General features: G+C 46.2%; 1 protein-coding gene and 1 long non-coding RNA gene across 2 annotated transcripts; one reads left to right on the forward strand and one right to left on the reverse strand.

Annotated features, from left to right (window-relative positions):
• Nucleotides 1-18,754: 18,754 nt before the first annotated feature.
• LOC135990740 (uncharacterized) lies at nucleotides 18,755-75,066 on the reverse strand. The gene is made up of 4 exons (XR_010606459.1): nucleotides 74,973-75,066; nucleotides 71,255-71,336; nucleotides 44,814-44,881; nucleotides 18,755-19,928 (listed from the first exon to the last, which is right to left on the reverse strand). It is a non-coding gene; the product is annotated as an uncharacterized LOC135990740 (long non-coding RNA).
• On the forward strand, nucleotides 74,899-116,345 carry KATNAL1 (katanin catalytic subunit A1 like 1). Its single transcript, XM_065638734.1, has 12 exons — nucleotides 74,899-74,986; nucleotides 84,247-84,306; nucleotides 85,236-85,411; nucleotides 93,843-94,003; nucleotides 95,960-96,128; nucleotides 103,632-103,756; nucleotides 104,254-104,359; nucleotides 109,160-109,318; nucleotides 110,199-110,325; nucleotides 111,398-111,532; nucleotides 113,867-113,993; nucleotides 115,509-116,345. The coding sequence occupies exons 3-12, from the start codon at nucleotides 85,250-85,252 to the stop codon at nucleotides 115,705-115,707; spliced, it is 1,470 nt and encodes a 489-aa protein (XP_065494806.1). The 5' UTR covers nucleotides 74,899-74,986; nucleotides 84,247-84,306; nucleotides 85,236-85,249; the 3' UTR covers nucleotides 115,708-116,345.
• Nucleotides 116,346-144,179: the final 27,834 nt, after the last annotated feature.

A 144,179-nucleotide genomic window follows, 5' to 3' on the forward strand; every position in this document is an offset into this window, starting at 1 on the left:
GATGTGCGGGGTGCCGGTGGGGCGCGTCCTGCGGCTGGCGCATCCCGGCACCCGGAGCCCCGGCCGTGGGGGCGCTGCCCGGAGCCCGGCTGTTCTCACCCCAGGAAAGGACGGAGGGGATGTGGGAGCGGAGCTGCCGGCCCCTTCCCCGTGTGCTTGCTCGCGTTCCGGGTGGGCGCCCCGGGCAGCTGCAAGGAGGTACCAAAACTTCACAGCAAACCTGCACCTCCATTCCACTCATTTTGCAATACTGTTAAGGAGCATCCAGCAGAATATGTGACCCACACGGTTGATTTCTTTTACAGTCTCGGTTTTGATATACGATGGATGTGTTTTTATAAAATGAAGATTTATTGGAACCTGGAATTTTATGGCTTTAGGTTCAATTGAGTCCAGATTGCAAGTTTCTCCTTTTGGAAGAAGAGGAGAAGGTTTAAAAGAGCCCGAAGAAGCGTGTTCCGCCTGTGGCACTTGTGAAACTCTAGGCCAAGGCCGACGCCTTTTTGTTTAGCTTCTACTATAATGTCAAAGAAAAATTTAACATCAAATATTATGTCTTCCATATGTGATGCCCGCTGCAGATATAGATCACAGTAATTGTGTTGGGCTTCTTTCAAGTTATTATCTGTGCCTTAAGAAAGGCAAGGCACAGTGCGGGATCCAAGGAGGAATGGCAAGTCAGCACAAACTCAAACCATGCATAATTAATAATAACGTGTGTTCACTTCCAAATGTGCGCTTGCGCTCTCGATTTTTCTTGTAAAAGCACAGTGACGCCTTTGCTGCCTACAACGCTCAGGAAAGCAGCCTATTTTTTAAAGTGCATTTAGAGCTGCGGGAGTAGCTATTAAACACATTCCATGTATTTATATAACATTAAGCATAAACCAAAGCATTTTCTTGGATGCTAAACATAGCTCAGTAAAGAATAACAACGGTTCAGAAGAAAACTCAGCTCCTGTTCTGTACCAGAGCAAACCCAAAGTTTGCTCCGGGGAATCTGCCCAGAGAGGTGGTAGATGCCCCATCCCTGGAGACATCCCAGGCCAGGCTGGACGGGGCTCTGAGTGACCTGATCTGGTTGAAGATGTCCCTGCTCATGGCACAGGGTTGGACTAGATGAGCTTTGATGGTCCCTTCCCACCCAAACTATTCTATGGTTGCACGAAGTGACTCCATCGCCTCCCGCAAAGTCATCTTGTCTTTGCACCAGGCCAGGGGCGACCAGGGCTGGGGCTCCTTGTGCTGTGGGGTTTGAGTAAGAGAAGGTCTTGCAGGTGCCTGCTCAGTGGCCTGCAGGAGCCGAAGCGTTCATCAGCCACCAGCAATACAGCCAGAAAATAATGAAATGCTGTTTTTCTGCTTTGCTACCTGTGCCAGTCGGCCCCGAGTGGTCTGGTAGGAAACGACCAGTATCCGAGGAAGCAGAGCCCGAGTCCAGCTCTCTGGTTACCATGACATAAGTAAACAAACAAGTTTATCACAAGCGATGAGGGCGTCGTGCCAGTTTCAGTTAAAATAATAAAATAATAATTAAAAAAAACCCCCAGAAAACCAAAAACCAGCACCAAACCAACAAATTATTGCAGCACAAGGAAAGTCCTGAATGAAAATGATTGTTCATGCGAACACCAGAAATATATCTTGTCATAAACTGAGGCCTCCACATCTGCTTCACCACCAGAGGATTCTTTATAAACAGCTGCTTTAATTTTATCTAACAGCCTGTTTGCAGACATGCAGTCCAAAAATACATCTCCTCTTCCTCCTCGCACTATCCTGAGCTTGGCAGGGCACCAAACATGAGGTTCAGCTCCTAGTTCAAAAAAGCCCTTCTTCAAGCGTTGACTCTGAGCTTGATTTAATAAGAACTCTGTCCGGCTTCCTCCGGGGAGCCCTAATGGGATGCAGAGCCCTGCACCTCTCAGGGCTGCTCCAGACCTGCTCCACGTCAGGCAGAAAGACAGTTTTACGGTGAAGTGAAATTACTCTCTGATGGAGTTGGGGAACAGACTGGTGTTTTCCACCGTGTCTTCTTTGAGGGCTACAGAGCTTTGCTTTCAGCCGTGCCATCCTCCGAAAATGGGAGTGAGCGGGCAGCACAGGAAAAGCAGAGCAGAATCCACAGCGAGGGATGTGCTGGTGCCACCAGCATCCCAGGGGATGCGTTGGTGCCGCTGGTACCCAGAGCCCCCTCCCGCTGACTCTGCCTTCCCGAGGGCAATGGGAAGAAAAGCCTCAAAGCCCCTAAAATGTCTTCCAACCCCCAAATGCCCAGGGGGGCAGATGCATCCATCACATCCCCCGTGTGGCGCCGCACTGCTGAGCGCTTGCAGATGCTCCTGAGGGAAAGACCAGGCGCTCACCAAAATAGAGGGGCAGTTACCTCACGGCTTGCTCCCAAAGGGTCCCCCCGACACCAGTGGCAGGAAAACCACCTTCACGCTTCCTGACACTGATGTTCCCAAGCACAACAGTGATTTTCTGGCTGCTGATTGCCTGGGAAAGCTGGGAGGGGTATTGACTGCTTTTTAAAACCCGGTCAAAAATGGGTGATGTCACCCTGGAAGATGAAATACCCACCGCTGTGAGGGCTGCACCACTTTATGGGCCCAAACTTCCAAAGAAATTACTGCAAGAAACATCGCGTAATGTAGCATTCATGACAATGCAGGATTTAGTGGTAATTAGCTGGATAATTGAAAACATTTAAGAATTATCCCATTTGACAAACTGAGGAGCAAATTTTAAGCCTCAAAGCTTGTGGTGATAAAGAAATATTAATCTTGACGTCCAGTGGAAGAAGACGTTTAAGCGTTTCTCTTTATGGTTCAGTTGTTTATTTAAATTACTTGCAAGATAAACCAGCAGCAAATATAACCCGTACTGTTGGGAGGGGGTTAATAATAAGCAGATTTTATTTAGCATTGCAGCAAAGGATTAAATGGAGTAAAATACTTGAGGAGGATTTTCCTGAGTGTTCAGCGAGGCAGATCCCATTGCCAAGATGTCGAGGAGAATCAGCAGAGATCTCCCGGAGCCCGTCCAGTCACTGCATCGTGCTAATGGAGGCAAATTAGCAGCACAGGTGGGAACGAAAGGGAACTGCTGCTTTTGGCAAAGGATGCCGCAGGTCTGCAGTGACGGAGGGACCCTCCTGGCTGGTGCAGAGGATGCTGGTGGCACCCTGGGGTTTGCCATCACCTCCTGGGAGGGATTTTCTAACTGGTCCTTGCAGTCGTGCCAGGGTGGTCCAAGAGCCTCGTGCTGCTCCGTCCCCAGTGGGGCTTGTCCCCTGCAATAGTGAGGGATGTGGGGTTTTCTGGAGGGGACCCCTGCCACCTTGTGCTGTGGCAGCCCCTGGGCATCCCCCCTCCAGTCGGGTACCCAATTTCAGTTTACAAGAAGCACCAGCGTCCGTCTGATGACACCTTACTGGTCTGAACTTGGCTGGTGCCTTTCAGCTGAATTTCACCAGAATATTTGTAAGAAACAAATTTAAGACAGTTAATTGAAAGGGAGAAGCAGGTTTAGCTGACATGCTGCCCAGCTGTGAGCCGCAGTACACTGATCCTTCCTTTAACACACTACAACAGGAATGTAATTCAGTTGTAAATTAGACGGCGCATATTAGAAATCTTACCATTTGTAAATCACATTTCAGAAGGTATTTTTTTTATATGAGCATCCATTCATTAGCTGTATAAAAATGCTAATAGTACCTGTGCGTGCTGTGCAGGAGCTCCTGACATAATGAAATTTCCTATCTCTCCAGCATGATTTTGGATAACTCCAACCAGGGCGTATACATGGATCTTCCTGGCACCTCTTTTTTTGGCCAGTCCCATAGCCTGTGGGGTCAAATGGAAAAGCCACTTTGGAGTGACGAGGCCCAGAAGGATGTGATGGGCCGGGGAGCGGGATGCAGGCGAGCACAGGCGCCGCTGCCTGGGCAGGAGAGTTCCCAAAATTGCCTGGATGAGGCCCTGGAAAACCCTGTCCCTCTCCAAAGCCCTTTTAGCCTCGGTTACTCCACCTGGAGCTCGCAGGCAGGGACAATCTGGCTCCGAGCATCCCGGCTCTCACCGTATGGGACTCCTCGAAAGGCCCTCAGGCAGAGAGGCTACAAACCTTACAAGAATTAGAGGGAGGAACCTGTTAATACCTGGGGAAAAAACTTTATGTCTGTGGTGGCCATTCTTCCCTGTGGGTTGATGTTGGAAAATAGCAGCTTGTGGGCACCCTAAGGAAATGTGGCCATAACAGCAACAAAAGCCGCGGAAGAGAGACGCGGCCTCAGATGAAGCCGAGACAATAAACAGAGAAATAACTGTTCTGAGATGTCCACAGGTTTCTTGAATTCATTTCCCTCCTTTCCCAGCATTTTGCTGAGCACTACAGGATTCAAGCCATTATTATTTTAAGAAGTTTTTTGGCTTTTCTACCTGCAAAAATAACCATCACTTGTGAATTGAAGGCATCACTGTCTTATCTGGTCTGCAGCCAGCAGGGCTGGAAGCAATAGAAGAAGCGTGAATTTTCTCCTTCATCTCAGAGAACATTAACTTCAAAGTCCTGTTGTAAACTTTCAGATGTAATGACTATTTGTCCAAAGGAGAAACACATCAGCTTGATCAATGACTGAAAGGTATAAAATACAGAGGTTACATTTGCTAAACACTTGTGAAAAATACGTGGTTATAGTTGAGTCCATGGGGGGATCATAGAATCATAGAATAGTTTGGGTTGGAAGGGATGTTTAAAGCTCATCTAGTCCAACCCCCCTGCAATGAGCAGGGACATCTTCAACTAGGTCAGGTTGCTCAGAGCCCCGTCCAGCCTGGCCTGGGATGTCCCCAGGGATGGGGCATCTACCACCTCTCTGGGCAACCTGGGCCAGTGTTTCACCACCCTCATTGTGAAAAAATGTCTTTCTCATGTCTAGCCTGAATCTCCTCTCTTTCAGTCTAAAACCATTACCCCTTGTCTTATTGTAATGGGGATACATGATTGCTGAATTATTTGGGCAGGCAGGCCCTAGGGGCAGATCAAGGTTGTCGTGGGTTATTGCAGGTCCAGCATCAAGTGGTTTGTGTCTCTGAGGGGGCCGAGCTGCCATGTCAGCGTGTGTCCCAACGTGCCTTCAGGTGCAAACCTTTGTCACCAAGCGTGGACCTTGTGGCTGTGTTGGCAGCCACACCGCTCCAGCGCTTTTCCCAATAAACTGTGGGAGAAAACATCTCTCCTTTCAGCTACTCAGACAAAGCCTTTACAGCCATCAGCACTTTCTATTGTGTCCTTGCTTGTGCTGTGTGAGCACCAACCGGAGGAAAAGCCCTGTTGGACGCAGCCGCCTCAGCCCCTGAGCATCGCTGGGCTCGCTGAGCTCCAGGGCGCGGGGTCCCAGCCCAGCACTGCTAACTTAGCCCAGCAGGCACGCTCGGAGATTCCTGACAACTTCGGTAAGATTCCTCACATCCTTCCTTTTTTTTTTTTTTTTTTTTCACATGCTTTCCATTTTTCTGTTAAATTTCCTTGGAAAAAAGAAGAGTAAGGATGCCTTTTTGTTTCTGTGACTTGCACATGAGGATTCTGGAGGGAAGTACATTTATATTGCATAACTTTTTTTCCCCAGGGTAACCATTGCACATGCCCTTCCCGGGAGCATCCCTTCTCCCCTCAGCCATTAGGGCTTGTGTGAGCAGCCCAGACCCCCTGCTCTTCCTGGGTGGTTGGGTGCACAGTCTTTGTGCACAGCACGCAGCGCTCGGGGAGAGCACTTTGTAGGATCAATCAACTGTTTGGTGAAAGTGTCTTTAAAAGAAGTAATTGTGAGGACCTGCTGCTCTGCACCGGCTCTGGCTTGCTGGGGCTCTGGGGTGGGGCGTGCAGTCCAGAGCTGTGTGATTCCTGCCCAGGGATGGAGAGAAGGAAGTGCCAGAGTATGAAGAGGGATTCTGAAAGCTCCATAACATCTGTTGCCAACATCTTTTTTGAATCAGCCCTGCGTGGAGCCTGGGAGAGCCCTGTCGTCCTTGCGGGAGAGCTGGGCTGGCTGTGGGGCGGCTCTGTGTGGGATGGGGGACGGAGCTGCCGCCGGTGCTGGGGGAGCGAGGTGTAGGTGGTGGGGCTGCCGGCTGCTCCATGTCTTTGCCAGCACCTTGCTTTCCTTCTGTCCTGTGCTGGCCTGTCCCCTCATCCCTCTGTGAGGTGTCAAAATACCTCTATAGGGAACCAAGGAGCAAAACTGAGCCCTCCTTGCTCACCATACACGCTTAGGTCCCCAAATCCATAACACCAAAGAAAGCCTTGGGTGAAAAGGCAAGGAGCAAAGGCAGAAATCCCTCTCCTACACCCAAAATTCAGCATGATAGGCAGCCTGCTGGCAGCAGGAGGGACTGGCAGGGGAGACAGTGCTGTCCCACCACATGCCCTGAAGTGTGATGGCAGTGGCATGTCCCAGGGTGTAGGCAGAAAGCAAAAGAAACAGGCAATCATATGGGGAAAAGAGCCAATTTAACCTGCCTTGCTCCTCAGTCTTTGGTACACCCTCTTCGCTCCATTCAGTGTCACAGCCATGAGTGTCCTGTGCAGGGGGCATGTTTGGAGTGGATGGAGATGGTGGGGCGCACCCAGGTCCCTTGGCACGCAGGTGGTGTTGGGAGAAGATGAGGCTCAGCTGGAGGAGATACCTGCCCTGGATGTGCTCTGACCTCCAGAAGGTGAATTACCAAGTGGCCTTCTCCAAGCCGTGCCCTTCTCTTCCTTTGGTGACTCAAACTGAGCTCCTGCCAGCACTCTGTGGAGCAAGCTCCAGGGATGGCCAGGAAGGGCTGGAGCTGGGGGTGGCAGCGCGGGTTGAGATGGCATCCCGGACACGTGAAGTACGACCACACGCTGAATCCATCTAGTCACCCTGCTTCTCATGGCCCATCACCTCCTGTCTCCCACCTCCCCATTCCCAGTGGAGACCCCAGGGATGAGAACAGCTAATAGGACAAGGACAGCTAATGGGACAAGGACAGGTAATGAGGGGGAGTGGTGGGGCAAGAGGAGCAACAGGGGAGCAGATAAGTAATTTCTTTTAAGGGGTGGCTGGCTCTACCCGGGTAAAACCAGTGCAGTGCTGGCAGGTCCCACATTCAGATGGTCCCTCGGGGCGTTGCTGGAGCACGGTTCTCAGCTCCCCCTGTTACACTGCTGTTCTGGGGGAACAGCTGGCTGCTTGGCTCTTCTCCTCGCTTTTATAGTGGGAACCCGTACCTGTGCTTTGTAGGTATGTTGTGTATTTAAGTCTGGTCTTTACAAAGGGATTCACTATAGCAATCCCCTTCCCATGCCTGGAGTTCCATCTACCTGTGCTAGATGCGGTCCTGGGCTTCAAAGCCCACGAGGAGCCATGACCTGGTTTATTACACGGTCATAAAGCAATGGCCCTTCTCTCTTTCTGTATAAATAATAAATAGTAGTTATATTTGTAAATGGAGGCCTGCCAGAGACTTCGAGTGTGAGATGTGAGATTTACTCTGAATAAGTAAGAAGGATAAAAGAGTCCTGGTAGCTTTCTACCTGGCTGTGCAGCTGTGCTGAAACAGGCACCCTGCGGGTCAAAGGGAACCTGCTCCTGTTCTCCCCGGGTGCCACAACACTTTGCCTCTTAGCCCAGATATTAGTTACCAGGCAGCAAGGCTGTGAACGGCACAAATGTGCACTTTGCTTTTCAGATGCTATGAAAGGCAGAAGGATGCCAGATTAGATTTAGGAAAGCACAGATGGATGCATTGCCTTCTCAGGCCTTGCACTGTTCCTTAAAATCCTCTGTTGCTGTGGATGAAGACAGAAAGCACAGCTGTGGACAATCACAGCTGCAGAAGCATAATTGCAATTGCTGTCTGATAATTCTTGAGACTTGCAGCGAGTGACTACGCTACAAATGGAGAGTATATTGGAGCAGTGTATAAATAACACTGCAGACGAACTGAAAAAGAAACACCTCTAACCTTTTGGTGTTTACATTTCACTAAGGAAAAGATGCTCTGAGGCACCAACACAAGTTCAGCCTGAAGCCCAGATTTCCCCACTCTGGGATTTCAGGCACTTGGAAAGCACCTCTGAGGCAAAGTCCTCTGCCATGGCTTACCCTAAAGGCTGAGATGCCACCATAGCTCAGCTCTTGACCTTGTCACTGGCCAGAATTGCAGCACCAGTCCACTGCAGAAAATCCCACCAGTTCACATTGTATGTTCAAAGGGATGTTCAGCTTCTGGGGAGGTAGCAGGAAGGTGACAGCAGTGAAGTCTCATGCCAGTGTTGGGAACAACTGTGTTTCAGCAAAACCTCCCTCTAAACCCCATACACTGAGTAACAGATGGTACATCTGTTTCTATTTCCAGTATGATCTCAGTAATTACTTTTAAAGAATCTAGCATTCGGGGTTAATCAACATGATCTGAATTACAGTAAAGGTTCCTACACCAATGGAAAAATCCCGTGCAACTCCCTTTCCCCGAGTTATCCTCTTGGATAACAGTGTTTATCTTCTGCCTGAATTCTGCCCAAAGCCCCATGATCCCTGCAAAGCCAGGGCCTCTCTCCAAAGAGCTTCTGCCTCTTCTGGGTCTTCATCTATTTGACAAGGTAGACCTGCCAATAGTTGATTTTTCTGTTCAGTAGTCAAACTAAAAGCTCAACAAACATGATACAGGTCAAGCCCAAAACCCTCACAGGAATGGAAGGATGGATCCCCAAGCAGACCTTGTCTTCAGCCACAAGGCTTATGAAGAAAAGCTATGCCCACTCTACTCCACTGCCTATGACACAGGCTCAAAGCGCACAACACGCAAGTTTGAAACCCTTCTGTTTCTCATACAGTGAAAGATTTTAAAAAAGGTTTACTAGAAGTGATACCACACCCGGCGTGTGAGGCAGCACTGGAGGCACGTTGGGGCTGGAGCACAGCAAGGCAGGAGACTGGTGTAGCCTGGCCATGCCTACACTGCTCAACAGAAGCAGGCCAGTGCAGAGCGGTCCTGCTGGGCTTGGAGGCACCGCACCTGGAGCTTGCTCCCTCATGAGAAAATTTGTCTTAGAAGCAGCTACTTTGAGTGAACCAAACCTGAGCCTCAGAGTTCACAGAGTCTAGCAGAGAATGAACAGAAGTCCAGGGCTGGAGCCCAGCCCCTCTTCGCTGGCGATGCAGACAGGCCTGTCAGATGTGCTTACACTGTCAGAAACAACTCCTCAGCTGACTTGTGGGTCCTCATCCTTGATTGTCCCCATTGCCTCATAGAATCATAAAACAGTTGGGGTTGGAAGGGACCTTCAAAGGTCACCTAGTCCAACCCCCCTGCAATGAGCAGGGACATCTTCAACTAGACCGGATTGCTCAGAGCCCCATTCTTTCTTAGGTCCATGTGCACAACACACAGGGCCGAGCTGAGCTGGGATCAAGTGCCATGTCATGCAGCCAAGGCCAACCTACCTCATGTGAGCCGACCCTGAGCAGTGCGGACACGACCGCTCTCAACCATTACCTTCTGGCTTCCAGGCCAGCTCTCTGGGGCAGGCAATTTGCTCGTGTAGATACTCCTGCTCTATCTGGTCTAATAAACAGTGTAAATCATTTATACAACATTATAACCCAAGCAGGAGGGTTAGGAGACCCCTGTTGCAGGCTCTCCCACAGCCTGTGTTCTGGCCACAGCCTGAAGATGCAGCACATGCCAGTTAAATCCTCACTCTGGCTTAGGCAGAGAAGGCCTCCTATGTCTCCCGCCAGTGTGACTTGTCTTGACTTTCTTGTGAGATCAGCTTCAAAAAAACGTCAGAACGCTTCTCTTCAGAAATATCCAAGCAAGCCATTTTGATGTTTCTGATTTTATGGATTGAATCCGATGAATGGATTGCACGCCAATTTGCAGATAGTTTTTGATCAACCAGAAATTGTGCTTTTCAGTGAATAAACCGTTCTTCGGAAATCACTGGCTCTGCTTGGACCCTCCTTCCCACTGCCGCAGGAGAGGGCAGGGATGTTGTAGGTCATGCTCAGTGTTCGGATCAGTTCTGCTCTGACTCTAATGGAACCACCAGCTGGTCTCACCCGCTGCCAGCTCTTCTGCTTGGAGACACCAAGGATCTCCAGTAATCTTCATCTCTTGCTGTGGGCAGCTTCTTCCTCAGCCACTCCTCTCCTGCTGCTGTCAGAACAGCCATGTCAAGATTTGGTTACAAAACTTAATTTCCATATCGAGAATTTTTAGCTACTGCCATTGGTGTTTGTATGTCCTCGCTTTCAGGACATGAATCTTCATGATCCCATCAGGTTATTCCATCTATGGTCTCTTATATTTTAAATGCCCACTTAGGGACAAGTACAAACACAGCAATGGTAATTTTTGTTATCAGGACACGGCAATGGGTCTCCATGGGCGGCTTAGCTGAGAATGGCCACACGTCCTCCGAGGACACATTACTCGGCCCTGATTTTTTGCTGCCTCTGTCACCATATGCACCAGCATCGGTCAGCAAGGTCACACAAAGCCCACTGGAGCCATGAGAGGCCATTAAAATGGCAGCCTGGCACTTGTAGGGCAAGCACTGCCTGTGAGGGGTGAAAGCCACATGTTCACAGTTGTGGTCCTTTTAAAGTTGCTTTAACAGGAATTTCATGGTGCAGAGCTTGCAGCAGTAGCCAACAGGCATGGCAGTGTCCAGGCTCTGCTCTGAGATCTTCAAGAAGCCTCTGGGAGTGGTGGAGGACTCCTGGAGCCCTTTGGGGACCAGCTGGGTGCTGCTGTGGTTGGGGATGCTGCAGCCTCCAATGGGGCCTGGCCAGCTCCTGCGGTGTCAGTGGCCTCTGTCCAGGTTGAGCTCCCAAGGGACTGTGCAGGTCCACAAGGTTGGAGCTGAGGGACACGGGGGAACCTCTTGCCAGGGTCAGGGAGATGCTCAGCTGCCCTCAGCAGCACTGGAGGAGGTGGTGAGTGGCAGCAGTGGGAGACTCACTGCTGTGGGGGACAGAGACCCCCATCTGCTGACCCAGCCTGGCATCTAAGGAGGTTTGCTGCTTGCTGGGGCTCTGGTTCTGCTTTTCCATGGTGCCACCAATGAGGCAGCCAGAAGAGACTTGGAGTGCATCAAGCACTACATGTCTCTGGGGATGAGGGCCCAGGGCAGGGGATCTTAGCGTTTTTCTCCTCGATCCTGCTGTTGATCGGGAAGGGCTTCAGGAGGAGTGGATGGATTCTGTGGTGCAACTACTGTTTGTACAGCTGTTGTTGACAACAAGGATTTGGTTTTTATGACTGTGGAACCTTCTTGGAAGATTGCTGGAAAGGGATGGGATCCACCTCACCAAATGGGACAAAAGTGGGCCAGCAGACTGGCCAGCCTGCAGGGGAATAACTTCATCATAGGAACAATGGGGGAGGGAGTTGGCGACCCATCATCAGGCAAGAAAGTTCTGCACCACATTGGCAAGGAAAAGGTTCAGTGTGATGTGGACAAGACAGATATTATAATTAACAAAATAGAGCTGAAAGGGGTGAACCTCAAGACTATGCACATAGTTGAGGAAGTGCCTATGAGAGAACTTTATGGTGGAAGCTCTCATACCTCTTCTGGGAAATCAACATGATGCTCTGAAGTGCCTGTACCCTAATGCACATGGCAGGGGGAACCAACAGGACAAATTAGAGGTTTGTGTGCCACTGCAGGGCTACAGTCTCATCAGGATTGTGAGTCATGGTGGAATAGCTCACTGCTTTGGATGCTGCCAAGGATGGACAAAGGCTCTACAGGAAGGATAGGCTGGGAAGGCAAAGGGAGGAATGCCCTGGATTTGAAGGAACAGTGGGAATGCATGGAGCTCTTGGATGGATGAGAAACCAGCTGAGAGCTTATGGTTCAGGATAAGTGGGCAGACAACCACGGGTGACATCGTTGTGGATGTCTGCTGTAGATCACTTGATCAGAAAGAAGAAGTAGTTGAGCCTTCTTGAGGCAACTGAAGGAAGCCTCATGTTTGCAGGCTGATGAGTACATGAGAGGCTTCAACCACCCCAATATCTGCTGTAAGGGCAACACACAAAGGCACAAGCAATTCAGGAGGCATCTGGAGTACACCGATGATAACTTTCTGACACAGGTGACCGAAGAGACAACGAGGGGAAATGATCTGCTGGACCTCAGAATCACAAACAAGGAAGAAATGGTCAGGAATGTGAAGGCTGCGGTGGCCTTGGCTGCAGTGACCATAAGATTATGGAATTCAGGATCCCGAGAGGAAGGTGCATGACAAAGAACAGGGACACAACCCTGGGTTTCAGGAGAGCATGCTTTACTCTCTTCTGATTGCTGCTGGGAAGAATCCTATGGGATACAGCCCTGGAGATAAGAAATGTCCAGAGGAGCTCATTGTTTTTCAGAGATCACCTTCTGTAAGCTCAACAATGGTCTATGCCCAGATGCAGGACATCAAACAAAGGCAGCAGGAGGCCTGCATGGATGAACAAGGAGGTTCTGACAAAACTTAAACTCAAAAAAGCACATAAGGGTGCAAGCAGGGTCAAGTAACCTTAGGGATAATATAACACTATTGGAGTGTGCAGGGAGGGGGTTAGGAAAGCCAAAGCCCACCTGGTGAGGGACATGAAGAGCTTCTATGATTAGAAAATGTGGGCCTGCTACTGCATGGGGAAGAGGGGACCTGGTCATACATGACATGGAGAAGGCTTAGGTAGTGAGGACAAGAAGCTGATTGGATGAAGTCATTATATTTTTATGAAGGGGAATCCATGTTTAACCAACTCAACAGCCTGCTATGATGAGATGACTGGCTTGGTGGATGAGGGAATAACAGTAGATATTGTTTATCTCAACTTTAGCGAGGCTTTTGACACCGTCTCCCATGACATCTGCATAAGCAAGATGATGACGTATGGACTAGATATGTGGACAGTGAGGTGGATGGAAAGCTGGCTGAACTACCAGGCACTAGAGGAGTACACCGGGGTCAATAATGGGTCCAATACTATTTAATGTCTTCATTAATGACCCGCATGATGGGACAGACCGCGCTCTCGGCAAGTTTGCAGATGAGGAGGTAAGGAGGGATTGATGTACCAGTTGCCTGTGGCACCATTCATGGGAACCTCAGCTAGCCGGAGAAATAGGATAACAGTGATCTCATCAAACTTAACACAGGGAAAAGTCCCGCTCCTTGGAAGGAATAACCCCATACACCAGTACACACTGGGAGGTGACTGGGCTGACAAGCAGCTTTGCAGAGAGGACCTGATGCTCCTGGTGGACAAGCTGACCGTGAGCAGCAATATGTGCTTGTGGTAAAGCAGTACAGTGGCCTCCTAGGCTGCACTAGGAAGAGTGTCACCAGGGGGAAGGTGATCCTTCCCCTCTACTCAGCACTGGTGAGATGTATCTAGGGTGCTGTTCCAGTTCTGGGCTCCCCAGTAGAAGAGACATGGATGTACTGGAGTGAGTCCCTTGAAGACAACTAAGTGATTGGGGAAACAGACATATGAGGAAAGGCTCAGAGAGCTGGGGTTGTTGAGCCTTGAGAAAAGAAGGCTCAGGGAGGATCTTACCAGTGTGTTTAAATTAGGAAACATTTCTTCATGGAAAGGGTTGTCAGGCATTGGAACAGGCTGCCCAGGGAAGTGGTGCAGTCACCATCCCTGGAGGTGTTTAAAAGACACATAAATGAGGCTCTTGAGGACATGGTTTAGTGCAATGTTTAAGTTATGGTTGAACTCAATGATCTTAAGGGTCTCTTCCAACCAAAATGATTCTATGATTCTAAAATACCTGATGTTGGGAGAGAGCAAAGAAGATGGAGCCAGGCTCTTCTCTGTGGTGCTCAGTGACACAACAACAGGCAATGAGCACAAACTGAATTACTTTTTTACTGTGAGGGTGGCTGAACAACAGAAGAGGTTGTCCAAAGAGGTTTTGAAGTCTCTATTCTTGGTGATACTTAAAACCTCACTAGACATGGTCCTGGTCAACCAGCTTTGGCTGACCCTGCTTGAGCAGGGAGCTTGGCCTAGACGATCTCCAGAGGTCCCTTCCAACATCAACCAATGCAGTGATTCTGCGGGGTTTTTTAAATCTCCAGCATAAAGCACAGTTATTTTCAACTATTCCATCAGTTCTCATCTCAGTACAGGAAATTTGGCTTCCAAGCCCAGCAGCACATTTACCAAACCAGTGAGGCCAGAGTTCCAGGAGAGCTTTGACAACCTAGCAAACCAAAGAAGGACAAAATGTGCCATGCAAGTCAGATGTTTCTACTGCAACAACCATATGATTGAAAGTTTCTCAAACAAAACCATTTGCTGTCAGGACAGTGTGGAGCCAAGTCAGTGGGATTCAAGTTTTTAGAGTTAATTTTGAAAAATGCCAGGAGTTACTTAGTGCCACCCAGTGTTGGCAACTAGAAAAAAAGAAGGTTAAGTATGGTTACAAGTGGGTGTAGCCCAGCAAAACAGGAAAAAAAAATCCCTGCTCTTTCTTTCTGTATCAGGGGTGAGGCCCAGGAGACACACGTCCTGCAGCCAAAATGGGGCTTAGCTGTCTTGTTAAAAAAAACTTCCACCTTTTATAAACACTTTTCAAAGCAGGTAATCAGTTTGAGATGTAGATGGCCTCTTCTGTCACAAGACTCACTCGGCTAGTCTGACATCAGTCTAGAGAGAAAGCTGTGCTGACTTTTCTGGTTAGATGTTCAGAAATTTAGATGAGAAACTACGTAAGAGGTGTCTCTTTCCCAGGATAAACAGAGTACAGTTAAAACATTACGCTTTCTCTCCCTTTACCACAGATACTGCATATGACCTGCCTTTGCCTTGAAGTTTTTTAAATTATACAGGACCTCACGTATATCAGACATGGAAATAAATACTCTTCCAGTTACGATCTTTGGATGACTGAATAATTGCACTTACACGCTTGTCCTTCAAAGAACTATATAAAGCCAGTTAAGTATCACGGTCCCATTTAACAAACATGGAAAGTGAGGTGCAGAGCAGGCGCTGTCCTCCCCATCGCAGCAGAGAGCTGGGCCCTGGCCAGGAGGGGATGGAGGGGACACGGAACCCAGAACCTGAATGGGAAAGAGGGCAAGGGGAAAGCAAGGGACTGAGATGCCTCAAACGCACCAGACATTGAGGAGGTGAGGGCATCCCAGGGTTGTGGTTTCACCTGTAGTGGCAATGGCAGATAAATCCTCCTTCTAGCATTTTGGGCTCCTTTACTCTGCCCTGAAGTGGTCTGGTTGCCCAGAGGAAAAACAAACAAACAAAAAAGACAACAGTGGTTTGAGCAGTTCTCTGCTGGTTCTTTATTTCAGCCCCTAGAAGACAGAGGGCCAAAGGGAGACTGGCACAGGAGTTTATCTCAGATTGATACAACAAAAAAATAATAGCAAAGTGAAGGCTGGTTGCCCTCTGAAGCAACCTCACCTCCACGAGGTGCCACGCTGGTTATTGGTGTTTCTGGGTGGGAGGGGTCCCTACTGGCATTTTAGCCATCTCCCAGTCGCACAGCTGATCCCTTGGATTTGTGCCTGCTGACAACACGCTCCCTTTCTCACTTACCTTTCACTGTGGGCTGGGAAACAGGCCAGGTGGTGCAGCCACAGCTCACGTGCTGAAAACTCCTGTTCTGAGGCCAACACTCAGGGTGGTTTTTTCTTTTCTTGCCAGTCCCGCGAGGTTCCTGGAGGACCTGGGAACTGGACTGGCTCTGTTGGTTCCCATAGGAAGATCTCTGTGGTCATTAACTACATCTGCACATCTTACCAGGGCCCCACATGTCCTAGGTGCTCTCCACAGCTAAGAGATTCCCAGTCCCCCTCCCACAGAGCTCACAGTTTAAAATCCAAGGTGGAAAATGACTAATTCCTGTGATGACTGCTCAGCCCATGTCTCAGGAATTTGTCGAAAAGTGCGTTTTCCCAAAGAGGGGCCACAGGACACATTAAGCACAGAAATATTTGGGTGGAAGAAGGAGACCAGGCAAATACAGCATTGATGGGAAAAAAAAATAACCATGTGTATCCTCCTAGTTAGGAAGGTTTACAAAAAAGGTTTGCAATGAGAGACAGTCCCTGCTCTAGAGGCTTTACAGTCCCAGTGATCAGGATGAAATAGCAGGAAGGGGAAAGGCAGAACCAGGAGACCTGGGAGCCCCTGCGTTACACAGAGCAACTCTGCTCCGTTTGCAGGTCCGAGGCATTTTTAAACCTATAAATACCCTGGGGATGTTAATGATGCCATTAATCTCCGTTGGCTGCTGTCCCAGCTATTTTCAGTGGCGAGGTTATCTTGCCTCTCCCGGCAAAAGTAGGTCTTGAGAGGAGGGTTGGGCGAGCGGTGGGGATGGATCCTGTGCTGCTGAATATAATGATAACAATGCTGGCCAACCTTTTATTTTATCTTCTGCAACGAGCTCAAGAAGTAGAGACATTTGCTAAGTAATATTACAAAAGAGTTGTTCACACTCTGGTCCCAGGTGACATTTGGATATTATAGCTATTAGGACTCATTCTCCTGAAGCATTCAGTGGCATAGGGACACAGTTTCCCTGTCTTCTCAGAGAGCACCCACTGGTTTATGTTCTTTGTGTTGCTTAGTTAATTTTCCCAAATTCTTAATACCTGTAGCGGTCTAGATGCCACTTCCTGATAACATATCAACTATGAAAAATTAAGATAAAATTGCATGTTTTTCCTACCTTAACAATGACAATTTGAAGGCAATGTCAGCGATTTCTCTGTGGAAGATCCATCCCCCTTTACCTGGTTTGAAGCTCACAAACAATGTGACCTGTTGTCCATCCAGAACTCCTATGAAGTGCATTTAATTTAGTTGGGTTTTGCTGTTTTGCCTCAATTATATCCACCAGACAATCTGAAAGCACTGTTAACACTACAGCTTCTATGCTGCAACTGCTGTCTCCCCTCTTTTAGGGGTCATGCAGAATATGGACATTTTGAGGTCTCTGGAGGCCTGGGCGGCGTGTGCACGGCATTGGGATGCAAGGTTTGGTGCTGTGTATGGTCATGGTGGCAAGCAGAGACTTAACTGGATCCCGCGCCGGGTCTGTGAAGGGAGCTGCGGACTCACGTGCTGATGGCAAGACCTGAGACACCAACCCCAGCACTGTCCTACTGTGCAATGGACAGGGAGTTTCCTCCCCACCTTAATGAGCCCATACAGTGTTAAGTCATTTTTGCAATGCTTTTCAAAAGGTCCCTTTCTGGTCCCTATTGCTCATCACTGGCCCTTTGGGGTGCCTGGCAGCCCCACTGCTCACCCAGGACGCTGCCCTTTTGGACGTGGTGATGCCGTGCAGCAATGAGAGGGCACCGCAACAGCCCTTTGGCTCCGCAAAGATGTCTGTCAGTGACATCTCCAGCAGCTTTGGCAGACTTGGTGCAGTTATTATCAACTCCTAATAGCTACTTGCAGACTTTGCTGGGTAGTTGCCAGGATGGGAATTTTCTTTGTCAATTGAATTTCATCAGTTGGGTTTGCTTGCCACACATTAGTTTGTCACGTTTAGAGATATAGCCATATAAATCCTATTTGTATAAAGCGGAGCAATATCAATCTCAGTAGAGAAGTGGGGAATAAAGCTCCTCAAAATCCCAGTTTCACTCCTGGTATTTTGTGTCTGGAGAAACAGCATATCTGATAAGAAACCAGCTTGCAACTGCAATCTGGCACAAGACACGCAGAAATACTCCAGAGAGATTTAACATTCACCTTGACAGAGTAATCAACTTGTCAAGCAAAGGAAGTCATCGCGGCCAGAGTGGTTATGGAAAGTAACTAATACTCTCCATCTGCAACATCAGACCATTAAGGCTTTAAAATATTACAGGAGAAGAGAACTGAAATGTTGAAGAAGAAAACATATATACAGAAGCGGAGACATTATCAACATATAAGGGCCAGAGAAATGGAAAAGAAATGCCAGAAATGTTTCATGTCGGCCCCAAATGAATAACAGCCTCAAATTAAGTGGTTAAGGCTTGTTGCATATGGTAAAAATACAGGCTAAGCCAAGCAAACCATCTCAGGCTAGTAGCACAGAAGAAATTACTTCCCTAGAGCAAAAAAGGCATCTGTTTGTTTATTTCAGTTATGAAAATGTCCTTGTCAGATGTCATCAGCGCTGAGCTCTCTCTAGGCAGGTCACTTACCTTCTCCCCACTCCAGAGACCTGTAAACCGCTGCACCCCAATCCATGACGCATCTACTCATCCCGAGCAGCCATCCCCGCTCTTCCCAGGAGAGCTGAGCTCCCTGAGAGGGGTCAGTAGGTACAGCCCTCTCTATGCCTGGAAAATCCTGCCACAGAAAAGCATGGCTGCTAGCAGTAACACTGGAAGAGATCCCTGCGCTTCCCTGAAGCCCCACCTGCACAGAATCACTCTGCAGGGTTACATTAAAAGTGCCTTTAATGGCAATACCAGCTAAAATAATTCCTTCCTGCTGACCCCACTGCTCACTCGCCTCAGAGCGCAGCTCCTGCCAGCACAGCCCTTCCTGCCACTGGGAGGGGAGTGCTGAGGACCTGGGCCCAGAACTGACCAGTCTTAAATAAAATCCAGCAAAAACTTGTTGCTGCTTAGAAAAAACACCAAACAAATCAAAACCCCTAACTCAGGGAATTTCCTGCTGGGAACACTGATGACAAAGTGATGCACTGCAGCTTGGAGGTAGGAGCAGCTAGAGCAGGGATGGGCATTGCTGCCGGGGGTTTGCCTCAAGCTATGGTCAGTGTTTCCACGTTTCCAGAAGGAGGCAGAGCAGGGTGACAGTGTCTCAGATGGGCACCAGCTGTAGCAGGGTGGGAGAGCTGAGCCCTGCACCGAGGCTTAAACACAACAATGCCCGCATCCACTGCCTGGCAGCACTGGCATCTCCAGGAAGGATCCACACCTGATCTGCACAAGACATTTCAGAGACCAGCTGAAAGCACTTGTTTTTCACATCAGTCACAGGAATGTGAAATTCTCTCTTGTTAATGTTGACAATTAACTTTTATGTTTACCTGGGAAAATTGGTGCTGGTGTCATTCCTCCAGAAGCCTTGGGCACACAGCAGTGGGGGCCTATTGCTGCCTTCTGTAGGACCAGGATGATGCTGTACTGCCCGGGCAAGAAAATGAAGTTGCTCCCCTGGTCCTAAGTGAGTGCTGGACAGACTACAGGATTCAAGAACACTGGAAATGACCACAGCTATATAAACCTGGCATTTCAGCATGCCTCTGAAGCAGCAGAGCCTCCTAATGCTGCCGGTCTGAAGGGGCTACTTTAGCTAGTTTGGGTTTCTCGGTGTCCTGGAGGAGACATTAGACAGTTGTGAGATTCAGTCTCTAATTAGGTCCCTGTAGTGGTAAGATTGCTTCCTTTATAATGACCCAGCGGGAACGGGTACTTTATCCTCTGTATTCAAATTTTTGTTTCTTTTACCCTTGTTTTCTCCCCAAAGCCCAGAGTCTCCCAGTCCACTGGACAACAGCTGCAAAGGCCTTTGACATTCACTTTAAGGATGTTTCTTTTCAGCTGCTTCACGTTTCCTTTTGACAAACTCTTCTAGAGATATGGACTTCAACTGATGAATTACTTCGCGGCTGGACCACTTGCTTAGTCTTTTTAATCCAGCACTGTTTTGAATCTTGATTAGATGGTTTGATTTTTAAATCTCATAGAGCCTCTAAGTCCCAGCTGTCCTGTCGCACACCGTGACCCAGAGATGGTTCTTGGTTACGCGCAGCAGCAGCCATGGGCAGTACACAGGCATCAGGTGTTAGGGGGGACTCCACCGCTCCACTAGGTAGCAAACCAGCAAATTATCCAGAGGAAATAGTTCAGTTCACAGGGAAAATTATTTGGATAGCTGGAAAAGAAAGAGTCTTACTAATTCAAGTGTATGTGAAAAATGATGCAATGCAACATGCACCACATTTCACAAGCATCTTGCACAAGTGACATTACACAAATGCACCTTTCTCCACTTTTTTCCAGATCCTCTTTTCTGTTTCTAGCTACTGAGCTTATCCTTAGCAATGAACAGAAGCCCAGAATTTCAGATTAGGATCCTTATTTGAGGTCCTACGTAAGATTAGTCTGATTTGTGTAGATTCTGCCCTCTCAAGTCCCATGACACTTATAGGGTCTGCAGGTGTTCAACTGTTGTGATGCTCAGGTCATTTCTATTTTGGCAGCTAACTGTGGTTTTAGGCACCTGATTTTTAGTCATTTGACTTCTGATTCTAAAATTTTGGCCTGAAGGTAAGCAGGAAACTGGAATTTGTAGCCCAGAGCCCAAGAACACACTAGTCATGTAGTTGCCCGAGTTCAGGCTGAAATGCCAATGCACATGGAGGTTCTTCACTTGTCAGAAGATTTAAAACAAAACAGGAAGTTATTAATATCAGAGCCTGAACCAACTTGAGAGTCAAACGATATCAAACAGAAGGTGTCTCCTCTTTTTCCTGTTTACCTCTTGCTATTTTAGTAGCCAGGGGAGATGAAGAGTCAAAGAGTTTCTCAACTTGGTGCTACAAGGCAGGGAAATAGAACCAGCAGACTGTACAACATCACAGTAAAGATACGGCGTCTCTCTCCTCAATACTTTAAAGCTTTTGCTGTACTTTTAAACAAATAGGCAACCTGCTTTGAAATGATGGGGTGGAAGATGAAAAAATAATGCAGTGCAACAGCATGCAGGAGTTTAGACACAGTGAAAAATGAAACTACAGGGGAGGGTAAAAGGCTGGCTTGGTACAATTATCTTAGGAAAATACTGGAACTAAAGAACTTTCTCCTTAGAAAGTGTCATTTGATTTTTAATTAACACAGGTCATTAGGACTACAGTTCCATGTTGTGTCTGCATGATGGTTTATCAAAGCAGGACCAAATTACTGACAGGGTCCTGGGGGGAAGCTCTAAGGTAAAGGAAAAATTAGGTACATGCCAGCATACCATTACAGCCTATAGAAATCAGCAAAAATTGCTGGAGTCCTGGACCAGCCTCATCACACCAGTGCAGCACATGCCTGATAGTGCTTAGCCCTCTGTTTTCACTGCTGCCAAACACAGTATTTTCTTCCCAACAAAGACAACTTGAAAAACTACCTTTTCTAAAAGGGAACTGGACATAGTCCCTCCTTGAAAGGTGAGACTAAGCAGGAAACACTGTACTGAGATCAGGCAGCAAGGGCAAAAAAGGACAGCGAACCTGTCAGGATGCGGGCTTGGTGGCTGCTGGACCTCTCCTGTGTTCCATCAGCTGCCGTGGAGGCAACGGGGCCAGGGAGCTGAGTCCACAGCCCCAAAATTCTCAGAGCAAGAGACTCATGGTGGGCCCAGAAAAACTGGCACCAAACAAGAAATTAGAGGCAAAACCCAAGACTATTTATTTGTTTGGGCTTAAAACTGGGCAGGTGATACTTCCGAGTGTAGCTTGGCTTTTCTTTAAAAAACACAAAACACTTTAACACTGGCAGTAGATGTATCAGCTCCCTTGGAAAGGTTTCCATTCCCCTGGGGAAGCAGGAGATGTGGGGACTCATTTACTGGGCTCTTTCAGTCTTTCAGATTTATCTGAATGTTTGGGCCTGTTTCTTTTTTTCCCATCCTATCTTGCTGAGCCACTCACAACCGTGTGAAATAAATTCCTAGGAATGGATCACTCCCACATTGCCCTATGCCTCTCGATTTACACCAGAAAAACACTGTTTGTACCTGCAGAAGATTAAAAAAAAAGTATATAGGTGCATCTTCTTTTCTGTCCTTGATAAGGCTTCAGCTGCAAACACAAGCCAAGAGTCACACCATTTTCTTTCTGCTGGGGTTGCAGATGTTGGACAAAAACATCACAGATTTCATTGCTACCTCAAGGAAATCTGCTGCAAATGACTTGCAGGGTCACGGAATGACAGAATCACAGAATGTCAGGGATTGGGAGGGACCTTGAAAGATCATCCAGTCCAATCCCTCCGTTGGAGCAGGAACACCTAGGTGAGGTTACACAGGAAGGTGTCCGGGCAGGTTTTGAATGTCTCCAGAGAAGGAGACTCCACAACCTCCCTGGGCAGCCTGTTCCAGTGTTCCGTCACCCTCACTGAGAAGAAGTTTCTTCTCATATTCAACTGGAACCTCCTGTGTTCCAGTTTGTACCCATTGCCCCTTGTCCTACCATTGGTTGTCACCAAGAAGAGCCTGGCTCCATCCTCGTGACACCCACCCTTTATGTATTTATAAACATTAATGAGGTCGCTCCTCAGTCTCCTCTTCTCCAAGCTAAAGAGCCTCAGCTCCCTCAGCCTTTCCTCATACGGGAGATGCTCCACTCCCTTCATCATCTTCATTGCCCTGCACTGGACTCTCTCCAGCAGTTCCCTGTCCTTCTTGAACTGAGGGGCCCAGAACTGGACACCATATTCCAGATGAGGTCTCACCAGGGCAGAGTAGAGGGGAAGGAGAACCTCTCTCGACCTACTAACCACACCCCTTCTAATACACCCCAGGATGCCATTGGCCTTCTTGGCCGCAAGGGCACAGTGCTGGCTCATGGTCATCCTGCTGTCCACCAGGACCCCCAGGTCCCTTTCCCCTACACTGCTCTCTAATAGGTCATTCCCCAACTTGTACTGGCACCTGGGGTTGTTCCTGCCCAGATGCAAGACTCTACACTTGCCCTTGTTATATTTCATTAAATTTTTCCCCGCCCAACTCTCCAGCCTGTCCAGATCTCGCTGGATGGCAGCACAGCCTTCTGGTGTGTCAGCCACCCCTCTCAGCTTGGTGTCATCAGCAAACTTGCTGATAATGCACTCAATTCCCTCATCCACGTCATTGATGAATATATTGAATAATACTGGCCCCAGAACTGACCCTTGAGGCACTCCACTAGATACAGGCCTCCAACCAGACTCTGCCCCATTGACCACAACTCTCTGGCTTCTTTCCTTCAGCCAGTTCGCGGTCCACCTCACTACCCGATCGTCCAGTCCACACTTCCTCAGTTTAGCTGTGAGGATGCTACGGGAGACAGTGTCAAATGCTTTACTGAAATCAAGATAGACCACATCCACTGCTTTGCCATCATCTAGCCACCTGGTTATGTCTTCATAAAAGTCTATGAGGTTGGTCAAGCATGACTTCCCCTTGGTGAAGCCATGTTGACTGCCCCTAATGACCCTCTTATCCTTGATATGTCTTGAGCTGGCACCAAGGATAAGTTGTTCCATCACTTTCCCAGGGATGGAGGTGAGGCTGACCGGTCTATAGTTGCCCGGGTCCTCCTTCTTGCCCTTTTTGAAGACCGGAGTGACATTTGCTTTCTTCCAGTCCTCAGGCACCTCTCCCGTTTCCCAAGACTTGGCAAAGATGATGGAGAGTGGTCCAGCAATGACTTCAGCCAGCTCCCTCAGCACCCGCGGGTGCATCCCATCTGGACCCATGGATTTATGGATGTCCAGATTGCTTAATTGCTCCCTAACCCAGTCCTCATCAACCAAGGCAGACTCCTCCATTGCCCTGCCTTCCTCTGGGGCCTCAGGGGTACGGGGCTCCTCAGGACAGCCCCCGGCAGAGTAGACAGAGACAAAGAAGGCATTCAGTAATTCTGCCTTCTCTGTATCTTCTGTCACCAGGGCACTCACCTCATTCATCAGTGGGCCTACATTGCCTCTGGTGTTAGTTTTATCTGCTATGTATTTGAAAAAGCTCTTTCTGTTGTCCTTGATCCCTCTCGCAAGGTTTAACTCTAAGGACGCCTTAGCTTTCCTAGTTGCCTCCCTACATCCTCTGACAACAGCCTTATATTCTTCCCAAGTGGCCAGCCCCTCCTTCCATGATCTGTAAACTCTCCTCTGGTAAGATTCGTTACCTAGAGCACTGATGCAAGTGGCATATTCCTCACAGGAAGGCCCAGCAGTCAGCTGCCCCCCCAAAAAGGCATCTTTTCTCCCATTGAGGCCACTTTGGGGGATGCTGAGTAAAGAGGGGTAACAGCAAGCAGCTGCCAGGCTCCTAGCCAGACACTTCTGCAATCATTCCTACAGTCCTTACTAGATTCTTTCATCATCCCAACCTTCATCCCTACAAGAGCAAAAAACCCATGTTCTCTCTTGAGAAGAGGGGGCAGGAGCACAGGACGACACAACTGGCCCCACTGCTGGCAGATGCAGTTTCATGTTACAGCTGGGTCAGTCTAACAGCTTCGTGCCTCAGACGCGGATGGGCTGCTCTCCGGCTCCTGCCTGTGCTGACAACCTCCCTGAGGACACTGTTTCAGGGATCCAAACCAAAGAAACAAACTAAATTAATCTGGAATATTGTGTCCAGTTCTGGGCCCCTCAGTTCAAGAAGGACAGGGAACTGCTGGAGAGAGTCCAGCGCAGGGCAACGAAGATGATGAAGGGAGTGGAGCATCTCCCTTATGAGGAAAGGCTGAGGGAGCTGGGTCTCTTTAGCTTGGAGAAGAGGAGACTGAGGGGTGACCTCATTAATGTTTATAAATATATAAAGGGTGAGTGTCATGAGGATGGAGCCAGGCTCTTCTCGGTGACAACCAACAGTAAGACAAGGGGTAATGGGTTCAAGCTGGAACACAAGAGGTTTCACTTAAATTTGAGAAGAAACTTCTCCTCAGTGAGGGTGACAGACACTGGAACAGGCTGCCCAGGGAGATTGTGGAGTCTCCTTCTCTGGAGACATTCAAACCCACCTGGACACCTTCCTGTGTAACCTCATCTAGATGTTCCTGCTCTGGCAGGGGGATCTGACTAGATGATCTTTTGAGGTCCTTTCCAGTCCCTAACATTCTGTGATTCTGTGTGTGATTCTGTGAAACCAAGTAAGTCTCTTGAATCCCATGCAGATGGAAGGAATAACCACTCACTTCAGCCTCACCGGGCACCCAGCGGGATGGAGGAGCCAGGAAGCAATCACTGCTCTTGCAATACACCCTATGACCAGCCGCTCCTTACGGCAAAGGGTCTGTAAATCCTGGCATTTACTTGTCTGCACTGTCCTAGCAGATGTCTCAGTGATGGGTGGCTTCCGCCGGAGTTCATGGATGAGGAGGAGGAGGAGGAAGGGAGGAAGAACAATTTGAGATGACGTGGAATTAGACAAGACTAAAGAGTAATTACCAGGAAAAGGAAATGAATGATATAAAAATAGATATGAATAGTTTTCATGTTTTAAGCAAGAAATGCAAGAGATGGGTGAAATGAGGCAGAGTGGAGGGAAAGTGTTCTGCAGAGTGAATTAGAGAGATTTACAGCAGAACATCAGTTCCTTGTTTAGCTCAGGTCAAACATTACTTTGCATTTGAAAGTCAGCTCCACTGAGTGCTCTGAAGGATTCCCTTTGCTTTCCAAGGCATACAGTCAAAAGGCAATGCAGAGTGAATCTCTTCAGGGCCTGATATGGCTCTTTCTCATACCATACCTGAATGCCTCACAGGCTTTGAAGTGCTAATCTCATACACCTTGGGGGTATGGAAGTGCTGTTCTTCCATGGAGAATGAGAGGCAAAAGGCAGAGGCCATGGGAGCAGCTTACCCCAGGGAGTCTCTGGCAAGGCAGAAACCTGGATGCAGATCATCTAAGTCCCAAGCAAGCACCTGAACTTCCAGACACACCCTCTTCTCCCTCAAAACGTGAGAAAAGAAGAAACAAAACCAGAGCCATACCACAGTGGTTTAAGTCGTTTGAGAGTCCTCGCTGCAACCTCCCACACAGCAATCACCACACAATCCTGGCTGGTTTCAGCAGCACCATCTTACCTTTCCTCCTGCAGGTTTGCTGTTGCATCTTCGCATCAACTGGGAGCAGCCCCAGGCAGAGGCTGTTTAACCTTCTCCATTACTTTGCATGTGGCATGCAGTATCATGGGGCATCTTGCAGTTTTTGGCTCTGAAATGAGTTTTTGACTCTGAGAGTCAAACTATTTAATGCCACTTGTGTCTGCCTTGTGAATCCTTCCCATCCCTGTGAGCAGCTGATGGAAGCAATACGTGTGAGCAAGAGCCATCTGTGCACACCATTCAGGTTTTATCACCCCTGCTCATTCTGAAATTTTTGATACTAGGGAGATTATTTAGGTTGCAGGCAATAGCTCTTGAGAGTGACAAGAATCTGGCTAGTGAGTCTGTCCTTAAGCTACTGAGCCTAAAAGACCTGCACGCAGCAGAGATTGCTTTAAAGAAATGTGGCCCCACAAATGAATTGTTTATGAACACTTTGATGTCCACAGCGCTGCTGTGAAGGATTTATGCAATAGAGATGTTGGTATGTGCTCCTGCTGCACTACTGGCTATTCCTACCTATCTTCTCTCTCCCTGCCCTTCAAGGCTTTGCTCTGAATATAGTGATGTATACTATTCTCAAAGAGTCTTGGGACTGAATCTAGAGGGTAAAGATTTGCTTCAAAGTAGATCTTCAAACATCTGTTTGTACTTGTGGCACAAATATTTAGCACACTACAGCACAGAACTGCATGTAGCTTCAAGGCAAATGCAAATGCTAAGAGGTATTAAACACTCATAAACATAAACAAGATAGCCTGGAGCAGCTTATCGGTTAGGTGGTAATGGGTGGGGAAAGGCCCGTTGTGTATTTAAGGCCCAGTCTTTTTCCCACTGATTTTTTCTGTGTAAGTGATGGGCCAGGGGGAGAAAAGCTCTCGTGCATTTTATCCTGGCAATATTGCTGAGGTCAGAGTCAGTCCTGACTTGCTCCCACAGTGGCTCCTGCCTGTCTCTGGCCACACACTCTCCGAGCCCCGAGAGGAAGGAGACAGCCGCTAATGGCAGCTCCATCTCTGGCAGCAGTGCCATCTGCGACAGCGGTCACTCCTACAGCAGGACAGGGATTCCAACTGAAGTGTAAGGGACAACTTCCCTGGCAGCAGAGGCCTTGCTAGGTGCCCATACCGGAGCATCAGGGGAGTCTCTGGCCTCAGATTACCATTTGTTTGGAAAACAGATGAGCAGATGAAGACCTGCTGTTGAGTGCTGTCACTCTACCACCAAAGGCTGGAGTGGAGCTGACACACTAGAAGGACACTTGTACCATTGCTATCGTGATTAAGCTGATAGAAGTTGGTGTTGGTTTAGGTCAGACAACCACCAGTTCTGCTGCAAAGAGGGGGCAGAAACATGGGGCAGAAGCTGTGAGGACCTGAGGCATGGCAGCAATGCTGGTCTTGATGGGCATAAAGCATTACAGACAACATCTCTGTATCCCTAGTTCGCAGTCTTCTGTCTAGTCTAATCCCACCTCCTTGGAGATTTCAACCAAAATGCCATTTGGAGCAGCTCTGCCCTGGACACATACTGTCTTCTGCCAAGTCTGCTGCAGGGACAGGAATCTTTGCCAGCAGAGCAGCAATAAACAGCTGGGTGAGTCGCCTCTTCGGTCACCTCACCATCGTTCGCTACAGCTCATCTGTCAGAGCCCTAAATCACAACACAAACACTAAAAATCAACCTGAAATGGATATGCCTAGATCACAAAACCTGCAAATGCTCTGAAAACGTGCAGTCTAATGTAATAAATAGTGCCTTCCCAGGAAAGCTAATTCTGGTTCTCCGAGCAAAACACTGTCACTAAGAAAAGCACTTTTACACTGATATTTCTAGAAGTATGGAAACATCCCTGTATGTTACAAGGTACTTACTACACAGGCAGAAGTTTCTAATGCAGATCTGCATTCAGTTCTGCGTTTCTGGAGGTGCAGAGGGCTCTTCAGTCACGTTGAGTTAATGTGACTGAGCCAACAGGAATTAAAGCTATGCCTTCTTCTGCCTGTTGAGACATGGCGGAAGAAAGCAGCCACCTTAAATCAAAGGGCCCGGATTCAGGGAGGTGCTCCAGCTAGAAATCAGAAGGCAGTTTACAGATACTTTGATAACCTGAGCTTTTATCATTCCACAGGCCCCCAAGATCAGTTGGTGAGGGTTGAGTTTCCTCATATGGTATTTGAAGGCAAAATCAATCTACATTTGCTTCCCAATAGGCAAGCCCAGGCAGCTACAGCGTGTTATAAAAAGAGGAGATTAAACGTGAGTTTTGCAGTGCTACTGTCTAAAAAGATACAATCGGTTCTATCGTTAGCAGCTTAGAAGCTAGGATTTTAAATCTGATGTAGGCAGCTTTGAAGCACCAGTTTTGTCAAGAATATCCCATGCTTTGTCCTATCTTGAAAACGGAATTGTTTAGCTAATAAAAGAGATAAATGTAATCTCTGTGCCTATGAAATTGGATTTTGAAACTGCTTTCTCACTGTACTATCTCCAGTGCAGTGAATGAAACCTCTGCTCCTATTCACATTGCTACAAATTATGGGTCGCACCTTGTTTGAGCCCAGAGTGTGCTGGCACCACCAATGGGACAGAGTGCCTGGTGGGCCACAGGAGGCATGTAGCCGGCAGGACAAGGGAAGCTGGTGGTCCCCAGAGGCCACCAGTGACACACCATGTTTCTTCGGACCCCTTGGTGTGAGTAGACCAGTCAGAGCGGTACTGAGATGGCTGGGGCAAAGTGCACGAGTTCGGAGCGGAGGGTGAGGGAGCTGGGTGGGTTTAGTCCAGAGATAAGGAGGCAGCGGGTGAGCCAACAGGAGCCTATTGCAAATCATGCCTCCCCCGACGGGAGTTACACGACTGACAGAGCCCAACGCCTCCTGCAAGTGGCAGATGGAAAATTGAGGGACAAGAAGCCCAGGCTGGAGCTTGGGAGAATGGACATAAGGGAAAACAACTCCCAGAGATGGGAACTCTCCACCCATGGAGGCTTTCAAGACTTGGCTAGACAATGCCAAGGCTCACCTGACCTAGTGAGATAGTCCTGTATTAAGTGGGAGCCTAGATGAGCTTGGGTCTTCAGAGGACACTTCCAACATTTCCACGGTTACACGCTTTTCCTAGTGAAGGAGATGAACGCTGTTCAGCTCTGTGGATCTGTGTTTTTTTATGTTAGCTAAGGATCTGTTCCTTTGATCTAAAAATCCTGAAACAGTGTTTAGAAAACATTTCAGCAAATTGGTTTGGAAGCCTCCTTTCTTCTGATCACACATTCAGTGTGGTCTGCTACAGAAAGCTCTGAAAACAAATTGTCTCAAACACATGGCTTCCCAAAAAATGAAAAGCAAGCACAGGATTTTTCTCAGCTGTGAACCACTGTCTCCTTGAAAGATGCAAGCTCTCAGGCACCCAGGGTCAGAAAGCAAGAATGGACAGTCCTTGACATCTAGGGCAGTACCAGTTCTCAGGGCAATCCCATATCTTGCCTGGGGTCACAGTGGCCACAATTTTTTACTCCACCAGGTTAGTTTGAGCTCCAGGAAGACATAGTTGCACAGGAGATGTGCACATGCACAAGCAGTCCCATGCTTCTACCTAGAGCAACAGGATCTCAGCCTCAAGGGGAGAACTGACTGTGAGGATCAGATTGTAATATAAGCTAAAGTGGATGAGCTGGGCAAAAAGCAGCTCAGATTCAAGCAAAGGAACTTTGACAGTTGTATCACTACACTGTCCTGTGGCACAAATATTCTCCAGCACCTTTTGTTCCTCCTGTGGGATGGAATGTGCTACGAGAGGTGGGGACAACCACCCACCTCATCCTAATTATGGACTTCTTGCAAGGTATGTCATGGGATCCCCAAAACAGTATCTCTAAGCTCCACACTCAGGAGGATGCTGCGACACAAGTGAGAAGTATGAAGAAGACTCCGCTGGCCCTACACCTGCCTTAGGAAACCAGGGAGCTCAAAAAAAGCTGCCTTTGACACCTGGAAAACGGAAGCTGAAGCTTGTTCTAGTGAATCTGGGGCTACAAGGGAAAGCAAAATAGCTCTGCTGGGTACTGCATGCTTCACCTCCAGTTCTTCCACCAAGTTGGTCTTTTCTTGGCGTATTTCCCTACCTTGCTAAGGAGGGTAACTTAAAATGAGTGTCATTATCAACAACTGCATGCCCCAGACTTTGCAATGTTTGCTGGTCCCTTGCATCCTCTGCACGTTCCCTGCCAAGTTCCCCTCTCTTGGGAAATGGGGACCTATTTGCAGAGTAAGCTTACCATGGCAGCCCTGGCTAGAGCTCCTGACAAGCCATCCCTCTGCAGTGCTGCAGCCCTGCAGTGCTGCCTTGGCTGGGTAGTGGGTAAAAATAACAACGGAAGGGTTTAAAATGCAGCAGCTGAGGGACAAATTTGTTTTCTGTCTTTTCCAGAAGTATCCTTGACTGCAGTGGCTTGAGAAGCACCCCAGCAGCAGCAAGGTGGTTGTTAATGACTGATTGCTCCAGGGCAGCGGAGGATTTGATGCTCTTGATACAAGGAAAAGAGCGGAAGAAAAATAAGCCAAATGAGGGGGTGCCTGTGTTTGGTTATATTTCTGCATCTGGCAGAGACTGCAGAAATGGTGAGATGACTGAAAGTCATAATATGGGGAGCCCCACACCCCAAAGCACCACAGGCACAGACCATGTCACCACTAGCAGCAAACTGCCCAACACTGGTGGAAAGGACAAAGAATACGTGTCTGTGTTCTCTGCTTTCAGGCAGAAAAAGAAATCTTTTGTATTTTCTCTTTCTTTTGGACTTTGTAAACAGTTTTAGAGACTGTTTATACACAACATGTTTTGTCTGGTTGGATGCATCTGCGTTACTTGTTCTGTCAGTCTGTTCTCTCCAGATATAAGCACTTCCTCATTAATTGCTGTTTCCTTGACCAAAAGCTTTACTTTTCTCTTTCTGAATTCCATATTGAACCGATAGCACATGTGTACACAGCCCCAATACTGCCCTCAGTGCCTCCCAGAGCTCTGAGATGCCCCCAAGGCCAGATCCAATCTTCAAAGTGAAGGCACAAAAGTGCTGCCTCAGGGCTGCTCTCCACCCAAGAGTGCGCTGGCAACCCAGGTTCCTGTGCTCGCCTGCTCACCCCAAGCTGCATTCAGCCCCCGATGACTTGCTCCTGACAGCTGCATTTGCTCTCCTCACCTGGCAGATGGCAGCCCCACAACCTCTGCTCCCTGTCCCAGGTACACTGACAGGGCCAGTTGTTCTGGGGAGCTCTTTGCAACAGTGGTATCGTGGTAGCTATGATGGTCCTAATTAAAACAGACTGATGGGACACAAAATGGATGGCAAAGATGGCATCAACAGAAAGATGACATAGAACAGCTAAAGTTCCATCAGGGCTGCACTAGCACTAAATACTGCACCTTGCTGGAATGTGCTGCAGCTAGAAAGCCCACCAGCATGCACCACAAAGATGGGGACAGACTTTTTAGCAGGGCCTGTTATGATAGGACAAGGGGTAATGGTTTTACACTAAAAGAGGCGAGATTCAGGCTGGACATGAGGAAGAAATTTTTTACAACGAGGGTGTTGAAACACTGTCCCAGGTCGCCCAGAGAGGTGGCAGATGCCCCATCCCTGGAGACATCCCAGGCCAGGCTGGACGGGGCTCTGAGCAACCTGATCTAGTTGAAGATGCCCCTGCTCACTGCAGGGGGGTTGGACTAGATGACCTTTGAAGGTCCCTTCCAACCCAAAATATTCTATTCTATTTTCAGCTGTCAGGGAGACTGGCACAAGGGCTGCAGGGAGCTGCTACACGTACTGGGTTGTACATATGTTTTGGAGCAGGAGGAGTACCCAGTCAGTGCTGGGAACTGACAACATTTTAGATGTACACACAGCTTCACAGGGTCTTACTGGTATGTGAACATCTGCTACTGCTCAAAAGACAACTCAGTCCTGACCTACCTATGGAAGAGATCTTGGGTATTGTTTATTAAAGCAGTGGACAGGTCAGAATGCAAAGCTACTAGGAAAAAGCCCAAGCCAGCACTATATATTATATTTGGCTCTACCTGCTCCAGTTGCCACTATCCTGCCCACATTCATCCCTTATTTCTTACAGTCAACTCCTGTAGAGCATGTGTGGTTTGTTCCTTGTTCAGAGTCCAATGCTGCATGATCTTAGTTATGAGTATTGGTTCCTGGGGACCGTAGCAGTGACATTAGCAAAGTTAGTAGCATCCCTATGACAAAATACCTTGTTATATTAATAAAAAAAGCCATCCAAATATCTATAGAATTATTAGTTAATGCTGCTCTCTCTTTTGTTAGTGTAGCATAACTAGGATATAACAATAGATTTGTATTGATAAGGCGTCTAGAGTGAAAAGTGAAATTATATTTGCCATCAGCAATATGGTGTTAAATATACGAACTGAAAACTCACTAGCCACCAACCAATAACATTGTCTAAGCACCAGAAAACATGGAAAAGAAAAGTTCTTGACTCTGACCCAGTAGGGCTGCCACTTAGATATTTTTGATATTTAATTAAGCAAATGCCATTGTTCCTAACAGAAACCATCTTGCGGTGAGCATGCTTTTGAATGCTGAGAGCAAAGCAGAAAGGAGCATTGGCACCCTGAGGAGTTAGGAATTATTCCCATATTAGGTACTTTTTGCACAATGAGCTGCGTTCCCAGTTTATCCATTTTCATTACGCCAATTTATTGCATATTATGGGCAAGGACTGTGTGTTTAGATCAAAACCTCATTTTTGTAGGTGCTACATGAAAAAGTCATGAGACAGTCCCTGCTCCTGCAGACTCCAGTGTAGTGTCACAGTGACCTGGAAGCAGAGGATAAAGGGTATGTACAATGAGGAGAAGGTGCAAATTGATGTGTCCAGCAAAAAAGCATATTCTTCACAGTAGGGAAAATCTTGCTTTTCAGCAGAAAAATTGTATGGCATGAAAGTGCACATGGGCTATGCAGACATCTCATTTACATTTAAGGGTGGATGTAGTGCTTACGAAACAAGACAGATAAATAGCCTAAGACATTTCAGTCCTCTCCATCTAGAGAACAAGTGTATCTGGTGACCATGTTCCTTCACAGTGACCTGCGAAGCTTAAATTTAAAAGGATCTGGGAAGGAGAGGACAGTTCAGGCTCTGCACCCATTGCAGCTTGAGTCCTCTGTTCCTGCTGCCATCAACAGCAGAGTCTTCGCCACTGTGATCTCCCCGTCCTCTGAAAAAGGGACTGAAAGAACTAACACTTGCAGACCTCAGATGTGACAATAAACCCCCCGCTGCCTCTGGTGATTTGCATTTTCCAAAGAGATTTAGGCACGAAGGAGCCTGAATGTCACTGTAAGTGTGTGGAAATCTCAAGCAAACAAGTTTGTTTTGAAAACAGGGCGCAACCATAGAGCTAGAAACCCATGAAGGACTTCAGGACGTACCTACACTGTACCAAGTGATGGAGACCTGCAGAGCCCGAGCTGACCCCTAGGCTAGGACCCGCATGGCCAGGTCAGTCAAAGCCTGGCTGAACACGCTTTGCTCTTTTGGTGCCATGTAACCCCGTGTTAATGCAAACACACTCCTCTTCCTACTCTCATCAGCACCTCTACGTGGCACTGCACAGCAGCATGGGGAGATACCTGCTGGAAACAGCTGCTGCGGGATGCAGTGGGAACACATCTGCAAGGGCTGACACCACCCCATCTCTGCTGGGGCCTCGGTCACTCCTTACTTCACAGAAATAGCCTGAGGATCCATTTTAAAGGAGCTGGTGGGGCCCAAGGGGCAGGTGGGACAACTAAAATAGCTTTAAGTGAGGGGGGAGAGGCAGCTGAGACAGCAAGCAGAGGTGAGACCAGACACTGGAATCTGAAGGTATAAGGCAACAGATTAATAATGAAGGGACTTGTTTAAGTGTCTTGGTAATGTGGCAACGAGAAACCTCGTATTACCGCTTCAGCAAACAGGGCATATATAACATGTCAGTGTGAAATCTTGAAATCTTTGTACGCGAATACAGCTAGGAGAAGAAAAAAGGAAAACTTGGTGATATTTCTGACTATACTCTCTTCTTCAGTAAAATAATGTTGACACAGCCAGAACAGGCCTGCTATACTCAACTCTCATGCACGTCCTCATTCCTATGGCTTAATAATCATAATGAACTACGAGGGGAAGGTAAATAGTCTTCATTCCACATCTCTGAGGATAATAAGAAGGAAGAGATTTCAAACATTGGTAATGACTTGTAGAGCTGCACATTGCTTAAAACATCGACCATGAGCCAAGAAATACACCTCAAGGCTGCAATCAAAAGCTGGTTTTGGCTCTGCGCTGTGAACAGAGATTTTATTTGATCAACGGAATTATTGCAACAGACTTAGTTTGGAATCTGGAAGTTTGTGTCTAAAGCAGCACCCCTCACCGCAGCTACGGGCCCCTGCACAGCAAAGGTCTGGGTTCATGAAATGCAGCCCTGGCCAACAGCTGCAGGTCAATTGTGATGACGACTGAGAAGCATCTTCCACACTCCTCCCTTCGCTAGCTAAAATATCTGTGCAATCCCTGGCCCATATGCCTTGCAGGCTAAAAAGAAAATGGTTGCCTTTCTGTCCCCCTACCAGAAAAAAATCCCAACCACCTGCCAGAGAATACTGGCAGGGAGAAAAGGGAGAAAGTGAAAATTATATTTTAACAGAGTTTCTAAGAAACTGACAGACCTTCTCACAATATTTTAGATTTTTTTGTTGAAAAATGAAAAGTAGGCAACATTTAAGCCGAAATTTGGAAAACTGAAGGTCTACTATTTATATTCATATCTGCCATCATAAATGTGTTTCCTGCTGGTAAGGAAACTATGGAAGAAGAACAGTTTTGAGAAGAAAGATGGTTGTTAAGAACAGAAAATAATTTTCAACAAGCAAAAACCAGCTACACTGATCCAACAAAACCAAGGAATGATACTGATTACTCTTTAATACCGCATACTGAACCCTATCCAGCTAATTACGTAGTGACATATAGATAATTGGCATCTCCATGCTGATGATTTTGTGATCTGGCAAAACAGAACCTTCTCCAAACATGAGATTAAGGTTTTAAAAAAATCACATGCTCCTGCTCACCAAAAATAAACCAATGACGCATGGGGAACCTTACCTGTGTCAGAGACACAAGAGCTCAGACGCAAACCAGACATGAGCTGCCTGAGATCTTCAGGAGAGAAGAAGGAATTTCAGACAAACATGCCTTAGGAGAGAGCTCTGGAGTCCAGAGAAACAGCTGGATCCTCACACAGACCATGAGCAAAAGGGACAGAATACAGCAAAAATAAACAAGCTAGAAATAGTCATCTTTTGGCTGTGTGATGTATGCTGACTGGCACCCCAACACTGGAACAGGTTGCCTGAAGAAGCTGTGGATGCCTCATCATTGGAAATGTTCAAAGTCAGGTTGGATGATCCAGTGGAAGGCGTCCCTGCCCATGGCAGGGGGGATGGACTAGATGATCTTTGAAGGTTTTTTCTAACCCAAACGATTCTGTGATTCTCTGATTTTCTACTTTAGCACTGAAAGTAGGAAATTTGCTGGTTCTGACAGTTTGAACTATCATTAAAAGCAATGTGTTTTTTTCCAAATATAATCTCTGATTTTTTAAAAAATTATAATTTCTTAAACAGAAAAGCACTAACACCATGGGGTTTTTTTGTTGTTTTGTTTTTGTTTGTTTGTTTTTACAAAGAATGGGGCAACTCAAGGAGTTTCCCATGAGTTTTTGAGTCTGTGACTTTCTTATTCAAAAGTAGGCAGTATGAAAAGGTGATAATAAATTGCTATGATCAAAAATATACATTTCTAAGAAGAGAGAAGATACAGTGGCAAAGTACAGAAGAGGGGAAACACAGGGGAAGAAGAAAAGCAAGTACTTTGTCCACTGTTGCCTTCAGGCTTTATGTCTGACAGAAACAAAACAAACCACCTTTAGGAAAATAGCGTGTTTATTGCCAGTGAGAAATACACAGCTTAACATCCTAGATAACACCAGACGGCCATGGGAAAGTGTCACAACAGTTTGTACCCTTGTCATATGGCCCAGGTGAGCATTTGTTTTCTGCAGAGTGACCTTGGATGGGCAGAGATACTTTTTCTGTACAGGGTAGATACAGATCACAACAGTTGCATGGCTGTTACACTCAATCCCTACTTCAAAACCCACGTGTTGTCTCCGAGGTGTGGTGGTGTGTGCAGGTACAAGCACCAAGAGCAAACTGACAGCAGTGAGCCCTGGAGAAAGGGCAGAGGGGCCACCTCGAGCTGCTAGGAATAACTACGTGAGCAGTTAAAGCCTGTCAGAAAGGTTGGCACCTACTACTGTGAACAAAAGTTTGTTTGTAATTAAAGTCAAATCCCAGGAAGGGGGTGTGTTGCATCACTTGGAATCACATGTAGATTTGGGGCAAACTGGGGGGGATAAGTAGTGTTGACACTAAACACGGGCATTTCACACCTCCTGCGCTTTCTGCCTGGCGTGCTGAGGATGAAGAGTGCAGCACTGGTTCCCATTCATGCCTCTGTGTAACCATGGACCTGTGGATGGGCTCCAGCACAATAAATACTTCATCTGAGATCAGGTCCTGGCCTGGTCCCAGGACACCTCTATTGGCAGAGAATCAGGAAGTTATCCCTTCTCCTGTAGCAAAGGCGGTCACTGAACAGGGGCTCCCCATTATTCACAGGAACTGCTGAGGCCTGAGGAGCAGGCAGGGACTTGGCTCACTGCAGTGCTCACTGGTCACACAAAGCCAACCCAGGTAAGGCCATGGTTATTTCTGCTCCTTCAGTAAAAGGGTATCCTCTTGCTAAGACCTGCTTTCCTACAAAGGCTCTGCATGGCCCCCTTCATCCTCTGGAGCTGCCTGCCAAGGAGGGGCAGAACCCGAATACAAAACGGTGCCTCCTCAGCACGAGTAACATCTGATCATTCAGGAGAGCTGGCAACAAACACCAGCCCTGAAGCAAACAGCCCCATCCAGTCCAGCCCTGCAACATGACTAAACAGATCTGCACAGGCAGAGCCGTGCAGACTGCGAGCAGGAATCAAACACAGCACACTGCAGCTTGGCAAGCCCTGCGTTTCTTTTTTTTTTCTTTCTTTTTTTTTTTTTTTTTCAGTGGAGGCTCATCCTTCCCTTTTATTTAAGCAACACTTCCAATGGGAAGAAAGGCTGGAAGAAACTACTGGTTTATCATGAGGCCCTCTCACCAAGCTCCACAGTGCGGCTAAGAGGAATTCTGCCTGTTTTCCTAAAAACAAGTAGAGCCTGCGCCTTTGCAAAAGGACAGAGAAGAGGAGCATCGCGCGAAGGGAGAAGGCCGAGATCGGTAGGATACCCTGGGGCAGGGAGAAGCTCCCCAGCTTGTGCAACCTGCCAGAGTAGATAATTGCTCTGACAAGTTATGCGGGCTTCTACAGCAGCTATGAATTTGATCCTATAAAAAACAAGTATCAACAACTTAATCACATGCCTGGGTCACACAGCAGCAAGGGCAACACAGGGTAGCAAATGTTGATTTTTGTTTTGTTTGTTTTTTTTATATAAAATGGGAGTGAGGAGTGAAACTTGGGTGGGGCTTTCTGCTACTCACTGGGAGGAAAAATAACGTCTTTGCAACAGCTCCTGCCTTGTTTTTGCTCTCCCTCAAGAGCACAGGGCAACCTGGGATCTGCCAGGGCTGGTAATGCCGCAGTTTTGCCAGGACTGACAGACCACAGGTTGTTCCGCAGCCCAGACTTGGTTCGATACCATCCCACCAGGTCTTGCAGCCTGAGCTGGGCTGGAACGTGCCGGGGGCAGGAGCTCTGGCCCAGCGCCTGGCCCAGCTGTGAGCAGCAGGACGCGGCACCTGGCAGGGCTGTCTTGGGGGAAAAGATGAAGATATCAGCAGTGGGAGGCGTGAAGATCGCGGCCCAGGGAGGGACGCTGGGAAGAGGTCTGTGCAGGGCGGCTGCGTGGCTGGGAACGTGAGTCGTGCCCGTTCACCACGCCTGGGCAGTGGCGCGGCCCTCGCGGCAGCCCGGAGCACGGCGCGGCCTGCTGAGGGGGCGCACAGCTGGCAGGGCTCCATCAACACCTGCCTCTTCCCCGCCGTGGTGGGACAGAAGCCCTGGCTGGTGTGTGTGTCCTGCAGCCAGCAGGGAGGGAAGCCTACCAGAGAGGGAGGTCTCGCTGGCAGGTCTGTGTCGAAACCACATCACTCGCCGCCTGGCCAGATTTTACTGGTCACGGTTGGCTGTTCTTTCCCAAAAACACATGTCAAAATCATCTTGTCTGAAAGTGTCTCAAAGTGAAACAGTTTGTTTTAACTCATAGAAACCTCTGGGTTTTGTACTGTTCTGTCTCCACCTCTCTTCATTTTCTGTGGCAGCAGAGACCCCAAAAGCTCAAATCCACAAACCGACCACTTTGTTATTTTGATGATTTTCAAATGGAAACCCTATATTTTCTTTACCCACTTCTCGCATGCAATATCTAATTATAGATCTGCAGATCTTACACTTGGGGTCCATTTTCAGCAATTATCACAGTGGGCAAAAATAACAGTAGGTCAGGGAACAGTCTGCCTGCCTCTTCCACCACATGGAAACCAGCCTTCCTGGACAGAAAGCAACCAAAGCTTTGCTGTCTGACACCGTGAGGTCCTCATGGAGACGCAGCTTTTCCTGGCAAAGCCAAGCTTTACTGATGAATCTTGTGTGCACACATGCCAAACAGCAGAAATGTGCACACCCGAGCCTGGAAGAGCTGCACGGGGTCGGACTCAGGCTCCTCACACCCCGACCCAGGCGGCTCGGCCAGCAGCCGGACACGCTTGGCTCGGCTGTCTCCTTTTAACTCCTCTGGTACAATTAAAGCAGCACAGACTCAAATGCGGCTAAAGTGATGCTGCTATAAAAATACAGGAAGGGAAAATAGTTTTCAAAGAGTATGGCACCTGTGTGTTACCACAACTATTGACACTGGTAGTTCTACCAGCATCAGTCTCATTATGAAAATATTACATAAATTATCTCCCTACCTGTGGGGAGATAAGACCCCTGCGCTACTCTGCAAGAAGAGTTTGTGTCTTGCAAAGTATCCTTTTGGTGTAGAAGAACCAGAAATGTAAAGGAGAATATTTGTTTTCCTTTTAAAACCAGCTTGCTCTAAGGAATGCCTTTTTCAACCACAAGAGGATACAAGATGGAAGGGATCCAGAACCTAATAACCCACCTGGAAATACTTCATATGGAAAAGCAGTTCAGCGAGTTTGGGGATTGTGCCAAAGAATTATCAGACAGGCCTTGCTTGATATGATTTGGGTTTGTGGGCAGCTTTTACAGCCCAGCAGGATTTCCCAAAGCTGAGGTGCTTTTAAGCTGCCCGTGTATGTGCCTGGCCCTTATTGCAGTCCTGGCTGTTGGCCAAAGTGATTCTGTCTGTCAGAGAGTGAACAAGTGATGATCATTATGACTTGGAAGGAGCTCAGTTCTTGCTCACTGAGGACTCTGGAGACACAGAATGGGACCAAAAAAAAAGTACAGAAATTAATCATAATGTGGGAGCCAGTAAGGAGATGGCATGCTCCTGCAAATTTCAGCTGTTTAGGACATGGTCTGCAGGCCCTGTGACAATTCATATGCAGAAGTAGGTAAACTTGGAAGTGGGAGAATAAAAGGTATCCTGCAAGATCTGCATGCAGCTCCTGCTCTGAGGCGATAGCACATCAGCTTGTCTTTATTCTGAACACAGAGTGGTGGATTCCAGTGGCTTCTCTACAGCTGTGATTCTGCTCCTCATCCTTCATGGTCACAAGTGACCACAGGGCTTCAGGAACAGCAACGTAGTGTTAAAAAAGTGAGAGTTTTCAGAAGTCTACAGCAGAGCCTCCACTGCACTGGCTTCAAGAGGAGGGAAACCAGTTCAATGAAAAGGTGAAGATGGGGAACCCCAAACTCTGTTTTTTTTCGAGGTAGAAAGGGACTACTAAAGAAACCATCCTGCAGAACAGGACAACTGAACTCTGACATACATGGGGCTCCCAGATAGCATTTTCAAATGAAAATTTACATTTTTTTGAGCAAATGTATTTTGGAGGAGGAAAAAAATAAAGCAGAAAAGAAGGAAAGAAAAGTAAGTTCCATGGAAAGCTGCCATTCTTCATTGAATCGAAAATAGAACTTCTTGGAAGTTTACCAACTAGGCATTTTTGTGTGGAAAACACTAACTCTGCAGACTGGGCACAGTCCAAGGAAAAATACACACCAGTTTTGGACAGGAATAGAGTTGGTGATATAGATGTGTTCTCTCTAAAATACCTGCCAAACAGTCCCTGCTATGGCAGGATGTGAAACACTCACAATGCCTGTTATTTTTTTGTGGCATGCTATACATCTGGCTTTTGGTCTCTGACTGTGCATCCACAGTGTTTTGGCAGGTGTCTGTCAGTCCTGGAGTGTAGCTTGCCCTTTACAGTCAGTGGAGATCCAGTCAGTACACTTACTGGAGTCCTGGGAGCTTTTTAGCTGCATTTGACACATGCACTTGGACAGATGACTTTGCCCCACACCACACTGAGGAGACTGAAGGGATGTTGGAGTGTGATTTTTCAGGGCTGGTAACAAGACTGTTTTGTTGAGTCCAAGTGTCTTTTTCTGAAGTTTAAATCCATGTTTAGTACAAGGCAGGGCACAAAAGGAGCAGGAAACAAGCTGGGAAACTGGCCATCCCCTGGGCTGTGATGAGATTTGGCGTTTGCTTCAATTTGGGGATTGCCAAACTGATATCCACTAAGGCTAGTGTTTCACACTTGATATTGCTGCTTGCCATGAGTCTTTGGGCAGTGGATGAGGATGGGAAACGGGAGCACAGTTTTTAGCTTGAGGGGCTTCCTCCTCCCACTGAAAAGTCCCAGACCTACCCTTGCTCTGTATTTGATCTCATGCATAGTAAGGAGAATTTTTGAGGTTTTTTTCTAGCCCTCTTCAAACTCTCCCTCTTTCTTCAGTGCTTGCCATAACAGTATTGCAGCACCCACCTTTTCCATCTGCTTGTCCGCGTACACCTGCCCATGCAGTTCCTCCTCCCTGTGTTTCACCTTGTGCTGAATGTGACGCTGTGTTCAGTGAGTCAAATCCAATGAGGCATCGAGACAACATAACTTTCACCCAGGGAAGGCACGGTGCTGTCACCCAGGGAAGGCACGGTGCTGTAACTCCTCTTTGGTTCTGCACCATGAGCAAACCTTTTAATCCGGATGGGTTTATGTTCCCTTGGTCCACCTGTCCCCAAGTCTCACACCCTTGGAGCCACACACTGTATGTACCTGCAGCAAGCAGGGCTTTCCACCTGGGGCTGCACTGAGAGTACCCGATTGTTTCACTTTTATTTGGAGGGAGAAGCCTCTGTTCATATTCTTGCCTGGGGCACAGCACAGCTCTTAAGCAGGACTAGTATTTCTGGTTTCTTCACAATACCGGCTTTATCAGCCAGAAGAAAGCTGAACTCTTGAGTTTTTCCAAAGAGGGTCACAAGCAGCTTGGCTAGAGCCTTGCAGCAGTTGGCTGTGTCCCCTGAGTCCCCAGGGCTGGGACAGCACTGAACAACACGGTCACTGGCGCAAGCAGTCTCTCTCACTTGTAAACACATAGAGCAGCTCAGTATCCTCTTTCTTCTGCATTTTCATGCTCCAGTTGCTCAGAAGGATGCCAAAAATTGGACAGAATTCAGTAAAGCCTATATATATATATGTCTGTATATGTACATAGGTAGGTATGTATCTGTGTGTGAAAGGTAGGCTAAACACAGTTCTTGCCTTTGGATAGCATAAAGCCAGCATTTTTATTGGTGGTAACTTCCACAGGGTAAAGAGAAGGCACAGTAGAGCTACATGGTGTCATCACTGATGGGGCAGGAGAACTGGCCTCAGTCATACCCGTATCAGCTCAAAGCTGCACTCCCTGGAGGAAGTAAATGGAAAAGTTGTGTGCCTGTTCAGCAGCCTGTCACTTAGACAGGGACAAGCTCAAGGAGGACTAACCCAGAAGCTAATGAGAAGGAGAAGACTGGGAATGTAGTGAAAAATGCCATGAGAAGAGAGGAAGAGGACATGGAGGACCCAAGCCTGTCCCTCTGTCCAAGTGTTGAAGTATTTGGCCTTGCAGGGGCAGGGAATCAAGTGATCTGTGCAGGAGCACAGGCACCTCTCCTGCAGAGCAGGCAGATGCTGCACCAGGTTGGGACGTCGCACGGTGAGAGGCTGAGCGCAGGGAGAAGGGTGGGAGGTTTCCCAGGAGCAGAGCAACCCGTAGTTCTGAGATGCTGGGTCTGACATGAAGGTGTGAGCAGACTGGGTTTGGCATGAAGGTGTGAGCAGACTGGGTTTTAGATGCTCTGGAAGAAGCAGAACAAAATGACTGAGCAGAAAAATTAAATTGGTTTTTTGTCAACTGAGAAAGCACTGGAAGGTGGTGGCTGACCCTTAGGAAAAGAGTGAGACAGAAAGCAGCTGTGATAAAGGGGGTTGAGAATCATGTGTTCTGTCAAGGGCTGGCATGTTCTCCTTTGTATCTGGTTGTCTAAAGCTTAGAGAGCTGATTGTCTCTTCTCTTTTTTAGGCTGTCAACTTATGCTGGTGTAGGCAGATCTGTCTCAGTGTTGTGGCAATGGCAGAGCAGCTTTGGGAGAAATTGGGGGTAGGAAGAAGATTTGTGAAGTGGTCCATGAATTTCTGAGGCATGAGGATAAGCAGGAGTCAGCTGGGACTAGGTGATATGGTTTTGGGGACCCTGGGTGGGTAAAGGGTCTGGAGGGCATCAGTAGGGCTTTGAATGATTCTAGGCAGGTAAAGACACACCCAGGTGTACCAGGACTTTGATAGCCTTGGCATTTGGCTGGAAAGAGGGGTTCTCTGTCTCTCTGCTTCTCTCCTGCTTGTCCCAAATCTCACTTGATGCCAATCCCCTTAACACAAGGTTCCAGTTCCAACCTACACATTCCTCCCATCCCTCTTCCCCAGCAAGATCACTCCTTTTCCCTTTCCTCCTCCCCACGCAGAGGCTCTTTCTGCCCTCCGTGGGCTGCTGGGAATAGGCAAGGAGCCAGATACTTCCCTTCAGCTGAGGGCAGTAGGCACAGACAAACTGTTTAATTCAGAAACATCTGTTTTTGTCTCCAGGTGTAAGCAAAATAGGAAGTCTGCCATCTCAGGAGGTGACTGCATCTATGCCCTGAGTCATCTCTGGGTGAGGGAAAGGGAGACCTGCTTTGGAGAGTTCCTGCTGGGGCTCCTCCTGGGGCCACAAAAGTGCAGTTGTGGAAGCCACTGTAGCTATTGAATGCTCATGACAGCCATGTGCAGAGGACATCGAGGGTCAGGAAGCCGTGACAGGAGCTGTACAAGAGCTCTGGATAAAACCGGCTTTCCTCCAAAATGCCTGACATCCCGGGACACAGTAACCAAGAGCTTGTCTATGTGAAGTGCAACAGTATGGGATCATTAAAGGACTGCTCCAAAGAGAGCAGCGGCATCTGGGACCTCGGCTGTGATCCACCAGGCACAAGGGGGACATGCCTGCAGCAGGGCTAATAGTGCCCACGCTGTTATCTGCTGGTGGAAAGGGATGTTCTGCCTGCCCGCCAGCCTCACCTGCGTGGGGATGTCTATGCAAGGTGATCCTGCATCACTGTGAGGGCAGAGATGACCAAGCAACCTGAGCCAGGTGTGAAGTAAGGTGTCACAGGATAGTGGTGAGTTGGTCTGGAACATGCCTGCACAATCCCCAAAGCCAGCAAACTCTATACCCAATGGATTTCCTGTAGCTCAAAGGAGGATTTACTAAGACCACCTTATTTTTTTCCTTTTTTAAACGAAAAAGTTGTGCATCATCAAAAGGTAGTGTAAGGCAAACAAATCCAATATGGTAAAGCCCCTGTGTCAGGAAGTACAGAACAAACCCACATCCCATCAGAACTAACCTGCTTTTAGCTTTGCATCCAAAAATTAGTCCATTTATTGCCCATTAAAAATTTCCTTTGTCTCTTCTCAGTTGTGGTGCATGCTTGAGATGTTAAAGCTGGCATTGTCCGTCTTTAAAGTAATGTTTGAGATCTATTTACTCATTAACTTTCAAATGCAGGACACTTTCAAAACCTTTTCCTAAGGGCATCCCTGTGTTCTGTTAGAGTTACTGTTGTTTTCCCACCTACCCTGAAGGGCTGTTTATGATACCATCTCTCCCTTTTAATCCTCTTCTCCTTTCATGTCTAACAACAGTGTTAAACAGAACACAGGGGGAAAAGGCAGATCTCACACATTATAACCATCTGTAGTTAACTGAAGAAATGCTCTGCAGTTAGAGCTCTCATTTTGTAAAGTAATGCTCAAGAAGCTTTTTCCTATGTATTTTCCAGATAAAACCTCTGTACTTCCAAGCCCCAGGTTTGTATGGATAGCAACTCAGACAAAGGGTTTCTAGAACTGATGGTGTGGGTCAATGTGCACTGGGCTGCCACAAAAAGGATATTTCTTAGGAGACCCTACACAGTCTTGAGATATACACACAGGAATGTGGAGAGTACCGAGATGCTGAACTATGACAGAAAATGTTACATTTCAAAACTGGCCACTGTTTTTGTTTTGTTTTTGTTTTGTTTTTTTTACAGTATGCCTTGATTTCTCTAGCTCTTTTTTTGCCCTATATCTGAGCACTTTAAGACCGTGAATGTATTTATCTTCACAACTTTTCCATGGGGCGGTATGGGACTCCACGTTACCCAGATCTGCGAGGCAGAGACTGAGGCTATCATATATGATGAACACTTATTTTAGCAGCAGAGCCAACATAAGCATCCCCTTGTTTCCCCTTCCCCTCTCCCACCACTCACTCACCCCTCAGCTGTGCCAGTTTCAATGTTGTGTGGGAAACAAATCGCAGAACACATCCAGGTTAAAAATAGCTGAAAAAGAGAGAGAGAGAGAAATGAATTCCAGAACCCGGACTGACATCCTACGTGTACATCCAAAGCCAACACAACAGAACTTTTTTAGCTCAGATTCAATCTGTCTGTCTGGCTCCATCAATAATTTTTACCTGATTTCATATAGGACAGAAAGGTAGAAGTTTCAAAAGCTATTGATTTCCTTTCCAAATTTTGTGCAGATTGATGGCTGTGTGAGGGATAGAGACCTCAATTAGAGAAACACGGCCAGCAGCCAACTGGCTAGTGAGTGTGTGCATGCTGGCTGACCATGTATGCGTTAGCTGGTCAGCCAATATATACGTACGTGACTGCTGCCCAATGAGGAGTCTTAGAGCATATAGGGAGAGGAGAGTTGGGCTTGTTGCAGCTTTTTTATTTTAGGAGGAGGAGGGAGGAGGGAGATGACTATGAAGCAAGGGTCACAGACCCACAGAAAGCCAAGAGCCATTAGTTCCACTGCTCACAAAGCAGTTTGTTTCAAAAAATCCTGAAATTCTATAAAATAAGACCTCTTCTGCCAGTGAGCCTGTAAATCAAGTGGATAGTTTCTCATCCAATTTGGGAGGAAACTGAGAGCTCAGCCTCAGATTCCGGTTCAGACTCCAGCAACCACTTCTGCTTTTAGCACTCTGAACACCAATGGAAACCACGGATACTGATTTCTTTCCCAAACTCAAACGTCACTTAAAGCCCTTGTTTCTCCTGAATAACTCTTTAAAGCACTTGCTTCATCTCTGTTCCTACCTGCCTCCTTTCTAATCTACAACAGCTTGCCAAGAGCTCTGTTCCGTTCTCTTCTTTTGTATCCTTCGTGCCTCCTCTCTGGCCCATGAATGGCCCCTTGGGTACAGTGAGGTACACAAAATATTCAGCGTATTGTATCCGAAAATGATGAGTATTTTGGTGCAAACAAAAGCTGTCTCTTCCTGCCCACCTCTTCTCAGTGGAAAGAGACCTTGCCACTTTGGCTGACCTGCAGAGGGGACTGTGTGGGATGAGAGCCACAGCGTGGAACAAGAGCCACCAGACACCCTATGAGCCATGTCTGTGGTCCATGGACAGAAGTGGAAGGGTCTTTATGTTCCTGTGCTCACATCTTCTTTTCGGCAGCCCTCCCAAATGAGGCTCTTGCCATCAGCTCTGCAGCACTTTGGGGTGTGCCCAGGAGACTGTGCCCAGCCAGCAGCGGCTGGTGGCACATGGGGGTGCGGGGGGAGCGCTGTGCCTGCTCGCCTCTCTGCTGGGAAAGGGGGTAGAGGGCTGTCCCCGTGTCAGACACCGTCTTTGGTAGGGAAAGCTTTAATCATAATGAACCTCTGATAGCAACTGGGTCTATTCCTACCACATGTGGGTTTCTGTGGCCTTTGCTTTCCCCAGTAGCAGAAATTATCAGCACCGCAGGCAGGTCTCGGGCTTCTCCAGGTGGGAAACAGAGGTTTTGGGCAGCTGGGGATTTTCCTGGTGCGGGAAATCCCCAGGCAGCAATAATCCAGTGTAACGGGCTCTATGCCATCCCTGCTGCAGACACCCAGGAACATTCCTGGGAGCTGCACCCAGTGTGATCTGTTTGCAGATACTCCGGTCTCACCTCAGGTATGGAGCAAGGTGTGACGGGAAGGACCTGAGAAGGCTCCCAGGGGATCCGCCTGCGTTAACTCCCTTGTCATTGCCCACTGCTGGGCTGCTCCAGTCCACGCACCGGGGTAGCTGCTGGAGGTGAGCTCAGCTCTTGTCAGAGAAGCGTCTTCATAGACCGTCCTAGCACCAGTTTCAGTTCCAGAACTAGCTTCTGTCAGGAATTTACTTTTTCCCAAATGGAAGAATATAGCCATTATGCAGAAGTGCCACTGGGGACCTGTAAAGTGGATGTAAAGCAGAAGCTAGGGCTGCCTTGCTGGAAAGGAGTGCTGGAAGGTCCCATCCTCTCTCCTCACCAGACATGGGAGCGTAGGAGGTGCTGGCAAATCCTTCCCAACATGGAGCAGCCTCATGCAGAGTGGAGCAGCCCTTACATTGCTGTAAGTGATGTTAGGATCTGGCTTTATCCTCGGGCAATTGCAGAATTTGGGGAAGTGGTGGCAGGGGGGAATGATCAGAAAGCTGGCAGAAATTGTGTAATTGGTGTATCAAAGGCCCTTCTCCTCTCCTCCAGTCACATTCTAACAGTACCCTGTTTTATTCTACGTGTCAGTAAACAACAAAGTCATTACTGATAAAACTTGCCTTAAGCAACAAGACACATGTGAGCAATAAAGCACTGAGAGCCACATTTGCAAAAGTGTGTGTGCAGAAATGTCTATTGTACAATGTATAAGCAGCTTGTGGTCTGGATGTGGCAAGCAGCAATGGGAGAGGAAAAGGGGAACAGATGGAACCTGTACATGAGTGACAAGAGCGGACGTAGGCTCAGATCGAGTTTTGTAGTATGCAGAGGCTGAGCTTTTGGAAAGCCTTAAATAATAACCACATTTTAAGGAGGACTGCACCAATGGGGCATGCAGATAAGTACACCAAATGGTGAAATTGCAGAGGACACAGCAGTGGAGACAGTGATATATACAGAGCATATGAAAAGTTTGGTCTGACATGCCAGCCATGCGTACAATCAAAGGTGTGCACATTTTAGAAACATCAGCCTCCCTGAAACCTCAATGACTTAGCAATAAAGCATCAGGAAACGATAACTTGGGGTCAGAAAGGTCTGAGAATTCCACACAGCTGAAATAAAGATTGAGCAAGAGGAATTAGCATCAAGAAATGAGATTCAGATGTTTAAAGCTGATTGTCTGAACTAAGTTAATATAAGGCACCATGTTTCACTTCAAAACGTTTGGATCGTGCAGCTGGGAAGCCCTTCCCATGATTGTGAAACACAGCAGCTCACTGTATCTCAGAAGGCTGGGATAGATGTCTCCGCCTAGACGCAAGCAGGCTATAAACGATAAATTGGGATTACAGCCTTTACTGTCCCAGTCCAGTTTTACCAGTTCCCTGGGCCGCTAGCACAGCAAACAAGCCCGGCAGCAAGGCTGTATGAAGCTCCTACCTTCATATATTCTGGACTTGCCCTCTCCATCTCCCTATGGACTGCAAATTCTCACTCTCTTTTTTCCAACTGCGAAGCACTCTGACAATCAGCATCCCTTGTTGTCTGACTTTCAGCATATTCAAGAGAACACCTATTCAGCCGTCCAGCCTTTCCAAGGGATATTATCCTCTCTCCATCCCTTCCACCAAGCCTAGTGTTGGAGTTCACAGCTTTAGAAAATTATATTTACAAACCTGCAAGCATGTGAGATAATCACATTTTCATTCTTCTTCACACACACACAGGAGGAGGCCTTTACTTGTATTCATGCAGTCCAGCACCATGACCTCCTGTGTGGGATGCTGCAAGTCCATAAAACTTGCACACTTTCAGTGCTAAACTTTTTATTGAGGCAAATCTCAGATGGGTTTATATCAACTTACAGATACACACATATTGCATAAGCTTCTTCAGCCTAGCAAAGTAATCTGAGAGTCTGAAAGTGCCCACCTGAAAACCACACCTCACGGCAAATGAGCATCCCATTGGTATGAGGGTTTTTCAGTTGGGCAATTCATTTGGTTCGTAGCTTTGTAAAATTATATTGCTGGTGGGAGTGGCTCCTTCCTGGGACAAGATAACACACTCAGCAGTCCTGGCTGAGAAACTAATTAAGTGGAGACGAGCCTAGATTCTCTAACAATATTCCATGCACTCTCTGCTCATGGTGGCCATTACTCGATTGGGGTGATGGTGTACTGAAGAATTAGACAATGCAAGTATTATGCTCTCATATTGTAGATCTTTTTCCCTGCTCTGTTCACACATGTTTTCATGGCAGGCGGACATGAGTAATACTGTTACAGGCCAAAAGTCTCTGGTATATCTCTAGTGAAGCTAAAGACAAATTTGACACTGTGATTTATGTTGTGACCAAAACAGACCAGGGCGTGTTCTCTCGCTCATCAGCATATGGCACAGCAGAGCTCTTATATCTGGCAAGCCCTCCCCCCACAGCCACCCCCCCAACAAAAAGGGTGGCCGGCCCTGAGGAACAGCATCTCAGGGAGGGCTCAGAGGCAAAGGGCAGAGCTGTGCCAGAGGATGCTCGAACCCGGGCCTGTCCCCTCTCCTGGGGTAGACACAGTCAGGACAACGTCACTCCTTTCACAGTTTCTCCAGCACTTGCTGATTTCAGGAGACTCCGTTCAGCATCTTGTATCACTTGAAGCTGAAGTGCAGAGCCTGGGTTTTCTGCTTATGCTATGGGAAGTTGGTTGGGGTTTGCCCTGTTGCTGATGGCTTGAAATTTCCATTGGCAGCTCCTTCCCGTTTCCTTTTCAGACATGCATCAGACAGACCCTGAGAGGCTGTACAGGTTTACCAAAACGGTGAGAAGAGAGGACATTCCTTACCACAATAAAGGTTTTAATGTGCCTAGTCAACACTGAAGCAGCAGAGGTAGACCCTGATGTCCTGTCAGGTGCCTTTACCTGCATCCTGCGGATATGAACCTTGGTGCCAATGGTTACCCGAAGTCTTTGTCCACGGCTCCCGTCCTTCCTGGGGGGCCAGCCGGCACACTTAGACATCAGCACTTAGGAGCTGGGAAGCACGCTGGGGCGTTTTTTGATATAAAATTTGCAGCACTGCTGCTGCCTTGTAGAGGGTTGGGTCATTTACTGCTAATAGTGAAAGGGACTGCGTGCGTGCTGGGGTGGCATATGTCCCCTTGCGTCCCCAACACAGGATGAGACCTCTCAGAGAGATCACGTGGATATATACCAAACACATCCCTGATATAAACAGGTCTACTCCCACTTCCCATGTGGGCCATGCGGGAAGGCAGGACTTGCTGCCTGGAGCCCATACCTGCCTACAAACCTTGCAGTCCTGAGACCTCCTGGCCATATGGCACCTGTGTCTGGGGACCTCCTGTCCACACAGCACTGAACCATACCTGGCAGAGAGCTGGTGGAGCCTGTGGCACCGTCCCACGTTGCTGCAGCTGTGCGCAGGAGCTTCGGTTGTCTCCAGTAGCTCCTCTCACCCCACCCCATCAGCACAGAGACTGAGTAGTGCCAGGCATACCACAGAGGTGGGGATGAGGAATTCTACTCCCCTCTGCTTTCCCTTTGCCCCTCCATATTGTGCCTGCCTTTAGAATGACCCAAATTATCCAGTAATGTCACGTAGCAGCCATAGAAAAGCTCAAACCAGGCAAGCTCCCTGTGGAAATCACCTGAGGGAACAGGCTTGTCTCGACACTTAGAAGAACATCCCTGACCGGTTACTTCTCTCCCTGGCCTGTGATTCACTCCCCACTCAGCACTGCCTGATCGCATTTCGGTTGCCTTGGGATAAGAATCATGTTATTCTTTGCTCGGGTCCAGGAAGGCTCTGATGTGTGTTGGAATGTATCTGGCTTGCCACAATTAAAATTATTGCTAATTTCATAGGGGAGGCATTTTCATGCATTGCCTTTTTTATAGAGGGCTTTTACAGGGTCCACCCAAAACACCAGAGTCACAACACAAAGAAATCAATAAACACCTTGGCATGGTGCTTTCCTTCCCTAAATTTGCATCAGGCTTGTTTACAGACAGCAAGCCAGGAGAAAAGGGTCATTTATAACATGCGCTGTGGCATTGCTCGCCTGAATTTTAGGAGTCAGCAACTTTGATAAATTCTTGACGCAGCTCGCAGACAGTTAAGAATGTCTCTTCCGCCTACTGCAGGAAGCTGGTCACTGTATCAAAGATCAAAGTTGCTCACACCAACGCAGGAAGGTTATATGCAAGCAAAAAGGAACAATGAAAGCTTGTATTTGGATTGCAGGGTTTTGCCGTTGTGCACATATTGGTCTCTAAATTTGACCATAAAGTGCTTGAATCAATTCACAAAAAACCCACTTTCTGCAGCACCACCCATATTACTCACAAGCTAATCCTCCTGCTGCAGAGACAAGATACTCTGTTATCAAGAAGTTTGATATGACTTCGAAAAGATGAGTTTATCAAAAATCGTATTAGAGACTTATTTACAGAGTGTAATGACCTTAAGTGGCTGTGCTCTAAAAAGGCTAACAAAAGAGTATGTAATCTGAAATGGGCATATATCACAGGGAAGTAATTTCCCTCTGTTATACATACAGCATCTGCAGAACAGGCAGAACTGAAGCTCACCATATCAGTCAATTATTTCAGGGAATTAAGCTAAGAGAAGGCTTTTTATACATCTCCAAAAATCACAAAGGTAGATGGGGTCTTTTCCAGAAGTTGTTCCTGAACCCAAGTGTCCCTGGGATAAAGCATAGCTAGGAATTAGCGTTAAGAAACTTTTGGCCGGCTCTGGCAGCTTTGATGCAAACTTCACTGCTGCCGGAGTCACATTCCCGACAGCTGCAGGACTGCCATGGGAGGAAAGAACGCAACCCAGTGTGTCTTCTCTCTCTTCTCCTCTCTCCTCCCCTTCACTACAGGATAAGAAATATGAGAAAAGACAAATAAACCAGATTTTTAAATAGTTTCAGCAGCGTTAGGGGGGTCTTGCGCACAAACAGGATTCAAGAGCATTTTGGGTTGATTTCCTTTCATTTCTGGTCTTTCTGCATCCCTGCTCTGTTCTGGTTTACTATTCTCCAGCTCCCTGTACAAACAGGATCTTTCCTCAACAATGTTCTGCCACATCATCTTCCTTCCTTTGTATACAGGCTGATACTGCGTGTTACACACCACGCGGCTTCCTAAGGCACCTCGTTTCTCAATGCTAGCAAAAACAGGAACCAAAAGCAAAGCAGCAATAAAACACTAAATTCTCGCTGTAGTTTAAAATTGAACCCTTGAGAGTTTCCGATTCAAGATGACTTTTCGGTTAACGGATTTTTTCTAGTTTAGTGCTTTGGAGGCCGTGCTGCAGTATACGTGCAAATGCGGCACTCGAGCTTTTTATCAGATTCAAATGCCTCTCCAGCGAGGTCTGCAACACTGACCCACACTTTTCCTCCTTTTTTTTGGAGGGTTGAAAAGTGAAGCCAGCTGAGCAAAGTACACATTGCTTCACTGTTCACCTCTTTTCTCCCATCTTGTAAGGCTCGCTGTCTGATTTTTTGCTCCGGGGAGATTAGATAGCATGTCTTCAGGGAGAAGAGAAAACCACAGGATGCACTGCACATTGCACAAATGCTCTTGTTATTCTGGGGCCTGAAGAAACGAGGAAGGAAGCTTGAGGGTGGTGGTTTGGCAGGTGTGGGGCCTTTTTTACACAGACTTATGTTTTAAGTGGTAGCTCTGGGCTCGGGGATGAGCAGGGAATGCCTGTTTCCCCCACCCCTTCTCTGTGTCACGACACAAGATGTTTTGGCCTCCCGAAGAAGCAATGTCACCCGCTTGCTCAAGCTGTGCTTTGGGACTCTGCTGCCTCGTGTTTGTGGGTCAGGGCTGCAAAGTGAGACAATTCCTCCCTGCAAACCGGCAACGGGGCAACGTGGCTGCTCCTCTGCTGCCTGTGACGGGGATGCTGCTGCTGCCGCCCCGCGCACACAAAATGGATGGGGTTAGACTACAAAATGGGTGAACGACAACACGGACGCCAAGCTTGACGCAAAGGCCCAATGAAAACGGTTTGGATGCCACCAGATACAACGCATCAAAACGACCTTTTCTAATCCCACTAGATTATTTCTAGTGGTTTAGGTAACACTGCTAGTGATCCCATTACAGTTTCGAATGAACTGCATCCTTTGGCAGGATGCTACAGCCTGCTCTCTGCTAAGCCTTGCACCACGTTTGAAGGAATTCATTAGTTCTTGGTGGTTAATTATCTATGGAATAACATATCTGGGATCCCCACCTTAGAAACAATCTAGAAAGAAACTGCAGTTTTTAGGGCTGGATCCTGCTCTGCTAAAATATGTGTCGGGGCAAAAAGGGTTTGCCTAATATCCTCCACCATGCGGATTCTCTGGGGCAAGTAGGTGTTGAGCCACATTGTTATTTTAAATGACAGTAAGTTCTTTCTCCAGCAGTTCACTGCTTACTTTAATGAACATTTAGCAACTTAATTATCTTTAAGACTGCTACTCTTCTGTTACAGATGGCTGAAATCGGTCAGTGAATTCAGAAGCTACTGGGGGAAGGGCAGATATGCAGAAAAGCACAGACTGAGGCATGTATGCAGCTGCCCATGCGATCACAGACCCTCATTTCCATAAGAAATCAAGCTGAAGCCATTTCAAGGTGAGGGACTATGGTTAATGCCTCCCAACACACTCATTAATACATCCGAAACGTGTCTCCTTGTCCACCGACAAGGAGAGTCAGTCAAGTACAGCCTTAGCCTGGGGAAGAGGAGCTGCACTTAACCGAGATGGGTTTCACGGGGACTGCTGGGCGTCACGGCTTTTTCGGATGTTTTATACTGCTGATGTGCCTTTGTACAGAGCTGAGCGAGGTAGGCGACACGGTGGGAGATCTCAGCTCCTGTCTTTGCTTTCTTTTGCAAAGGACAGAATAAAATCTGCTGATGTCCACACCGGGATGGGCAAAATCCTGGCAAATGGAAGGGCTACGCAGCATTTTGCTGCTATCAGAAGGGAAGACAGAATTTCTGACACAAAGTATCCTGCTGCCCTGCTTAACATGGTCTCCAGGGCCACCATGCCATTTGTGTCAGTCACCTGTGAGGAGCACCCTTGCAGCGCTCACAGAAATCTAATCAACTTTGCAGCTGGACTCCAAAATAAAATGCTTTTCTTCTGAGGATTAAAAGACAAACTAAGAAAAGAAAGCCACACAAGGAAGTCTGATGTTCCAGCTTTGGTATCTTAATTTTCTTTTTTTTTTTTTTTTCCTTTTTTTTCCTATCTTAGTAGTATCATGACAGCTAACAGAACCTTCCCAGTTCACGTGGCAGCACAGCTTAACTGTGCTGGTAAGTGGTGAATAGATGCTTCGCTCTAGCGTGGCCCTAAATTGTAGCATTAACATGTGGTTATAGTCAGAGAACACATTCGGTAGGAAATGGCACCTTGTTACTTCCCAGATTATCTGCTCCCTATGGGGTAAATATTCGACACATCACGCAGGGCTTTAGCAGCAACATTCCTATTAAAGTAAATGGGACTTGAGCGAGACTAAATCCAAGTGTGCAGTGCCGGAATGTTATACCTATAAATCTTCCGTGTCTTACGCTCTCTGCTTTATTCGCTGACAAAAGACAAGTGTTTGCTGCCTTTGTAAGGTTCGTAAAGCACAAAGGGAGGGTGTGTGCTCAGCATCGCTTCCTGCAGCACTGCCGGCAGCTCCAGCCCCAAGCGGGCAGGACTTGGGGAGGTTCCTCGGCCAAGGGGCGCCGGCTGCAGCCTGACCCGCGGGAAGGATCTGCCTTTCCGAGCAAGCGGTCCAGTGCAGTTCTATGCCACAGTTACACAGCAATAAAATCACGTTTAAAACAGCAGCTACCTTCACCAATAAAATATTTTAGGCAATGGCTACCTTGCAGGCCCCTTCAAGGGTATTAAGCACGTATTAAGAAATTTTTCTGTAAATCTTGTCTTCGGTTGTATCTGTTCCAACATGGTCGACAGGCACCTCAGTTCACATAACAGCAAAGGCTGGGACAGGCCCTTTGCTTAGGATAGCTGCCTTAAAACAAATAACTTGTTTGAGTTTGGAACAAATACCCTGCTCTCCAGTAGGCATAATTTCATGGCTTAATACAATAAATGTAACCTACATGTGCATGCTATGTCAGGCAGCGTGGTTACTTCACTAGATGGCGTGTGGCCATGCCTCGTAGCAGGGAGAGAAGGGAGAAGAATTAATTCAGTGTGCAACTGGCTGTGCTGCACTCCTGCCTCCGCTGTGCCTTTAACGATGTGGATCTACGAGTTAGCATTGCAAGGGTGAAAACTGAATTTCCAGGCCTAGGGACAGGGTGTCCAGCTGGAAACAGTTTCATTTTCAAAAAGCTGAAACTTTTGCCTGAAGAGTACTCTTAGGTCAGCAGTGGAGCAAGACTGGTAGAAACGGGGTTTACTAGACCGACATATCTCCTAAGCAGAGCATGTTTTCAGAGACACAAGTTCTTCAAATCTGAAACAGGCCAGAAGAAGGGCTTGTGTGTCTGCAAGGGTGTCTGCTTTCTACAGCGTGGTCAGCTGGGCTGGTGAAAGACCTTATGTCTTCCTATAAGTTCTGTCTTGCTTATTGCCTGACACCATCGCTGCTGCAATACTACTGAAAAAAACGTGCAAAAGTTTGTATTGTTCTTCAAAAGGCAAGCCATAAGGTTAATTTGTGCTCTCACTTACCCTGGTGTAAACCGCAGTGTAGATGTCCTCTTTTGTTCTTTTATTAACTATTTATGCCACCAACTTTGGAGGAGAACAAGACTCAGCTCTGCCCCGAGGCACGCACTCTCCTGGGATAACACTAAATCACCTTTGCGGGGCAGTTGCAGTGCATGTGCAGTAAGAATCTGTTCCTTTCTTGCTTGGGAAAACGGGCATTAACTCTTCAAGGTCTCAGACGTGACTTGCAGAAGTGCCGGGATCCATCAAAGATGTTACCGGTTCCCCAGCATGCACCCCAGCAGCGAAGCTTGCCACGGCCAGGTTTGGAGGGATGAGCACCCTGGCTCCCTCCGCAGCTGGGGGCTGAGCCAATGTGCAGTTTCACAACTGGCCTAAGCTGACCCTACAGCCAGGCTCCTGCCAAAAGGCAGCTCCCTCCACTGCTGACACTTGTGCTCCTTTGGCTGGAGGGTCAGTGGCGCTGGGGGCTGATTGGTCTTGGTACAATCCTCCCCTCCTCTTTTTCTTTTTATTTCTTTTTTTTTTTTTTTTCCCTTTTGGTTAATTTTCAGTTGGCTCGGTTGCTGAATTGTTTGGCTGAGTGGCTGGGTGGATGCTGGGGCTGGCACAAGGAGATAGTTAGGGGTGCTGAGATGGAAAGTGCAAGGCGGGTCTTTCCAGCAGCAGTGTGGAGTGGGCTGGCAGGAGTCAGGGACGGCGGTGAACCCACAGTGGGCTTCATGCCCTGCAAACCTCCCCAAATGCCGTGGGAAGGTCAGGGCAGGCAGCTGCCTTGGGATGGGGTACTAACATTCCTCTGCTCCTTTGAACCTAAAGAAAAGGGGTTTAACTACCATCTGTTAAAGAATGGTGCCATGAGGAAAACACATCTGATATACATGCAAGTGAGGGGTTTTCCTGTGGTATTTAGGCCTAAGGTGTTTACATTTTACCATCCAGCTATGCACCCACCCTTCAACTGTGTTCAGTGCAACACATGCACTACATTTAACACCTGCCACACCACGGTTATAGCTACAACAGCACCTTACACCCTCGCTGTATCAGCCAGTGGCGCCAAAACATGGACAACACTCTCTCCAAGAACAAAATGATGCCCAAAATCAAGTGGCTGAGTAGTTTAGGGCTGATGGCTGTTCCTTATGGGAGTATTTGTTGTAGGTGCCTGACCTGGGTGAGGGTGCCTGGAGAAAGAGCCAGTGCTGCAGCTGCATGGAGAGCTATGGAGAAGAGGACCTAGTGCTCACACTGATAAGGAAAAACAGAGACAAACACAGGCAATCAGCTGAACAAGAGGTTCCCTGGCAACCCCTGAAGGAAGAGTTTGTTCCTCCCTTGTGTGTCAGGTTTGAGCAGGCACTGTAAAATGAAGCTACACAGTAAGACAAGTTCTGCCAGGGTTAACCCACAGCAGCCTCTCCACTCACCTTCCCCCGAAGCAAAGAGGGATTAGAGACAAGATGTTAATGTGAGAGGAAAATCAGGGTCATAGGATGGCTTATCATCAGTTCTGTAGGAGAGGCAGGTCACTACCTAACTTTCTTATTATGTATTTCTATGAAATGCACCTCCACATCTTTGATCAGCTCACTCAGCTACCTTGGCCTCCAGGTGCAGTTGCCTCAGCTAACTCATTTGGTTCCCATTTCCCCATGCTGTTACTCAAATTTAGTAAGCTGAAACATCCAGATGAACCCAGAAAAAGGTGCAAGTTATGTCCTTACTGTATCTACTCCAAATAGCCTATGCTTGAAAATCAACATACAACACTTCTCTGCACCTATTTACCCATATTCCCTCAGCTCAGGCTCCTGGTTCTGGCTCCCACTCTGCTGTTCTTTTGCTCAGCTGCTCTTGGGCTCCCAGGGTTTAAACCTATCTTACTGTCAGTATAGTTTGTTTCAATCCCAAAATTGTTCTAATACTTCTCTCCCTCTAGTAAACTTACATCCCAGTAAGAAAGAGCTGTTTGGGCTATAGAGAAATGCTGCCAACTACTGCAACAGGAAAACATTACAGCTCCCTTTTGCCCCAAAATAATGTTTTCTTGTTGTGGGTAAATAGCTGTTCCAGTTCTTCCAGGAGCAATAACCACGGGCCTCTCTTTCTCCAAAGGCAGCGTGATGTCCCCCCTCCCAGAGAGAAGCTCATTGCCACAGGGCTCTGCCCAGCAGCTGGGGGAGCAGAGGACGAGGAGACCAGCAGAGAGGAAGCCAAGAGGGATGCTTCAAGAAGTCACTCCTGGAACAGGATCACATGACAGAAGCTAAAAAAGCTATTCCCCACCAGAATGGCACTCAAAGGACTTCCACCTGGCTCTCCTCTGCCCAGGAAGGGATCTTATTTGGTTCCTTCTCCCTCTGCTCTGTGCCCTGGAGCCTGTTATTCTCAAAGTAAGTCTGTCCACGTAGATGTCTGCAGAGAGGCAGACGGTGTTGGGGGATCCAGAGACCTGGGCTGTGTTTCATGTGGTGCCATCTCATTTCTGCATCTTGAAGCAAGTCCTCTTGCCCACCTCCTTGCCTAGGTTTATAGCATCTGCTGCTCGGGAATGTCACAGGGCCCTAGGACATTCACTGTGTTGTCAGAGCAGCTAGCAAACAACAGGTTCATTTTAGCTGGGCTTTCCAGGTACAAAATAATATAACTGTGAAACAAGGAAAGTAATGCTGTTTATCAAACTCCATTATAGCATGAAGAACAGATAAATAGATCCCATAATCAGAAGTTAGTCCTCCAGCTACGGTCTGGTTTTATTTGGTGTGAGTTTTGCCCATAGGACCTCTTTCCTCCCCAAAATACACAGGTCTTGATTTTCCTGACTTTACTGAGGTGTGAACCTGTAGTAATTTCAAAGCAGCTACTCGAGTTCCATTAGTATCGATCTACTTTGAGATGAACATTAGCCTCATTAGGCTTTACTTTGCTTCCTGCCCCACTGCTCGTCAGCTAAGAGTGGGCTGAGATAACACCTAAGAAACAACGCTGGTGCTTAGAGCAAAAAATCAGGACGAGTGAATCCAGTCCCAGCTCTCCCACTCACAAGAGATGAATCCCTGCCCCTTTTAATTTTCCTTTCTGTAATGGGAGTAATACTGATACCTCCTATAGCAGAGGCATGACTGCTGCTTTGGTTTGTAGAACACGTTGCCATGGTCAAAGCACATCTCAGTGAAAGTACAAAGCACTACTGGTGTTTCTAAAGTATGTGATGCTTGTCCTAAACTTACCCTTTCTGAGCTGACACTTGGCATGTCTGGCCTCCTATTACATCTCTACTATAAAATAAGCTGTGTTTTGGGTGAACTATTTACTAAAATGTAACTTTAAAATTTTAAATTTTTTCTATCGGTATACATCATGTTTAGTGCATATAACCCAGATCCTTAGTGCTTCTGAATGCCAAGAAGCTGTGTAAAAGGTCTGTTGTCAGACAAACTACTTGTAGATCATGACAACAGCATGAACGAGTGGCATGAACGAGTGGGTTACATAACTGACGAGCTAATCACATCTCGGCAGGCAGAAAAACATTTATTTTCTTGTCACCTAGCAATACGACAATGGATTATACCTGCTTCTTTCAAGTCTTGCTGCAAAATGTGCTTTGTCTGTGGATGCTCTTCCAGCAACAAAGGGTGTAGTGTAGTAGGGCGCGTGGCTCTGGATTCCTAGCACGAGGCCCTGACTCTGAGGCTGCAGATCGCTGCTGTCAGCAACACAACTCGTTTAAGCTGCATCCACCTCCCTTCACAGCCCATGTTGTGCATCCCCACGTACCACTGAACCCGACCTCCACCACGCTTTCACATCAGTGTAGCAAAGCAACACGATCTCCAGCACAAAGCAGGTTAACTGGTTGAGTCTGAGATGGGTGTATGTGAGCAGGTCCTCAACACTGTCCCCTCTTCAGCGCTGCGGGGTGCCGTGCAGTGCTGCTCATCACTGACATGGCAGTGGCTGGGGAGCATTCCCAAGCTGGTCCTGGGCACAGGGTCTGATTCCCCCTCTCCCGCAGATGAGCCTGCGTTTATACTAGGTCTTTTGGATGTGTAGAAAATGTGTATCATATTCCTAGCAGACACTGCTGAAGCAGGAAATGCCTTAAATATATATCTGGCGTTGCACCACGCATTACCAGAGCCATGGTTGTCTGCAGCACACTGAGATACGCATGTCCTCTGCTCATCAAGAACTGCTCCACATTGTCTGCGCACATTGCAGCTCAGCCTCTCCGGGGAATGCTGTGTTTGCTGGTAAATTTGCACACCAGCCAGCGCTTTGCTTTCTGGTCTACGAATGGTGTAGCCAGAAACTGGCTGCTAAGCTGGTATGCTTCAGAGAGGATAATACCATCCTTTTCCAGGCTGTTTATTGTTTACCAGAGGTGCCTAATTTCTGACAAACAAAAGAGATGGATTCTGAGCAATTTAGCAATAATCAAGAGCAGGGTGAGCAGGATGGCTTTACAATACGTACAGCGCTGTGCGTAGGGCTCAACAAAAGCCTGCAATACCAGCAGCTTGCAGATGCTGGGCCCATACACTGCCACGTTAAAGATAATGGCAACAAACTTTGTCTGCCCTGCAAATTGCAGTCAGAGAGCATAGAAACCTCCAAACTAGCAACAGAACAACTGTATGGGAAGCCTATGACATTAAATACATGAAAGGGAAGCCTTGGGACTATAAGAAGGAATTGAGTACGTTCAGCACAGAATGGGTACTACTCAAGGGGCTATTTAAACATCATTTACTAGTTTCGCCTGCTAGCATAGCTCTGTCAAAGTCAACAGACATCAAAAGTTTGCGCAGATGAAGTTTACTCAGGAACAGAAGAGCAAAGCAAGACCTTCCACTTCGATCAGCTTTGCCCCTTGGCACAGAAATCCTTCAGAGATCTTTTGGGGTTTCTTTTGTCATTTGATGAGCTTGCTTCTGACATATGAAACCACGTGAGCAGAGCCATATGACTGAGGCAGGGAGGTAATTCCAGGCACAGTTAGGGTGTGTGTGGCAGGGTTCATTTCATGCCAGTGCCATAACAAGCAGTGTGCTCCTTACCTGCAGTGCAGCCTCAGGTGCTCGTGCTCTGGGACCCAGGTGGAGAACCCGGGTGATCTGTCCCTCAGCTGCGTTACACACGCAGAGCTCAGGACTATGAACTGCACTGCCCTGCGGATGATGAACATACAGACTGGGCTGCTATGACTTACGACAGCATATAAGCATCCTGGCCCTCCCTCCCTTCACCAGTCTCCTCTGCTCCTGTTTCATGGTATCCTTCTGCCCCTTCCTCCTTACAGACAGCCACCCCTAGTTGGGGCAGGTTGGGTAGAGCAGTGACATGGAGAGGGCAGTCAGGGTAACGCAGAGAAATGGTGCCAAGAAAGGGAAAATGCTACAATAAGGTAAATACTCTGCACCCTCTAGCACTCTTGTTAGTGTTTGGCCATAAGCTAAACTGTTTCGGCTTATTTGTCTTAGTCCTAGATACAAGGCGCATGAAGGAATTGTCCAAACACAGCAGAGAAACCTCTAATCTATAGTCTGCCCTGCAGTAATGTTAGCGGTGTGGGTAGAGTTCATGGAGCAAATGTAGATGTTTAAACTGTAGGTGTCCATTTGTGAGTTAGTCACCTTAGGACACGGTTTTAAGTCAGAGAGAAATAAGCACTTTTGGCATAAGATAGAAATTTACACTCAGTGGAGCTAAATTGTGCCTTGTAAGCTCCTGCTGCTCCACGCTGACAACACAGGGAGTTGGGCACGACCAGCTCACAGGTAAACGTCTAAGCGACACATGTCAAATGATGGGCAAGATAAATCACATTTTGTACAGCTTCATTTTGACATCAGGGTGCTACACGCTGTGGGGCTGCTGGGAGCAGAGCTTGGGGGGTGCCTGGTGGGACATGCTTCGGCACGGAACCACAGGGGGACAGATTCAGAGGGACAGAGACACGCAGTGACAGACATGGCAAAAGCCTTTGGGAACGTGGCCGCTGGAGCAACCATGACTTCATTAGACTTGCTCAAGATGCCCTCTAGCCTAAACCTTTCACCTCATTTAATGGTTTCTTGGCCTCTACCCCTTATAATTCTGAAATGAAAAAAAAAATCTCTTTTGACTCCTGTTTTCAAGCCAGAGCTGTTTGATTTCAAACACTGCATTGAAGCCTGTGCTACTGATTGATTTCAGGTTTATTATATTTTCCCCTTTGAAACATGCTACAGTAAAAAAAAAAAACTGCACACTTTGTCATTTTTCATGTAGCCCCCTCCCCCTTCCCCCTTTTTTTTTTTCAATCTTAGCAAATGCTCAGTCTTTTCCACTTCAATAGCCTGAAATTCTCCCCTGGGAGCCCTAAGCTCTTTAAATATTTTTAGGTTGCCAGATTTCTTATGTTCTCTCTCCAGGAAGCCAATTTCGTTTCTAAGCTCTTGAGAGTAGTCCAGCTTCATCTTTTGCGCACTCACTGCATCACAATAAAATGCTGCCTAATTGCTGCCTCAGCTGAGTCCCAAAGGTGCTGGAGTTTGTCTCTAGGCTACAGTTGTGGACAATAAACTCTTCTCAGACTGGAGTTAAGCCTTTTTATTATTTAAATCAGAGTCATGTAAAATTAGTTTACTAGCAAGTAACCCACAAAGATCTAGTATGGAAAGAAACTCCCACATATTGTTTTCCGACATGATGAGAGAATGATCAAAGATTTGCAAGCAGCTCACAATACAAAATGTAATAGAAAGATAATATCTAATTCAGCCAAAAAGACACAAGAATGTTTTTGTGAGCCTAGGAGTTACGCTCAGACCTCAGCTCTTTGGTGTTCTTCAGCTTCAAATTGAAACTGGTGGTATGAAAAACTCTCTTCTTTCTTCTAGTTTATCCATAACCTGAAATACCTATGGAAGAAGAAAGGCAGCTGCAGATAAATGCCAGATGAGCAAGAACCTTCTGTTCTCAGTCTAGCATAATAGCCAGAGGATTCAGTGAGCATTTTGCTAGAAAAACACCAAGAACATACTAAGACCGGGTGGCCACACCTCCCTCAAGCTTGAGAAGACCCTGCCAGCAAGGGACAAATAGACAATACAGGGAGTGAGAATGAACAAATCCTTTTTCTCACCAGGACCATGTTCAGCCATCATCAATAGCAGAAGAAGACATTTGTACACTGCATACACGTGCATTTTCTCCCTTCATGTTCCTTGTTTTAATCTGTAGTTTAAAGCGCTTATATTTCTGTTGTAAAATATGGCTTCTGATGATAGTGCATACTCCACAGACATTATATTAGAAAGACTTATTGATCGTTTTCTGAGACTCTAATTCCTTAAGACAATGCTTGCTTTGGGTGCATTTGGTGCTGCGTGCTCACATCCACGGTCTTAATGAGGCAAAAAGTGAAGCTGGAAGAGACCTCCAGATTTTCTCAAAACAGACTGTACTTCAATTAGAAAAGGCCAGACATGACAGCAGAGACCTGACACAGCCTCTGCGCTGGTGCTGGCAGCACACCTGCAGCCCGGGTGAGTGAGGATGGGACACGTCCACGTCACGACAAGCCGATTCAAAGGGCTCTTCATACGGCTGCTTCCGTCAGCAGCGTGCGTGCACAACAGGCAGAGGGATCTGTCTGCAGCAACTGCGCGGGGACTGTTAACCACACACCGTGCGCTCTCTGCGCGGAGACCCCTCCTGTTGCCGGGGTCTCTCATTCCTCATTTACATTTGTCTTGATCACTTCTCGAGAACGTCATGGCAGACACGGCGTGGACCACAGAACCTCCGTTACTAATGGTGACGCACAAGAGAGGAAGGATGCGCAGGTCTGAAGTCGATTTTGGCAGGCAGCAGTTAGAAAAGCTAGGGCGCAATTTCAGCCTTATTCAGATCAATGGGAATTTTGCCACTGATGTCAGTGGGACGAAGACTTCGCTCCACATGTCTGCCTGTAATCGGAGAAGACGTATTCTGTGAGTCCTGGAGACTCAGTGAAAACGGGACCCCACAGAGTTCATCTTAGATTCATCATCTGAAATAAAACTACGTGGATTCTTTGTGCCCTTTCTCTAGTTATCTGTAAAACAAGTACGATAATGCTTTGAGTGCTAAACAATACAAGGTGTGTAGGAAGACATAATATCTTTTATTAGACCAACTGATATAGTTGGGGAAAAACTGACAAGCTTTCAGGCTTGCCTGAAATGCTTTGAGATGCTCTGATGAAAGGTGTTTGAGCTGTGCAAGGGATCATTAAATTACATTCTTCCTCTCTCTGGAAATCATTTACTGATATTTCAAAGGAAAGATGCTGTACAGAAATAACTGATTTCTATTGCAAGTGCTGTCTGGAGCTAAATATCTTCCTTCCTCTCTCTTTATGAACCAACCTAAAGAAAAATATGTTTTAAATTAACATGTTAAGAATTATTTTGTGGTATAATGCATAGTCTTGTGAAATGTTCTGTGTTAAGGATAACTCACAAGATCCTCAGGCATATACACACAAACAAAATGGCTGGATTTCTCTTTAAAGCTTTGTGGTAATTATGAAGGTATCCCTGTAAAGAAATTAGAAAGTGTGGAAGCTCTGTGAAAACAGCTAGTGGGAAAAAAAAAAGGCAGATATGAGTCAAAAACTACATTACGCTTGTAAACACTGCTTAACAAGCCCCCAGATTTTCACTACTGAGTGCGGGCATCATGCCTTGGAAAGCTGTGGACTAGTCAGTGTCCACAAGAGTAACAGGAATAACCAAACACTTAACCCCCTCCTCTGCCTGACTTGATCAAGGAGGACAGAACGAACTGAGAGTGCTCGTTCAAAGTTAGCCAGGAGTGACAGACCAACACTACTACGCTACTGCAGCTGGGAGCGCAGGAAGAAATATCCCTGCCAGCAGTGGACCACCGAGCTTACTGCGGGCCATCAATGGGTATGTGAGGGAAGGGGTTGGTCTCATTTATCTTCTCAAAGCAAGCAATGATGAAGGAAGGCCCAGGGCCCCAGGGTCACCTTGTCTTACAGCCTCCACTGCAGTGTGGTGGACACACTGTCCAGGAACAGCTCCAGTTAGCTGCAGGGCAGGGGCCAGAGGGACCAAGACCTTCCTCTTCCAGTCTCAAGTTCTTAACTCCACTTACACTTTGTCCAAAAGGTTTAACTGTACATAAGTGTCACTTCACTAGTACTTTAGTTCAGTGTCAAAATACAAATGATGTCAAGAACAGAGAAAACGGGAGTGGGGGGGTGGAATCTTTAAATATGTAAAAAGTAGTTGCAAAAAAGGATTAAATAAACTTTTGTTTGTGTCTACTAGAACAACAAGCATTGGGGATAAATTGCAGCAAAGGAGAGTTACATTAAACCACTAGGCAACTGTCCAGGATTAAGGAAAATTAAGCATTGGTATAGACTGCCTAGAGAAATGGTGAAACTTTCATCACTGGAATGTGTCAAAAATGGCTTAAATAAACATAATCAGAAGTTTCACTACCGATGCTCGTCCACTGAAGCAGAGAATAGACTTGGAGATTAGTCTGAGGAAGGTTACAATGTGTGACCAGGTTTTCCTGGGTGTATTCTCTTTTTTTGTCCCCCTGGAAGATGCTGTTGAAGACTTTCTGTTTGTTTGAGCTTCTAAGATGCATTCCTCTGAAAATATTTGTCTAAGACCGGAGGGGCCATTTATCTTCTGAAGTGCCTGTTCCTATCCACTGATCACGGATACAGACTGGTTTGGTGTGGACACCTACTTATTGAATCCGTAAAGTCAGATGAGACAATCCCCATCCTTAGTGACAAATTGTGTCATTTCTAATATATTCCTAGATATAACGCTCAAATCTCCATTATTCATTTGAACTATAATTATTTCTGCATGTATGAGGTGGCATCCATAACACATAATGTTATTTATTGTCCTGTATTAGTAATTTTATCACATTATACTTTGATTCCATATGGTGCAATGAAGCTTTCCTATGCAAGGGGTGGAAAGCTTCTACACAACAATTAGTATGATCTATTCCACTTTTGCATGCCATTCCTACTGAGAATATCACTGAAATGTATGGTATCTCAGGAAGGAGAATTTTATTTTTAGATCTAAGAGCCAGCCAAAGCTCTTCTGAGTCACAGGTAGAGCTACTAACTAGGAATGTAAGCGGCTTTATTTCAGGAGTTTGTATGAAATGCTGAGGTGCTTCTGATATGTGGTAACAACCACTTCTGTTTTCAAAGTCTGCATACGATTAATATAAGTACTCAAATCATCTGTATGATTATGTGCTTACATTGTGTTCATCCCATCATAGGACTAAAACTGGGCACTTAAGATGTGTCTACACTATGTCCTACACTGAGGTCAAGGGAACAAGCTTGAGCACCCAGTCGTCCCCGCTGCTTCTTTGCTAGCTCTCTCCATGGGGACCTGTTTAGGTACAAACCACACATTCAAGATAAGGCACGGATCTTGGCTAGTTCACTCTTGGGATTGCCCCCAAACGGCAGTAAAGCCACGAACATTATATTTGGCTCCCTCAGACCCATGTTAGTCTTTCAACACGATTCCTGCAGGCTCTGCGCTCTCGGAAGTGCAGAGTGGGGACACCACAAGGTGCACTTATGAGTTGCAGGGTACAGGGCTACATGGCGAGGACGGAGCAGTCTGTAAGAGCTCAGAGCAGCTGGGGCTGAGCCAGCACTCACCACTGAGCCTGGGGATGGGACATTGCTCCCTCTCTTGTGTGGACACATGCTTTGGAGCCACTTGCACATCATGGCAAAGGGCGTGTGCCCACATCAGCCAGCACTGCGCAGAACAGTGGTGCTAGAGGCTGCTTGCAGGATGCAGAAAGGTCCCAAGGACTGTCTTAGTAGGAGGGGGAACTTTTTGGTACCTCAGCAAAACAGAAACCCAGAATACAAACAACAATAGTGACCAGGAGAAACAGCACAGGATCACGTTTCCCATCTTGAGAAAACTGTAGAATATTATTCTACTGTGCTTTTGCAACAATTTTTTTAAACAAACTTTGTTCTTCTTTTGTAACCTGTAATTATGGAAACCCAAATCTTACATCTTCTTATGCACAAGTACCTAATCATACATACATTTCTGCACTGTGAAAGGATGCGAAGTGTTAAGGCTCTATACTGGTTTTGGCTGGGATAGAGTTAAATTTCTTCATAGAAGCTTGTATGGGGCTACATTTTGGATTTGTGATTAAAATGGTTAATAACACAGGGATGTTTCAGTTACTGCTGAGCAGCCTTACACAGAGTCAAGGACTTTTCTGCTTCTCATACCAACCCATCAGCGAGTGGTTGGGGGGTGCACAAGAAGTCGGGAGGGGACACAGCGGGGACAGCTGACCCCAGCTGACCAAAGGGATGTTCCAGATCATATGATGTCATACTCAGTATATAAACCTGAGGGAAGAAGGAGGAAGGGGAGGATGTTCTGTGAGATGGTGTCTGTCTTCCCAAGTAACCATTACACACAATGGAGCCCAGCTGTGCTGGAGATGGCTGAACACTTGCCTGCCCATGGGAAAGAGCGAATTAATCCCTTGTTTTGCTTTGCTTGTGAGGGTGGCTTTTGCTTTACCTATTACACTATTGTTCTCTCAAACCAGGAGTTTTCTCTCTTTTACTCTTCCGATTCTCCCCCCATCCCACTGGGTGGGGTGTGAGCAACTGTGTGATGCTTAGTTGCTGGCTGGGGTTAAAACACAACGGGCTCATTTTGTAACTTCATTACATTTAAAAATGCATCAAGCATGAAAATTAAACAGAACACTTCTCCTCTCTCCCTTTTTTTTTCTTTTAAGGTGATATGAAAAATGATTTGAATGAGGAAACGCATACAATAGAAGAAGACAACAGCATATATAGGTTTAGCTCCAGCTATGCTTCCTTGTGGATTTTTGCTTCGTCCTTACTTGATTCGTTAGGAATGTTTTCATTCTTACTTTCATGGAGAAGGACCAGAAAGAAGTGAGTACTTCAGCTAAAAGAAGCAATTAGCCAGGTCACACTATGGAAGGTCACAAATAAATATAATTAAACAATCTCATCACAGGTTATTAAGAAGTCTACTTGATGACTACTGAACTTTAAAAAGCAGCACAAGATGCTGTGTAAAAATTAGTAACTATTAAAAATTATTAACCGTTTTCTCACCTCATTGGGTCTGTGGCCAGCATTCCTAATATGTGCTTGTTTTAAAAGAATACTCTTTCAAAACAGGATAGTTAATTCTGTAACAACATGAAATATCTTAACTGCCAGAGGCTGGAAAAGTCTCCCAGTGTCAGTCACTAGTGGCACCAAATCACTCTGAACTGGAATGACTTTTAATAATCAGGAAATGAAGTTTTAGTTCATAATAAGTTTGCAGCTGAGCCCGGGTGGTTTTAGAGGTTCGCACACAAGGCAACTGAACCTAGCTTGTTGTAGCCTGCATTTCTCTACATACAAGGAGCAGCCATGCAGCCTGTGGGTGGGATTCAGCTGGCCAAATGCAGACATTTCATACCTAATATGAATATCTCACACGGTTCATACGAAGCACCATGTAAAAGGCCAGTTGTTCCATTGATTTTGAAAAGCATCTAAGGCAACTAGCTCACGTGCAGATGTCCACACTGTTGACCACTCACATTGGGTAAATTGCATCCAGTGTATCTGCTGAAACATAAGCAGCTCTTGATGGGGAACTTTTTAAGCTACTCAACCATTATTGCATTTGCTCTATGTTAGTGGCAACATCATGCTTTTAGGAGTATTTATAAAATTTAGCATACCTTTTCATGGTACATTTGTAAATCCTATAAGGTATTTTGTTTAAATTATGACCATTTCTACGTGGATAACAGAGATATAAAACTAGATTATATCTTTCTTGCAGTGACACAAACCATAATAAACCTCCATGATATTTGTGTAACTGTAACTGTATGAATGAATGTAATTGTAATGGTATGAATATCGTGTACTTGAACAGAACAATGCTTAGATACAAGACTCAATCTCCTTAGCTTACATCCAGAAGCTCCATATACCTTTTTCTTGGTGGCATACTTGGCAAACAGGCCCCCGAGTTTAACAACTCATTTCTGCCTCTTGCTGAAGTTCATCATTTCCTCGGGTGTGCAGGTTTAGCTGTTTACAAGGTCATGCGATAAACCAAATCAGAGACATGATCTAGGTTAAAACACCTTCTTTCCTAGGGATCCTTTTAACCCAGATGATTTCACCTGCCGAGTTGACAGTGCCACATCAACAGCTGTGCTAGCCCAAGTGACAGAGGGATACACAAGAACAAGTGTTGAGGGGTGGAGACCAGTGAAGGCAGTTCTATTGCCAAGGAAAAGATGCAAAGAATAGCACAGAACAGCATTCAGAGTTGAAGAGGCTCCTCCAGACGATAATTCAGAGCAGAGGCCTAACTAACATAGTCTGAATTGCTCTCTGGAGGAGCCTCTCTCACTCCTTCAACTATGCAAGGCATCTAGGGAGACAAGCCTCCTAATTTAGGCATCTAAGTTAGATGTTTAAATGCAGGCAGTGAATATTCCTCTCGAGAATGTTAATGGCATATTACAATAATTTAAAATATGCTTAAAATATGTTTAATCAAAGTTGTGATACCAATACACAATCATGTTTCTCATTTATTAGATAAATGAACAACATTAACAAAATGCACATCATCCAAATACAGTCTAAATTCTGAAGTTAAAAAAAGATTCCTAATTTTACTCTCAAAATATGAACCAGATTAAGTTGTTCACATGGAAACCACTGCATGTTCCCTATAGTAATAGCATTAGGGGACCAGAAAGGGAAAAGAGATTCTTCACAATGATCACCAGCATATCTTATTTAACTTTCTTGATCTCCTTAGACATTTCTTTAAATTTTCCAATTAGGAACTTTGGCTAAACTTTTTCATCTGTAATTACTTCTTGCCATTTACTACATTGCCCCTACCTACTCAGTACTTTTTACACATTCAGTGATGGGTGTTTAAGAAGTTATCGATAAATGACAGAAGTTGTTCTTCCAATACAGATGCATGGCCTCTGGTGGGCTGACTCCTGCCCTGCAGAATCTTGTTACTTAGGTACACACCAGAACACCAGTTTCAGTGCGTCTTTCTCCAACATAATCATCTTCATTGCCACTGATCACAGCACTATTCAAAGGACTATTTGAGACAGTCCTGGAAAGGATTACCGATATGTTAAAGAATGCTCTTTAAATGTAGTTATCTTCTGTTCTGGATGAATGTGTTTACAGGAGCAGATTGTTAAAGCCAATTCATCTCACACTGCAGAACTGGAACTAACATGCCTAAGAAATCAAAAATGCTGGGCAAGCCATTACTATGTATTAGACTGTGCTTTGTTTCTTCTAGTGGTTTGGGCATCTACAGAGTGTGTGCAAAAAGCTGCCCAATAGCTCTCCTATTTGAAACTGTCGCTGTTAAGTCAGAAAAATATCTACAGGGGAAGGAGAAAAATATCTACCAGCATGACTTAAAATTAATGCCTGTGCCTGAGTTAACAGGCTCAACTGATGCAACCATTTGGTTCAAACTATCAAAGCCTAGTATCCTATGGTTTTGTATCCATTTCCACTTAGCCCTCATCACTTCAATAAAACAGCTTCCCATGGGTCAGACATGGCTCTGCGACTGTGCACAGAAGTAGGTGCTGCAAGTAGCACTTAAGCCTGGAGCTGTCGGTCATTTTATGCATGCAGACTGGGCAGCTTGTTGCAGGAAAAATCTTTAACAGCTAAGTTCTGCCTGCCTTGGGCTCAGCAGGGGCACCAGCTGAACCCATGTATTCTGCCATGCTACTTACTACAAAACTAAAAGGAACTCAGATACCGTTAAGACCTCGACCCTTTTGTAAATGTAATTGAAATTGCCAACGAGGTTCAAAATTACTGCAGTGGGACAGACCGTGTGCAACTCCAGAAGTGTCATATATTTAGCAAACCAGCCTAAAATTCACACCCTACCATGACGGAGTTATGACCAAATGTTTTTTGCTTAATTGTGCATCACAGGAGATTTGTTGTTAGTTGTCAACCTTAGCACACAGACTAAGGGAACTCTGCCACTTGCTACTGCCTAGCGGTCTGCCACAGGACTGAGATGACGTGAATAAACTTTTCTTCCCCTGTCCTGGTTTTCACTTAAGAGTTGCTGACACACAGCTCTGTGGGCCTGACTCTACTTTCTCTGAGGCTTCTGTCCAAGTCTTCCTCTCTCCTTGACTAATGTAAGCTACTTTCTTATTCTTTCTCCAAAGAGTAACACTCTAACACATGCAAAATGCTTCTGCATGTTAAGTAGACACACAAAAGAAATGCAGTATCCTAGTTCCTGTTAATTACTATAATTTCTGTCCAGAGACTCAAAGCAGAAGAACTGTGTTTTTCAACCTACTGTGGGCTTGCTTCAACCCATCTCAAAGATCTGTCTTGTTTTCTACCTGTGTTTTTCATTAATCTGGCATTGACTTGTTCTTTATCATTTTAATTAACCTAGTCGTAACTGCCATGAGAGCCTTCTCTCTCTACAGCTCCAATGATGCAACAAATACTTCAGGTGGGACTCCTCTCACTTGTCTTTAGGTATCTACAGTGCAAACACTTACATTTATGCTGATCAGCTAAGTCTTCCATAAGCAATGGAAAAAGATTAAACAGATTCAGGGCACAGTCCACCTTCATCAAAGTGGGAATTGCTTCCCTGAGGTACTTATCTCTCTCTCTCTATCATGTGAAAAAACTTAGATGAAAGCTAACTCTGAGGCAAAGGTCTACAAGAGAGATGTCTACATTTGACCAGATAAATACAAATATCTGTGTCCATTCCTACTCTCACTTTCTGACTTAACTGAAATATCATTTGAAAATCAACTGCTTTCCCTTGAACTGTTCTCTGTTAAAAATTCATAGCATTTTGAGATGTACCTTGTGTGAAAGATGTTGACTAAATCCTTCTGTGTTGCCACTCTGTCACAATTTCTCAAGGTCCAGACTCTGAGGCTCTTTCCTAGGAGAGAAATTGGTGGATGTGTCATACTGACAGATACCATATCATAAAAATACCTAAGGAGAAGAACAATTATATGTGTGTATGAAAATTAACAGTGTGTGTCTACTTATGCCTTTACTGAGTTGTGCATAATTTCACTTGGAAGGTTAATGCCCATGAATACGTAACATGCACCTTCTTTTCCCCATTGCTTCCCTATTGTTTTTCACCTTCCATTATATCAGCATTTCTGAACGTAGCCTCTAAGACCTTTGGTAAAGAGTTATGTTTGCATGTGAGCCTTAAAGAGTATTATGAAGGCACAATAATTCCTGTAGTCTAATTAAATATAATTGCAAGGGGAAGGGAAGACAAAAGCAAAGGGCAGTTCATAATTCATAGACATCTCATCTGTTTTCAACTTTCCCCTGCAGAACTTTGTGTGTGGGAGGAGGTTACAAATGAAGCTGCTACTTTGTGCTAAAAGCCTGTGCCAGCCATTTGAGTCAGACACAGTCTATGGAATTTATGCAATGATAACCAAATCAATTCAGAAATCGGTTTTGTTAATCTGCCACAGACTCTGAGAGTCGATAGCTTTAAACTTATCTGACAGTATCTGCAATTAGTCTAGCTGAAGAGATGCTTTTGGACCAAATCAAATGTTCACAGCAAAAGAGTTACATTAATTTATATCAGCTTCTGATTGAACTGACTAGAATAAATCAGTGAGCGAGGGCACACAATCAGCTCTGCTGGCAGATTTGCACATCGGTGGAAAGGGGCACGATTAGTCTCTGGCATTTGGCCGTGAGTAATGGCCTCCTCCACCAACACGGCTGGAGCCCGCTAACCACAGCTGCCAACACCCACCAGCATCACGTCTTACCCTGAACTGCTGGGTCTATGGACTCTATCAAAAAGTAAAAAGATGTAAGCCTTGAGAATATACTCGGAGTAGAACAAGTTTCAGTGGCTTAGTGTCACACACCCCTCCCAGCAATTTCTTACCTTCTCTTTGCCTGAGATTACTGCCTCACAGCAGACTTGGTGGAATGAAACACATGCACTAGTCCCAGCTGCTTCAATAAAGGGTTCAAAAATTAGCTTAAACTGCTGATAAAGATGACTTTAATGTCATATTTTGCATTAAAATTGATTAGAAACATTAGTGTTCCCAATTCAGAGACTGTTGTGGAGGCAGGAACCTTCAGTAAGGAGGCAGAATAGATGGTCAGGGAAGCAGTGTTTTTCGCATCACTCCAGACAGATTTGCTGGAGTTTGGCTGTCGCAATAGGAAAGGCTATGAAATTTCACACTCATGGCTACCATTCTTTTGCTTTATTAACACTTTTATGAACTTCTGATTTTCTGGCTGGACCAGATGACTTCCTGAGGTCACCTCCAACCTTAATTATCCTGTGATCCTTACATACACCTGGCGTGCATGGTTGGGAACCTAGAGATGTGGTTCTCTTCCTGCTGACCCAGTCACTTGCCAGATCTTGGCAAACTGCGTAGACCAATGTTTACAAACTTTCCCTCTGAGGGGTCCATCTACGCTAACACTGGTATTGCTCTGGTATTGAGCAACTGCTTTTCAAAGGGAGGTCAGCAGTAGCATGGGTTCCCTCTGCCACTAGGAAGCAGCTCCACTCAACTCCAGCATTACTGAAAAAAAGAGACGGGGAAAAAAATCCCAAACCAAACAAGTGGAAATTATGACTAAATAACCAACCTTCTCTATGTCACGATTTCCCAGGTGGGAGATGTGATCCTTAGACAAAGCAGTTAATGTGTTGCCTAATGTGATAAGAGGTATATAGTCTTGTGGGAACGGATATTATGGCAGTCCTGGGAGCAGGCTGCTTATGATCTGCTCTCCCCAAGAAGCACTGAGCTCTCTAAGGTCTGCACAGCATCTATGCTTTTGTGTATGTGAAAAACCAGCAGGAATTGATGTCACGGGCAGGCAAGTTTGAAGAAATCTGGAAAAGGGCAAAGCCAGGGTTGCAGCTGTTATGAATTCATCACGATTTTGGCCCCAGTTCTAAAATACCCACAAAGGCATAAGAATCTCCACATGATTTTGAGGGAAGCAAGATCTATAGATATACGAGTGACACATTCACACATGCTGTATTGTTTAAGAGGCATACTGAGCTTTGAGTTTCAATCCCCGCTCTTTCACTCGTGTCAGTTACCATTTCTGAGAACCTTATTGTAAGATACAACATCATGCTGCTGCCTCACAGTAACTACAACTGACATTTTCTAGAGAAATCACGTGTCATTATTGGGAGCAATCACAAGATTATCATCAGTGGGACAGTCTCAGAGCTGTCACAAGGCAGTGCCTGCAGTAAGGAGACACTGCAGTGGTGCAGCCGCACACAAAAACACAGCTCAGATCTACTGGGATGTCTACAGGCTGCTCCTGCTCCTGCCTCTGCAGCTCCTCTGCCTTCCTTGAGCCTGCGGCAGCCTTGCATGGTCAGCTATTTCAAGAACTCAATCCAGTTGAACTCTGGAAATTTTTTGGAGGGGCATAACTGGTTTTCCACCGGATCAGAGCCCAGGCTTGCCTTGCCAGATGGTAACGTAAGAGTTATTACCATGTAAATAACAAACAGTAAAGCATAGCCACGATCACAGAGGAAGGCGGGACTGCCCCTTTTGGTAGCAACACAGCCGCAGGCTGGCTTGCATTAACTGTGAAACGACATCCTTACAGAGGTTTATAAACACACCGCTCCCCTCATAGGGACCAGACTGTTCACATGAACCGAGAGATGCACGCTTCAGCAATGCTAGGTAACGGATGATGCAAACTGGGTGGTGCCGACCTGTGAGGCTGCCCGTGATCACCAAGTACCACTTCGGTTCCAAGGAACAGGCAAATCCCCAAATCTGTTCCTTTTCTGTTAAAGCAATGAAATCCGCTAGCAAAGACAGCGTCGAGTCCCCTTCTGCGTGCCCATACAGGGCGACTGCACATTCTCCCTTTCCTAGCCACTCACTTGAGCTGAAGTGGGAACAGACGAGGTTTGCGTTCTCAGCGTGTGCACCCACCCAGCTCTCAGAGACGAGACAAGCACCCAGAGGACCAGCGGACGCCGCGCAGCCGCACCCGGCCAGCCCGGGCGCCGCGGCGCTCGGCTGCTGCCCTCGCCCCCTCCTCCCTCGCCGGGGACTGCAGCAGCTCAGCCCCGCTGAAGCTCGCTGCCCGCGGGAGGCCGGCACTGAGCTCTTCCACTGACCGCGGGCTCGGAGGCCGCGGCGGGGGCAGGCAGCACCCGCAGCCGCCCCCCGCGATGCAGCGCGATTTGCCTCCGTGTAAACTCGCCGGGAAAACCCCACCCTTTTCCCCCCGCCACGGCAAGGCCGAGGACGCTCCGGAGGAGCCTGAGCCTGACTGCCCACCGGCTGGTTCCGGAGCGGGCCCGGCAGCGCCCGTGTCCCGGAGGCGTCCCGGCGGGGGCGGGGTAGCGGGATGCGGCGCCGTCCCCTCCCCTCCCCGCGCCGCCATGGCAACGGCCCGTCGCCGCCGCGCGCGCGCACCCCCTCCCCCCGCGCCTCTCCCCCCTCCCCGGTCTGACGGAGCAGAAGGGCTGCGCCCCCTCCCCGCGCCGCTCCCGGCCGCGGACACGCACCCCGGCTCTCCCAGGTAACGGCGGGGCCCGGCTACAGGGCGGCCCTTCACGGCGCTGCCCGGGGCGGGCGGCGGCTCAGACCCCGGCCCAACGGCCGCCCTCCCGCCGCGGCGCCGCTGCCCGTCCCGTAAGCGGCGGCGGAGGTGGGGGTAGCGGCGGGAGAGGCTGGCGGAGGGCAGAGCCCCCTCCCCGCGGAGCATGCTGGGAAGTGTAGTCCCGCGCCCCCCGGCGGGCGCTGGGCGCTGAGGGGGCGGGCGGCGGGTGGGAACTACAAACCCCAGCGCGCTCGGCTGCGGGGGAGATGGAGCGTGCCGACTTGCCCCGGCACAGGGGCCCGTTGTGAGGAGCGGGGGAAGGGGTTGCTCTGGATGAAGGCGTTGGGGCCACTTGTCTCTGCGGAGCCGCCTCTGAGGGGATGATGGGGCCGGAGCGCGGTGGACAGGGGCCAAGGGCGCGGAGGGAGGGGCGGCGCGGAAGGGAAGCGCCGTGCCTGCGGCGGGGAGGGCGGGTGGTCGCAGGGGGAGGAGTGCGGGGGGGGGCGGGGTGCGAGGGGGGGCTGTGGCCTCCAGGGAGGGGTGAGCGGCAGGCCGGGCTCGGGGCCGGTGCCGGGGGTGTGCCGTGGGGAGATGGATAGATAGATAGATAGATAGATAGATAGATAGATGGATGGATGGATGGCCGGCTGCAGAAGACGGGGCGGGATGCGTGGATGCAGGGGCGGGGGAAGCCCGGGTGGGTGGGCGCGGTTAGGAGGTGCGTGGCGCGGAGGAGGCGTTGGGTGGCAAGTGGAGGGCTCTGCTGGAGGCTGGGGAGAGAGTGTATGCGGGCAAAGGGCACATGGGAACACAGGTAGACGGATGACACGGGGCGATCTGGAGGAGGAGTGGCTGAGCAGATGCAAGGGGAGGGATGTGCAGCAGGCAGAGCAGGTTGGAGGCCGGGTGAAGAGATGCAGGGGCGGCAGCGGTCGAAGAGCCGGGGCTACGGGCCCCGCGAACGTTCCTCAACCAGTTTTACTTTATAGTTTGCAGTTTCATGTGTCCTACCACACTTGGACTCTGTTCAGCTTGTTGCACTAGGTGATCTTTACATGAACAGACACACTGTTACTTTTTGAAATAATTTGCTTCGTTTCTATTGTGCCCACGTTTCTGTCATGATGTCAGTATTGGCATTCGTCTCTTTTCCCTCTCCATTTCCTCTCACGCCAGTTCCAGTGTTATCTGTTACCTTGTATTCTGCAATAGGCATGGAAGGGTGGATAAAATTGCAGTTCCTGTTCCATATCATATTTAGAGTTGGTATATTAGAAGGAGTTATTTTTTCTTCCTGAAAATCTGTCTCTTACTACCATCGGTGCAGTAGTATTCCCTTGTATATGAATATCAAATGACTATTCCTAATACAGTTTCAAATGCTACAGAGATGAGTTTCTTTCCAATGGTTGTTTCATTTTTATTGCAGTCAAAGGTTGAGTTTTGTTTGTTTTGGTTTGTGGTGGTGTTTTTTTGGGGTTTTTTTTCTTTTTTTTTTTTTCACCCCTTCACATCAGACACATCCTAGGCAGGCTTAGGCTTCTTGCAGCTCCTGGTACTTACCAGACTGCAGAAATGAACATCACTGCTGCAGCATGTTTCCAGGGTGCTTTGCTCTCGGAGACTTGGGCTTTCGAGCAGGTAATGGAGAGGAATGGTTCCTGCCCTGAGCTAATCACAATGTCAGCATAGTTAGAAAAGTAAATGGAAGACAGGGAAACAACAATAGGCCTTATCTGGTTTGCTGTGTAAATAATTGCAAAAAAAAAAAAAAAAAAAGCTGATTCTTCTGGGATCCACCTGAGAAATCTGAAGACTTGACGTTTGCAGTATTAAAAGCACTATGCATGTAGATGTGTATTTTAAAGAATATATGCTATTCTTCAGAACAATTTAAAAAAATACACATTCATAGTCCTAAAGAGCCAATTCTTTGAAATTCAGAGGGGAATTCAAAAGGTGGAAAAGTATCCAGGCCTAAACCCTGACCTTATGAGTCAGGGTTATAAACACGTGTGACTCCATTAAACCTGCAATTATTCATGGAAGGTTTCTCTGGATTGCAGATTATCTGCGCCAGGAATGTGGCAGCACCAGAACAGAATGTGTGGAGCTGAGTTGGGTCTGGCAGGGCTGGTGAGCTGCAGCGCTGTGGGAACACAGACAGGCTGGATCCAGGACCAGGTGCAGAAGTGGTTTAACTGCCTCTCCTGGCACAGAGCCTGACCTAATAAACACTTTGAACCCAAGCTGGCTCTGCACAGACCCATCTCGGGAGTCTTTAGTAGCACGTTTGCTCCACCAGAAGGGCTTTATACATGTGATGTGCAGACAAGCAAGTGGCTCCATAGAGAGCCAGAGGAGTTATTGATTTGGGCCAAGTTCCACTTGGTTGAGCTCCAGACAAGCCCTGCAGATACCTTCAGGTATCTGAGCCCTGCATCCTGCCCAAGGAGGGATAGCTCACCTCCAGGTTGGTGCCATGTGAACACTGGCTTGGATTTGGTGTGGTACTAATGCCAGAAGCCCTGGAGACCATGCTGGGGAAGTGTGGAGCTAGCCCGAGTCCAGCAGGGCTGGGATGGAGAAGCCTCTCACTGCCAAAACTGCATGTGTATGGAGGTATGCTCCCTAGAGTGCCCTGTAGCGTTTGTGTTAGCTGTTTGCATTTGTTATCCAGCCTGGCCGATGAACATCCTAAATAACAGACGTGATTGTATGGACATGCCTGAAGCTGGTACTTGAGGTGCTCTGGAGAAGAACATATTTCATTTTGTAGTCAGTCTTAGGAATAGCACAGCCATCTCTGATTCTCCTCTTTCTAGTTCTTCAGAAAACTGTAGTTCAAAGGCTTTGCAAATGGTCATTTCGTTCTCCAGGGTCCTACTGTCTGTGCAATAGCGCGTTATCTCTAATTAAAATACTGGTTGTGGTTTCTTCTGTATTTGTGTTTACTGTTAACTTGTGGTGAATGTCTTCATTTGAAGATTTTTTTTCCACTTGCATTTAAAGTAACATTCAGCCTTCTGCTTCAAGTTAGCTCTCAAAAGATTCTGCACAAAAATAGTTCAAGGCCTGCGTGCATGCTTCTTCTCCTTCCCACTTCCATATCCATTTCCCCATTAACTCCACGTCTGCTATTTCAAAACAGAGTTTCAATGTGAAGAAGCCAAAAACCAGTTAACAGAAAGCAGTTAACTGAATTGAAAGATCCCTCGGTGCTGGGTTTCCTGGACCACGGGGTGTGTGTGTGTTTTATCTGGTGTGTGTGCTGCTTTGAAGTGACATGTTGAACGGGGAGTGAACACTGATGACATTCATTACCCGCTGCAACCTCCGCTGCTGCTGCTGCCGCCATCGGAGCAGTTCTTGTCACTGCTGATGAATGCAGCAAACGGGAAAAGAAATAAAGCACTGGCGCAGCACGCTTCTCGTCTTCGATTCAAGAACCCATTTAAATATAGTTTAAATCCAGATCTGCTGGCACTGAGCCACATCCTTATTTATCTCTATATATATTTTTAACAGGAGTTGTGATTCTGTGACGTAATGATCGTTTGCTTCTACGCCAGTCCAGGGGATCACAGCTGCAAGTTTAAACAAAGCCAAATTAAAAGGGATAGATTTGGCTGTGGAACTTGGCAAGCCTTTTGTTTGTTTGTATTTTATCTGACAATGATCAGTTAAAATGTTGTGTTTGTCATGCAAATGTAATGCCTGATAATTCTCTGCAGCATCGGTGATTGCCTCTTAACAGGGACAGTTAATTATAAGAAATGAAGACCAGTTGTCCTGCACCCAAGTCAAAAGTGAAAGAGAGAATTTTTCTAATAATGCAGGCAAGGCTGCTTTTTTTTTTTTTTTAATAATTGCATCTTTTAATCAAAAATTCTTAAAAATCAAATAAAATATATCAAGCACATGAAGAAGAAGTACAGTCTGACTGTATTGCACTGTGGTGGGTTGACCCTGGCTGGACACCAGGTGCCCACCAAAGCTGCTCTGTCACTCCCTCCTTAGCTGAGGGGAGAGAAAATAGAGTGAAAGGCTTTTGGGTCAAGATAAGGACAAGGAGATTACTCAGCAATTACCATCGCAGGCAAAACACACTTGACTTGGGGAAAATGAATTTAATTTATTGCAAATCAAATCAGAGTAGGGTAATGAGAAAATAAAAAGCAAATCTTAAAAACACCTTCCTCCCACCCCTCCCTTCATCCCGGGCTCATCTTCACTCCCGAATACCTCCTTCCTGCCAGCAGCGCAGGGGAACACGGAGTGGGGGCTGTGGTCAGTTCATCACACGTTTTCTCTGCTGCTCCTTCCTCCTCACACTCTTGCCCTGCTCCAGCGTGGGGTCCCTCCCACAGGAGACAGTCCTGCAGGAACTTCTCCAATGTGAGTCCTTCCCATGGGCTGGAGTTCTTCACAAACTGCTCCAGCATGGGTCCCTTCCACGGTGCGCAGTCCTTCAGGAGCAGACTGCTCCAGTGTGGGTCTCCCATGGGGTCACAAGTCCTGCCAGCAAACCTGCTCCAGCCTGGGCTCCTCTCTTCCACGAGGCTACAGGTCCTGCCAGGACCTTGCTCCAGAGTGAGCTTCCCACAGGGTCACAGCCTCCTTCGGGCATCCACCCGCTCTGTTGTGGGGTCCTCCACGGGCTGCAGGTGGATCTCTGCTCCACCATGGACCTCAGAGGAACAGCCGGCCTTACCATGGTCTGCACCACAGGCTGCACGGGAATCTCTGCCTCCTGCCCCTCTTCTTCACCAACCTGGATGTCTGCAGGGCTGTTTCTCTCATATTCTCACTCCTCTCCTTCAGCTGCTGTTGCACAGCAGTTTTTTCCCCCTTATTAAATACTTCATCCCAGAGGCACTACCACCGTCACTGATAGGCTTGGCCTTGGCCAGTGGCAGGTCCATCTTGGAGCCGCTGGCGTTGGCTCTTTTAGACATGGGCGAGCTTCTAGCACCTTCTCACAGAAGCCACCCCTGTAGCTCCCCTGCTACCAAAACCTTGCCATGCAAACCCAATACATTCAGTCAGAAATACACTTCTGTAGGCTTCTAGTATGTCATGCAGGGAAAAGTAGGTTTTTTTCTTCCTCTTATAATATTCCAGTTAGTTTTGCAGTTTATGCTTACCCAGGTAAGGTACTGTTATATGTCTGTTTTTTAACAAGTTTTAAATTTGAAGGGAAAAATGGAAAATAGAATTGTCGTACTGTACTAAGTGAAAACATAATTGTGGGAGAGGAAGATGTTCAAAACTGGTCAAAGCTGACTCACAAAAACAACATGGCCTTAAACTAAGAAGGGCAGGTTTACATGAATTGTAAGGAGAAGCCTCCAAGCAGTACGAAGAATTTGAGAAAGGAACAATTTCAGTTTATTGCTTAAGCTCTGCTAATAGAAATAGGTGAACATGAAAAGTGGATAAATCTAAAAATCAAAACCTCCTAACACTGGAATTATCTTCCTTGCTTTGCTCTGTGTGGCAACGGACCTGTTGTGGGGTTGTGCAGTGGCAGAGGGCCATCCCGGCTCATTTTTTGTGGAAGTGGAAAATGCATAGTTGTACCTCGGCTCTGGATTTCAGAAGATGGTGCCTAACAGTGTGGCTCTCTGTCTTATGACGTTAGTCAGGTCTCCTACATTGCATTTCGGGATGCCTGACGTGCTGCATGGCTGATTTGTGGAAAATGAGAAACAGATACAGTAACCAGTCTTCATTAGCCTATGTCCAGGCCTTTCCAGATGTTCAGCTGTCCAGTCAGCAGGACTGCACAGCTGCTATGACATTAGACCATATGTGTAGCAACCTCAGGGAGCTGTGGAAGAGTTTTTTGTCTGGATGGTTAAAATTATGGTCAGAGAAAGACACGTGCCCAGAAAAAAACCCAGGTATATTATAGCCTTATCACTGAGGAATTAACAACTGATTTGGAGAACAGTCAGTAGGCAGTAAATAAGGCTTGATGTGACTATTGAGACAATGAGAGTAAAGCAAAAATGAACAACTGCTCATTTAATGAGTGTCGTCCATCCTGTGCAAGAGTTAAGTGCCCGTGGGGAAAATGGGTCGCTGTTGTGTAACTGATTGTGTCACACATAGGCAGAAAAGAGACATGTAAGGATAGCAGAGATGCCTTGTTTTGGCATTTGCAAAGCTGAATGTTCAATAGGAAGCAATAGGAAAACCCCTACTACAAACCCCACATTTATTGCCTCTGGTAGCACTGGGGTGAGATTAAGTGAGAGACAGGCTGGTGGGGGGGCAGTTGTCCTGCATGTCCACTGGCGTTGCACCCAAGTTTGGAATAGTTTGCCAAACAAGCTGTCCCCCTTTGCCCACCATTCACAGTGTCACTGTATCTGCCTGTGGATACGTTTGTATGTGTATAATGTTTTAATGTTAAAACAGACTGTCTTTTGGATTTTGCTCAATTGTGCATTGCTTGAGTTCTGGGAGAAAAATTCTTTTCTGACCCCAGATAGGGATCAGCTCAGTTTATGCTCCAAAGAATAGAGATTAATATCCCCCGTGACCTTTTAGCCTAGCTGCTGCAGGGTTTTTAACAAGTGGGCTTGAGACCCCATGTGTGGCAGCTATGCCAGCATGAATGTCTGTAATGCCTCTTCTTGTCAATGATCCGTGAACTAAGGAATCTCCAAGGATATCCTGACGTGCCGTGGAGCTGTTATGGTCTAGTGCAGGAAAGAACCACGCAATGATAGAATGAAAAGCTGGTGTCACAAGTAATGTGTAAGTTGTTCTAAATGTACCTGACAACAGTTGTCCCTGGCTCTGTATACACTTAAAAATGTGGCTGTGATATGGTAGGAAAAACAAGTATTTAAACAAAACCCCAAACAACAAAAAACAACAAAAGCGCTATTTATGACTTCTGTATTTCTGCTTTCTTGGATGTTTACAATGTTGTATGAACTCCATAACATAATGTAGAACAGATAATAAAAAATAAATATATAACATGAAAAAGCCCCCACCTAGTTCCAGCTACCTCTTCCTCCCCACTCTGGTGGTGAAGAGGGGAGTTGTCCAGAAAACGATCCAGGAATGAATTCCTTCGTAAAAATAATTTTTCATTAATTTTGGACATATTCATTTTGACTTGCTTTGGCTATTCTGAACTAATGTTACCATCGCTGATATGTGTAAAATGTTTGTAGTTTGTTTAAAACATTTTTAGCCATTAGTTTAAAATAGCCAGTCTTTTTTTTGCAATAGGACTTCAGAGAACTGTCTGGGGGTCAGTAGGAGCACTGATTTAGGACTGAGGTCTACAGGTGCTGTTTCAAACATGTCTCAGGTAAATGAGTGATGTTATATTCACCTTCTCAAGCTATATTATCTGCTTTGGTGTCTAAGGTAGGTGATAAGTAAAAACTGAAGGGCCTGAATCCAAGAGAAAGATCATGGGGCTTTTGTCAGCCCAGCTCTGGACGCATCAATGGCTCAGTAGGTATATACGTGTACATCCACATCCACCACCTTCCCTCTGTGCTCCAGGCTTCAGTACCTGTTGATGTTTAGAAGCTGCCCAGCATGACGCACCGGGCATCAGGCTCTTGCTTAAGCTTCAGTGTCACCAGCACGCCGCCAGAAGCCCCCAAGCTCTTGGAGGAAATGGGAGTCTCTTGTTTGGTTTCCCCCTGCAGTTTTAAGACCATGTAGGTTTGTCTGTCTCCCGCTTCCCAGCTCCCTGCACTAACCACTCTTGGGAAGTGGGCATGTGTTTGCGTGGCTGCCATGCCTTGCCTGCTGCTCTGGGCTGGCCCAGCTGCCACCCCAGAGGAGCAGGTTGTCGCCACCCCAGAGGAGCAGGTTGTCTCCCCCGGTGAGTGGGCCACTCTTCTGGGCCTCAGGGGAACTGGATGTGAGTGTCAACCCTCGTAAGGCAGAAGACAGCTAAACACATGCCTGTAGGGTGGGAACTGGCTGTAATAAACAGATACAAGATATGGCTAAAGTCAGTACATGTCCTGTTTAATGATATGGATTTCTAGGAATTGAATGCAGCAATTCCTTGGAAATGTTTTATTTATGCTCTCTTTTTTGCTACATGCAGAGAAATCTTCCAGAGATTTGTAGACTGTTTTTCTTACAGGGACAAGCTGGTTGTGTAGCAGATCCTAACCTGGATGTGTTTGAAGACAGGGCAACAGATTCTGCCCCAGGTGGTGTTTTGTTCATGTATAAGTTCACTCATCAGGTCTGAATGGGTCGTAACCTGTATTCCGTTCCCATCTTTTTGTCCACTTCCAGTGCAATGCAAGTGGCATCACTTTTTCTATCAGTTAACATCTTCTGTATTCTAAAATTTAATGGTCTTAATTGCCACAGAGCTAGAGCCGATGTATCCTGCCCTTCCCCAGCATCGAGAGAAAACAAAATTAGGGTCATTACCCTTTCCATCTTAGTTCAGCTCCTGCCCAGAAGTTTGCCCGTGGGAATGATCTCTGCAAGCTGAAATGTGTGTCATAGCTTAAGGACAAATAAGCCCCAATGCCTCTTGCTGCGCTCGGTGGAGGGCCAGCCGTGGGGTAGCGACATGTTCTTGCCATCAAAGCCTTCAGCCACATAGAAGCTGAGTGACCTGTGGGTGTGAGGTTCGCAGGTTTCCAGGTTTCCATGGCTTGGTTGTGGGGAGCGGGAGTGAAGCGATGGTGGAGCGGGCCTGGTGTGCAGCTGCAGGCAGCGGTGGGGACCATCGGTTTGGCACCGCCGAGAGGCAAAGTGTTTGCCATAGGCGGCATCCAGGGAGGGCAGTATGAAAGTCATACGGATATATGTTTAACTTCTTGTTGTCAGAGGTTTGAATTTTGCTAAGCACGAGGGATACATCCTCCTTAATGCCATCTTGATCTTGTCTTGCCTGCTCTGTAAAAACTACTAACATTTTTATAACCCGCTAGGATGTAAAAGGTTGTTTCTCCGTGTTCTGGCTTCTCTCTGCTACCTCCTGCTCCCCCTGCGCGCACCCCCTTGTCAGGCGCTGTCTGCAGCTGTGCAGCCCCAACCCTGCACTGTGCCTTGTCCCTCCCCGGCCATCTGGATCCCTCCTGCCCTGTTTCTTCTCCATCGCCTTGGTCTTGCCAAACCCTCGTTGCAGCTAGAGGTCAACCCTCCTGAGCTGGCCTCCTCCCCCTTGGTCAATGCAACCTTCTGCATTGCGTAGGTATGCATCGTAATTTTTTATTTTTGATTTCCAGAGGGACCCTCCCATCCTGAGTCAGAGGACAAAGGAAAGGAACTGATGCTGTTTTTGTGTGGTAAGGACCTAGACTTCGGGTCATGTGGGATGCAGCTAAAGAGGCAGGCGCTGCTTCAGTCTTGAACCTTAAATACAAACCTAACTGTACAACATAGCTTACTTTGGAATGTGTGGTTTAATATTGCTTTCTTAAATGGTTACTGAGAAAAGGTGGAGTGTGAGTTTACCTTGAAGTCATGCTGCAATTTACTACTTGTATAAAAAAGTTAGTAAAATCTGTAAATCTTAAATTGTTTTGAGGACTAGGGGAAGGTTGTACTTTGGGAATCACCGTTTTAAGAAATCTTAAATTTCAATTGCTAACTCTGCCATAAATCCCAAAGTGACATGTTATATTTGATGAAAAAATCCAAGTCAGCATGTGGATGTTGGAATATTGTGAAAGAATATTTAAACAGAATGAGGCTCTCAACTTTGTCTATAGTAGAGCTGTCATTCAGCCGTATCATAATCACATTAGGGTGAGGGCTCTTGAAAGTGCTAAGTGCAGACTTCCCTGATGCTGGTTGGCACATTTAGGCACGTATGTAATACAACAGTATAAAAAGCAATTTAATGCCTCGTGTGATTTGTGATTCACGGGTTGATGGCTGCTAATATATTGTGGTGATCTACAAATTAAAGTTTAGCTTGTTAGGTTCAGTGTGGGCAGGGCATTTAATTTTCTTGCACTAATTCAACAGGATTGGGGCCAAAGGCAGCAAAGAAGTTGTGTTTTTTATCACTATGAAAGATTTATGATTCATGATATCAAACCTTAGGCTAGTAAAGAGATACTCCAGAGCTAAATGCTTGAAAAAGAGAGGGAGATGGGAGGTGGAAAGGCACAATTCAACTATGAGAGAAAAAACAAAACTGGAGTGTTGCAGTCTGCATTATTCTACAGCATGTAAAATTCATTTTTCTGATGATTATGTTCTCTTTTAGATTTCTGAGCGAAGATGAATTTAGCAGAGATTTGTGATAATGCCAAAAAAGGAAGAGAATATGCACTCCTTGGGAATTATGACTCTTCTATGGTATACTACCAGGGTGTCATCCAACAAATCCAGAGACATTGCCAGTCGATCAGAGATCCAGCAATTAAGGGCAAATGGCAACAGGTAGGGTGAAATAAGGTTGCCTTTATTCTGTTACTTGATTTTTGAAAAACAGACTATACTTCCCAAACCTTTTAAGATGTAGAGGATGTATATTGCAGCTAAATTCACAACATTTCTTTCACAATATTTTGTTGATGTTTATGGGGAAATAATTTTGGTGATATATTTAAAAGGAATTATTTTCTTCTAACTGAATCATTTTTTTGTTGTTTTCACTTAGGATCTTTGGTTGATCACAGGTCTGCTTGTCTGTGATTGCATACCTTGGAAAAACTAGTTTGCTGAGGACTTCCTTTTGCTGTTTTATCTTCTGGCTATTTAATTTCCTGTAAACTAAGATGGGAGTGGATGAGTTAGAATCACTACAACAGTTGTCTTGTGTAGCAGTTAATTATAATGCTATAATGTGCAAATCTGGATCAGGTTTCTAAAACTCTGTAATACTGTTAGCCTGGTTCTTGCACACATGCATCACCTTGCTAAGCAGAGAACTGCTGAAGCCAAGGAAGTAATGTAAGAACCCTCTTTAGCATGTTCAGTATTTAAGTCTTCCTTACATTTTGTGGTTCCATTTTTCATTGGACAAAATGTGTTCCATTAAAAAAAAACGGATGATAAACATATAAAGGTGTGTTCCAGAATAAAGAATTCATGTTGCATAAATATTACTTTTTGAAAGAAGAACATAGGCCCTATAAAAGCCACAGTTTTGCAGTAAGTAGCTGAAGAGATGATTTCAAGAAGAAATGTTTTATGTTTAAATGATGTTACTTAAATACAGAAGCAAATTTTTCCTTTTTATTGCAGCAGGTGCCTTGGTTATGGTTTTGTGCTTGAATCATCTGACACTAACAGAGCATTTTATGTACTGATAGCTACAACCCTGTTAGCAATCATTTTGTAATGACAGTACTATTTATAGGCATTTATCATAGAATTGTAAAGGTCTGTCTGCTTAGTAAGAGCTTGTCTGCAAAGCATGTGTGTGCACAAGCAGGAGCAGTAGTGTGTTGCTTTGTGGCGCTGTAATAAGCTGAATGTTGTACAGGAGACAGTCACATTCAAGTGTTTGTATTCAAGCGCTTCCCCACGCCGGGGCATGCTGATATGAGGTGTTCATGGCCCATGTGTGTCCTTAGTTCCTGCTGAATGTATAGCTGACATGATGGTAGAGCATGAGTCTCTCCTTGTTGTCCAGCTGCATCACTGCACTCCCTTCACTTCTAGTGCTTAGCGTTTCCTCCGATGATACTGATTCTTCAATTAAACTTTTTAACCGCTCTTGTTTTGTGAAGGTTACTTCAGGTCTTGTGGTGTTGTGTGGTGGTTGAACCGCTTCAGAGAAGCCTGTGCACTATGGAATGTGTGCTGTACATTGGAGACACGCCTCAAGTAAAAAAGGACCATTAACACAGTTTCAAGGATTATTCTCTGGGGAAGGCAGCTGGCTCCTTAGCAGAGGATCTGAAGTTGGCACCTTCTCAGAAATTATCCCTTCTAGGTAAAAACAGAATGGCCCTTGACAGTGTCGCATAAATGCTTTAGAGAACTGTCCCCAGAAAGATCAGCAGCAGGTGGGGTAGTGTCTGTCATGCTGCGTGCTCATGTTAATTCTGAAACTTCCCAACACAGCGGTGGCAGATGAGCTTTGTCAGAATATTGCTTTACCATTACTTGTGCCAGTCTCAGCTCAGGGGCAAACACCAAAACATAATAAGCGTGGTTAAAAAAAAATAGGTGCTTCATCCTCAGGCTCTTTGCCTTCTCATTAATTTATGGGACTACCTGTAGCACTGGGAGCAAAATGGTACAGCCCTGAGAGCAAACAATGCAGCCCTGGAACCACTAGCTTTTCCATACCTGCACCTGAATGTTTTGGTGAGATGTATAGAGATAGACCTGCTTTCTTACCCACTCTTGAGAAATAATTGTTGTGCCTTCTCACTTCTTGAGACAGACTAAGAGGGAGTGTGATGATCTGGATGTTGGCACTGCTTTCCAGCTCCAGCAGTGCCTACATCCAAACTGTCAGTCACATTCAGTAGCTGTCTGCACTAATGTGCAGAAGCAAAAGATTCCCATATCCATATGCTTCTTGCAAGTGGCACCAGAAGCAAAGCAACCCTTAGGTCATGGTAAAGTGAATGAATGCAATTGATTTTTACCTGAAACTGTCTCCTCTGGAGTATGGAACTAGCCTGTTCTTTAGTTTCTTCAGTTTCTCCATCCTCTGAGGAGTCTGAGGAGGATAATACCACTGGTACCTTTTGGAGGTAGACTTCAGCAATGTCTAGCAGACACTGGGTACGTAGAGCTTTTACTGTTGGGAGCAGTCCACAGCGTGAATGTCCATGTAGATAAGTGGTCGAAGGAGAACACTGATACTTAAACCAGCTCTTCTCTGAGAGGTACTGTCTGCATGCACATTTCACAATCTGGAACCTCCTGGAGGATTCCTGGGACACCGACGCTGAGGGGATCTGGCTGTATGAAGTGTGCCCTTCCTTTCTGTAGGTTTATGCACAGCACACAAAGAGGGTGTTTGTCCTACTGGTACTTTTGAGGCAGTGAACTCAGTTTCAGGTGTTTGTGTACATGTTCCCTCATAAATTTGGAATGTTCAAATGGGTAACATCTCAAAGAATAGTTACAGCTGTGGCTCTGCAGTTGACCAGCTCACATCTGTTTACATGAACCTTTGTTCTCCCTATCTGGTCACTTCTCTATGGTGGGTGCTCCATCCTGAATAGGTACCTCATACTAGGTGGATCTGTTTTGTTGCCTTGTGTACTACATGGGATTTTTCCAGCAGTTCATTGAGTGATGTAGAGCAGAGGTGAACCAGAAATAGTTCAGATTTGGGTCAGACTCCCAAACTCTCTTGATCTACCTCTCTTTGCTTAGGTGGTGTTGTTTTCAAATTTCTGCAGGTTGGTCTGGACAGCGTGATATTCTGTGCCAGTATCTGGTGGCTTGTATTTCATGTGGCACAGTCAGGCAGCTTCAGCTTTGCAACTGGGCACCCTGATTTCAAGGGTTCCTTGTGCTTGGTGCTAAAAGGATAGTTAGAAGGAGGAGGAAAGGGAACATGTATCATCTGCTCCCCTGGAACAAGTGACTGGCTCACTTCCATTTGATGCAATACTGCTTCTGGGACTTCAAAATCAGCGCTGACTTGGGGACAGGGATTGTGTTATTAGTGTGGCACAACCTGCAGAACTTCAAAAGGGCAAAAGATGCATCTTGGAGGGCCCACCAAAGCAGTGCTGTGACAACATACAAATTCCTGTGACCCTTTGGAAAAGTCATTGACATGGATTGTCTGGTAATGAGCTTGGCTCGGGGATATCAAGTGATGACCTGCTGTTGAGACCCTAATTTGTTTTGCTTCCAAGGAGTTCACAGCTTTCTCTTGGGTGGCTGAGTGTAGCTCCCTTCTCCTCACTCCTAGGCCTCTAAGCTTATTGGACAAATAAAAAGTTACTTCTCTTTTGTGCTTTGAGTTTTGGCTGACTTGTAGGCATATTCATCCATGTAAATGCAGGCTGGGACTGGAGAGATTCGAAATCAGAAGCAACTAATCTTTTTTTCTACTTAACAACAATAAAAGGTACGTTTACTCTCTTGACTGCCACTGTGAACTTCACTTGTGTTGACATTCCCCCTGTTTATTCTGAGATAGTTTCTTGGCTGCTGCAGTCTTTTTACTAGACAGCTGGCTTGTAGGAAAGAGCTGCTTCAGTGACAGTTCAGCAGCTGCAGAATGACAGCAGAGCGTGCCCCCAGGAGATAGTACTGGCTTACAACATGGCCAGCGGCTGTCAAGCAAAACCTGCTGCATGTTACAACCGTGTGCTCTGCGTTGCGCAATATCGGAGAGCACGGGAGCCTCAGCAGGGGCTGGGACAGGAGTTCAACAATTCTCAGAGCACTTGGAGCAGCCTGCAAGGCACCCTTACCAACTGCAGCCACAGGAGCAGGTGATTGGGTGCACTGTGTTCATGCTTAAAGAATAAAGGATGATTAAAAAAAAAAAAAATTAAACACAATTCAGTCAATCTGTGCTTATGTTGGTTTTGACTGCATGGGATCAGCCTTGGTTACAGGAAATCCGTTTTGGGTATGGTTTAGGGAATCGTTATTTTCACTTTTTTTTAAATGGTGCTTGTTGAACAACTAATGCTAATCGCAGGCAGTAATTTCAGGTTTGGAAAACACTTTTATAGAAATGTCATTATTTTTGTTTCTGCAAGACATAATTAAAAAAACCCCACACTTTAGTTGTATTTACCAAGGTACTAATACCCATGCTTATTGTTCTGGGAAGTGATGTAGAAGTACAAGCTCTAGCATAGCATAGAAGAGCTGGTGATGCCAAAGGTACAACAGTTGCCAGATTGTGAAATTCAGAGGAAGTCCCTGAAATGTTTTTTGGAAATACTACTAAGAAAGAGTGAACTCAACTCTTGGTCACTGTGTTTTATACCCATATGTTAGGATGTGTGTTCTGCTTGGTTACTGTAAATCCTTAGGGCTGGAATGTCCAAACAAAGCCGTGGGGCCACCTCCTGGGCTGAAAGGCTTCTTACTGGGCTTTCTGACTTCACCCAATGCCCACAATGCTGCTTCTGTGGAGAAGGTGATGTGGCTGGTGTACCAGAGCATGGCTCTGGGGAGCAGGCACTTTCACACAGTAGCTGAACCCAATTCACATCCCACTGTGCCCAGAGGGGCCGAGCTCTTCCGTGGTCTTCCCTCCAGCTGTACCAGCTTCTCTCCTCTTCTGCCCCTTGCATTCTTTGTCCTGGGGTTCACCTTATCACAGGGGAGTGAGCCAGTGCAGCCTGCTAACCCAGAAAAAGTGTTCTTTGTTATTACCCTCCTAGACTAGTTTTGTGCCATTTCACCAAGCTGGGTTACTGTATTGAGATGCCAGAACAGAATCCAGAATAGCAGTGGCAAAGTGTGGTTGGGGAGAAAAAGTGACAAGCGACTTCTTCCTATTTGGCAGTGGTGAGCTGCTAACTCAGCCCGTGCTATCTCCTGAAACTGCTTAAGCATGAATAACCTAAAAGCTTTTTTCAGGTTCTCTAGACCCAGAGCTGGAGCCCCCTGAAGGCTCTGGCACCCAAGGGAAGGGTGTGACAGGAGGCAAAGAGGCTGGGTGAGTCCAGATCAGGGATTTTCCTGTTTGCAGCTTTCCGAGGTGGCTTCAGAGTAGCACTGATCACTCAGAGGCAGTGCTCAGTCCCCTCTGTAATTACAGCACAACCCTTGGCTCGCATCTGGGTTGTTTGTCAGCTGCAAGAAACTCTTTCGGTACCTGTTTCATCTGACTTGGTTTCTTTAAGGCCTCTAGGAATTTCACAGCTGGTTTTCCTTTGTAGTCCTGTTGTTTGAGTACATTGGGCGTTTTTTGTTGGTTGGTTTGCCAGGTGCTGACTAAGCAGTAAGGCTGTGTATTTCAGAGTTTTGTTTGCTCAGGTCTGGGTAAGAGACGGCCAGAAGTTGTTAGTCTGTTTTCAGGTTCCAAGGCATCAAAGGCTCACTTTCTCTAAGTTTTCAGATACCATCCTCCTTGCTTGTCCAGAAAGCTGAATGACAGCACTCCATCCCTCAGCGCTAGCAAGTTGTTTTCCACCAACTTTTCCGCATGTGTTGGAAGGCTGATAGGAGGAATCCTGTCTGTATTCCTGGAGCACTGGAGTAGGAAGCGGCTGTCTCTGGTGGAGCGGTGCCCTGAAGGATTTATGCTCCATCATTCCTTTGTACCTCACAGCAGCTGTTTGGCTGGATTTACTTTTGGACAGGAGGGATGTGTGTTAGACAGTTTGAAGGAACCAAGTTAGTGATCAATCACATTTGTAACTCAGCTGGAAGTTCTTGCACTGGGGGATGTGTCTGCTGATTGTGTGATAAAAAAGCAAAGAGAGCAAAGCAGGGCAGGAGCAATCCTGCCTGAGCTGGAATTCCTGTGTCTTCAGAAGAATAGAGCTACCCCATCTGGAATGAGCGAGGAGTGTCTTGTGAAATGATGAAGTTCCTCGCATCCCTAACTCTCCTTTTGCACAGATGCACGTAGAACTTCTGGTGAAGTAAATGCAGTGTTGCAAGAACTGTGTAGGGCCTTGGGGATTTACCCTTCACTTTGCCTCTGTCCTTGCTGGTATCTTGCTGAGGGCAATCACATGTATTCTTCTTAAACAGGGTATTAAACCAGAGAAGAATTTATTTGTGCTGCTGAAATATCCTAATCTGACCTTGTAGTGGGAAAATTCCTGGAAAATATTACAAAGCAGAACGATACACTGCTGTGGGGTGTACCTGGTAGTATTTTAGGAGAACTGTAGCTTCCAGAAAGAGGTGATGTGTGTTCGTTACTGAGTGCTGTCAATTTAATTATTCATTCTTTTATACACCTTACCTACCAAACAGTTATGTCAGGTAGTGCTTTCTGTCTTGAAGTTGCCCCACCAAAAGTGGGGGGCTGCTGCTGCTGAGTGGGGTGCGTGAGGAAAGATGCCATTCTGAGAGGGGAAATGAGAGTTTGAGAGAGAAGTGGGATGAGCAGGTGAAAATCAGGCTGGAAGAGGCATACTGCTAAAAGTGTCCTGACAAGGCACATCACTTACACATGCCCACCGTGGTGCCTTTCCAAGCACACAGGGAGATGGGGAGATCTCAGGCTCGTGGCCACATCTTTTCACCAGTAAGCACCAGTAGGAAGAACAGTCACAAGTTGTGATGCTGTTTAGTACTAGTTCCCTGATTTGCTGCTTTTATAACCTCAGCAGACAGGCTGGATTTGCAGACCTCCATTCTCCTGATCTCTCCGTCACTCAGAATCTGCACAGCAAAGAGTCTGGATTGCAGGCAACATCGTTGACATCTGCTGATACTGTCCTCAGTTGCCTTCCTCTGTTTGCCACAAAGTGAAGCCTGGTTGCAGCTTTCCCAGGCAACATTTTTCCCAGCATTTTTTCACGTGGACGCATGACAGGAACACAGTTGGGTGCCTGGTGTCTCTCCTTGGCTTTCTTGTAAGCTGGCTTCGCATCCTGGCTTTTGATTCAGCCTTGCAGTGTCGGCTAGATGTAGCCTCACTCAGTAGCGTTCCTGGTGGCAGCCTGCAAATACTCTCACCATAGTGTTTCTTCATGAGAGCTTTTAGACCCTAGGTGCCTTTCCAGTGGATGGAAAAGTTCAGGATGTATCTGTAGCTCCAGCTGCGAGCCTGTGAGAGGCAAGATTCATGTTGGCCTAAGGTCATCCTAGCTGCAAAGTGCCAATACTGATTTCTCGGTATGCAGAGCAACCTGTGAATTAGTTTTAGCTGTGTACCAACACTTCAGTGAAGAGGCGACGTCTGGGTGTTATGACCCTTGAGCAGGTAAAAACCAAAGTTAGCATGGAGGTTGATCCCACAGGATGGAAAACATCATTGAGTGATAGGTGAAAGACTGGTAAGATGCAGTACAAGTGCAGTCAGGTGAATCCTGGTGCATCTTACGCTAGTGCACTGAAAGTGTGTGCTTCTGAGCAAGAATGTACAGTGCAGTTTTTGGCTACTGGTATGTAGTAAGAACTGGTGACATTAGCATACACAACTTGAGCTCATAACAAGCCATCTCACTTAAAACTTATTAAATTTCTACACATCTTATTTTTCTTAGGCTTCATGGTAGAAAATTGAACGAATACTGAGTAAATAATCTTGAAATTATTGCAATAGTTCTAATTTCCTGATTAGTGGCAATAGAAACTTCAGGTATAGAATTCAGTTGCATAATTCTGCAAGCTGATTTCTTCCTGAGATATAATTTCCTCTCATGCTCATTTCACTTATTTTACTAATCATTTGAACTTCTGCTAGAGGGTGTTAAATTCCCGTTTTGTGTTCTAATCTTTCCAGTCCACCAAAGAATTGGCTTGTGCCTTGTCTGTACGGTGATGTTGTGCCCCTCACAAAGTTAATTTTGTAATATTATATTTTAATGATTTAGCCAATTTTATAACTAGGACCTTGGAGAATGTGATCAGAGAAATTCTTTTATGCCAGAATAGTAGCAAATATGTTAAAGATCTGCCAAGAGCACCCTTACTTCTATAAAAGTGTGTGTGTGCATACATGTCAACATGCATGCATAAATCTAAGCATCAGCACATGTTATGGAAGAGCAATCCCTCTGTTCACAATCATGTCTGGTCAGGACATTGATAAGCAGGAAGACAAATTCAACAGAGATTCACTTGTTTATGCTGTTCTTAGAGATCTGTTGTCAGTGTGATAGGTCTGGGGTTTGTGAATGGAAAGGCTTGGGAGTCGTCCCTGCTTTTGAGTGTAGTATATGTTTTTAGGTACTTTCAATGTTTTTTTTTAAAAAAAAGTTAGACTTGTAACAATTTTTAAATAATTTATGTATTTCTCAAGGTCCGACAAGAATTAGTTGAAGAATATGAACAAGTTAAGAGCATTGTCAACACTTTAGAGAGTTTTAAAATGGACAGACCTGCAGATATCCCTGTATCCTGTCAAGATGAGCCTTTTAGAGATCCCGCTGTTTGGCCCCCTCCTGTTCCAGCTGAACACAGGTAATGAGAGACTTGAGCAGGGTAGGTGGAATAAAGTTGGGTTGCCATAATTTTATGTTGTTTTTTGAATGTACTTGTAACATGAAAATTACATTTTGTTTAGCCCTTAGTAATTGGTAATAAAGCAGAAATACAATTCATTGGGAAAAAAAAAAAGGTAGTCAAACTACAGTCGGATTTATTGCTGAAGTTCTAAAGAAAGTCACTCCTTTATTCTGGTAGCAGTGACTAGCTAAGTGCCTGGAACTAGAGTCTGCTGGAGAGGTAAGTGGGTTTTTGGTGACAGTTGCCTTTCTCACGTGCAGGGAGGAAACTTTTCCATTTCATTTGCAGCAGTTGAATTCATTGATGGCTGAGGAGTCAGTGAGGAGCTGGAACTGAAGGATCTTGAAAGTCATGGTGGTTAGAAATTGCTCCCTAGCTACGGATAACATGACCTGTGTTTAATCCATTGGTTAGTTCTATTGCTAAACATGTTCTGTTATACATGGTGTTTCTCTTCGGTAATCACCTTTAAGGTAACTTCAGTTAGCTAATACTTTTCTCAGATGCCTGTGCATTTTCTGAAATCCCTGCTTTCACCCTAATAGAGCTTGACACAGGTTGTTGGAAACAACAAATCCAATTTAAAAACAAGAATAACATTTATCATGCCAACAATTTTCTATTATGACATTATAATAGCAAAGAATTTTAATAAGTGATACTCATGTAAGCAAAGGAAGAAAGTAAAATTAGAGATCCTGGTTAACACAAAGAAATGCCAAGTTTATTTGTAAATTCATGTGCTTTATGATTATCACACAAATGGATCTTCACTTCTCAAAAGCCCCTAAGAATGTAAGTGTAAAATAATATTAACGCTGATTACTTTTGTGAGTGGTAGAAATGATAATAAGAATTTATGGTACTGCTATGTGAAGTGCAAGATGTATTTATTCTTGTATCTTTCTTAGACATAAAGGCCACATAGTTCATCCACATTTTTAAGCTGGAATTTAAATCTTGTGCAAATAAGTAAGGAAGATTAGCCACTCTTCTATGCTGTTAAGTTTGATGAAAGGGTATACCAAGCAAAATGTAGCAGTTGTATCCAGCAGTGCATATAAGTAGGTATTCTTTTTAAGTCATGTTCCAGGAAGCTGTTTTTGAAGTTAGCAAATACTGAGTTACTTAAAACAGGAATCAGTAGATTTAATAGAGAACACTAATTAAAGCTGGGTGATGTTCCTGTCCGTGTATTTTAGTTCTGTATTTTAAGTCCAACCCCTAGAGCAAAATGATTGTGACATCTCATCTTAAAAACAAATTCTGCCTTGTGCCACTTCCAAGTTCTCTTTGATATCATAGGCGATGCAGGCAAGTATAGGTGGTTGCAGTTCGGCTTTGTTTGCTTTTGCTTTCTAGGCAATTTTTACATTTTGACATTTTCACACAGGGGAATGAAGTCAGAGGTAGGAGGATTGTTTTAAAATTCTCTCTCCCTCCTTTGTTTTGGCGCCTGTCAAAGCTATTAGCCAGTTTGTTGTTGGTTTTTTTTTTCCCCCCAGGTATGTCTTCTGGTTGTGTAGAACTTGTGCATATGAGTGTATGAATGTAGCCCAATATAGTCAGAGGAAACTACAATAAGACTTTTGCTAAATCATTTCTTCTTTTATTATATGTGTGTTGGTTTGTCCTAAGGTTTTTTTGGTGTATTGATCTAGTAGTGTTGATAATTTTCTTTATTTCCACTGTTGATTTTTTTTTTATATATATATTTTCCTTACTATGAGTGTCAGACAGAACCAGAAATACGTTGCTGATGTGCAGATGTAGGGAGATAAGATTTAGGGGCTTGTCAGCTCTAATAATAATGCGCTAAGGTAATTAATGAAATATTAGAATCCTTCTTTCTCAATGTTGCTCTTTTTTCACTGTTTTTAGCATGTTTCTGTTGTGGTTGCTTGTTGTTAGGGCTCCACCTCAGATAAAACGTCCCAGCCGAGAAGTGAAACCTTTGAGGAAAGAATCCCCAGGGCTTCAGCCCCGTGGGCCGGCGGGCAGAGCACACGCGGTGTCCAAGGGCGAGAAGTCTGCGGGCAGCCGCGAAAGGGAATCTCGAGCTAGAGGAAGAGATGACAAGGTAAGGAGTGGTGAAGAATGTGGGGGGAAAGAGTTACGATGCAGCGGGTGGCAGCAGGAAGCATTCTTAGTTTTGGTTATTTAATACAGATCATTATAAGAAACCACAATAATCTGGTGCAAGAAAACTCGGTGCTTTCCTCTTGCCTCATGGACAAAGCTTGTGTCATGGGGATATTTAGTAATTAAGGAAACTAAGGAAACCTCTGTAATGTTTTCTTGGTCTTCAGAAGACTTTTTTTTTGCAAAGGAAGCATGGTGGCCTGTTCCTGGGGGGTTTCTAATTGTCTCGGTTAGACCACGGGCTTGACTCTAAGCTGTTAGTCTAAATCACGCATAAAGTCCATTTTCCTTCTCTGCCACCCTTTTCTTTTAATAAAGGGATCCAATTCAGGTCTTTTTTTACAGATTTTCATGTAAAAAGTACAAAAGTAAGAGACCAGTGCCCTTCTGTAGACTTCAATCATTATGAACGGAGTTCCACAGTACCATTGTGTCTGCCATACTATAGTAAAATTTAGGTGTGCCTTGAAATCTAGAACAGTGCTGTAAATGCTCTGATTCTAGCTAAATCTGTGCCAGGTTATCTGAAGTGATATATTTGAAAATGATGTGAAAGAGACCTAGCAAAAGCAAACTCTTAGCAACTTCTTTTTGTTTGTTTGTTTATTAAAAGCCTTTTGTATTTATTAGAGTGTTTAGACAGATGCTTCTTGGAAAGGCTTTGTTTTAAAAACAAAACCAATGAAATAAATTAGAATAAGTTGGAAATTCTTTCCTCTGAAGACCCATGAAAAAGAAGAGGCGCTGAAGTGAAAGAAAAAGAGAAAGAGTGATTCCCTATCAAGTAGTGATGTCAAAGACAGGACTGTTTTGTGGCTGAAAAAAATGTCTGTGTGTGCAAATTGCTGTTTCTGAGACACTTTAAATTTTAAATTTAACTGTGGAATTGGTGCCAGAAATCCAAGGAACCTGTGGGATAGATGATGCCAATCATGAGTGTACTGAGGTGGCTTTACTTTCCTGGCAGGCAGAGATATGAGAAGCCAATTCCTATGGTGGCACACACTATTGTACAGATCTTGATAGATAAGAAAATATTTAAGCTAGTTTTCTTCCAAATGAATTTGTTTAGTCCCTTCATGGCCTTTTTATTATAGGTTACCTCTTCACAGTGCAGAAAGAACTCAAAAATGTGCTTTTTCAATCATAAATTGCTTTTCTGGTACACAGGAAAAGCATTAAGTAATCCCAGCCCTTGTTGCCATCAGTAGGTAGGGCCAGGCACATTTTCAGCCCTGCCACTGAGTGACTGCAGAGATCAAGTTTAATCATTTTAGAAATCTCTCTGCTCTGGATCAGTAAGATTTAAAATAACAAGTATGCATCCTGCAAGCTATACAAAGCTTGTTAAGATCTGTGAAATTATTTACAGCTCTGCCAGCTATACAGGGAATTGGAGTCGTGGTGTGTGACAAGTTCACCAGATGTGCTGGTGTGAGGCAGCTTTCAAAGTCTGAGCTCTAATGAGGGTGAACTCTGCTCTCGAAGCTTTCAGGGGATGAGCATTATAGAGCTTTACTATGAGGAGCCCACAATGACATGACTTGTACAATACTAGTCTCTGGGAATAATGTGATTAGCAACGCTACCGCTGTCAGATGGAGGAAGAGCCATGAAGGTGTTCCATTTAATATGGTATATTTTAAATGCCACTCTTATCTGAATAAATTGGTCACTAGGTGGCAGAAGGAAAATATGTCTGCTCTTCAAAAAATACCAACACGTGCTCTTGGTTTTGCCTTTGTCTAGGTACCTGGTAATTATTTTACTTTCTTTGTCTGGGATATATATGCAACAATCACACCAGGTTACAAATTCTCATGATTTTTGCATGGGATCCATTATTTTCTTTTGGAGAAAATTTTGAATGAAAGAGAAAGGAGTCAGGCGTGGGATGTGACAATAGTTAATGCAACTTTACACACAGGCATGAAAATAGTTAACTTCCCTTTCAGTTTTACCCTTTCTTAGTGTGCAAGTGTTTATGTTCTACAGTTTCTGAACTAAAGCTAGAAGGAACTTACCTCTGTAGCCTAGTATGTTGAATCAAACAGGTTCGGTAACTCTTCACATTCAGTTAAAAATAACAGGGCAAAACTGAAGCTTCAAACTAGGTAACCAGATACCTCTTATCTCATAATAAATGTTTCAGCTCTGTATTTCTTGGGTTTGGGTGGCCGGCTGGGATGGATGCCATATCCATTTCTGAAGATGTTGGTTGCAGTGTACTAGGTTCTACACTGTCCTGGCTATAATGTCACAATGCAATATGCCTATTGTGATATATTTCAAGATAAATATAGCTATAGCACCTATGTTTTAGAAATGTTTGTCTCACTTTCCACATGGTGCCTTTCACTGTTTCTCCTCCCCAGACCATATAATCTTTTATTTCTGACTGTAACCATGTTGGCATAAGGAGTGGTAACCTGACTATGCCTGTAAAATGACTTTTTGTAGTGCTATATAAAATAATTTTGAACTGCAGCCCAGCGGATGGTGTTTATCCTCCAAGCCCTTATATTTATGTGTTCCTTTCTCTAAAACACTGCTTTCAAGTGCTTCTTCCCTTTTAGTTCCACTGGAAATTATGAGGCTTGTTCTCAAGGTATTATACCTTCTACTGGATCACTGCCAAGAATTTAAGCTTCTGTTTAGTTGTTCATCTTAAAGAAGCAGCATGAATGCTACCTGTATGTCTTCTAGAGACTGCATAATACCATATCTAAGCACTAGAACACTTTTTAGAAGTGCTTTTCAGATTATTTTAGGTTGCCAGTGCATGAGGATGGTAGATATTGTGAAGGACATGAAATAGCCAAGGGCTGTGCTGCCATATCAGTGAAGCGAATATTAAAATTGATGAAGATATGGCTTAAAAAAATTAAATTTTTTTACTTGATTATTCTGATGTGCGTCATCAGAAGCAAAAGCAAGGTAGATTACAGGAATATGGATCTGAGATGAGGTAGTTGTATTTAGGTGGAGGCACAGACATCCATGCATTGGGACTGGAAGGCTGTGTAATCTCCATCCAAGAATGCTGAAATAACTGATAGGTGAAACTGCAGGGTTAGGAGCACAGATTTCCAGTAAAACTCATTGTGTCTACTGTTGTCTCATGTGAATGGTGAGTTGTGTTGACATGCCTGTATTTAGAAAGGGAAAGGAAAAGTGATCCAGGCAATTGGAGTTGTTAATTTTACCCCAACAGTGTGTGCAAAGTTTTGCAACAAATTTAGAATGGATGAAAAGTGAAAGACTTGGGACTCACTGGAAGATGAAATAAAGTGAAATCTGTTTTCTTAAGCAAAGGTATTGTCTTTGCTAGCAGTTTCTTTAGAGTTCTAGTTAAACTCTTAGAGATAGAAATTCATCTACCTCGATGCCACATGGGAAGCAATTAGTTAATCTACCGAGTGTGTTGTGTAGAATGCTAAGGTGAGGAGGAATTAGGCAGCAAGAGGAATGTAAACAAGTGGTACTGAGAAAGTATCAGTCAACTGGCAGATAATTTATGGATTTCATCCAGAGTAGAGACTGATTTTTGTTTTGTATTTAAATTAACAACCCTGGCACAAAAAAAAAAGCGGCATTTGCTAATTAAATTTGCTGATGACACTGAGTTGGGAAGCACCACTACCAGCAGAGGTGAATGAGGCTGCTGTGCAGGAGGAATGGGACGGCTGTGCTGGAGCCATGGAAATGGGATAACATTTGGCGGTGCAGAGCAGTAGGCTGTGTGCTTGGAGACCACAAGAAGAATTTCTGCTGGAAGCTGGGAGCTCAGCAGTGGAGAAGAAGAAAGATTTGGACGTTATCAGCAGAAATCGGATCAGGCTGAACTTTCACTGGGCGCATCACAAGTGCAAGTTGTCTTCAGGACCCAGCACTGGTCATTGCAGCCACCGGGTTTATCCTACGTGACTGATCTGTTTGAGGTTGAGCGTAAGGTCACAGTCTGATACAGCCATGGAAATGGATGTAAATGAAGTCCCAGGCCTAGTTTATTGAGGTGTTACCAGCAGAGAGGTGAGATACCCATGCCATTGTAGGAAGCCCTGGTGAGACAGCAGCTGGAGTATTTTGCGTGCTTTTCTACAACGGTGCTCAAGAAAGATGTGTTAATATTAGAATATTCTAGATATATTATAGATGTGTTAATATTAGAAGGGAGGAGGAAAAAAAGGGTTGCCAAAATGAACAGGTAATTGTATTCAGCTTGTGTTCCAAGAGCAGGCTTGGTTTGGTAAATGAAGGCAGAGCACACACGTGTTGCAAGTATATCAGGGTGGTGGACAGATCGAGAATGGCTGAAACTAATGCACAAACTCAGTAAGAGCAGAAATACACTCATTTTTCAAAGGTTTTTGTTCCAGTGGGTCAGTGCAGGTCTGACAGCTCTTCCTGATGGAAAGCCTAGAAAATTTTGAAACTTAATTTTTAAGTCAGAACTTGGTTAGCTGAGGAGAAGGTTATGTGACGGGATTGCCAAGGGGACTTGGTGGGAGCAGTCTCTTGCAGTCCTGTGTACCTCTGTCTGTTGGCATACGTTCTTAGAGAGAAGCCATTGCAATAGCTTTATTTAAAGCTGTTTTGGGAAAGTAGTACCACAAGAAGAAATGAGGATACAACTGGAAAAATTACACTTATTTCTGCTGCTTGGGTTCAGGCGACAATTTGAAAATTATTTTTTTCTAGTGTCCACTCACCTGCTGACCAAGGACTGCACATTGGGCCAATTTGGGACCAACATTAATAATCGTATTACCTGTGAAAACTGTAAATACTTTAAACACGGGTTTAATTCTGAAATCACAGAATGTTAGGGAATGGAAGGGACCTCAAAAGATCATCCAGTCCAATCCCTCTGCCAGAGCAGGAACACCCAGATGAGGTTACACAGGAAGGCGTCCAGGCGGGTTTTGAATGTCCCCAGAGAAGGAGACTCCACAACCTCCCTGGGCAGCCTGTTCCAGTGTTCCGTCACCCTCACTGAGAAGAAGTTTCTTCTCGAATTTAAATGGAACCTCCGGTGTTCCAGTTTATACCCATTGCCCCTTGTCCTATCATTGGTTGTCACTGAGAAGAGCCTGGCTCCATCCTCGTGACACCCACCCTTTATATATTTATAAACATTGATGAGGTCACCCCTCAGCCTCCTCTTCTCCAAGCTAAAGAGCCCCAGCTCCCTCAGCCTTTCCTCACACGGGAGATGCTCCACTCCCTTCATCATCTTTGTGGCCCTGCGCTGGACTCTCTCCAGCAGTTCCCTGTCCTTCTTGAACTGAGGGGCCCAGAACTGGACACAATATTCCAGATGCAGTCTCAAGAAAAAAAAAAATCTAAACATTGTCGCTAAAATGAGAGCCAAGGTGATGCTGAAAGTACGTCTCCCAGTTGGCTGCCCCTCTCCTTCTGTTGGCGAGCAGGAAAATCAGCTCTCCCGGGCAATGTCAGCCCCCCAGCAGCGGGGAACCGCGGGTTTGGGGCGCGGGCTCCGCCTGCAGCCGGCTCGGAAGGCGGCCGGGCGGGGACGCTTCGCCACCCCGCGGCGGAGGAGCCGAGGCCGGGGCCGCTCCGCGGCTGCGCCGGTGCTGCCGGCCCCCTCCTGACCGCCGGCCCTTTCTTTACCCTTTTCTTTAAAAATTTTTTTTTTTTTTTGCTCTTTTTCCGCTCCTTTTCGCTGCGTCACAGCCGGGCCGTGCTGCTGCCCGGCACAGCGAGCGGCAGCGCGCAGCTCGGGCGCGGTGCGGGCTGCGGCTGCTGCCTCCTGCGCAGCGCCCTGCGGCGCCTCGCCCTGCCTCCTCCTGGTTTTGAAAGCCCGCCTTAACTCTTGTGTCGCCCCTCAAAAAACCAGAACATCTAATTTGTTTTGAGATGTGCAGAAAAATTCTTCCACTAGGAAAAGCAGTCTGTTGCAGAGGGGTAGAAGTGTGTAACAAAGACACATAGCAAATATCTTTCTTTTTTTTTTTTTTTTTTTTAATGGTTACACATGGATTCCATTTTCTGTCTCCCAAAATCGTCCAGACTCTACAAGGCTTTCCTCTCAGTTTCCTTTATACGCCAGACCATTACATTTTTGACACCAGCCTTTTGTCTAAACACAACTTTCTGCTTCATTTCCATTGCAAAAAAACCCCCCTGATCTGGGAGTACTAAACAGCACAGAGTTCACTTGGAAGGAAGAAATAAAAATAGCAGGAAGATAAACTGTTCCCTCACAGGTCTTGTGGGCAAACGGCAACTGGGAGGGGTGTAATTGCTACCTTTTTCTTTTTCCACTGTGGGGCTATTTGTGTGTCTCCAGCTGCCCCTCAGCCTGCCTTTGCCTTGGCTGCTTTTGTCTGTCCAGCTGGGATTCTTTAACTTGCTGCTGATAGTGTTTAGAAGCTGAGTTAAGGGTCCCAAAGTAGCTCCCTGCTCAGCCTCCTTGGTTAAAGCAGAACAGCTGCTTCTCGGGCCGCTGAGCTGGGAGGGGAAGCGCTTTCCTTCGGAAGCAGGAGAGGAGGAGTGAAAGCCCTGATGCTTCGAAAGGAAAATGCTACTTCACCCCCAAAAGCCTAACAGCACTGTGAAAGTATTAACCAGAGACTCTGGGCTGTTTGAGGCAGAGGCAGCATGTGGATAGATCTCTGAATAAGCATTGACGTGCTGCAGAAATGATTGTAGTTCTAAGAAGCCTGGGTGACTTGGGAGCTTCTTTAGGGCTTTCGGTGCAACCCTTAAATAAATATGACCTTTAAAAAGCATTTTAACTGTTTATGGAGCTGGCCTGTGAATGAGAGTGGGGAAGCAAATAGTTTGCAGTTGAAGAAGATTTTAATTAAACAAGGGAAGAGAATCTTCTTGGCTTTCCTCCATCAAAGACAAAAGGTGTAACAGCTTTTCTGTTCTTTTTCAGTGATGAGGGGGTGCCAGTTTAGCTCTGGCGGGCAGTGTGGTGGACGTAGCATCTTCAGAATATGCTTTAGATGCTCTAGTCTTCAGCCAGGAGTAAATGTAGCATTAAGTTGTGACACAGCCTACTTTGTGAGGCTGTTTCTGCATTCATGGCTTTGGCTGGGCGTGAAGTGTGTCAGTTGTCCAAAGAGTGGTTAAGCGATTTAAGAGAGTCCGGTTTGGTGCTTTAATATCAACCAACCAACGCACCCACCGTGCTGTGTAATGAACTTTGATGTGGTTTTATCACCGTGAGGTTCATCTATGAAGGAAGCATGGTACTGTTGTGGTGGAAGCAACCACAGATGTTTGGGGACTCTGTGGCGTGTAAGGTGTGAACACATTGGTTTTGCTGACCATCATGGTGTTGTGCTACAGCTTGATACCTTCCTGTGGCTTTTACATGGCTGAACCAGACAATATTGCTATATATTGCTCGTAAAGGATATGTTGAAAGAATGATGTCCTTATGAGCCTGTATGACTTTCACTTCTAGGGAAAGAAAATACCCCAGGAAGTTGGTGATGGGGAAATTCCAAAATTTGATGGAGCAGGTTACGACAAAGACTTGGTCGAAGCTCTTGAAAGGGACATTGTATCAAGGAATCCAAGCATTCATTGGTATGAGGATTTTCTCAATTCAAGTGTTTTTGCTAGTGCGGAGTAGGAGATAAATTATCCTCCTTCTAACTCTTAAAAGAAGGAGCCATCCTGATCTTCTACAGATAAGCAAAACAAGGTCTTTTGGTTTTAACAGTTTATTAATTTGATTACAATTAGGCATTTATTGCTAACTGATATTATGTGCAGTATATCCATTACAGGTATTGCTGAAATGAAAGTACACTCCAGAGAACTCTAAAGATACCTCTTTGGTGTTCATGTTGTCCAAAACAATTTTTAATTAAGCAGCTCTGGGTAACTTGAGTTGAAAATAATTTTTTCCCTACCTTCCAAAAGTGGATTTGATTTTAGGACTATAGGAGTGCTCTCATGAGGCATATACCAGCATGCTAAAAGAGATAGTACAAAGTGAAAAGCTTTTCTATTTTTCTGTATAAAAATAGAATAAATACTGTTATGTGAGAATCTTATACAAGTTTCTTCACCTTTCACAGGGATGACATAGCAGATTTGGAAGAAGCCAAGAAATTATTAAGAGAAGCTGTTGTTCTTCCAATGTGGATGCCTGATTTTTTCAAAGGGATCAGAAGACCTTGGAAGGTGGGAATTTATTAGGTGTTTTAGTAAATGGCAAGCTGTAGTTACATATGTCTGCTGCTGTAATGGGTGTGGATGCCTGTAGCAGAAGGCTAAAAAGGCAAATGGGAATTTGTTCATGAAATGTAATGTAATTATACATTTTAAATGCCCTGAAAGAAACAGCTGGAAGTGTATGCGAGCTTTACAGTAAATAATAATTGTTGTATTTACTCAGTCATATCTTGTTGATGTTGTAATACTTTCTGTACCTCAGCCTGTATATCTGAGCAAGCATACAGGGTATATTGACAGAAGCAGAAATGCTTAATAGACAGCTCTGCTTAGGATTGTGGTGGCCACTCCTCAGCTCTTCACTGAGGAAAACAGTCCTTGTTTGGTTTTATTCTGCATGTGCCAGCCATCTCTCACTCAGGCTGCAAACTGTAGGCTGGATGGCGCAAGGAAACAAGGAGAGAGGGGTCTAACCTGGGGGATGATTTAGCTTTGTGTTTACACTCGCAGCTGGGCAGAGTTCCTGCTGAAGTGCAAGAAATTCAAAATGGGAGAAAGAGCCGCAAGGGGGGCAACAGGAGGGATATAGGACTGAGCTGGCCTGTCTGATGGACCAGAGATGAGCCCAAGCTGGGCCTTGCTCAGGGCTAAAAAGGAAGAGGAGGGAGGAGGTTGCTGAGCATTTCTGTAAACAGAGAACAAAATGGTCTTGCTTTTGTTGTGGGATGGATTGACATTTGTTTTGGGAATAACTAGTCACAACACAAGGGCTTTCTGGTTACTGAGAAGGATTACTGGGCAAAAGAGACTGTTGCAAATTGTCTGTTATTTTGAGTCTGCGAGGCAATGGCACATGTGGGAAATGCTGTGCACAGGAGTAGTTACTGTGGGTTAGTACACTGGTTCAGCAGCATATGTCAGATCTTGTGTTACTAACACTTGCCCTGTCTTTTCCTGCTTGGTCCTTGTACTTCTCTGGCTTATACCCTCAAAGCTGACCCTCAAAGCTGTCCCCCTTCAGCCTGAGCTAGTCCTAGATCCTCATTATTCTGCTTATGTACAAAACAAAGCCCTGCGGGAACTGATGAGTGGAAGACTTGTCATTGTCGGGGCTTGTGTCTCTAGACAGTAAAAAGGGGAAGTTGGAAAGCGCGGGAGCTGATGGTGGGAGCTGGGAGATTGCTGCTTGAAGGAGATTCTCGTGAGTTGCCGGGGGGGGCAGCCTAGACCTAGAGTTAGACCAAACCTAGCCTCAGGCTATCTGACCTTTGGTATTTAGAGTGCTTGTGGTCAGTACCAGTAGCCTTGAGGTTAACCTTAAGGTTAACTGAGCTATCAGCTTGGACAGAGCTTAGATATCATGGGTTACAAGTGTAAGGTGAGATTTAGAGTCTTTTCAACAGCTGAATCTCTCTCTTTTCCTCTTGGCATAGAGGAGGTTTATCCACACCCTCAGTATAGACTATGGGGGCCCTGTCTGTCCAGTCTCAAAAACTTTTAAGGGTATGAAGAGCTGCTTTGCTTTTGTCACCTATTAGCATGCCTACAGAATGTCGTGGACACCTGTCTTTAAGGCAGGTATCTCAGCAGACTGCAGGGAACGTGAAGACACTGGCCCTGTCTCCAAGTGTTGTGGCAGTGGATAAAGAAATAACAGCCTGGTCTTTTAAAGAGTTACAGTCTCCATCTCTCTGCATGAGATTACATTTTCCTACTGAGCAGTGTCGCCTCTGAAAACTAGGTGGTTGTAGACATGGAAAAAAATTCTAAGATTATTTCCTCCCTTCAGTCTGAAATGCAAATTGATTTCTGACGAGTCCATGAAGAGTGTTCATTGTTAGCCTTTTCCCTGGTGGCTTGTGAAGCTGTAACTCTCCTGAATTTATTTTTCATGCAGAGCAGCATGTGTTTTCCCTACTGTTGACCTCTGACTGTGCTACAAGGATGAGAAGTTTTGAAGGGAGGACTGTTTCTTGCAGTAATCAGCGTAGCAGCAGGCATTTGTTGGGCCTAGGCATTCAGGACAATAATTCAGGGGAAAGGCAGCCAAATCTGGTTTTGGATGTTCAGACTCTCCTGAGAACAATTCCCAAGACAGCCCTCACAGTTTGTGCCTGCATTCAGAGGACGGTGCCTTGTATGAAGGAGCCAGCTGTCTTCCCTGATTCAACACAGGTGCTGTGTAGTTGCAGCCATGGGTTTCTGTGAGTCCACAGGCTTGCTGTTTGTTTTTCTCTGAACTGTTTTGTGCCAAGAAGGCCCAGTTGCTCGCTGTGCTTCCCACTGCTCTGCTAGTGATTGTTACAAAAACAAGAAGTAACCCCGCAGTGATTTCATCAAAACACTTACTCCCTGCGGAGCATTTCAGCTTCTTATTGGAATACTTTGGATTAACAGAGCCTTAGTGGAAGAATAAAGAAGTCTTTGTGTTAGTCAAGGATTTTAACTAGTGAGTAAGTGGCAGCCTCCTAGTTTGCTGAAAGAGCAACTTGATCCTATGTGTTTCTATTTGCAACTGTGCACATCGTGTTTTGCTGAGAACTCATTCTTTTTTTTTTTTTTTTAATTGATATTTCTGTAATCTTTATCCCCAGAGAGCTTGGTTTTTCCCTGGCTTTACACCTGGTGTGGCTGCTTTGCACCTGTGTGATGCACATGTATAATGCCACGTGCATCATGTGCGAGGTAGCACTCACTGTAATAGTTACCCAGGAGGTGTAAATCAATGGACTTTGATTTCAGCAGTGAGCAGCATATGTAACTGAAGCCAGAATTCAACCTTCCATAATGATGGAGGACCAAAGCAATATCCAAACAATTACATTAGTCGCTTGTATCACCAGATCCTGCAGTAAACACAGTTTGTCAAATGCAGGGGTCAAGAGTGATTTGGATTGAGATGCAGCTTTTAAAAAAATATTAAATAAACACATTTGAAACTTGGAGAAAACAGTAAGTCATCTCTGACCTGCGTATGACAGGCTGAGTAATTTTCACCCAGCCGTTCCAGGGCTGTATTTACAATATTATTATCATATCAGTATGACTATGCAGCCACTCAAATCACAGTATATGTCTGAATGTTCATGGGGAGAAAAAGCATCCATTTACTTTTTATGCTTGCTGCTTTGGAGCTTAGAAAACCTTGGGCAGCCTGAGGAGTGGCATTGGACTGTTAGCTGTATGGATGGCGTGTGAACGTTTCTGACTTAATTTACCAATGAATGTATGTTGAGCTTGCATTAGCTAAGTGTTAAATGGCAATAAAGGTATTAAGAGTTAATGGAAAATGGAGTACAGGGAGGCTATTGCTTTTGAGTAGTACATTTTTGAATAATTGCGTTCCCGGTTGATTTGTTTTTATAGATCTCTTCCATGTCATTCTTTGTGCTTTTTGAAGTAAATTTTTGTGAGGAACAGATGAAATCTAATTTGCTATGTGGCTTGCATTTAACAGATATTTTATTGCTGTGGCATTTTATGTAAGTTATTAATTGCAAAGCACATTCAATAAGCTAAGGCAGTCTATTCCCTAACAATGTGCTATTCTAATTCTAGCTAATTTGATTGCCCTTGCAACACAGTACAACTTTACTTGAGGAAACTTGTTAGCATGTAATAAGATCTTGCAGCTGGGAGGGGAAAAAAAAAAAACCAAGCTGCATGAGCACTGCGTTTTCATAGTGCCATGCTGAAAATCTCAGTGCCCTATCCTAGTGTTCTGCAGGCAGGGAGCAACATGATGTCTCTCTCCAGCACTGCTGCTGAAAGTGTTGGAAAGACTATCCATAAAGATAACTGCATTGAGAAATATTATCAAGAGTGATTAACCAGTCTCAGTGCTACAATCTCAACGTGGGTCCTGAGAGCACTGTCTGTCTCACTAAAAACCTGCTTGCGTGATGATGGGTAAATGTGCTGAGCTGCAGAGATATGTGTGCTCCTTTCTCTTTTAGTTAGACCACAGATGGAAAGGCAGTCTGGTGATGTAGATGGCAGCCTGGGACTTAACAATTGTAGTTCAATTTTCTAGCTTAAAGCTTTCTGAATAATCACTGAGGTTCAGACTAGGCTTTTGTGGGACTGAGCAGTAATCCACGTGATCCACAGTTGCTTATCTGTAAAAGAGAAATAGCAGTGCTCTTCTGCCTTCCGACAGTGTGGTGAGGATGGTGTTCCATATACGGATTGCTAAAATGCAGGAGTGTGGCCATAGATGTAGTGAGATGGAGAGATTAAACAGCATGACAAACTGTTGGATTCAGTGAATGCTCTCGTGTGTACTTCAATCTAAAAATCAACCAGATTCATGCATACACATCATAAGGATTTTTTAGCAAAATGTTTTTCTGCAGAAAAAATGCTCTACTGAGAGAACACAACTTTCTGCAAAAGCATTTTGATTTCTGTGAAGCTTTCTTTCGTGAAGGAGCCTTTGTTCCAAAAGGAAGAATCACTGTCTTCATCTGCCTGTGCAGCCCCTCGCGAGCTGGGAAAGGCCTGAGTTCAAGTCCAGGCCCTGTCTGGTTCAGAGCAAGGCTGTAAATCTGTTGTCCCTTTCCCAGGTGATAAGTGCAGCAACAGTTACTGCCTTTGTGATTCATACTCCAGCGGAGTGGTCAGAAGAAATCACAGAACACTTCCACGCTGCTCTCAAAAGCAGGATTCTTGCATTTTGTTTTCCTCTGATGATGGTTATGTTATTAAACAATTTAAATACAGATCTTGGATCATATTGAGAGGTAGTGTAGAGTATCAATAGCAAAGTGTCTTTATTTGTTGTTCATTACCTTTATTTTCACCTTTCAGGGCGTGCTGATGGTTGGTCCTCCCGGCACTGGCAAAACAATGCTAGCGAAAGCTGTTGCTACAGAATGTGGAACAACATTCTTCAATGTCTCTTCCTCTACTCTGACATCTAAATACAGGGGCGAGTCTGAGAAGCTGGTCCGCCTCTTATTTGAAATGGTATGTCCTCGTTGATGTGATCTGGGGATTACTAAGATGAGAAAGGACATCTCTCTTGGTTTCCTGCCCCTCAAGTAGCATGTTGGAAGCATGGAATTCATTGAGCTGACACCCCCTCGACCAGTTAGAAAACCACAGTCTCTGTGATTTCATCCTTTTCTGGTATGTTGTTGAGGATTAAGACGGAAATGGTTCATCACCCATATTTGGGATAGCGTTTTCTAGACTAAATGTAGAGTTGTGGCCTTGACAGAAATTCAGTTCTTATTTGGTAACGGGATAACAAGCCCATAGGAAGTAGATTTGAAATTGGAAGGGATTTGAAACTGTTATTCTAGAAGCAATACATGGTTTTGTTTTGTTTCTGTTCTGAATGATGGACACAAGTCTCTCAGTGAAGCTGTGGGTGCAGTCTGTCGTGCAGGGTATGTGAAGGACATGCCTATGTGGACCTATATTGAAGAGTCATTCACCTCTTGGTGAATTCACCTCATTGCACTTCTTCAATACGCTCAGTTAAAACCTGTCTCTGTTGAGATAGGCTGAGCTCCCTTCTGTCCCCTATGCTTGCCCCTCACCAGCACAGAAACCTGGACATGAAAACTGCCTGTACTTTGATTTCGTTCCTTTTCCCCTTTGCAAGACTGATTGCTGAGGAAAACCAACGAATGCTGAAAGACCCTTGGCTCAAGGAATATAATTTAAAGTGTATAAACTTGAGCTTGTGCCAGGCAGTTTGTAAATCAAGATCTTGAATTGTTTTCTTGTGACGGGCAGGGAAGATATGTATGTAGTAAGTCTAGTGGGACTGGGTTGTGATCTGGTGAGGGCCTGTGCTTGCTGCTGCAGAGTTAATAGTAATGTTTTCATTTGAATAAAGGCGAGATTTTATGCTCCAACAACCATCTTCATTGATGAGATAGATTCCATCTGCAGCCGCAGAGGCACATCTGATGAACACGAGGCGAGTCGCAGAGTCAAGTCAGAGCTGCTTGTGCAAATGGACGGTAACAAGTGTTTAGATTCGAGTTTGGTGCTGGGGTGCTATTTCTTTACGGGTGGGAATGTAAGAACTTGAGCAATCTGGAAAACCTGGCTTTATGGATAGGGGAAAAATAAGGCAGAACTTGCAAGTAGTGTATTTTTGGAGTGTTTGAATGCAGATAATGGAAAAAGAGTGTTCTGCCTCTTTTTTTTTTCCCCTAAAATGGCCATTTTGGTGGTAAATTGAAAGCTCATATTTAGGAGACAGACTCTAGGAGAAACAGATAAGGGAGATTTGTGCAGCTTAATACTTTAATATGAACAATTTAATACATTAATATAGAATATATTAATATTACATATATATAATTTAATACATTAAAAATAATTTAATACATTAACAATATTTTAATACATCAATGTTAATTTTGATGCCATTTAAACAAATTTCTCCCCTTTGCTAGAGTGTCCAGCTTGGGACCCCCATTGTGAAATCTGATTTTGCTCTATTATGCAGTGACAGCTAATATTACCCTTCTAGTCAGATTTGATACCTGTTCTGTGCATGTGCACATAATGAGGATGACCATCCAAGGAATACTGTATGGAGCAGGGGTTTGATAACCACCCCTCTGTTGCAGCTATTGTTTAACTACTATTTATAATGTCCTCAAATGTGCAGGTTCATTGTGGTAAACTCAGTGTAGGTAACTTTTTGCCCCAAAGTGATAATTTCTTTGCAGTCCTCATTTGGGAGTCCAAGGAGTGATTCCTGTTTCTTCCGTGGCTAGATTTGACAGAGATAGCACTTTCGGTGGGACTGGCAGGGCAATGCTCACGTATGATGGTGTTATTAGCACCGTCAAAGAAAGCGCTCCACTGACTCAGCAGAAGAATGAACTGTCCCTCTCTCTGTGACAATGATGGGCTTGTGACACCTAAGCTATGGGAAGTTTGGGAAGGGGCATTAAGGCTATATAGAGCTGTTGCTTAGCTTTGTCCAGGCTTCTGCAATGGTTATCTCTGCATTGTTTCTTAGCAAGCACCTTAATAGGAGGTATGGAGTGAAATGGCTCTGAACTGTTGTGCTTGCAGGGGTAGGTGGTGCTCTGGAAAATGATGACCCTTCCAAGATGGTTATGGTATTAGCAGCTACAAATTTTCCTTGGGATATCGATGAAGCTCTTAGACGGAGACTGGAGAAGAGGATTTATATACCTTTGCCCACAGGTATGTTTGCTACGAGCGTTTTCCTCTCAAATGGCCTTTGTAAGATGAGTTTAGGATTACTGCAGGACTGTTGGGTTTGGGAGGAATCTTGATGGGTTTGGGTTGAGCAGTGGAATTCAGGGGTTAATACTTGTCCAGGTCACTTTATTTCTAAAGAGAGTGAGAGAAAGAAAAAAAAAATACTACTTGCTTGGGGGCTTAAAAACAAAGAACTGCATTATTTCATTGCAGGCCCATTGATGGGTTCTTACATTTTGAAAGAGAGTTAGTTTTAATGAGCCTGGAATTATTTTAAATGTTTAACAGTCAATCCTTGAGTGATCATCAAAGGCAGCCTTTGGACATGTTCAGAAATACTGCAAATGCACTCCATGCCCTTGCAGACAAATGCAAAGAAGTGGATCCATGAATTTTCACTTACAGGCTTATTTCATTGTAAATCACTGCTCGCTCGACTTTGTGACTGTGCTTCGAGTCACTCAGAATGCAGCAGGCTGATTGCTTTTCTGCCCTAGGATGTCTCGGCTTGTGTTGTCTTCCCTAGCTGTCATTCACCTGTCCTATTAATTTTGAGATTCCTATCACTTGAAGTTTGCATAGCTTCGTTTCTTCCTGGTACAGTGGATGCCTCATCTCCCTGCATGAGCACTCAAGATAACAAAATGTGTGTTCATGGTGACAGCAGTTGTGATTGAGTTTAGCAGGTATAAGGACACTTAATAGTTGTACAGCTTGTCTTTGTGCCTTACAGGCAGCAACAGCTCCTAACAGGATGCCTGTCTTTATGACCAATTAGTTTAAAATCCTACCAGCACTTGCTCTTGTTTCTAATTAAAGCAGATTGCTTTTTGACACAGTGTATTACACTCTGGACAACATACGAGTTGTGCTCCAATTTTATTTTCAGTCTTATGTTCTGTTGCATCTATTCTGTAAATAAGAATGTTGAGCTGTTCTGGGGAAGTCTAAGTGATGCATTTATAACTGCTGTGTGATTCGATGTGGTCAGGCATTTTAATTGAAAAAGGGATACGATGTGTCATATGGATACTTGTATATTGTGGAATTTGGTGCAAGTATATATTCTACCATGTTTCATTTTCAAAATACTGCAAGGACTTGTTCAGCCCCATAGCAAAGATTAGAAGAATGTTCTCTGATGCAGGACACTCTCTGCAGGTATGCTGTATGTACGTTGTGCTCTGTAAATAATAAATCCCCACTTTATAGCTAGTGCCAGTTGTGTGTGATTGATAACTCTGTATTCTTGACAGTTCTGCAAAGCACACCAAGCAGCTTTAGACAAGCCTTCTAATTTCTTTTATATTTCCCTTCCACCTCCTTTTTTTAATAAGGGACATCAATAAATAAAACATAAATGTCGATATTTCCTTAAGACTTTTAGCCTTTCCTACTGCTATTTCTTCTGTTGCAGTTGTCCTCTTTTCTAGGCCATAAAAATTGGTCACTGTGGAAATAAAGATGCTGAGCTGGTATATTTTTCTGTAGAGTGAAAGCCAGGAAAGCGTTCATCCTCTCTTTACCACCCTTGTGCAGGGTAACACTGAGGCTTAAGCTGTCAAATGTGAATTCCCTGTTATAAGCTTAGGCTGCTTAACATATGTACCCAAATGCACATATGCACATGCCATCTACAAGAAAAATGGTTAACTGGCTGCGTAAGTGCTCATTGACATAGCTGGTTATCACTGTGTGCACACTGCATCTAGGTCTGGAAGTGAGATACCAGGACATTTGTGTTGTAAATATACTAATATATTTACTGTATTAATGTATCTGTTTTCTATCAGACTTCAGCAGCTTTCTTGGGTCCCAACTGAGTACAGTGCTTAAATATATGCTTAAACTTCAGCCTATTGGTAAGGGGTTTGTGCTCTCTGAAGCTCTGTTAATAGAATCCTCATTGTGGTTCTAATGAAACTCTGTCAATAACATGCAATCAAACACTTAAACAGCAAGTGAATTCAAAGGGATGTGAGAAGCAGCAGACATTTGTAGGATTGTGCTTTTGTGCCCTTGGGTAGTATGCGACCAAATGCTTTGTCACCTGAGACATAACAGACGTTTTTAATGACGTATGAGTTTGGAAAATGTCTCTAGAGCATGCTATTTTAATATACTGCTTTTAACCATATGCTTTGCTGTATTTGATTGCACACGTTACTGTGGTTTGTTCCATCTTTTGTTCCAAAGGAAAGCTTTTCTTACATTAAACACTTTTGTTGGAACTTTTCATGGAAAAATCTAAGTTGTGTTTATCTTTTTTTTAATTTTAATCTTCCAAATCTTAAAGTAAGTATTTTTATGTTGTAGCAAAAGGCAGAGCAGAACTACTTAAGATTAATCTTCGGGAAGTAGAACTGGATCCTGATATTAGCCTTGAAGAAATTGCTGAGAAGATCGAAGGCTATTCTGGTGCTGACATCACTAATGTTTGCAGGTATGTCATTCCCTTTAATTTGCAAATAAAACTGCATGGAAAGTCATTGTTTGCATTATGTGATAAAAGGCAACACCCAGCGCAGCTGAAGCCACGTGAACAGTGATGTTTGAAGCCCAAATCTGTTTACTGGAACCATGTGGTGCTGTCGTGTGAAGCAGTCTAGAGACCATGGAGTCTTTCTGTGAGATGTGGTTAAGTTTTCTTGGATCTGAAGAGAAAAAAATTACCTGAGCAAATCTCATGTACCGTTGGCTGCATTTACTGCATTTGTCTGCATTTGCTAATGTAGTGCAAAACAGGATTGGATTTTTTTTTTTTTAAATCCCATGAGTTTAAGAGCTAGAATCTTCTGATGTGAAGGAACCTTTCATGGAACGTTTCTTTGGGACTCCTATATGCCGTCTGTTTGGACAGCCCCCAGTGCAGCATGGTCTTCGTTTCTGCCTGAATTTTCTAGGTGCAAGGGTGATACAGATAGTTTGTAGCATTAGTATTGAATTTATTTCCATCCTGTTCCCACAGTTTGTTTCATTTTTTGATAAATGAGTCTTTTCTGGTGGAGTATAGGTATCTGAAAAAACTTACTAGAAGGAAGTCTGTGTCCCTTGTAATGTTAGGATCCCTGCCAAGAGAAATGGATCCTTTAAGAACATGGCTTGGGATTTTTTTTGGTTCCCCTGCTGCTTTGCTGAAATTGTGAAATGACTTCATGGTTTTGAAAACTTGGGGTGTGTCACACAGTGCAATAGTTAAATTACCTGTTCTCCCTGAGGCCTCTGTTATCCCTTGCTGGGAAAAACCTGGGGAAAGAGAAAATGTAATTTCAGACCGCATGTGGGCCGTGGTGTGAGAAATGAGCAGTGTTCTCTGTGCTGGTGGCCACGCCAGCAGCACCCGAGCTGGAGGGGAGGCACGGAGCAGGTAGAGCATGAGGAGCCATGGGCACCAGTGGCCTCAGCCCCACAGGGCTCATGTCACTGGTGTCTGGTGCCTCCTGCTCTGCCCGTCACACGTTCAGGTGCTGTGTGCGAGCAGGTGGCAGAGCTGGGCTGCACTCTGAACACTTGCTGACTGGCCTTTTGGGCCACACGGTGGGGAGAAGATTGAAATCTAAGGGGATGGGGGTGCAAAATCCAGACTCCTTAAAAAAAAAAAAAAAAAGTTTTTGAGTGCAGTTCCTCTCCCACCCTGCCCTTTCCTGCACTGAAGTTGTAAAATTTCCTCTCCATAAATCATTGTAAAAGGTTTTCAGTTTTATAGTTTTAATTATCTCTGCACATTTACCATATGCTTAAATGGGTTTTGGTGCCAATGCATTCTTTATGTTGAATTAATGTAGTGATCTGGGAACATGGAAGCCTGGAAAGATGTGAACGGCATCTTCTATGGTAAATAAGTGCTCTCTTAAGCGTTCCTGGCAGTGGTTTCTAGCAAGAGAATACAATCAAAATTCATAGGCTTACAGCACATGCTGCTGGCAATTAGCTCCCATACGTTGTCCTGTATTTCCAGGGATGCCTCTTTAATGGCAATGAGACGGCGTATTAACGGCTTAACTCCAGAAGAGATTCGTGCGCTTTCTAAGGAGGAGCTTCAGATGCCGGTTACCAAGGGGGACTTTGAGCTGGCTCTGAAGAAAATCTCCAAATCTGTTTCTGCTGCAGACCTGGAGAAGTATGAAAAATGGATGGCGGAGTTTGGATCTGCTTAATCTCAGTGACAGTTCTCCTTTGCTACAGTTTAATGGCTTTTGTTGTTTTCACTTGCAGAATGAGTTAGAAACCCTTTTGAAGGTTTAATAAAAGGTCTGCCTCTGCCCGCATCCCACCCCCTTCTGGTGACAAGATCTTTAAAACTCCGTTTGCCTTTAAAGGGAATGAACACAATAATAAGCTGATATTGTAAAAGATATTTTATCTCTGAATAGTAAGATAAGACTAACAGGTACTGAAAAAATATACTCGTGAGGCTAATATTTTTATTTTTCCAATGAAGAGCAGTGTTACTTAACCTCCTCATAGTCATCTTTAATGGCTGGAATCAGTAAATCAGCTGAGGCATGTGACTCCAGAGGAGCTAACAAGGGCTTGTTGTACCCCCTGCTCTTAAGTGCTACATTTCTGTTGAGCTGCTGACTCTGCTTCCCTTGAATGTGACATCGAAGTAGCTGTGCTCTCTGCTTGGATATTCAGAGCAAAGCCTGTGGATTAATTGGGATTCCACTGAGGAAATGAGGATCAGTTTTCCATCAAGACATGAGCTCAGCTCTCCTCCCATATGCTCCCATTTGGAATCGCTGTCTCTTCAGACTGGAGTGATGTTACCTGTGACGACTTCTGATGGAAATCAGAGGAAAAGAAAAGGGCCTTGAATGCTTTCAGTCTGGTTTGTGCTTGATCTCTGAACATAGTTTGTACCAGTTTGACCAGTAAATACTTCGAAGTTTGACCGGTAGGCACTTTGACTTAAGTTACATCTTGCACTTTTATCCTTATGTATAACCTTATACTTTGTCTGTATTGTCTAGATATTATTATTTAAGTACCAAGAGTTTATTACAATAAAGACACTAATATCAAGGCTGTCTTTAAAACACAATGCTGTGCTTAAAACACGTGGCTGTGGACTTCTGCTTCTTCTGTTTAGACATGAACTCTTTCCTAGCTTTACTAGGCAGTGGAATTTGCTCCTGTTTATGTTGTAGAACTGTTCATGCTTATTTTTTTTTAATGAGGGTTTCTTAAAAATTTATAAATGTTATTGACATAGGGAAAAATAATCTGTATGATCTTATTTATGTTGTTATCTGTTTCTTCCCACATACAAGTGCGGGGCTGAGAAGGGCTGGGCTATAAACTCTAGCATGAGAAATCCTTTCTCTGCAGTATAACTCTCATGCTGACTACGTGAGCTTTGCACAGACTCAGGCTGCGGGTCTGAAATACAAAGGTTTCCCATGGTAAGAATGAGAAGAAGTCTAATTTACAGAGGAATATGCAATGTCACAAGTTTTTGGTTATTTTATGATCTGGGCCCAAAGTATCTTGGTGGATGTGAGTTGCTGTGCAGTTCGGTAGGTATTCTACCCTCCAGTTCTCTGCTGAGACTCCTAACGGCATAGCCAGATGTGGCAAACTGGAGTAAGAAACACGTAAAACCTCCTCTTGAATAGGAGTATATTTGCTCCTTTTTGCTGGTTCTTGGAAGTTCCCAATAATATCAGTAATTCAGCACATTGGTCTCTTGGGCCATGACATATGAACCACTGCGGCAAATGCTGCTCAGGTGTGTTTACTGGTCAATACAGCAAGATCTGTCAGGATATGTGCCTGACAGCTCTGCAGCATCTGTCTGATACGTGAGTGACTTTTGAAACTGTTTTACCATTGCGGTTTTGTCAGTATTCCTTTTTCTTTCTTTGTATGTGAGGACCACATCTTGGATTGGTCCTGTGATTTTAAAGAGCTGCCCCAATTTGCATGGAGAAATACCATGGAGGTTCCGTCAGTCTTGCATTTGACGTGAACCTCAGCTGGGGCTTTAGAAGTATGTTTCCGTGTGGTACTCCAGAAGAAAATACCTTCTGGGGCTCCCAGACTGGTTGAGACACAACTGCTGTTCATCTCTTTCCAAGAACAGAGCATCTCCCCTGCATAGAGTTAGGCCCTGTGACACTCCTGGACAGGGAGGTTACTGCCGCAGGAATGTCAGTTTTTACCCTCTTCACCTCCAGGAAGAAAGAAGAGGTCCAGTCGCTTCTTTCCTGACCAGTTTGCATTAACTGCACAGTAGAGCCCTTGGGATAGATTCACCACACATGCGACTGTCAGACTAAAAGGAACAGTTCTCTCTGCACTGGAAGATGAGCAAGCAGAAGCCATGTTGACTCTTTATAATTTTTGGATAAATTCCAACCAGGGCTAGTCTATTCCTCCCAGGGAATAACAGGACCTTTATAGAGAGACAGCTTTCAAAACATTGCTACAGTCTGTCATTTCCTTATGAAAGCTGTAGGCTGTAGCCGTTACTCCTTGTTTGTTTTGCTGCAGTAGAAATTAATAAAGCTACGTGAATCTTTTGTGGCCAGTGCCAGATTAGCACTTCAGGGTCTCTCACTAGAGAGGCCATTGTTGCCCAAGGAGCTTAGTCTACACAAACGCGATCTAGGAGGGAATAGACATGAATCCCAATGACTCGCCCTGTTCAGCAACCCCAGAGTAGTGCTGGGATTCAGCTGCTGCTGCTTAGAAAGGTCTAAGTACCAGTTTTCTCAGTTTCATGTTGCAAGCAGCAGTGCCCTTCCTGCTGATGAAAGCACAGCGTTTAGCAAAAATGTCGTTCCTTAGCTCTTTGATGCATCTTCTACCTTAAGGCATTAAACTTCACTTTTGGCTGTTAGGCAAAATTCACTGTTCTGGGTATTCCCTCTAGTCGGATTTATTCAGGTGCTGCAGCCTTTTTCTCTAAAGGTCACGATTTCTACCCCAAATACATTTTTTTTTTGTACAGGTCCATTCATCCTTTACTGCTGCAGAACAGAAAAGTGAAACTTTCCAGGCCATAGATGTTTATGCGTACGACGGTTGTGCCCAGGCGTTACACACTGACTTGGGCCCTGCTGGATCAGGCACCCTGCAAGACAGAGACCATCCCTTTGCTGCTGAGACTTCTCAGGACAGGGCTCTGACCCCGTGTGCTGACTCTTGCATCTTTCCCGAGTCACACTGGTGTGCTCGCCTGCGTGGGCTTGGAGACGGGTTATTAACTCAAGAGGGCAACCAGCAGCGAGGTGCAGCACGAAGCAACCAGGAAAGGAAGGCCAGGCCAACAGTGGCAGCAACTAAAGGCCCTAAGGATGAGCTTACAGCTCAGCCTAAGTCCGGTTCGTGTCCCACTGGTGGAAACCCTTGTGTAGGGATGTTGGATTCCTCGCGGAGCACTGCACAAGCATATCACAGCCTGCTGCGACAACTTGTTCAGCCTGTGGCCGTGTGTGTGGAGAGACACGTGTGCATGTGTATATATGCACACACAATGTGTGGTGCTTCCGTAGTTTGTACCTAAATTACATTTAAAAAGTTTTAAAGCTGTGTTTACATGTCTCTTTCCAAACATCTGTGAAGACCCTCTTGGGTGGCACTGTTAATTTTTGTACAATAAGCAATCTGGTTGTATGAAGTAATAAACGTGCGTGTAGAGTCTGTTTGTCTGGGCTGGGCTGTGAATGCTTTGCCGGCAACCGTTTCCAAAGGCTGCCACACAATGCAGATCTTTTCAGTGTGTCACGGTGGTGTTGGACTCACCAAAGTCCTGGACGGAGAGCAGTTAAAGCGAAGTCTGGTTTTCTTGGATAACGCTGTCAGCAATGCTTTCCCTCTTAAATTGGCTTTTTGTTGCCACAAGCTATAAAATGGGGAACGCTTCAATGCCCAGTGCGTGGAAGGAGAGCTGGGGAGAGGAGAGCAGAGGCCCCAGCAGATGTTCAGTGTTAGCACCTGATTCAGACCTCACAGAGCCAGGCAGACTTTTTTATTACTTGCCCCTGGGCTGGAAGTGTAATCAGGCTCCAGAGAAGCTATATCATCAGCTGCCTGCTAACCAGGAGACTTTCAAGAGCAAAACTTCTGTTAGGAAAGAATTTTCAAACTTGGAAAGAGATCCCAAGTCTCTTGGGACTGAGTTGATTATTTGAATTTTCTCACTAACTTCCTTATGAAAGTATGTGTAGTTTCCAGTGTTTCATAACACCTCGAGCATGAAAGGGCGAGCAAGGGAAATTGCTGATCAAGGGATTTCAGGAGAGGTCGGATCTTTGCATAGGAAGTTCAGCTCACCCCAGTTTAAAGAAGACTGTGAAACAGCAAAGATGCACTGGTGTGTTCTGATCATGGTAAAGATGAAAGAGGTGGTGTGCTGTAAAGAAGTCCTACATCAAGCAAGCAAAGACCTGGCTGTGTGGTCCAGGCGCAAGGAGGCGGAAGCAGCAGAGGAAATAGTGAGAATTTGTCTGTTTTTGAAATAAACCCCCCTGAATCCATTCATGGACCGAGAATTTATTCTGACCTGTAGTGACAGATAAGACCGTGATGAACATGAAGGTGAAAGTGCTGCCAGGGAGCCAGGCAGGGAGCCTGGGAGTGTAAGGTGGGTGTCAGCACGGTGGTGGCAGCTGGGACCCACTCAGTGTGAACCCCCCACCAAACCACGCTGCCGGCACAGGCTCAGCCAAGCCGGGCAGGAGTGGTCTCAGCAGCCTTCTGATGGATCAAAGCAGCCTATATGAAGCCACCCATGTTGGTGCTGGCAAAGGTAGAGAGATGCTGCAGTTTAGAGAATGTGACACAGAGTCTTGTTCCCTGCTCCATGGGAGCGCTGTGCAACAGCTTGGCTGTGGCTGTAGATGCCTCAGTCACCCGTGTTCCAGAAACCAACTTCCACACCAACCTTAGCTAACAGAGCTGCAGCAACTAGTGATGTTCCCACCTCCCTCAGCATAGAGACTTTTGACCCTCTCTGCTTGCTGAGCCAGCCTGTCTATGTGTGCTGGTTGTGACCTGTTCTTCTGATCTACTTACTGCATACACAGTTGTTTGGTACCTCTAACAGAGGAGCTCCCTTGGTGCAATACAGAGCTGTCTTTTGATCAGCTAAAGCACCATGCTCCTACACATCTCTGCACCTAGGTGTCTTGGAAAGATCCAGGCAATTTTCCTCTTCTTTAGAAGGCCCTAACTAGCATTAAAAGTGTATGGGATGAGATATCTCAGCTAGCCTGGTTGCCCAGCACAAGAACACACACCTCAACAGGCAAGGAAGTGCCACAAGGAAAGTTCTGGTTTTATTATGAGGAGACAAAGTGTGGGGATGTTCCCACTCCTACCGCAGGGGTAGAGTTAGGGTCATATCGTGTCCAAGCTCTGTTTTCTGGGTTTTGTGTATTTGTAACTTTTTTGTTGTAGTAAGAACATTTTTCTCAGAGTTAGTGGGAAGACATGGATTTTCTGTTCAGTGTCGGGGTTGGGGTTTTGGGAATCCCATGATCTGGTTGGTACATGAAGCTGCTGAGCCCATTAATTAAACTGAAAGAGTGTAGATTTAGGTTAGATTTAAGGAAGAAATTCTCCCCCATGAGGGTGGTGAGGCACTGGAACAGGCTGCCCAAAGAAGCTGTGGATGCTCCATCCCTGGAAGTGTTCACGGCCAGGCTGGACGGGGCTTTGAGCAACCTGGTCTAGTGGAAGGTGTCCCTGCCCATGGCAGGGAGGGTGGAACTAGATCATCTTTAAGGTCCCTTCCAACCCAAACCATTCTATGATCCTATGGTTCCCAGCATGCTTACTTTTGGAGGAAAGCATCATGTACCCCTGTCTGGCTGTACAGTAAGCAGTGTAGCTTTGTGCAAAGTCGCTTAAATATAGTATTTAAAATATTAGTTTGGCAAAGAGAGAAATTCTTCCTGCCAGTTTTCAACTGTGTTTCTCCCATTTGTGAGCAGCCCCTTGCATAAGTTGTCCAACTGATGTAAAATAAACCGTCTTGGAAGTAAGAGTTTTTTAAACTTGACTTTGAAGTGCAAGAAAGGTAGAAAAATATTTGCCTAGGGGAAGATACTGGAGTACCCAGGACGTTGAAACCTGAAATTTCTTCCTTTTGTGGCTTTCCTTTTTGTCTAGCAGTTACACTGCTGGGCTGCGCTTTCTGTTTCCAATTTGTTTTGAAATAATTACCATTGTTTATCCATCTCTCAGCCTTTGCAGATGAACTGGTTTCACAGAGCCCACTTTTGCTTAGCGTGATGGCATGAGATCTTCCTTGTGAAGTAAAAGTCACCTGAATGGTGAAGGTGAGAGGAACGGCACTGAATACCAATTGGACTGGCGGCAACAGGAGCCATAGCAACTCAGCACAGGGTTTATAAATATAACTGAGAGGGAAAAGGGAATAACCTTAAGGAGCTGCTGACAACACTGCAATATGCATGTTGATAAAAACGGGGGTCTTTGCCAGTGAGAACGTACATAAGAGGGTGGAAGTGGCTTGGTGACCAAAGGCAGCCAACTGCAGGCACTGCTGACAGGTTTCGTCGCCCAGCCTTGCTGCTTCAAAACTTGCCAGTCTCCAGGTCACGTTTGTTGCAGCCACTACAAAAACCAAATTTGGCCTCCTAATGGCTTGTTTCTCATCTTGAAATATGTTCAAACTTTGGATATGCTTTTTGGAGGGCTAGAAGAACACGGGGATGTTAATACTGGTGTGTTTCTGTAGGACCCTGGGGCTCTGTTGTGCTGGATATCATTTGGGTGCACAAGAGATTGTGCAAATGCTTATGGGGAGTTGGGGTGGTAGAAGGCTGAGGAGAGTCAACTTGCACAAGGTGCTGGGATCAGTGGAAGAGACAGAACTGTGCCCCTGACTCCCAGTTCCTGATCCTAGAGCATACAGTAGTGTTCTTCAGTTTATTTTGATTTGCAGCCCACTAGCATTTTTTCTACTGTGGCCAAACATCCTTGTTTTGTGAATTAAACACAGCAAGTTTTTTTTTTTTTTCTTAGATACCTTCTGCAAGCCCTTAACAAATAGCCTGTGGTGTTCCCGGGGGCTGCACATGATAGTTTGCAAAGCACTGGCCCATGTCATCTTAAGTTTGCCTGCATTTCTTATGGAAGGGAGTCTATAATGGATGCTGTTGATTTCATTTTCTTCTTTTTAGTTTGCTCAGCAAGATGAAGCTCAGTGAATGTCAGGTGCTTCTGGGGAGCTTATTTACAGTGTGTTTTCTTTTGTGCAAATTAGTGTTTCATCAGCATATGGCACAGCCATCTAAAATAAATATTTGGCTTTCCTTAATTTATACTTGTGTAGAAAGGTCCCTGAGTGTGCGTATCTATCCCTCTGTTGTATCTAATTAGACACTTCTACCACAGTGCTGGGGGACCAGGCTCCTTCCCCCGTGCCGAGGAGCTGAGAGCTGTGATTGACGCGCTGCTTCCCTGCGTGGTGGACCCGAGTGCCTCAGCTCCGGGGCAGCAGGGCAGGCGGCTGGCCCCTCTGCTGCCGAGGCTGCCAGCAGCTCACCGGCGGCACTGCCAGGTCAGCCTCCCTCTCTAGATCCTGGGAATTCAGATTTATTTAAGCTGGGAACCTGCCCAGCGTAAGCAAAGGCTTGGCTCCCCGTCTGCGGTCACCTCCTTCACCCGCCGAGGCAGCTGCGCTTTTGTGAGACACGAGCCCAGGCGAAGCATGTGAGAGCAAACAGCTCTGGCTGGAAGATGCTGGAGGAAGAGGCTGGGCAGCGGTGGGGTGGGATGGCACGCTGGGCTGCGTCCCTCTGTGCCCACCCTGCCTGAGCTAGGGAAATCGGTGGTGGGGAGAGGGAGAACATTGCCCCGGCATTCAAGATGGACATGCATGGGAGAAGAGCAGGAAACTTATTTTAAAACAAAGGAATAAATGAAAAATTAATCAGTTTTAAGATGGAGTGGAGCCCCACAGCCAGTGACTCAGGAAGCCTTTTCCAGCTGTTTGGCAGATCTGGATGTTTTGTGTTCTCACAAATGATTTGGAAAATTTCTACTAGTTTCCAATCTAAGTAAGTTCACACTTGATTTGTATCCATCTGATTTTATGCTAATGTCATCTTCTATAATAGCAAATAGTTCTTACTCGCTGCTACATCCCTGAATGTATTTATAGAGTCATCATATAAAGAAACACCTTGTGCTTTGTTAGACTGTATAAGCTCTTTCAGTCTCTTTTATAAGACAGATCCTCTTCAGCAACCTTTTTTTCCACCTTAGCCCGTTTGTTTTTTTAACACAGATCACCAGAAGTGTACACCATGCGTCCATAAGCTGCACACAGCAAGTTACCCAGAAAGGCAAGGAAAAAAATAAATTCCCATCATGGTACATTGCTGTAATCAACCAAATAAACCAAGTATTTGGTTGTATAACCTATGAGAGGTCAGAAGCTTTAGGAATATTGTCATTGCACAGCAACTGGGACTCATTAGATAACTGAGACGATGGTAGGCAGTGGGACACACAGGGAATGGGAGGAAGATGCAGGAGCTCACCAGGGGATGGCAGGAGAAAAGATCTGGGTATTCTGTTCACAGGCGATGCACACTTGGTTTGAGTCCACAGCATTTCTGGGGGCGCTTGGATGCTGCCCAGACACAGAGGAAGAAGAGATTTGAGCCCATCTAATAAGCTCCAAGGACAGCACAGCCACCAGTAACCATGGATGAGTGTGGAGTGATGGGTTGGATCACATCTACCTTCTGCCAGTGTCCCTGTCTCTGCCTTCCTCCTGTGTGTGCATAGAGCCCAGCCAGACATGGGTACTCACGCTCGGGTCCCCACGTGTGCCATGAGTGCCCCGTTGCTCTGTGCAGGACCCTGCTGGTACATGGTTCTCCGGCGCATGCTCCTTCCTCTCAAGCTGTCCAGAAACCACCAGCCTAGTGGTTACCTACCGACAGGTGACCTGTGGTCCCTCAGTGTCTTGGGTGCAAACACAGAACACATGCACCCTCGACCACACTGGTGTGTAAGTTGATCCCAAGCTCTGTCTCAGTGCAGTCCTTCTTTGCGGACGGTTAAACCCCCCCCTCTCTCCCTGCAAGGCTCCTGGTTTTAGTTTTTCCCAAACCGAGGATAGCCCAGCCTGGCCAAGCAGGACCAGCACACCCAAAGCAGTGAGACTGAGCTGGTAGCATGGAAATGCCGAGGTTGTGCACCTTCCTCCTGGCCTCTCCTGGCAAACACTGTGAGCTGGGGCAGAGGGGACAGGATGGAGATGTTTTCCCAGGGGAGCTGTAGGTACTGGTACTAATTAGGCAGGAGCTGCTGGGAGACAGGGGATTCTTCCTTTAGCAGGAGAGAGGAAGGCATGGAAAATTTGGGCGTTATCAAGGGCCCAAGGAAGGCTGAACATCCAGAGCTTGGACTGTTGTACAGATGCTTCTCATGGCATCTTTCCCTTGCACCACCGCACCCCTCAGATGCTGAGGCACAGTCATCTTTCCCTCGGAGCACTCCTGCCCAACAGCTGCCCGTGGCCCTGCTGTGCAGATGTGCTGGGTGGTGGGAAGGGTGGGGGACAGCCGGGCTCTCACACGTAGCGTGGTCCAGCCAGGGCCAGCAAGTGGCTTTCTGACAACACCCTGCAGTGCAACAACCAGGTTAGGAGAGATGGTAAGAGACGGACACTGGCCATGTCTGGTCCTTCCTTAACGAAACTTATTAACAAATCTGAGCCTCGGGAAGGAAGGACAAAGGAGAAGGGGGTGTTGGAAAGAGGTGTCTCTTTGCACCATGTTCTGTTTTATAAATCTGTCCTGCGTGGCTTCTTCTGGTTGTCTATGGGGCTGGGAAGCCTTTTTTCCATCTTTGAAATATAACTTTTGGCTCCTTTGTCTCAAGCTGTGGAGTTTTGGCATGATATAGGTAGACTGCACTTGTGCTCCAACCAGCATAAAAATCATTTTCGTTCATGTCTTCTCATTCGCCCTGGCAAAGGGGATGAAGATTCAGGAGAGGAGGTGCTGAGTGGTGCACTTGAGGAGATGCATGAAAGCAGCCAGGTCTTCTCATCTTCCAGGGTGAGGTCAAGCTCATTTCCAGCTAGATCTACCCTGCAGAGGGCTGAGGGTGCTCCTGGAGAAGGTGACTGGAAATACCATTACTTACACCAAATGCACTGAAAAGGAGATGATGAGTGTTCTCTGACTGTGGTCTATGGTCTGAGACAACAGTTGATATGGCTTTGGTGGTTAAACCGTGGTTTCTCATAGCTGGTGAGTTTTGCTAACACGTGGTAAAACCAGTCCCTAGATCTGGGTTGCAGAAGGACTCAGATCCCCATATCTTCTCCTGCTCGGATAGATGGTTGTGTTCTGCAGCTGGGGCGAGGTAATTCACCCCAGGGGTCCCCCTGCTACTGCCGAAAATTAGTTGCCTCTTCTCTCTCCTTGCAGCACACTAGATTTTGGTCTCTTACAAGAGATTTCAGGCTGATTCAGAAGAGTGCTGGAAACATTTTGTGGCCAGCAATGGTCTGTTCTCCTGACCTAAATAGTTATGGCCAGGCCGCCCATTCCCACCTGTCTTCTCCTGGCAATGCAAACCCATTTCTGAAGGAGACATGGTATCTTCCCTTCCCTTCCGTATGCCAGTGATCCTCTGTCCTGCCCAGCAAATACCCGTAAAGCATGTATGAAGACTTTCAGCCTTTTGGCTCTGTTCAGCAAGTCCAACATGGAAATTAAAGCTGGCCACCAGCAGAGACATCAGAGCTGCTGAGTGAGCTGCTGGGAATGAAATAGTGCCACATGGTCTATGGACTGATTCTTTTCTTAAGGCTCATTATTTGTATTTTCACAGAATCACAGAATCACAGAATGTTAGGGATTGGAAGGGACCTCGAAAGATCATCCAGTCCAATCCCCCTGCCGGAGCAGGAACACCCAGATGAGGTTACACAGGAAGGCGTCCAGGCGGGTTTTGAATGTCTCCAGAGAAGGAGACTCCACAGCCTCCCTGGGCAGCCTGTTCCAGTGTTCTGTCACCCTCACTGAGAAGTTTCTTCTCGAATTTAAGCAGAACTTCTTGTGTTCCAGTTTGCACCCATTACCCCTTGCCTTACCATTGGTTGTCACTGAGAAGAGCCTGGCTCCATCCTCGTGACACTCACCCTTTATATATTTATAAACATTAATGAGGTCACCCCTCAGTCTCCTCTTCTCCAGGCTAAAGAGACCCAGCTCCCTCAGCCTTTCCTCATAAGGGAGATGCTCCACTCCCTTCATCATCTTCATTGCCCTGCACTGGACTCTCTCCAGCAGTCCCCTGTCCTTCTGGAACTGAGGGGCCCAGAACTGGACACAATATTCCAGATGAGGTCTCACCAGGGCAGAGTAGAGGGGAAGGAGAACCTCTCTGGACCTACTAACCACCCCCCTTCTAATACACCCCAGGATGCCATTGGCCTTCTTGGCCACAAGGGCACAGTGCTGGCTCATGGTCATCCTGCTGTCCACCAGGACCCCCAGGTCCCTTTCCCCTACACTGCTCTCTAACAGGTCGTTCCCCAACTTGTACTGGAACCTGGGGTTGTTCCTGCCCAGATGCAAGACTCTGCACTTTCCCTTGTTATATTTCATTAAATTTTTCCCCGCCCAACTCTCCAGCCTGTCCAGATCTCGCTGGATGGCAGCACAGCCCTCTGCCGTGTCAGCCACTCCTCCCAGCTCGGTGTCATCAGCAAACTTGCTGACAGTGCACTCAATTCCCTCATCCACGTCATTGATGAATATATGGAACAATACTGGCCCTCTTTTCTAGATCCCCATGAAACCTCGAACACCAGGGCTGTTGCCCACAAGATTGATCCCCACACCAAACACACAGGATACAGGGGAAGGCTGAAGCCAAGGGGGGAATCAGCTGCACATGGTAGAGGGTTGCAGCCGGAGCTCCAGTTGAGGAATGCGTTTGCCGTGTTGCTCAGGCCCCTGCCGTGGATGAGGAGGCCAAGGGTCCGTCAGCTGCTGTGTGTCACTGGGGCTTTGCCTGCTCCTTGTAGGACGGAAGTGGAATACAAAGGCAATGCTGCTGCTGCCAGGCATGAGGCAGATGAAAATATGTCACTTGCTGGGGATCAAAAGTCAATCAGACTACTCCTGGGCTACACGCTTCTTTGCCAGGCTTCCCGCTCCCACCCGTCTGCCCTGCTTTGGGGAAAAAACAAACCCACCAACCTCACTCTCCTCACGGGGAGAGGACAGAGGGTCCCGTTACAGGGATGTGCTGAGAACATGGATCTTCCTGTGGACACAGCACCTCCTCAGAGACCTGTGGCAGATGAGCAGCCCGGTTGTGCGAGGTGCTGGACGGGGACACAGGGAATGACCACCCCAGCCTCAAAGAGGAACCCAGGGTGCCAGCCAGACGAGCTGAGCTGAGCGAAGGAAGCGGCGAGGGTGGCGGTGGCAGATGTAGCATGCACGTGGCCAGGCTGTGCTGGTGGCTTGTTGCTGTCCCCGATGCTTGTTAGCAGACCTGTGGATGGTGTCCTCCAAGAGGCTGAAATCAAACGTGGCCTTTGCTTGAAGGAAGCTGTCCAGACCACAGCCATGGGTTGGCTCGTCACACGGCCAAGCGTCTCCCAGGGCTGGCTGGGACACCATGGGGTACGTGCAGCTGGATAGGGCTTTGCCTGCTCTATGTGAAGACAGGGCTGACACCTTTTCCATTTGCTGCTGAAGAGAGAGGGCAATGTATCTCCTGGCTCAGCTTCTTGAAGGATTTCTGCTCCCACCAGGCTTTCTCAGCTGCTGCTGCTATGTGGCACCAGGCTGGATCGCTCGTGTCTCTGGGAAGCTCTGCTTTTCATGTTCAGGTTTACCTTGAGACAAATTAATTTTTTTCCTTGAGAATGAGTTTAGCACACTATAAAACAAATGGTTCAATATCTCTTCCAGTCTCTCAGGACTGATTGTGAATTTACATTTAAGCCTTGTTTTCTATTTAAGCCTCAGAATTTTCTGTGTAATTTTCCTGTACAGAGAGGAATATGCAGCTGCTGAGTGTGCAGAACCCACTTGCTCAGCCAGCACAAATCCCTCGAATAGAGTTTTCTACACCGTGTACATGGAGCTTATAAGCCCTTTGATTTAGGGCTCCTTGGGATATGATGCTAGCACCAGATTGGTAAATATTGAAATTTCTTAAGCTGCACAGAGGCTGCAGAACACAAGAGCTCAGTTGGAAGGGATTCAAAGTCCTGCTGAGATTTGTATTCTTGAAGACCACTTGACTCCTATAGCCAACAGAAACGTCCCGAATGTGGCCATCTTCAGAAATATGTCCTTAAGAGAGCAAGAAATCATCAGGGAAAGGAAGGCTTCAAACAGCTTTTGAGATTCATAAGCACTTGAGGAAGATTTAATAGCTAGAAGTAGCTTAATAGTTGCTTTACATGCCCAGCAGCTTTCAGTTTGTGCGTTCAGCAGCTGTAGCTGGGGGCTCGATGCAGTTTTCGGCCTCGGGGCTGGGTTCAGGGCATGAGGCTCCTGCTCAGAGCAGCTTTAGCTTTAAAGCAACTGCAGGAGTTTGTGTGCAAAGTGCTGACTGCAAATCTCCACCAGGAGAAAAACCGAGAGGAATGCATATGTGCCAGGCTTGTTTAGAAACCACAGATGATTTACAAAGTGAGCTTAATTGGAATTTTTTCTTTGTGGCTTTCTGGTGTGTTATTTTTCTGAGGCAGACGTGTAGGAGCTGTTTAGAAGGTCCATGTTTACTAATGAGGAGTTGTGTAATTTGGGATGTATTTATTAACTGTACATGTGCAGGATGGAGAAGTGACTTGAGCAGCAGCAGTGGTGCAGGAAAGGGTCTGGGTGTCTCAGGGCATCACCAGCTGGGCGTGAGGGACTGGGGCCATTCTCTCCTGGGGGAAGAAAGCACCTCTTGTCCTCGTCCCCTGGACATCTGTCTCCAGTCCTGGCACTGCAGTTAAGAGAACAGGGGGGATCCGAGGGCCTCCACAGAAAGGCAGTAAGAAGCAGAAGAGGTGCAGAGAAACATGGGCTGTGAAGGAAGATCCTCAGAATGAGGGTCACTACATTTTAAAGAAGAAAACTTTAAGGTAGTTTAAAATGATAGTCTAAAAAAATTTATTTTTAAAAAATATTAAAAAATCTAAAAAGGAAATACGCTAAAAATTTATAAAGAGGGAGAGGCTATACCTTGCTCAGTGTCTGCTGTGGGTAAGGCAGAGGGAAACAGGCTCAAGTTAACATATGGGATATGTGTGTTAAACATCAAGGGAAAGAATACAAATATTTCCCCAAGAAAAGCTGGAAGTGTTGTGGAGATCTCATTCCAGGGAGATGTGTCCAAACTACAAACTGTCCCCCAGGAACAGCCAGGAGGAGCCATTCTACCTGTGAGCGGGCGAGCAGACGAAGTGATCTTCCAGACCTGGTCCTGATGAGTTCTGCCATGATTTGGGCGTCAGCCTTTAACCCCTTCTCCTACATGCTGAAGACACGAGTTTATGAGCTGCGTTATGGAGCTACTGCTGACACAGTGGGAAAAGTTCAATTTCAGGAGCCTGATGACGTTTTTCTCACCAGGTGGGATGAGCATCTCTGGGTATGACCGTGCCAGCCAGAGCTTTGCTGAGCAGAGATACTGCATCTGGCTGAGATGGCCGAGCAGAGATACTGCACCAGCATTTACCTCCTGGCTCCACGGTCCTAGGAGCAGGCTCACAGCATCCATCCTCATACCCCGCTGTGTCTGAGAGCCCCAGTGCTCCCTCCCCAGCCTTAAAAGTGACCACTTCGCTTACTAACAGCTCATTAATACATTAGGGGACTGAGTTGCTTCCCCAGGGATTTTGGCCAAGAGTGTGATGGGCAACCATAAAAAAGAGGCATATGAAATGAAATGTGGAATTTTGTTTCTGTGAAGCTGGTTTCTGTCACCTCCCAGGTTGTATTCAGGCAAACTCCGCTTGATTTCCATTGCCCAGGAATCCCTGCCTCTACCCTGACATGCAGAATTAGCACCCAAATGTGTCTCAAACACCCCAAGAAATGCACTACTGATCGCTCACGTTGCAATTTTCTTCTGAGGGTTAACATCCTTATGGTTAAAAAGTGAGCCTGATTTCTAATTCAGCTCAGTGTGTTCTCTGGTGCCCACAACTGTCTATCTGTGTGCCTTTCTCGGACTAAATTTTTCGTATTGCCTTAGCATCCCATATTTTCTCTCCACACATGTACTTATACACATCATCAAATCACTTCTCAGTTTTCCTTCTGACAAGTTACAGAGGCTGACCTCTAGAAGTCTCTCCCTGTAAGTGGTTTTCTTCAGCTCTCAAACCATTTTTTATGGCTCTTTTCTTCATGTGCTCCAATTTTTTGATGTCCTCTTTAAAATATGGCACCTCAGCAGGATGCAGTATTATAGTGTCAGTCTGACCAAGGACATTCAGAGAGATAAAATCTCCTCCTATTCCACTTTACAGTCCTGTTGCTTATACACAGAAGGACCAAATTAGCTCTTTCTGCTACAGCAGACAGAAAAATAGGTCCCACATTTAAGAACCAGAAGGCTAGATAGTGCTATTAAAAAGAGAAAAATGGAGCCAACGTGAAAGCAGAATTACAAACCAGGGCAGCATTAATAGCACAGTGTGATACCCATCTGAACACATTAGTTGAAATAAAATGCTGAGGAAACAGTTTCCTCCCCTTCAGAGCCTGTCGCCAGCCCGTGCTGCCGCGATGCTCCTGGGCGGTGGGCTGGCTGGGCGCCGGGGCCCCAGAGCGTGGCAGGGACGGTAGTTACTCCTGAGTTACACCTCTGAGCTTGGGAGACCCTTGCTAAATCTTGCCGAGGTGTGAGGCAACCTCTGGTCTTCCCTGTGCTCACCCTGCAGCTGGGTGCTGTTAGATCAGCCCTGAAAACTGTGTGGGCCCATCAGGGCTCCATGTATGTGAAGGCACCCCCAGCCCTTTATGCTGTTTTCTGCATGCGAAATCTTGTGTGGGCAGGAGGATTTTTCCTAAATTCACTAATTCCCTGTGCCCGGTGACACTTGCTGAATGCAGAGTCACTGTGTCATTTGCAGATAGATTTTTGGTACACGTCCCCAGCATAAGCCTCATCTTCCTCTATTAGAGAAAGTGACCTGACTCTGATTGCTCTGAAGTCTCCAAAGGATTCCCCAAGGCAGCTCAAGGGCAGCCTGCCCTGTGCCCAGCAGTTCAGGTCTCCTGGTCTTTGAAGGCGTTCTGTGAGATAGTTCCTTAGTCTCTTCCTCATTCAGGTATCTGTAAAACAGGCATAACAGCTTTTAAGGGCTGCTATTAATAAGATGCTCAGATCCCATCCTAAGTTTTCTTCTCTAGGTGGCAGTTCGTGCTGTTGCAAACCCTGTTGCACTGCTTCTGCTCTTACAACAAGGGTGACAAGGTGTCTCCTTCCTCCTTGCTGACCTGCTGGTACAACGCTGGGTTTAGACTGCTGGTGCATTGGTGCTCCAGGAACCTGGACACCAAGGGCACTCGCAGTCTTGTGCTTGCTGCCTGTGGTTTTCATTGGACCCATGGGGAAGGGTGTCCTTCCCTCAGGCAAAGACTGAAAGCCAGGGAGAGGAGCACTGGTATAGAGAGATAAGTGCTGGGGGACTGGTGGACTGATGGACTGGAGAGACCCTGGTGAACAGTCACCAAGATGCCTGGAGGACATGAAGTACCAGGACATGGTGAGAGAGCTGAGCTTATTCAGTCATAGGAGTAGAAGGCGAAGGAGAGATCTAATTTTTACCTACAACTACCCTATGGGAGGTAAGAGGCAATATGAAGCCAGACCCTTCTGGGGGGTGCATGGTGAGAGGACGAGAGGCAGCACGGGAAACTCTGTTTAGATATAAGGCATCAGGATGGCACCATGAGAGGTCGAACACTGGCACAGGTTGCCCAGAGAGGTGGGAGTGTTTCTGTCCTTGGAGGTGTTCAAACTCATCGTGGCCCTGATCATCTTGCTGTAACTGGACCTACTTAGAGCTGGGCGGGGACCTGGTGATCTTCAGAGGTCCCTTCCAATCTCAGTTACTCTGTCATTCTCTGACACATCTGAAGTAACCTGTAGGATGTGGCGGTTGCACATGCCCCTGAGATCTGGAGCCTTCCATGGGGCAGTTGATGGCTCTTTTAGCACCTTTTGTGCCCCACTGTGCCTCTCCCCATGTACACACCTAGGGTGGTACCAAGGTGCTGATAGTCACATCCTCCCCTACCCCGGGTCAGGGAGACTTCACCTGCACCAGCTGGTGGGGCAGGAGGGGTGGGACCCTCGGTCAATTGACAGGGTCCTTAACAGAGAAGGTGCCCAGAGTAGCTGCAAAGCGTCCGGACCATGTTGTAATCACAGATTCACAGAATGTCAGGGATTGGAAGGGACCTCGAAAGATCATCTAGTCCAATCCCCCTGCCAGGGCAGGAACACCCAGGTGAGGTTACACAGGAAGGCGTCCAGGTGGGTTTGAATGTCTCCAGAGAAGGAGACTCCACAACCTCCCTGGGCAGCCTGTTCCAGTGTCTGTCACCCTCACTGAGAAGAAGTTTCTTCTCAAATTTAAGTGGAACCTCTTGTGTTCCAGCTTGAACCCATTACCCCTTATCTTACTGTTGGTTGTCACCGAGAAGAGCCTGGCTCCATCCTCGTGACACTCACCCTTTATATATTTATAAACATTAATGAGGTCACCCCTCAGTCTCCTCTTCTCCAAGCTAAAGAGACCCAGCTCCCTCAGCCTTTCCTCATAAGGGAGATGCTCCACTCCCTTCATCATCTTTGTGGCCCTAATGTAATGTAATGCCCACAACCAGATCTGACCCAGTTATAAAAAGGGATCCCTGCCAAAGACCCACTTTGATTGGTCTTCTTGGAGCAGCAGGTCTGTGAACTGGAGCCCTCCCCTTAGACTGGGACGCCATCTAAGGAGACTTTGCGGGATTGAGAGTGCCTCACCTCTTCCTGTCGTGAGTGGTTGTTTACTGGATACATCCTGGAATGAGTCCTTGCCTAACCCAGGAGAATGATTATTTCTTGTGGGTACCCTGGAGTCAGAGGCCTCTGGTTTTGTTTCTTGTGAGTGAATGTGTGCGTGTTGTGGATCCTCATTATTCTTATGTTGTCGTACCCCAATAATCTCCTCAACTGATATCCAAACCTGTATTTTATGTTGCCGGAGTGCTAAGTAATTGTATAAACTCTGTTTCTAGTCAGTTTATTGGCTGCACTTTTCCGGCTAGAATAAAGTCTGTTTTGGAACTTGTTGTCCACCTAAAATTGACAACCATGATCTCTTGAAATCCAGGCTATGAAGATGGCTTATTGCCATAGGAATTGGATAAAACCCCTCCTCCTGCAGCACCACTTTTATGAAAGCCAGCAGCGTGACCTCAGCCCATCAGGCAGTATTTTACCTTGGACAAGGTCAATGCACAGAGGGGCTGGAGAAGGGGCTGTGCTGTTCATCCAGAGAGGCCCCAGATGCCCTACAAGTGCTGCTGGGAGCTCTCGCAGAGGCAGCTGATGCACCAGGGACCTGTAGTCAGACCTGGACACTGACACTCCAGCTTCGTGACTTCCTGGCCTGTAATCCTAATTAATGCTGTGATGAAGACTAATGAGCATCATTAGCCAAGATGGGGGTGATGTGAGAGGGTGTGTAAGGTGGAAGAATCTCACCTAACTTCAGCTCTTGGAGGCAGAGCATCCAGACCAGCTGGCTGACTGTTTTCAGTGGAAAGACGTGTTTTCCCATGGGATGATTCAGCTCATCCTAAGGTGTGTGTCTAAGGTAAGCGAGCTGATAGTGTTGATGATGGTATTTGGAGTTTACTGTCTGTCTTTATTGGCTACAGTGTGAGACTCTCATGAGGAGATCAGTGGGGCAACCAGCTTAGACTTGGCCAGTGGCAACAACCCATTTTGGTGTTTGATTGTAGTGTATCTTAAGAAGCCACACGGCTCCACATCGCTGGGAAGGGACCAAGTCCCTGTCAGTGCCAGGTTCAGCACTGAGCCAATGTCTTGCCTTGGGATCAGGAATGAGAGTTTTAGATGGCTAAAGCTAGGGAGGAAAGTCCCATTCCTCATGTGATGTGCCCCTATCCTGAACTTCTGCTCTTTCAGAATTTTTTTTTTCTATACTGGGGAGCTGAAGAATTTTGCTGCCTGCTGGAAAAAGTGGTCACCTTTGGTGCAAAAACAACACCTCAGCTTGATTTGCACTGGCCAGGCTACCAAAAGCATCCATGTTCCTCATTCTCTCTCATTTCCTTCCTCCATTCCCCAATTCCAGACACCTCCCCAATGCCCTCACATCTCTCCAAAATGAGATTTATCTTTCCGTTTGCTGACCCTACCTCCTGTGCCAGCAGAGGCTCCTATCGGTGCAATAACACTGAGAATAAAACCAAGAATATTGGGCTACATCTAAAAAAGATGTGCTCTGTCAGCACAAACCTGGCAGATACATTTTTTATCTGTGGAAATCTCAAAACAACATTTTGGAGGATACCTAGAAGTGCATGGACAAAGCACCATGCAGGAGGAGACTGTTTCCAGGCTCTGTCTCCCTCAGTACTTTTCGCAAAGCACCCAACATGCTTTAATTTGTTGTAAAATGGCATTGGTGGAAAAGCAGACCTGAGCTTGTCCACACGGTACGTGAAATTAATTGTTACCTACAGGAATGGTTCCACCATTGCAAAGCTCTTCCTGGTTTTTAAATTTGTGATTCTGGACTTTCAGCCCTGCATAATGTCATGAATAATAACAGCATTTCATCTCTTGTTTGCTTTCTTATATATTCGTAAAAAGACAGTCTTTTGTTTTTACGTCATAGGGATGGAGCCAGTGTCCTCTACCCATGAGACAGCTTGAAGGAGGACAAATGTTAGCTCATTTAGTGCAGCTACTAGGCAGTCTTCACCAAGATTTCCTATTCCCCGTGTTCCCCTGGAATTGCTATTCAACAGCAGTTCAGCCTTAGGGCTTCTGCTCCATACTGATCTCCTAACTGAGATGTAAGACTGGAGAACTGCATATATCATGCTCCAGACAGCAAACTGCCAGCCAGCTCCGTCTGTGGCATGTCTGTGGGTCTGGCAGGTCCTGAAGCCACAGGTCACTTTGGGACTGTTCAGTGCCAGAGCCCAGGAACTGCTCTGGAGGCGGTGTCGCAAAAGTGGAGCCTCAAGAAAAGCTTCTCATCTTGCTTCCATAGAAACTGAACAGACTTAACAACAACAACTTGTTACTTTTCTCATCTCCAACAGCTCAGCATCTGAAGTGACTTGACCTGTGAAGATATTTGCATTAAGTGTCACCCGATAGCTGGAGAAATGGAATTGAAGGGGGAAAAAAAGGAAGAGGAAACTCCCAAAGCTCTTGTGAAAGCCACTGGGAGGCTGCTGAGAAGTGGAGACATTTCTCTGGGATGAGAAACAAGGAAAGAGAGAGCCCAAGAAGACATTGTTGGCCAAGGGGAATTCACTATGGATGTGGAAGAAACCCAGCAGGGTGGCTCTGAGCTTTGCTGTGACCCAGCAAGTTGCAGAACCAGCAGAGCTGCAGGCTTCATGGATATGTTGCTCCTGGACAACATTTTCCATCCAGGACTGCATGTCTCTGATAGCCACATCAGTGTGTTTCTGGAGTTCCCTTTCACGAAGAGCCTGCGGGAACTGAGGGCCCTTGGTCCCCCTCACTCCAGCCAGCCCCAGTGCTCCCAGCACCTGTGAGATCCGGCCAGCCACAGTGAGGGAGGGCTTTGTCAGCAGCTTTGGGAGCTGAAACATCCTCTGTCATTCAGCTCAACCCCCTGCTTCTTACGCATTGAGGAATAAATGAATATCTACTGTCACGGAGGCACCCCAAAGTCAGTTTTAGGCAGGCAAGAAGTTCCAAAACAGACTTTGTTCTAGCCAGAAAAGTGTAGCCAATAAACCGACTAGAAACAGGGTTTATACGATTAGTTAGCACTCCGACAACATAAAATACAGGTTCAGATATCAGCTGAGGAGATTATTGGGGTACAACAACATAAGAATAATGAGGATCCACAGCGTACCTGCACACACTCACAAGAAACAAAACCAGAGCCCTCTGACTCCAGAGTACCCACAAGAAATAATAACTCACCTGGGTTAGGCAAGGACTCATTCCAGGATGTATCCAGTAAATAACCACTCACCCAAACGAGGAGGTGAGGCACTCTCAATCCCAGGAAGTCTCCTTAGACAGTGTTCCAGTTCACAGACCCGCTGCTCCAAGAAGACCACTCCAAAGGAGGCCTTCGGTGGGAACCCCACTTTATAGTCTGGTCAGATCTGACTGTGGGCATTATAACTTGGTCCAGAAGCTTTGCAGCTACTCTGGGCACCTTCTCTGTTAAGGACCCTGTCAATTGACCGAGGGTCCCACCCCTCCTGCCCCACCAGCTGGTGCAGGTGAAGTCTCCCTGACCCGGGGTAGGGGAGGATGTGACTATCAGCACCTTGGTACCACCCTAGGTGTGTACATGGGGAGAGGCACAGTGGGGCACAAAAGGTGCTAAAAGAGCCATCAACTGCCCCATGGAAGGCTCCAGATCTCAGGGGCATGTGCAGCTGCCACACAATCCACCCTGTGACCACAGTCATGATCTGACAGGCTACTTTGGAGTGCTGGTGCAGTCACCTCTTGCCTCCAAAGTCAAAAAAGGGCACTCTGTTGGTGAGTTTTAATGCCCACTGTGGATCATCATACCTTATGTGTCATTTTCCTGTTATACATTATTATTACAAATCAAGCTACTAATAAACAATAGAGTAGTGCAAATTATAACAATAACAGTTATTATCAAATATTGGAGGATGCTGGTTAGTCATCCTGATAAGGAAAACAAATGCATTGAAAGTTTTTTCACCAGTTGGTCCCCAGTACAGCAACAATTGCCCCTGAGTCCTCTGTTATTTGTCCTCATAGTGGTTCTTGTAATGGCACCCAGATGCTCAGGATGTAGACACAGCTTTCTGTATACACCTTTTTTCCTTCAGTAGTATCAAGTGCAATATGGCCTGGCTTTGGACAGTCCTTCTGTTTCCATGTTGCTGATGATTTAGGGAGCCTATGTGATGTCATGCATAGAGTTCATTAGTGTTTCCAGTTGCAGGCTTGCCTCCTGAATGGCCTGTTGGTGTTGCCCTGGTGTGACCCTCATTCCAAAGACCGACTCTAACCACCACTCAGTCTCAGCTGGAGCTTCTTCCACCCCATCCGTATGTCCCTTGGCAGGAGCGGTCAGAATTGTCCATCTTCCTTTTGTCCTGCAAGAGAACACAAAGACGGGCCTTGGTTCCTTGGAACCAGGCTTTTGGAGCTAGAAGTCCAGGACTATTCACTGGACACTAGTGCGGTGGATTTTCCCATTTTCATCAAGGACTTCCCAAGCATATAAGCCTCTAGGTTTTGCTAAAGTCATGGGCACAATACCAGTGGAAGGTAGTTTCACCATGACAGACTGGCCCACTTGTGTTCTTGGGGGCTGGTCTTTGTCTTTTATAGTCACTGTCTGTTAGTGGCCTCTTGGGGTAAAATGCCCTGATTTTGGGGCTTCCATAGCTCCTCCAGCAGTTATTGATGATGAGGACAGCTTGTGCCAACCATGTGTCCCAGCTGGGTCATAAGATGTCAGCATGTTTTTTAATCAGACCATTGGTCCGTTCCACAATCCCATTGGCTTGGGGATAATATGGTGTATGAAGCACCCACTTAATACCTTCCCCCCTAGCCCAATCCTGAACCACAGCAGCTGAAAAATGTGTGCCATTATCACTTTGGATATCCTCAGAGGTGGGTAGAACACTAAACCACTCCCACAGTGCTCACACTGTTTGGTCTCCAGTGACAGCGCTGACAGCTATAGCCATTGATAGTCCTGATACCACCTCTACTCCCACCAGGATGTATTTCTTTCCATGAGAGGGTTTTAATGGCCTGACATAGTCAACTTGCCAGGCACTTCAGAGGGCCTTGCCCTGTCTGATATGCTGGGCCGGAGCCTGGTTTGGGTGATCAGCTCTAAGTCTTATCCGGCACTGTGGACAGGCTTTAAGGACTGCTCCACATGTTCCCATGGACACTGGCCATCCCTGAGACTGGCATTCATAATACAGAACCGCTTTCCCACAGTGGCCTCACTTAATGTGCAGCTATTCAGCTAACTGTGCCCACTCCTCTGGTATGCCTTTAGCCACACTAATTTGGGCTAGATGGCCAGCCTGTTGGTTCCAACTGGCAGCTGGGGTTCCATCTTTTGCATGTCCTTTTACCCAGCCCACACTCAAGGGCTGTGACCTGCCTGTCTCTAATAGTCTCTGCCAATCTTGGGCTCTCCACACTCTGGTGCGACCCACTTCCCACCAGTTGGATTCCCATTGGCATATCCATTCAGTTGCACTCTTATAAGTTGCATAGGAATCAGTGTAAATCGTGGAGGCTCCTCCTTCTGCTGCTAATAGGAGAGCACACAACTCCCCTGCTTGAGCACTACCTTCCCCCTCCTCTGTTATTGTTTTTCTGGTGGCAACCTCCAGTGCTGCTGCCTTATACTGCCACTTTGTCCCTACCCGATGGGCTGATGCATCAGTAAACCAGACCCCTTGTGTGTCTGAGTCTTGGCTTAACTCGGCTGCTTCCTTAATTGGGGAGGGCTTATAAGGCAGGCTCAGCAGGACTGGATCAGCATTCACAGGTTATTGGAGTTTTGAAATTTCGACAGAACCCTCTTTCAATGGCAACAAGTCCCTCCAAGTAGGCAAACCACTTCTGTACTGTTGCTTTCTGTGTGACCCCCTTGCGGGGGGGTGTGACCCTTTGAGGATTGAGTTTAGCAGGGGAAAAGGGCCTTGCACAATAACGTCCTGTGACGTACGCAGTATCTCTACCACCTTAACTGCTCATGTGAGTGAGAGGAGTCCCTTTTCCCACTCTGAATATTGTTGTTCACTTTCCTTGAATGCGGTGGAAGAAAACAACAAGGGTCTGGCTGGCCCTTTTGGCCCCCTTTGGAATATGCCGTAATAGGAAGCACGTTCTGCAAACCCCCATTCCACCCTTAACGGGTCTTGTAGGTGCAGTTCGCCCAATTTCTGGTAGGTTTTAAGTTCATTTTTTAGAACATTAAGGGCCTCTGTATGCTGTAAGGTCCAATCCCATCTCCTGTTTTTTCAGAGTAGGTCATACAGGGGGCAGGCAGTCACTGAAAATCCTGGGATATGCTTTCTCCAGTACCCTAATGTGCCCAATAGGCTTTGCAATTCTGCTTTGCTGTTTGAGGTCTGCCCCTTTTCTATAGTAGCTAGGGCATCATCAGGCATTGCTATGGCTCCCACCATCCACCAAGCCCCTAGGAATTTAACTTCCTGCCCAGGACCTTGGCACTTGGAAGGTGGAACATCCAATCCATTCTGTGTCAATAGGTTCCAGATAGTCTCCGCTACTTGCCCAACCTGTTCCTTATTGTCTCTGCCCACTAAGATGCCATCCGTATATTGATATATGCGGATGCCCAAGGACACCTTCACAGTGTCAATGAGTGCAGCAAGGCCATTGTGGGCAATGGTAGGAGAGTGCTTGTACCCCTGAGGAAGCTGATTTAAGGTATATTGTTTACCTTCCCAGGTAAAAGCGAATTGTGCTTTGTCTTCCTCCCTTAGGGGAATCATGAAAGACATATCTTTGACATCTAAGGCGGCCATCCATGGATGGGCTGCTGCTTGTATTGCAGTTGCCGCCGAGGATATATTTGGGACGGCAGCTGTTAGGGGTGCAGTGTTACTATTCAGTCTTCGATAATCAATAGCTAAGTGCCACTGCCCATCAGGCTTGCGAGTGGGCCAAACTGGAGAATTATAGGGAGAATGGGTGTGGCTGATTATCTGTCTTTTTTCAAGATCATTAATGACCTCCGTAATGCCTCGTTTTGCTGCATTCAGCAGGGGGTATTGTGGAATGCAGGTTATTTTATATAGCGGCAAAGCAGGAGCAAGTTGCAAAATCCTATTTTGCAGGTTCCTCGCTCCGCAGGCAGGGAGAGCAGCTGCACTGCAATTTAATTCTTGAGGATACAAACATTGTGCAGAATAACCCAATGTGACATAAAGACACAGCCCTATCGATGCCATTCAGGTGCTTTTTACTACTCCTGACTTTCTCTGAGAGCATCCACCACTCTGGGTATCACAGGTAATAATTTTAGAAAATTTTTACAATTATGTCCCCCCTTTTGACTAGCTTTGAACAACCTATGTAAAGAGTTAAGACAAGCAGATTGTGAAAAATTAACAGTAGGGAGTAAAAACATCCCTTGAAACCTAGAAAACCATGGCAACGCTGGAGTTTTACCATGCAGCACAAGCTGATCGCAAGTGTCAGATGAGGCTTGTGTCCAAAGCATTTCCTTCTCCCATCAAACTGCTGCACGGCACCCCAGCTAATACCCTGGGGTGACTGTCATTTAGGGGCTGGTCCCTCGGGGGTTGTTGAATGTATCCTACAAGTGTGTGGACTTGTGCATCTCCTTTGCGCCTTGCTCTCACGGCAGTGGTGCAAAGCTGCTGTTGTGGTGGTTTCATGACCCGACTGCCCAGTGAAAAGCTGGAGGAGTCCAGGGGTCAGGAAGGAGAGGGGAAGTGAAGTCTCCAAGGCCAGAAGGAACAGCAACACTGTGATGCCCTTATTGCCAACCATCCTGGCAAATATGAGACTTCCTTCACTTTAGAGAAACCCAGTGAAATTTCTAGCATTCAAACTTTTCCAGCCAAACTCTGTTGACTTTGGCCTTACTAGCTTCAAGAGCATGGAGCACAACTGAGCAGCATCCCTCCTGGATATCGACACCCCCATATGGCAAGTCACAGGCATTCAGATTTTGTCAGCAAGGAGATCCCGTGCATGGACACAGAGCCACTGCTAACTTCCTGAGCAAGCCTTGCTGGGCACGGTGAGGGCTCCATGCTGTGGTGGTGGTATCTTCAGCTTCCTGGCAGGAGCTCCCACAATCCAGCAGCTTAGGCTGTGGTTGGTGGCTGAAGAGCAGGGAGCAGAGATGCAGGTGTCTGGCAGCGATGGTCACACACCTGTGACAGAAGACGGACCTTGCCTGCAGACCCCATCCCAAGTCTTGCACTTGCTGCTGGCCATGCCAGGCTGTAAGCCTCTCCACATCTGCTTCTTCAACCTAAAACCAGAGCCACACAGAAGAAAGTGGCATCAAACAATAGTGTTTTGGCAGCAGCTGCTCCAGCACAATGTCTTTTATTCTAGTCTGCTCACCTTTTCCTATCTCAGTGCAACTTCAGGACAAAAATGGAAGACATAGCTGTGGCTTTTGCTACACAAACAAGAGGTGAGGTGCTCCCATGGGCAGCACTCAGTTTGCAGAGTCATGTCACCTCCCTCCGTGCTGGTGGGCTGGTGGGGAGCACTGAGAAAGGCCAGTTCGCTGCTGGCTGTTGAGCTCAGTGGTGGCACATCCTGGTGAAAAGCCACACACCTGCGAGCTGGTACTTGTTTCTGACTACGGGTCCAGTGTGACCTCTAAGTAGTCTGAAAATGCTACGGCTAATAAAAACAAAAATAAAAAAAAGATTTTAAAAAAAAGAAAAAAAAAAAAGAAAGAAAAAAAGAGGAGTTCATATGGAAATGGTTCAGACATTCGGACCCAGGAAATCTGTCAACCACAGACTTCCTCAGAAAGTGCTGCCACTGTTCCCTACCATTGAGGTAGAGGTGATCACACTCCCTTCTTCCAGCCTTGAAGGTGGATCCTTGAGGAGCAGGGATCAGCAGGGGTGGCTCGGAGCCACAGGGACTCCTGAACCTGGTCTTTGCCCAACTGCCCCTGTGTTATGGGATGTGCAACCTGGTCACCATGTCACCACACTGGGAATACCGCAGCAGCACTGGTAGGGAGTGATGTACCCCCAGCCTGTGCTCCAGAATGGGAAGGAGTTGGTGTTAGCAGCAGCAGGACAAGATGGAAGGAAGTCTAAAGGCACTTAGGGTCTGTGCTTTGCAGCATCAGTGTGCTGCCAGGGGTCCCGGGGCTCGGCGGGGGCTGTGTACCCGAGGGAGGCTGTCTGCCGGCACATAGAATCGCAGAATCACAGAATATTTGGGATTGGAAGGGACCTCAAAAGATCATCCAGTCCAATCCCCCCACCGGAGCAGGAACACCCAGATGAGGTTACACAGGAAGGCGTCCAGGCGGGTTTGAATGTCTCCAGAGAAGGAGACTCCACAACCTCCCTGGGCAGCCTGTTCCAGTGTTCCGTCACCCTCACTGAGAAGAAGTTTCTTCTCGAATTTAAGTGGAACTTCTTGTGTTCCAGTTTGCACCCATTACCCCTTGTCTTACTGTTGGTTGTCACCGAGAAGAGCCTGGCTCCATCCTCGTGACACCCACCCTTTATATATTTATAAACATTAATGAGGTCACCCCTCAGCCTCCTCTTCTCCAAGCTAAAGAGCCCCAGCTCCCTCAGCCTTTCCTCATAAGGGAGATGCTCCACTCCCTTCATCACCTTTGTGGCCCTGCACTGGACTCTCTCCAGCAGTTCCCTGTCCTTCTTGAACTGAGAACGGTGTGTCTTGAACTGAGAACGGCACGGTGTGAGCCGGTCCCTGTCACACCGAGGACGGCTCAGAGAAGGCCAGAGATGTGGCTGCCATGGTGCTGGCATGAGCCTGATGTTTGTGAGCTGTATTTCGGCTGGAAGAGCTCTCGCAGTGAGATGTCTGGCAGGGCTGGAGGTTACTCCAGCATTCACTGCAGCTCTTGCAGGATGCTGCAACAGCTTAACTTCCCCTGGGAGAGATTATAAAACAATAAGTTGTTGTTTTATATGTTTAATGTGGTAGTAAATTAGATGAGGAGCTCAACATTTAATTGTGAAGCTCAAAAAGCCAGGTATTATCCACGAGCCAATCCATCTTCCCAATTATATTTTGCAACCCCACAGCCCAGGCTGGTCAGAGTCGATCTCTTTCCTCCCTCGTTCTCATAACCAGGGATGATGCTCCGGTGCCTGTGACAAAGACTCCAGGGATAAACCTTCCCATCGTACCCTGCTGGCACCAGACCCCACTTTCCTCTGGCTCTTCGCACCCCGCTGTGGCTTTTTGCAGCAGGTACTGCCCCGGGCTCGGACACGTGGTGCCTGTCAGGGGCTGGGATGTGCTGTCCCTCGGGTGGGCAGCATCCCTGAGCCCCGCCGCAGCTCGGTGCACTGATGGCAGCCTGCAGAGCAGTCCGGAGGCCGCAGCTGTGCTCAGTACGGGCAGGGCTCTGGGCATCCCCATTTGCCGCTTCTGGTTTTCCTGTTGGCCCCAGCTGGGTTCATCCACCCATGCTCTGAGTGAACCTGGCCAGGTGGGAATAGACTGGATCCAGAGGCTGTTGCCTGGTGAAGCAACACTATTTGGCTGAAGAAGTTGCCCCGCTTGCTCAGCTGGGTGCCTCCTGCCAACACAGCGGCATCACCGCATGCGAGTCCTGTCATTTTGCCAAAGACCATAAACTAGAGCGGGGCTGTTTCGGGCG

Source organism: Caloenas nicobarica, chromosome 1 (assembly GCF_036013445.1).
Source record: "Caloenas nicobarica isolate bCalNic1 chromosome 1, bCalNic1.hap1, whole genome shotgun sequence".
NCBI lineage: Eukaryota > Metazoa > Chordata > Aves > Columbiformes > Columbidae > Caloenas > Caloenas nicobarica.

Coding starts and splice junctions, on each gene's coding strand:
- KATNAL1 (XM_065638734.1), top strand. CDS start 85,250: ATGAATTTAGCAGAGATTTGTGATAATGCCAAAAAAGGAAGAGAATAT. Junction 96,129..103,631: donor CTAGAGGAAGAGATGACAAG/GTAAGGAGTGGT, acceptor TTTCACTTCTAG/GGAAAGAAAATACCCCAGGA. Junction 109,319..110,198: donor TCCGCCTCTTATTTGAAATG/GTATGTCCTCGT, acceptor ATTTGAATAAAG/GCGAGATTTTATGCTCCAAC.